Consider the following 144,179-nt stretch of genomic DNA (forward strand, 5'->3'; position numbering starts at 1 on the left):
ATGTGTCTTAACTTGAATATTTTAATTTTATTTACCGTCAGTACCGGTAAGTGCTTCGTCCTAAAGTCAAATGGCATTGGTAGAAGTACTGCCTTTTTGAGCAGGATGGTCAACAACATAAAAACCATTCTTGTATATTTCTTTGTAGATAGTGATATATTTGGAAGCTTTTCTTGTTCGCGGAATTACAAATTTCTCTGCAAATTCATTTTTATTCACTTGTTGTTGCTTTTGGGCACTCAGCACACAGTTAATAAATGTTAGTGCGTAAGTATAACAATTATGGGAACATTCTTCATACCTGTTAAATAAAGAGAAATGAGTCAAAGTAACAAAGCTCCTGCATAATTACTATATATTTTATTAACTTCTGGTATATTTATCATTGTCTCAATGGGAATAGAATTCTAAACAACTGTTAACTTATTTAACATACTTATCCTGCTCTTTAACCAAAACAGACATCCAAAGATCCTGTTATTCAGTCTAAATAAGGGAGAAAAAAAAGCAAGCCAGGCACTGGATTTTAGTTGCAAATTTGTATCATGCCCAGCTACAATAGAAATAAATAGTGGCAGCCTGATAAATAGAATAGGTTTACAAATAAGAAAAAGTGTGGCAAAGGATACCGCCATACAAGAATATTGCAGTAAATTATTTACTAGTCCTGTACATCCTCTGAGCATTATTGGAAAATGTGAGTTTAGTAGCTTCTGGCATGGAAGGCTGAAAAAATTTAGATTGCTTAGCTGATCGTAGGAAGGTGCTGCACTTATGATGAAAACTCAATGCCCATATTGTGACAAAAAAGCAAATCTGTTTATAATTTTCTGCAGATCAAAAAATATTTTTGAATACACATGCTAGCCACCAAGGTTATTCTCATTAGGAAGTCATGTAATTCCTCTCCTTCAGTGATAGCAAGATATTCGATTTATTTTTCCACACAGGCTACTTTTATGGAATGAAACTTTCATACAAAATTCTGCAATTGACAAAGAGCTCAAAATTATTCAGATTCCAATAAATTAAATGCAGGTAGTCCTCGACTTAAGAAGGCCACAACTGAGCCCACAATTACTACTGCTAAGCGAGACAATTGTTAAATGAGTTTTTATGACCATTTTATGACCTTTCTTGCCACATTTGTTAAGTGAATCACTGCAGTTAAGTTAGTAATGTGGTTGAATCTGGCTTCCTCGACTTTGCTTGTCAGAAGGTCACAAAAAGTGATCACATGGCCCCGGGGCACTGCAGCCATCATTGATACATGCCAGCTGCCAAGCTTCCAGATTTTGATCATGTGACCATGGGGATGCTGCAACGATTGTAAAACAGTCGTAAGTCAACTTTTTTCAGTGCCATTATAATTTCAAATGGTCACTAAATGAATGGTTGTAGGTCGAGGACTACCTGTATCCCAATTTTTCAAAAATATATTTTAAAAAGATTTCCAGTTTGCTTCTGAAACTAGTTTTCTTTTCCTGAACCAAACCTTCTGGAAGAGTGAAGAAATCTCAGAAAACAAACATCTAGCACTTACCACCTGAGGGGGTTACCTTATTTGACCTGGTGATAATTGAAGCCTATGCATCTAACTTATAGAAATATAGAACACTGGGACTGCTTTCTGTTGTAGAATAATCAATAATTTCTCCAAAGTTTGTCAGCTGGTTCAATTGCAATCTGTTCATTTAGAGCTCTTGTTTAAACACATAGTCCTTATTTAACACTACATTTGGACTGGGAACTCCATCACACAATGATGCAGTCACTGAATGAAAAATCATGGGACTGTTCCTGGAGAACAGCATCAGTTCTCCTGCAGTCATTTAAGTCAACCCTCCACATCATTAAGCACAATGTTAATGTAAGTTGCAACTTACAATTTACTGCTGGCTTCCCCTCTGACTTTGCTTGTCAGAAGCCAGCTGAGAAGATTGCAATGGCAATCCTGTGATCATGGGATAAGCACCTTTTCAGTTCCGTCATAAGTTCAAACAGTTGGTAAACAATGCAGTCATTAACCCAGGACTACCTCTATTTCTTGAAACAGGTTAATGAAAACAACGGTTCTGAAGGGGTTTATTCTCTCCAAATGATTGCATAAGACTCGTCTGTAACTCACAGCCTAAGCAAAGTCCAAAAATTTAACTATTAGATGGAGTCACAAATAACATTTTGAATGCCATACCTGTGTGGAAGCCAAATATCTGTTGCTGAAAATTGTTCTAGATAAGTATCCCATTGACTAAGGAGGCCATACACATCAGGCTGCACAAGTGGAATGCTTACACATTGTTCCCATCCATATTCAGCAACAGTAATACCAGTTTCATTGTAATTATATACCAAACCTACAAATACAACAAAATATGTGATCAGAAGGGCAAAATTGCTGTATATACAATGATAATTTAATGGCTTTCTCTTGTAATATTTTCATTTCCTTTACAGACATACAGAAGTTATAAGAATAATGTGGAATAGTGGAACAAAGAATATTTACCAAATGTAGTTTTCTGACCATCCAATTGTCTAAGCTTTTGGTGTCTCAAAAACATTAAAATATATCATTTTGAGCAATAGGATTATTCTAAGAAATAGAATAATTGAATGCTATATTTACTTTGTAAACATGAAATAATCTTTCAGAGTTTGCCATCTTTTATCTATCTTCCCATTTTGAATGATATAATTAAATCTTTCAGGCTTGTTCTAGAAGCCTGCCATTCTACAAGCTGCATCCTTATGTGCACAACATGCACTCTTAACCTACATGTTGATGCCCAACACGCAGGACAATTCTGAAAGATTGTCTCATTATTCAACATAAATATCAGAAAATGAAGAGACTGGTGAAATTTTAATGAATAGGCTATATAACTACCCTATGTTCAGTGAGAAACTTCCTTTAATTAAAATTGTTTAGATTTGAGGTAAAGAAAAAAGATAATGAAAACAAAACAATTTGAAAAAGTGATAAACAGAAGGGCCCAGCAATGTTTGCTACAGAACAGATACCGAAGCCGTCAATAAATATCGCAACTTTTTTTGCATTGCCAGAGCTGGGGTGGGCACAGCCTCTGCATGATACTTTTGCATCCTTTGTATAAAAAGAAGGCAGTGGCCTGAAGAATGGAGCAGAGAACCATCTTAATTCACATGTCAGTAAAAGTGTGCAAGCATCCAACTCTTCCTTGAACAAAGAGCATCCTAGCCCTGGCAAGCAAGTCAGAACTGTGAGATTTAGCAAACATTTAAAATTAATAATTTTAAAACCATAATGCTTCCAAAAGTGCCCCCCTTTGTCTTTCTCAAAGGCTCATTAATTTACTAGGCCCAAGGCACAGAAGAGTGATCGAGTAAATCCAGCCCCAAGGTATGTTGCCTCCCGGCTTTTCTGTCAGTGGGATAGATTACTAGATAGTTTGAAAAGAGGATTGGGCATATGCAGCTGCTTCTCATCACTACTAGCAACCCAGTTTGCATATCCCCAACCTAGAATCAAACGGCCTTTAAAAATTTACTATTTAAATTTCTTGCTCAAAAGCAGTGAGCTATATGGGCCAAACTAATTGGAAAAGGCTTGAGGGATAAACCAGCAAAACTGTACTTGCCTGGAGACTTGTGTTTGAACTCAAGGGAAGGAGTTTTGTGTCTTAAAGCTGCTTCCAATGGAATAGAATGGAATGATATCAGAGTTAGTAGAAACTGTAGATGTTCATGGTTTATTAGTGAGGAAGCAGTTTTTCTCTTACTATGTTATAATTCTGAAAAAACACTCTTCCTAGCTGTAGCTAGGACTTGTATTTATTAAACAAATGTATACGCCTATCCATCTAAATCAATGGAATTTTGGTCAGCAAGCAGAGGGAAAAAACTCAAATATGTGTCATGAAGTTGGTGGCAACTCAGCAAACTAGATTTTCTCCACAATACACCATCATAAACTATTATATGTACCTACACAAGTTACAGATATATGCTAAACTTCACAGAACATCCTGGTTACAGTGCCTGAGGGGAGGGGGAACACAGGTCTTTATGACTTTCCAGAAGGTAAGCAGGATTGGGGCCCTCAAATCTCTGGGTGCTCCAAGAGGCAGGAGCTATGACAACGAAGGTACATTTCCTAGGTCCCACACTAGGTGACACTGCTTCATAGAGGCCATTTCATATTGTGTCAGCACGGCATGTAATCAAACTACTATGCAGGATAGAAAATACAAAATGTCCTGTTCAGTATACTTATAATGCATGGATACTTGATATTAGAAAGTTAATTAGAAGTTTTTCTTACCATTGGTACTGGTTATTCCAACATGAAGATCGGAATCTCCATCATAATCTCTGAAAAGACATTTAATGTTTCATTTTGGAAAAACATTATAGATTTTTTTTATTAGAATTTTTGAAAAAATAGGCTGGATATAATGCCATTCAAATACAATCAGAGATAGAAATGTTATTTTATTAGCACGAGTAATTACTTCTAAAAAGCTCTAATTGAGTAAAAAGCTCTCCAGTAATTAGATGTAAAGAATCCACCCTTTCTAAATCGGTACTTGCCTTTATATTCTAGCAATGATAGAAGGCAGCTTCTACGTGGCTTGTTTCCAAACATAGAATAACAAGGAAGATCCATACCTTAGAAATGTTCCTAAAGTGGGCTTCAGTAAAAAAGAACATTTTTCTCCGTGTCCGTTAACAAATGGGCTTGGAATACTGACAGGGGCTTCTTCCAGACTTCTGTAAATCAGCCTTTGCCCACATAATGGGCAGTTCTCTGGAACAAAGGAGCCAAAAATGTCTTTGTTACAGTGGGTGACCTTAATTAAGGCTCTCTCTGAATCCAAAGGTTGCATGATTAGTCCTTCCTCGGATAAATGAACCTGCTTTCCAACTTGTATTTAATAAAGAGAAGTCAGTAGAATTGGACGTCGAAGGAAGGAAGGAAGGAAGAGATTAGTTGAGATTGACAGCTCCCAGTACCAATTATTCCTCTACTGTGGACTGAATTAGCAAATGAGGTGCAAGATATGGGAGGGACAGCTTTTCCCTGGACATGCTTTTAAAGAGATAGCATTCATTTTTTGTGTTAATTGTATCTGGTACTTGTGTGCTGACTTGATAAATAGAAACCTCCACATTTGTGTTTTTAGTCTGTAGAATAAACTCCTGTTAATTAATGGTAAGCAGATACATCTTTGCGAATCTCTCTCCTTGATTCTAATGAAGAATAAACAAATTTAGATTTGCTACCATCTCTTGACACAAATCTTCTGACTTTTGTACCACTGGCAAAAATGTAAAACTTTCTAGTCGTAAACTGAAACTTTCTAAATACAACCCTACTATTCTTGTTGGCTACACTGGCTGAGATTTTCAGGAACAGCAGTACCAAATTATCAGGAAGAAACCAGATTGGGAAAGATTGGTTTTGTCCTTGGCAGGAAAGATCAGCACCTTAAATTTAATGCTGGCTTATCATACAGTTATCAAAACCAGGTGACTCTATCTCTTTTTATTAGTATTCTATTAATTTGAATAATACAGATTTAGTCTGATATATGAATGAATGCAAAAAAAGTATTGAAGACAACTGACAATGAAGACTTTGTGAAGACCAGATAAAAATTAAGATTTCCAGATCTGAAACAGCTGCATATGGTACTTCTCATAAGCTGCCAGATATCGGAGAGTACAAGGAACCAATACCACAAAATTTCCAAAAAGTTCTGTCCTTGGTTCTAGTTATGACATCACTAATAAACTACTATCTGCATAGGTTATGTCTCCACATAATAATACACAAATATATCTATTATAAATGACATAAGATCAAAAATATTTGTATCCCATCTGGAAATGCTGATTTTCCAATTATTGCTTGATATACCTAGTTGCTGTCCTTACATGATCAGGTTCATTTAACTGCTTATCTTCCAAAGCAACATATCCTGTCCTTACCTTTAGTCATGACACTGCTGTAACACTTTCCTAATCTCTATGCTCTGCCTTTTAATCTATACATTTTACAAGATAACTTCAAAAGGAGAATCCAACATGAAGAGTTTGGATTATATGGACTAGAGATTTAAAATGTGGTAATAATTATATCAGTGCCAGAATCATTCTCAAGTATTCCACATACACTGAAGTTTTAGGATATTCATATTTTCTCTGTGTGTGTACATATACAAGATAGACTTGCTCATTTAAAATGCATTTTATAAGTTGAGTTCTGATGCATCTATATAGCTCGATCCTTCAAGGTATGTCAAGATAAATTCATTGATGTTCCAGTTTTACACCATCAATTTTTTTTTTGCTGCAACTTAAACATTTTATTGTAACTAAATATATCTACATTGGCCTAGCAGACTGCACGTCCTTTGCGCCTCAAAAATGAAAGAACAAAAACCAGACATCTATGGAGATTCTCAAGTCATCCAGGTCATGGTTATCCCAAAGATGTTCTTCACGAGGCAACTGGACTTTGTTTTTGTTTTTAAGACGTTTCGCTTTTCATCCAAGAAGCTTCTTCAGCTGAAGAGGTTTCTTGAATGAGAAGCGAAAGGTCTTCAAACAAAAACAAAGTCCAGTTGCCTCGGGAAAAAGCATCCTTGGAACAAAAACCAGGCCCTCTCCTGTTGCTGGTTGTGCATTCCCGCCCCTCCCCACCATTCCCTGCCAGATAGGCAAAAGGAACCATACAGATATCCCAGAAGTAGCAAGTCCCGAAACCTAACTTTAAACTGGGGGAGGGGCACTCTGTCCGGCAATCTCGCTTCCGCCAGGCGGCCGCTCTCCCCGCCTTCCGGATCTCTATGCCCTGCTCTTGAATGTACTGTATACTCGGGGAGCCGCGTTAGTCTATGGCAGCCAAAAAAAAAAAGCAGGAGGCCGGACGTCCTTTTCCCGACTGACAGTTTTTATTAAAACGCAGCTTTCCAATAATTTGTCAGTCTGGTCGATTTCCTTCCAATATTTAATGTATCATAAGCGGCCCTCCTGCTAAAAAGTTCTTATACCGCCCACCCTCTCCGTTGTGAAGGAAAGCCTCTCTCTCCTGCTCTATGGTGGAGTGCTTCATTCATAATTTCCGGCCGGAAACCAGTTCCTGTAGCAAAGGACCGGCTCTCTTTGTTGGGTTCCCAAATAGCTTTCCCTTCCTCTCCCCTCCCCGGCGCTACAGCGGAACCAAAATGCGAGGAGCCGCGCAGGGAGGAGACACCGAAGCAGGAGTGGTGCCAAAGGAGACATGAGCAGCACGAAGGACATAACCTGCAGGTCAGTTAACCGCTTGAGAGGAGCGCTCTCTGCCTTCCTCCCCACCCCGAAAAACGGACGGGCGCTTGGAGACGCTCCGCCCACGGGGAAGCGGGAGGGGGAGTGACGGGACCGAGATGTCTCTTGCCTCCTTTCCCGCTCTCTTCGCCGACTAAGGCGCGAGAGGAAGGGAAGAGCTGGAGAGAGGATGGTTTCCTGTCCTTGTTCCGCTAACTCGCCATCCCAACCCTTTCACGCCCCCCCCCGTGGCCCTCTTTCACGTGTGTGTTTGTAGTCCTTGGAAATGCCTGTTACACATAGGAGAGCTTTTTCCAGAACAGGGAGGATTATTGAGGGTTACTGATTCCCCCTTAAAAAATCTAAACCTGATTTTCCCTAAATAATTCCTAAAGGACAGTGTGTCTTAAGGCCAGGGCCTTTGTGCAGTTGGCCCAGAAACATCACTACAAGTCAATGTCAGGTGGTTCTCTTGGTTCCGTATCATAAGAGATTGAAGTTTGACACAGGGATAGAAGTATGACATTAATCCTATGGACTGCTGATGTGTCCCAAAGTCTCTCCTTATTGATAATCAGGAAAAGCTTTTTAGGATATAAACTACATGCATTCAGAATCTTAAAATAGATTTCATATGTTCTTTTATTGCAATGTACGGCAGTGAAAGTTGGACCATAAGAAAGGCTGAGCGCCATGAATTGAGGCCTTTGAACTGTGGTGCTGGAGAAGACTCCTGCGAGTCCCTTGGACTGCAAGGCGATCAAACTGGTCAGTCCTAGAGGAGATCAACCCTGACTGCTCTTTAGAAGGCCAGATCCTGAAGTTGAAACTCAAATACTTTGGCCACCTAATGAGAAGGAAGGACTCATTGGAGAAGAGCCTAATGCTGGGAAAGATTAAGGGCAATAGAAGAATGGGACGACAGAAAATGAGGTGGCTGGATGGAGTCATTGAAGCAGTAGGCGTGAGCTTAAATGGACTCCAGAAGATGGTAGAGGACAGGAAGGCCTGGAGGAATGTTGTCCATGGGGTTGCGATGGGTCAGACACGACTTCGCCGCTAACAAAACAAACAAAAAAGCACATTCTTTTAAAAGCTGCCAATAAAACAACATTCCTAGAGAAATCAGTGTAACTTTATTTGAGCCATGAGTTTAAGAACCTACCTCTCATTTTAGGATATTTGTGTATTTCAATACACATTCACATTCTGCTTTTATGAAATTTCTCGAGTAAATCTTGGCAGATTTATTCATGGACTTGACAAATAGTGAAAGAATTATGTATTTGACATCTGTTGCTGTATATGACTTTACATATATATTATTGCAGGTATTTTATACAAGGAGTATGTCGTGAAGGAAATAGGTGTCTGTTTTCCCATGACTTGTCTACAAGCAAACGATCTACTATCTGCAAATTCTATCAAAAAGGACAGTGTGCTTATGGAACTCGCTGCAAGTATGAGTTAGTGGTTTCCAAGAGAAAACCTGCAGTTAATTTACCATGTTAAAGACATTTAAGAAGCTACTTATTGTTTGTGTACTTCTTGTACTTAATGCCAGTGCAATTCTCATAATTTCTTACTAGCACTGTTTGCTGAGATGATTGGGAGCTGAAGGAATCTGGGAAAGCCTCTTTTAGAAGAGGAACTTTAGAATTTTGATAACTGCTTTAAAAGAAACTGCACAGAGATGTGGTCCATAAATAGGTTTTATTTTTACCAAGATGACTTTCTAAAACCTGATCATATGCAAATCTACTCGAAAATAAGTGAAATTCAGCAGGTCTTGCTTCCAAATAAGTAACAAAACATAGCAATCTCAAAGTACACTAATAATGCAATGTTCAGACTATAAGGCTCAACTATTAAAAGGAGGAAAGACTTTCTTGAATTTGTAGGGTTTTTTTTCTTTTTTTTACTTGAACTTCAAAATCCAGTTCAGATATAAATTATATGTTAAACTACTGAGAAATCAGAAATCCTGATCTATTATAAAATATCCAGAGATCCACCAATAGATTCTTATTTACTTTCTATATATCCACATCTTAAAGTCATAATCCTGCACATGCTTGAATATTTATTTTATTAAATTCATCAGATTGAATTAGCATTGTTAAACTAGATTATATGACAATAATCTGTACTGAATTTAATGAATGTCTATATCGGACTACTAAATATTACCACGAATGAAGGGTGGTTTTTTTTAATCATTTGGACTTCTATATATCATTATATTCTTTACAGTTAAGTTGTATTGAATTTTGAATTTCACAGGATAAGAATTTTACATTACGTATAGTTTTATTATATTATAAAATCAGTAACTGGCTTTTAAATAACTAAACGCCTGTTAATTCTTGCTACTTTTATTTTCGGTATCTTTCTCCTAGGATTAGAATAATTTAGGTTTCTGCATTGAGATGATCAGTTCTGTGAAACAAATCCATATTGCAAGTATTGCTGTCTTTGAAACCATTGAAAATTCCGCAATAGCACAGTCTTATGTTTGTGTTCAGTAAGCTTGCTGAAATAAATCCCTGTGCTATTTATACATTATTGTTGTTTCTCATTTGTTAAGATATGATCACGTCAAACCTCTGGGGTCCTCTGCATCTGGGGGCACGGTGGGTTCTAGACCACTTTACATTTCTGCACCACCATTCCAAAGACTGAACTCTCCATCAGAGCAAAACCCAACTGTTACCAAAAGTAAAGTACATGAATCTGGAAAACGTGAAAAGAAAACCTTAGTGCTCAGGGACAGAGGTAAGCAAGAATGGGTCTTTTTTAAAAAAAATGGATTTGCTTTAGTTCTTTAAAGTGTAAAGTTTTTCAGTCTAGTTCTACTGGTTACATTACAGACATGTCCGTATAGTTTTGTTAGTAACAATAGAGAAGTTGCTTATTATTGCCTTCTGAGTGTTTTTTTTTTTAAGTTTAATCTGCAATCCTGGTACAGTATTCATCCTCTCATCAAAGTACTAAACCTGCTTAGCTTTTTTAGGTCAGCCTTGGTCAGCCATCTATCTGGACTTGACTAGTTCTTTGTGTCCTATTTTTTCAGTCATTTTAAAGCAAATAGACCTATTTTTTTCTATTAAAAAAACAATTTTTCTTTGTTGTTTAACAATATCCATTCCCCTTACATTTCATTTGCCAATAATGGCAAGTATGTTATAAAAAAAAGTGCAGTCATTCAAGCCAAGGGTGGTGTTGTTATTCAGTATCAGCCTGTCCCAGCAGCTGAGTCTGAGGAATCTGAGGAGGAGGCGGGGTTTGGAGACCTTTCGGTGTCAGCGAGAGGCTCTGATGCACTGCAGGACTCTCAGCCTGGCCCCTCCAGTCATGTTCCTCATGAGGCTCAGCTTTGTGAGGAGGAGGTGTGGGACTCAGAGGAGTCACAGCTGAATTTGTTCAGAGACTCTAGAAGCAGAAGGCAATCCAGCAGAGTAGAGCAGAGAAAATCAATGAGGCAACTCAGTGAAAGGAGGTGAAGGCATTGAGAAGCCACGCCTTGGGACAGATAATAAAAGGGGAAGGTGTGGTCGGTGCTGGTTGCTGACGGCAACCGTTTGGAGACATTCAAAGAGAATCCTGGTCCTTGCTAATCTGACTCTTATTTGACTCTTGTTGGCTGTTTTGAATCATGTATTTTTGGTTGAAGAAAATATTCTGCTGCTTTTTTTGTTTGAAAGACTTTATTATTTGGAACTGTAAATAAATTTGGGTTGGGTTTTTTTCCAGCCTATTGATTGTTAAAAGGAAAAAGGGGTTGTCCCTGACACACAAACAGGGCTGGTCGTAGGCTGGAACAGAACAGGTGGATACATCCAAAGCATTTGCTTCACCAGACATCTGAAAATACAAGGCACATCTTAATACTTGATTGCCATCTTTTGCTAGCTTCCTGTAGAAACAGGCACATTTGGGTCTTTGGATATGTATGGCAATTCTCAGTATTCCATCCATTGGAGGCATCATTCATCATAGTGGTAAAGAAACCTTTATGTAAGAAAGCTTCAAATAGTAACCTGACATGTCTCACACCATTCACACCTACCTAAATCTTGATGCGAAGTCATTTTATTACTATTTCTAGCAAATGAGATCTGACAAGGAAGAGCTTTTCAGTGTTGGCATCATGGATATAGAGTGGCCTTGTCTTAGAAGCTTGCCTGGCGCCAGTTGAATTTTTTTAAAAAAATAACCTGACTTTTGCTTTTGAATATTTTAAGACTTGCTTTTGGTGGTTTGTATTGTAATCATTTTTAAAATTTATGTTTAATATCCAGAGGGTTTTTATGGGATAAATAAAAAGAAAATCATTGGGTCCTGTATTCTCTCAGTTTCTAGACCGACCAAGAAATAGATCCTGCATTGTGTAGTTAAGGGCAGACTTGATTCATAATGGGTGAAGTCAGAAAATAGATTTAGCCCCAGTTCTCACTCCTTTAGTGGTATTATATTGCATTCCTTGATGTTCTTTTCCCTGATTGGATGGCTGCTACTTATAGAGGGAGAATAGTAAGTGTTGTGCTTGGAGACTCATGTTGCAGCCAAAATATGCTCAAGCCTCACCTCTAAAGTCCTTGAAACAAGTTCTGGTTGTCATTACTGGCATTTTGTTAATCTGCAGTGATTTTCATGTGGTGTTGTAAACTTGAGAGATTATGTTGCTGCTGCATGGTTTTTTTAGGCAACTAATAGCCATAATTTTGTGGTTTTACAGTATGTCGCTGGAGATTATAGTAATTACTATGCTTTGAAGTTGAAAGCAGATTTACCAGGTTTGATGGAAGCGCATCAGCTGTTATTAAAAGTCAAGTTTAGAAATACTTGCTAATTCCCCCTGCTTTGGAATAGGGATTTCATGAGAATCGTGGCCTGTTTTTAATGCAATCAAATATTTCTTCTTCTTCTTCTTCTTCTTCTTCTTCTTCTCCTCCTCCTCCTCCTCCTCCTCCTCCTCCTCCTCCTCCACCTCCTCCTCCTCCTCCTCCTCCTCCTCCTCCTCCTTCTCCTTCTAAGACTTGTGTGGAACCAGTGAAGAAAGGACAAGGCCTGGGGCAGTAAGTGACTTGGCATGTTGCAGTATTCCAGCTGACACACCGGAAACAAAGCCCCATTCGTATTTAGATGCTATCCGCAGTGGGCTCGAAGATGATGCTGAACCTGGCAGCTCATATGCATATGATGAACAGCTATGTCCCTACGCAGCAGCTGGCATGTGCCAGTTTGGGGACCGGTGCCTCTACCTCCATGGGCAAGTATGTGAAATCTGTGGGTTGCAAGTACTCCATCCCTTTGATCCAGAACAGAGGAAGGCACACGAGAAGGTAAACATGACCAGAAATAAAACTAATCTGGCTCTGTTATTTTCAAATAAAATCATTATTTAATTGGCAAAAATATCATGTTAACTAATAATACAGGATGTAAAATATAAGAATGACAAAGATTGAACAATTATATGTGCATGTAAAAATGTGGAACTGGTCCTCATCTGATTTACTAGCTCTTGCTATGTTAGTGGCCAATTCCTGATGGATGTTGCACAAAACATAATGACTTCATATATTATGGGAGGGGTTGGGTATTAGCACAGGTTATAGGCTTGGTCTGAAATCAGTACTGGGGAAACGAGCACTTCAAATATCTTTTTAAAATTATCAGTGAAGAAAAGCATGCTTAGGAAACTCAACTTGCCCACAAGGGCATAACCATATTACATATTACATTAAAGTTAATACCTACAAATTTTAAAAATGATTCATTCCTGTTCAGCTTATGACCTATTGTGGCAAACTTTGTTAATCTGTTGTATTGGCTGCATGTTGTGGAGCTTTCCTATACACATCGACCTGGTTCACATATCATGCTGTGATTTGTGGCTTATTGTGTAAGAAATATGCGCTCATTTATTTAGGTTGATAATTTATAAAAGGTACAATTCTGTTATCGCATAATTCTATTCAGTTCCTTTTAAAATCCAAATTGTCATCCTGTATCCGTATCATTTTTTTTCCTGTCTGGCACTTCAAATGCCAGTGTTATTTATGGTGGTGGATCATGTCCCATTTTTCAGTAAGAACAAAGTGACTGGTAGTTTTTAATAAGGTTATTTGGTATTATGTAATCCAATTTAATTAGTGATGGTTCTTATTAATAAAATTGAGATGCTAGCACTTAAAGCCTTCAGCTGTATGCAAAGACAGCCCTTTCTCAGCTACAGTCCTGCATCTACTGTATTTATGTCAGAGTAAGCCTCGTTGATTTTAATGAACTTGTGTTTTTACTGTGAGCATTCTGTTTGATCAGTCTAGAGCAAACACTCCTCTCCTTTGTCTTTGCCTTCTCTTTCCCAACCTAGATGTGCATGGCTAACTTTGAACACGACATGGAGAAAGCTTTTGCCTTCCAGGCAAGCCAGGACAAAGTGTGCAGTATTTGCATGGAAGTGGTTTACGACAAGCCATCAGCCTCAGAAAGAAGATTCGGCATCCTTTCGAACTGCAACCACACCTACTGTTTGTCCTGTATCCGTCAGTGGAGGGGAGTCAAGCAGTTTGAGAATCCCATCATCAAGTAAGTGCCCACAGCCTGCCTGTCCTTCCAAAACTTAGTTTGTTAACTTGTTTCCTTTCAAACAGTTTAGTCCTTGCAGCTTAAATAAATGATAGAATAGCTGACAGTTGACAAGGGGAAATGGTTTAACTTACAGTTCTATATTCACCAAAAGACACGTAAGTTGAACAAAAAAAAAATAACGGTGGATTTCTTAGTTGCAGATTATCTTGATTAATTTCAAACTGGCTTTAGAGTGGGCTTTGGGACTGTGATTTCCAGTGGATTATCTTCCTTTGGGCATCAGGTTACAAACTAATGTTTGGTGCCGGCTGATTTCTGCATCATTATTAATGCCATTCAGCACAATACATTTCTGCTGTTTTCCACAATTCTATTAATTTTTTCAGACACATTTTGTTGTTAGTTGCGAAGTCGTGTCCGACCCATTGCGACCCTATGGACAATGTTCCTCCAGGCCTTCCTGTCCTCTACCATCTTCTGGAGTCCATCTAAGCTCACGCCTACTGCTTCAATGACTCCATCCAGCCACCTCATTCTCTGTCGTCCCCTTCTTCTATTGCCCTCAATCTTTCCCAGCATTAGGCTCTTCTCCAGTGAGTCCTTCCTTCTCATTAGGTGGCCAAAGTATTTGAGTTTTAGCTTCAGGATCTGGCCTTCTAAAGAGCAGTCAGGGTTGATCTCCTCTAGGACTGACCGGTTTGATCGCCTTGCAGTCCAAGGAACTCGCAGGAGTCTTCTCCAGCACCATAGTTCAAAGGCTTCAATTCTTTGGCGCTCAGCCTTTCTTATGGTCCAGCTTTCACTGCCATGCATTGCAACTGGGAAGACCATAGCCTTGACTATACACACTTTTGTTGACAGGGTGATGTCTCTGCTTTTTAGTGTGCTGTCTAGATTTGTCATGGCTTTCCTCCCGAGGAGCAAGCGTCTTTTAAATTCTTGGCTACAGTCCCCATCTGCAGTGATCTTGGAGCCCAGGAAAATAAAATCTGTCACTACCTCCATTTCTTCCCCATCTATTTGCCAGGAATTGAGAGGGCCAGATGCCATGATCTTGGTTTTCTTAATGTTTAGTTTCAACCCAACTTTTGCACTCTCCTTCTTCACCCGCAACAAGAGGCTCTTTAGTTCTTCTTCACTTTCTGCCATTAGAGTGGTATCATCTGCATATCTTAGGTTGTTGATGTTTCTTCCGGCAATCTTAATTCCAACTTTTGATTCATCTAGCCCTGCCTTTCTCATGATGTGCTCTGCATATAAGTTAAATAGGCAAGGCGACAGTATACAGCCTTGCCGGACTCCTTTCCCAATTTTGAACCAATCAGTGGTTCCGTGTCCAGTTCTCACTGTTGCTTCTTGGCCCGCATATAGATTTCTCAAGAGACAAATAAGATGGTCTGGTATGCCCATCTCTTTAAGGACTTGCCAGAGTTTGTTATGATCCACACAATCAAAGGCTTTAGCATAGTCAATGAAGCAGAAGTAGATGTTTTTCTGGAACTCTCTAGCTTTCTCCATGATCCAGCGTATGTTAGCAATTTGATCTCTAGTTCCTCTGCCTCTTCGAAATCCTGCCTGTACTTCTGGTAGTTCTCGATCCACATACTGCTGGAGTCTAGCTTGTAGAATTTTAAGCATAACTTTACTAGCATGAGAAATGAGTGCAATGGTGCGATAGTTTGAACATTCTTTGGCACTGCCTTTCTTTGGAATTGGAATGTAAACTGATCTTTTCCAATCCTGTGGCCACTGTTGAGTTTTCCAAATTTGCTGGCAAATTGAGTGTAGCACTTTTACTGCATCGTCTTTTAAGATTTTGAATAGCTCAGCTGGAATACTGTCACCTCCACTAGCTTTGTTGTTGCTCAGCTTTTCTAAGGCCCACTTCACTTCACATTCTAGGATGTCTGGCTCGAGGTCAGTGACCACCTCATTGTGATTATCAGGGACGTTAAGCTCATTCTTGTATAGTTCTTCTGTGTAATTTTGCCACCTCTTCTTAATCTCTTCAGCCTCTGTTAGGTCCCTGCCATTTTGGTCCTTTATCATGCCCATTTTTGCATGAAACGTTCCTTTCATCTCTCCAATTTTCTTGAAAAGATCTCTGGTCCTCCCTATTCTATTGTTTTCTTCTATTTCTTTGCATTGTTCATTTAAGAAGGCAATCTTATCTCTTCTAGCTATTCTTTGGAATTCTGCATTTAATTGGGCATATCTTTCTTTTTCTCCCTTGCCTTTCGCTTCCCTCCTTTCCTCAGCTATTTGCAAAGCTTCCTCAGACAGCCATTTTGCTTTCTTGCATTTCTTTTTCTTTGAGATGGTTTTGGTTGCTACCTGTTGTACAATGTTGCGAACCTCTGTCCATAGTTCTTCAGGCACTCTGTCTATCAGATCTAATTCCTTAAATCTATTTGTCACCTCTACTGTATATTCAACAGGGATATGATTTAATTCATACCTGACTGGCCTAGCGCTTTTCCCTACTTTCTTTAATTTAAGCCTAAACTTTGCAACAAGAAGCTCATGGTCTGAGCCACAGTCAGCTCCTGGTCTTGTTTTTACTGACTGTATAGAGCTTCTCCATCTTTGGCTGCAGAGCATATAGTCAATCTGATTTCTGTGTTGACCGTCTGGTGATGTCCATGTGTAAAGCCGTCTCTTGGGTTGTTGGAAAAGAGTGTTTGCTATGACCATCGTATTCTCTTGACAAAATTCTATCAGCCTGTGCCCTGCTTCATTTTGTACTCCAAGGCCAAACTTGCCTGTTATTCCAGTTATCTTTTGGCTTCCTACTTTAGCATTCCAATCCCCCATGATGATAAGGACATCATTTCTGGGTGTTAGTTCTATAAGGTGCTGTAGGGCTTCATAGAACCGGTCAATTTCATCCTCTTCAGCACCGGTGGTTGGGGCATAGACTTGGACTACTGTGATATTGAATGGTTTGCCTTGGATTCGAACTGAGATCATTCTGTCATTTTGAGGATTGTATCCCAGTATTGCTTTTCCTATTTTTTTATTGACTATGAAGGCTACTCCATTTCTTCTGAGGGATTCTTGCCCGCAGTAGTATACCTGATGGTCATCTGAATTAAATTCACCCATTCCTGTCCATTTTAGTTCGCTGATACCTAAGATGTCAATGTTTAGTCTTGTCATCTCTTGTTTGACCACGTCCAGCTTTCCTTGATTCATGGATCTTACATTCCAGGTTCCTATGGAGAAAAAATCTTTACAGCATCGGACTTTCCTTTCACCACCAGACATATCCACAGCTGAGCGTCCTTTCGGCTTTGGCCCAGTCGCTTCATTCTTTCTGGCGCTACTAGTACTAGCCCTCTGCTCTTCCCCAGTAGCATATTGGACGCCTTCCGACCTGAGGGGCTCATCTTCCAGCGTTATATCGTTTTGCCTTTTGGTACTGTCCATAGGGTTTTCATGGCAGAGATACTGGAGTGGGTTGCCATTTCCTTCTCCAGTGGATCACGTTTTGTCAGAACTCTCTGCTATGACCTGTCCGTCTTGGGTGGCCCTGCACGGCATAGCTCATAGCTTCATTGAATTACGCAAGCCCCTTCGCCACGACAAGGCAGTAATCCATGAAGGGGAGACACATTTTAGTTGGGGTAATTATGATGTCCCTCCAAGTTCTAGTCTGTCTTCATTTTATTTCAATATTTATACGGAACTGATGGAGTTCTCCAGCAGATTTTGAGTTGGATGGTGCTAATTATTTCTTAAATTCTAGTTCTGCCACTTTAAAAAAAAATCTAAGGAGACCAACAAAAGGGTAAATATAGAACTTTCCAGGAAATGAAGTAGGTGCTTTTCAAACACTGTAAAGCTTACTTTTATTATAAAAAGTTAAGCCATAGGAATGAAAACCTAGATCGGAAAACACAAATAGGAGGGACTTTTCTTAATAAAGAGAATGCTTAGGTTTAATACAGTTACATTGTAAACGTCTTAAAAATCATGACCAGTGCAAGGGTAATTCATTCAGAGAACCTTTGGGAGGGGTTGCTTTTTGTTCTATTTTTGAGTTAGTTAAAATAGCTTTTTCAACAAGCAATATACCAGCTTTTCTTTTTGCTACTCAAGGTCCTGTCCAGAATGCCGTGTGATATCAGAGTTTGTCATTCCCAGTGTGTACTGGGTAGAAGATCAGACAAAAAAGAACGAACTAATTGAAGCATTTAAGCAGGGGGTTGGGTAAGTATACGTTCAAGCATTTAAGGCCATTTGTAGGACATTTTTGTTCAGTGCTGTGCAGCTTGAAACTCTTGCTTAATGAGCGTACGGTAAACAGGGACTTCCCTGTAAATAGGAGAAAGAATTCTGTACGACCGTTTATTTTCAACTGAAGCGGAGTTGCGTGTTGCAAAGTAGGACCAACGTATTGACCCACCAAGAGTCAAATCATTTCAATAAGCATGTACATCTCTAGTCACTCTGTGGATAATCCATGCTACGCGCTCTTACTTTCTTCTACGAACTCAGCCACTGCACCAGAGTCTAAAAGAGCGGAGGGTTGTATTTCTGACCTTGGTAGTTTTCTTTGAGACGTTTCATTACCCAAACTAGGCAAGATCATCAGTCCTAGTAAGGAGTGGGGTTTGCTCTCGGTTTATATTCTAGCAGCCTGCCCTGTCCGTGTGGGTGGGGGGTGGTCTTGGAAGTTCTTTGGTTGGGCTGTTTGCTGTTGGCTTACTTGGCATTTCCTTGATTGGGATACCCAATCCTCATTTCAACCCTGAGCTACAAATATTATCCCAATCAAAGAGCCCCCGAACAAAGAATCCCCAGTACCACCCCCACCAACACTGACAGGCCACTAGAATATAAATTGAGCAAACTCCATTCCTTACCAGCACTGATGGTGTTGCCTAATTTGGCAATGAAACATCTGCAAGAAAACACCCAAGCTCAGAGAGCACCAAGGGACACCAAGGCCCCATTTCAGCTCTGAAATACAAATATTATTCTTTATTGTATTTCTGTGTTGATGGGATGTGAAGAATTACAGGGATAATAACATGCACTTGCCTATTGTTCCTTATCGGAGCCATTTTTAATTGCCTGGGGCCTGCTTGCTGAACTCTTGGGAGAAGACACTGTGGAATTTCCTAAAGAGGAGGCTATGGAGTGATTTGGGAGGTGCCTCACAGTTCCACTAGTATTGCGCTTTCCAACCAACTCGGAGGAAGAAAGTTTGGCAAGACAACCCATGGCTAGAGCTCCACAGCAAAAACATAAATCAAGATCTGTCCTTCTTTATTTCTTCACTACTGATAAGGATTACTTCACCAGTCCTATTTTCATGGGTTTACTGTGCTGGAGTTCAAGGAGGCAGTAGGAGCAGAAATACAAAATGCCATGAAATCTCTTTTATCCTTTCTGTGCTTCAACTCATCCATCATTTAGCATACAGCACAATGGTTTCAAATTCTCTGGTATGCTCCGTTTTACTAATTTATCCTTCAGTTTATCAGACTCAAAGTCTTTCTGAAACTGTTGAATTAGGACAAGATCATTTAGTGCACATCTCCAGCATGCAACTAAAAATTAGCCACATACTACTACAAACTCGCTAGTTCCTTGTTTTACTTTGCAAATCTGCCAGACAGTGGTCATTAAAAGCATCTCCAAATCTTTTTCTTTCCTAAGCCCAAATCTTTTGCATATATGTAGGACTATGTTTTCAAATCATATTCTTTTGGTAAAACATCTTTCATTGATTTATTGAAGTTATCAAATATGTTCTACAAATAGCAAATTCAGAATGAAAATGTGAATAAGCTTAAGAAACATGATATTTTGATCAGTGTTTTTTATTTTATAAGCTTTTTATGGTGTGTTTTTTCTTTACATACATATGTTAATTTTTCAAACGGCGTGTGATCTGGGTTCATAAAACGCTAATACATAATCAAGTCCTACTCTTTGGTTCTCTCTTCTAGCCATTTGTAGAATAAATTCCAGCTTTGGTAGTATTCTGTTTCTTCTTTATCTTTTAGCCTCATAGTTAATCTGTCCATCTCTGCGCATTCCAGTATCTTTTTTATTGCTTCTTCTTCTGAAGGTATTTGTTCATTTTTCCAGCATTGTGCATAACTTATTCTTGCTGCGGTTATAATATGTAAAACCAAATATAGGTTTTGCTTATTAATCTTTTCTGGTACTATACCTAATTTAAAAAATTCAGGATTAAATACTACATGTTCTCCTAATATTTTTTCTAGCCAAGCATGTATTTTTTTCCAGTAGGCCTTTACTTTGTCACATGTCCACCAGATATGATAATACGTACCTAAATTATGTTTACATTTCCAACATTTACCTGATACATTTTTAAACATTTTTGCTAATCTTGCTGGAGGCAAGTGCCATCTATTTATTTTATTTATTTATTTTATTTAACTTATATACCGCCCTATTCCTGTAGGACTCAGGGTGGTTTACAGGGCAATTAAAATCATGCCATACAAAAGTTAAAAAATTTAAAACAGTTGATTAAAACAGTTAATTAAATTTAGAGCCCAAAATTTAAAAGTTAAAACATTAAAACCCAATTAAAACCCCTTAGTGTAGGCCCGACAGCTCAAAGAGCCAGGTTTTCAGGTCCCGGCGGAATGAACAGAGGTCGGAGGCAGTCCTAAGTTCCATCGGAAGTTGGTTCCAGAGGGCAGGCGCACCCACAGAGAAGGCCCTCTCTCTGAGAGTCACCCGCCGGCGGTACCCTAAGAAGGCCCTCCCTGTGGGAGTACACAGGACAATGGGAAGTTGATGCCAGCAACAGGTGTTCCCTCAGATAATCCAGACCCAAGCCATTTAGGGCTTTATAGGTCATCACCAGCACCTTGAATCTCACTCGGAAGGCAACCGTAAACCAACGCAGCTCACGGAGAAGAGGTGTTACACGGGAGTATCGGGGAACTCCCATCACAACTCGCGCGGCTGCATTCTGCACCATTTGAAGCCTCCGAGTGGTCCTCAAGGGTAGCCCCATGTAGAGAGTGTTGCAGTAGTCTAACCGGGAGGTCACGAGAGCATGGGTGACTGTGCGTAGGGCATCTCGGTCCAGATAGGGCCGCAACTGGCGCACCAGGCGAACCTGGGCAAAAGCCCCCCTGCTCACGGCTCCTATATGATCTTCAAAGCTGAGCCATGAGTCCAGGAGGACGCCCAAGTTGTGAGCCCTATCAACGGGGGCTAACACCTCACCTCCCATCCTTAATGATGGAACAAACTGGTTAACCTGAGATGCCGGTACGTACAGCCACTCAGTCTTGGCAGGGTTGAGACGAAGCCTGTTTCTCCCCATCCAAACCCGGACTGCCTCCAGGCAACGGGACATCACATCGAGGGCATCACTGGGTTGGTTCGGGGTGGAAAGAAAAAGTTGGGTATCATCAGCATACTAATGATACCCACCCCGAAACCACGAATGAGCTCGCCCAGCGGCTTCATATAGATGTTGAAGAGGAGGGGAGAGAGGTGCTTTTTTGCTTATCCGTAAGATTCTTAACGATTATCTTGGTTTTCTCTTTATTTATTTTTAATCCCGCTATTTCACCATATTGTTCTATTTTCCCCCACAATTTTGGGGTCATCTCCAAGGATTCTTCCAAAATAAATACTAAATCATCAGCAAATGCTTGTAGTTTATGTTTCACCCTTTATCCCCAATCCTCTAATTTCTGTATCTTGTCTTATATTTCGATTTAAAACTTCCAAAGTGAAAATGAATAACAGAGGGGATAGAGGGCATCCTTGCCTTCTGCCTTTCCTTATTTCAAAGCTCTCAGTACACTCTCCATTCACAGTCACTTTGGCTGTTTTTTTATTATATATTGTTTTTACCATATTTATAAAATTCTGTCCAAAGTCCATTATTTGTAATTGATGAATCATAAATTGCCATGAAAGATTATCAAATGCCTTTTGAGCGTCTAAAAATATTAATGCCATTTGTTTCCCTGGATGTAGCTCATAGTATTCCAATACATCTATTATCACTCTTAAGTTATTTTTAATTTGTCTCTTTGGTAAAAAAAAAAAACCATTTTGATCCGGTTGTATACATTCAGTCAAGTATTTTTTCAATCTCTCCGCCATTATTGAAGTAAAAATTTTATAATCCACATTGAGCAATGAAATCGGTCTATAGTTCTTAATCTGAGTCAAATCCGAATCTTCTTTTGGTATTAAAGTAATATTTGCTTCAATTCACGTCATTGGCATTTTAGCTTCTAATAAAAGTCCATTACAAACATCTTTCAACGGTTCGCTTAATATCTCTTGTAAGTTCTTATGTAAGTCTGCCGGAAGTCCATCTGGACCAGGAGTTTTCCCATTTTTTTGTCTCTTTATAGCCTCTGTTATTTCCATCATTGTAACACCTTCATCTAACAATATCTGAAATCTTTGGAAGATTACTTTCTTCCAAGTATTTTATAGTTTTCTCTCTTGAAGTCTCCTCTTTATCATACAGTTCCTTATAGAATTCTTTAACTATCTTTTTTATTTCTTCATTTTTATATTGAAAATAACCTTTTCCATCAAGTAAATTATGTATCATCTTTTTTTCTTTCTGTTTTTTAAGTTGTAGGTCAAGGCAATTGTAAGTTGAGGGATGAAAAATTTCACCAAACTGCCTGCTTTTATTTGAAAAAACAGTGATCAGTATGCACCATATAGAAATGATTCATCTAGTATTTAGTTAAAAGTATGTTATGGTTAACAAAATGATGCATTTGTAGTTCTGTGACCTTCACTGCTAGCCTCTAAAACGTTTTATGTGTGACTCTTTAAAAAGTTGAACTTTGATTGTTTAATTTATGTTGCTCTCTATTTATCGAGCATTTTGCTTATCAGTCACATCAGGAGCTATGCTGTTAATAAATCTAGAGCTGAAATCTGTAAACATTGATTAGAATGCACAGATTAGATATATATTACATAATTTAGATTATGGTCTGTGTTTGAAGTGTATAATGTATAGATTCCCATAGAAATTAAAGAGCGACTATTAAAACTGATTGTTCAATTGTTTACCGATAATGTTCTCCAGGTAACCTATGGAATAAATCCCTTTGTGCAGCCAGGTTAAAAGATCCTGTGAATTTATATTTTGCAAAGATGTAACTGGAAAAGATTCAGTGATTTGGTTATAAGTCTAAGTGGGAATATAATGTCTTTCACTTCTGTTATTTTCTTTGCAAAATGATAAATTTAACAAAGTTAAGATAGGCAAGAAAATGGTGAGCACCTGTCCACCCTAGACAAGTTCAAATCACCAGGACCAGATGGATTACACCTCAAGGTTCTGAAGGAACTGGCAGATGTGATCTCATAATCACTGAACTATATCTTTCAAAGATCCTGGAGCACTGGAGAGCTACCAGAGGACTGGAAGAGAGCTGATGTAGTTCCCATCTTCAAAACAGGAAAAAAATGGATCCAGGAAACTACAGACCTATCAGCCTGACCTCTATACCTGGGAAGATTCTGGAAAAGATAAACAATGAATCAGCGGCCACCTAGAAGCAAACAAAGTTATTACCAAAAGCCAACATTGTCAAATACAGAACATGCCAGACAAATCTTATTGCATTCTTTGACCAAGTGACAAAATTAGTGGACCAGAGGAATGCTGTGGATATAATTTACTTGGACTTCAGTAAGGCATTTGATAAAGTAGATCACAACTTTTGACCGGACACAGTTAAGATCCTTTTCTAGATCTTACCTTGTGGCAATGGAGGTGGCGAAGCGTGCTCACTTCGCCACCCTCATTGCATCCGCAGATAACCGCCCGGCCGCCCTGTTTAGGGTGACCCGTTCCCTTTTAAATCAGGTCCCCTCCAAGGTCCCTTCCAGAATTAATTTTTATTTTATTATTATTATTATTATTATTATTATTATTATTATTATTATTGTTGTTGTTGTTGTTGTTGTTGTTGTTGTTGTTGTTGTTGTTATTGCCTAGTGACTTTTCCACATCTTTATTAACTCCGTGGTTGACTAAGAGGAGAGAATGTCTGTCATACTTCGGATTACATAAAATTTGGTAGGATAATACCATTCAGTAACATTCAAAATTATCTTTATAAATTGGAGAAATGGGCTAAAATAGAATAAAATGACTACAGAAAAAACAAGAAGGTACAAAGATCTGGTACGTTTCATTTTGACAGTGGCAGTCAGAGAAATGGTTTTGTAACCCTGTACACTTACAGATTGTTCAGCGAGGGTTATTGCCAATATTAACAGAGAGAAAAGGGAAGCTGTTGGTGTTTATTCCAGCATATCAATACAGCCAAAGGTATTAAATACCGAGTTGCTTTCCTTTATACTTTTGTCATCACAGTTCACATTTCAGAAATTGTCCCCAAAATATGCATCAGACTCTCTTTCAGGATTAATCTTCTATGTGCAAATTGGCTTCATTAAACTCCTTGAGTTTTTAATAATCAATTGAACGGTCAGTGTGCACATGAGTAACCCTGATACACATTCTTCTCCCTCCCTCTTATTCTAGGAGAAAAGCCTGCAAGTATTTTGAGCAGGGAAAGGGGACTTGCCCATTTGGGGGGAAATGTCTGTATCTCCATGCTTATCCAGACGGAAGACGGGCTGAGCCAGAGAAGCCACGAAAGCAACTCAGCTCAGAGGGGACAGTCCGGGTAAGAAGATACACAACTCTGTCTCCTGTCTTAGCTTCCCAAAACTGCCGAGGTCGCTAATAATCTCCTTCCTTCTACATTTAAACATTTTGAGGCAGCACATGCTATTTTCAAAATAACTGAATAGTCGGGATAAGGGGGAACACTATCTGTGATCCCCAAATAATAATCTTAGTTCCTACCTTTGTTGTTTGTTGTTTCCCTTTTAGAACCAGTTAACCTCAATAATTTTAAAACGTGTGCATTTAAGAGTACATGGAGCTATTTGTCTAGCAATTGTAGCTCCAACAGCTTTGGAAATGATATACAGCAGTCCTCACTTACTGACCACTTGTTCAGTAACCGTTCAAAGTTGTGACAGTGCTAAAGTGAATAGTACTTACTGCCAGTCTTCAAAGTCCCAGCTGTCACAGCAGTTCCCAGTCATAAGATTGCAATTTGGCTGCTTAGCAACCAGCTTGCACTTAACAATTGTGACATCCCATGGTGGTGTGATCACTCTTGGCAAGCTTCCCTGCTGGTTTCTCACAAGCAAAGTCAGGGAAGCTGCCAGAGAAGGTTGGAAGTCACTCTGGTGCCAGCCCACCCTCCCCCGGCCTTTCTGCACACTCCACTGCACCCTCCTTCCTCAGCCTCCTTGTGCAGTGAGCTGTTGGAATGCTGCCCTGGCTGTAAAAAAAAAGTTGTAGTTGTAAATCCAAACAATGCCTTAAATATATTAGTAAGAGATATGTGTAACTTTTGCCTTCTGTTTTAGTTCCTCAACTCTGTTCGTCTGTGGGATTTTATCGAAGACCGAGAAAACAGAACGCTGCCAGTTGCCAATGATGATGTATCCGAGATTGGAGAGCTTTTTATGCATCTTTCTGGCACAGATGCTGAATCTGCTGCTCCTCCCTAGAAAAACCACAAGATCTCTCCCGTGTCTCTTTCATATTGATCCTTCTGTTTCTTCGGTAACTTTGTACCACAATGTTAGAATTACTGTGCCATGGAGACTGAGGTCCTGGTGAAATTCTAGTATGAGTGTCACTGTAGAGCAAAAGTGTTGAAACATCATAAAATGAGTGCTTGGAATAAAAGTGATAGATGTAATCATGAAGAGAAGAACTTTTCTATTAGAAGGGAGCAATGTGTTTTTAGTTTAAAAGAACATTTACTCCCATTTTACTGAAAAAACCTTGGTATTCTAAGATTTGAGGTAGATTCAAGTATTTGGAGGCTGTCTTTTAATATAATCATAATATCTTAATAAAAGAACGGAAAAATACATCTAATTATCCATGTCAAATATATCAGTGTGGTTTAAAACTATCAGACTGTTTTCAGGGTTGTTAGCAAAAAAACAAGTTATCTGAAGGGTTTGTAATTGCACATGGTCATTTGTTTTTTAAAAAATAAGTGATCTTTTTTATTTAAAAAATGGGCATGAGTATCGCTAATGTATTTCATAAGCAGCATGGTTATTTAAACATTTGCTGCGCTAGCTGTGCTACAGTTCTCCTGGTTTGAGTTGCACACATTTAATGCAACTATAAGTAGCAACATTTAAGATTATTTGTAGGGATGAAATATGTAAGAATGAAAGTATGGTCAAAATAATCCGTTATATGATTTTCTTGGAAGCAATAACCAAGATTCTACTTACACATATAAGTAGAGAATTCCTTTGTTAGCTCCAAGTAGGGGGTGTGTGGCCTTTCATAAATAATTGTTTTAGTTTCAATATGCCTAAGTTCAAATATTGAACTAAAATCTGTTAAATCTATATACAAGTTTTTTTTCTTTCCATTTAATTGTGTACAATTCTTGGAGACTGGACAAGCCCCTGCAGTTTTCTTGGTAAGGTTTTTCAGTAAAGGTTTGCTATTGCCTCCTTCCTAGGGCTGAGAGAAAATGACTGGCCCAAGATCACTCAGCTGATTTTATGCCTAAAACAGGACTAAAACTGATGAGCTCCTGCTTTCTAGCCTAACCACTACACCAAACTGGCTCTCATGGCCATAATAGGCATTGCTAGAATACTGGTGCTGTCACATGATATAATTTAACTTTTTTAAAAAGTAGCACTGTCTGAACAATGCCTGAAAAGTAGGACCATGCTGCATTTCAGATTTGGAGGCAAAAAGAGGCTTTAGAGCAGCATGTTTGCTCATGGAGCCCCTTTCTGCAGCTCTTTAAAGCAGCTTTGTCTTTTTCTGAATGCTGTGCATTTTTGCCTTCACATCCAAAGTATTGCAAAAATCTTCAGTTGTTTTCAGATGTTCTCTTATGCCATTGCCATTAGTGGAAGCTAGTAGTGTGGTAGTAGTAGTGTAGTAGTGTACAGCCTTCAAAACAGCCCTCACTGATACCATACTATATAGGAGGATAGCAGGTAATGGGAAACCATGACTCGTGTCAGTCCCAACTAGTGGGTGCATGTACTAATTTGCACACAAAGAACTTTCTGGGTTTTGAATCTGTTCTTGCATGGAAATTTCAGTCCCTGTCAGAATGAATGACTCTTTTGGTAACTGTCCTATCCTGCCTGATATTAACTGAACTTTAATATAACATTAAAAAGAATGTCCTATATTCCTGGTAACTACAGGAAACATGTACTTTTCTTGGCAGGCATTACCAAGTCTATTTGTTATTGTTTTCTGAAAAAAAGAAATCCCTCACTTTAATATACAGTCCTAGAATTCCCAAGTAGTCTCCCATCAAAGTATTCATCATGATTGACCCTGCTTAAATTTTGAGACTGGCTGAAGTTGCTGAGGCGACTATTAACCATTTAGGCCCATGGTGGTGAACCTATGGCACGCGTGCCACAGGCGGCATGCAGAGCCCTCTCTGTGGGCACACGCACCGTCGCTCCAGTCCTAGGCCCCTGTCCATGAGCAACCTGAATCAATACCCATGCAGGGTAAGGTTGTCGCACCTGCCCCTGCCTCCCCAAGCGGTTTTTTACTAACCGGCCTTTCAGCTGCATTCTGTTTCTCCGTTCGCTTCTCAGCCTTCGTCGTGTGTTTGTGGGACTATCAGTAAAAAAAAGAAAGTTCTATCAGACTTTCTAACCTCGCGAGATCTCGCGAGAAGTTAGTCTGATGGAACTTTTTTTTTTTTACGGATAGTCCTACAAGCGCGGCAAAGGCTGAGAAGTGAACGGAGAAACGGAACGCAGCTGAAAGGCAGGTTAGTAAAAAAAACGCTTGGGGGAGGCGAGGGCATCTGGGCAGGGGCGGGCGCAGCAACCTTACCCTGCATGGTTGTGGGAGGGTGGGGCGCATCCCTTTCCCATGCAAGAGCAGCCCCTGCAACCCAGGGGCGGCCATGCTGGATGGCGGTGGGCAGGGTGTTGAGGTGGGGGCCAGCAAGCTGACCAAAGCAGTAGGTGGAGTGTGGAGGCCTGGGAAGGGAGGGTGCTGAAGTGGGCGGTCGGGCCATTGGCAAGAGCAACGCGTCTGAGCAGAAAGCGGCCCCAGAACAAGTGGGGCAGGTAAGGAAAGAAATCCTCGCTCCCCCCAGAAATTGCCTTTCTTTCCTTACCTCACTTCTAGCCCCATGCCGTTACTCCTTCGCAATCCATCACTGCTGCTGTGTATAAGGAAACGAAGGGTTTTTTTGGGGGGGAAAGGTCAATCAATTCCAACTTCTCATGAAAGATTGCGAAGTTGGAATTGATTGACCTAGAGCAGACATGTCAAACACAAGGCCCGGGGGCCAGATCCGGCCCGCGAAGTGGTTTCATGCGGCCCGCGAAGCCATCCTGGAAACAGTGAGGGAATGGCCCCCACTGCCTTGGCCCTGGCCCAGAGACCCTCCTTCTGCCAGAGACCCTCAGATCTGTCCCACTCCTGCCCAGGCCCCATAGGCACCCTAAATGCGAATGATGTAGAGCTTGCCACGCCCACCCAGTAAGCCACACCCACCCAGGCCACACCCACCCAGCCTCCTGAGGGCAACCGCAATGCTGATGCAGCCCTCAATGAAATTGAGTTGTAGACAAATATCCAAGCAGACTGAATAATTAACTTGCTTCTTTGTCAGTGGTTAGTAGTGTCACTTTCTGACCCAGACTAAGCTTATTTGAAGACTATATTGGCTATTGCTGTAATTTATTACTAGATAATTTATTAAATATTCCAGGCTTGTGGTCCTTCAAATGCTACTGAACATATGCAGCTTTCTTACCACAGATTTAGAATTTGAAATGTTATTGGAAGAACTGCAAAAAAGGGTGCAAAAATACAGCCCAGGGATGATTTGCCAGCATACCTTTTGCAGAATAAGCAGAACCAATATCTTCAGCCTCATTTTTGTTCTGTATTGGCAAGATTTGTAAAAAGCACACTTTAAACCTCGTGGGGACTCAAGGCATCTGTTTGAATTCCCCCCTCCCTTTAAATTCACCCAAACCTAAAAAAAAAGTAGGTCCTGGTCATGCCTATATGCCATCTAAAACCTGAGCCAAAGGTTATTTATACCTGTATAAATAAATAATGTATCATTCTTCAGAATATCTACAAGATAGAGAACCTTGATTATAGCTAGCCAAAGATACATTCGTTTTCAAGAACTCCCAGCATCCACAGTTGATCAAAAAGAATAATCTATGCTATTTGTATGAAAAATTACATTCTTCTGTGTATATATTGGCTGATAATCACTCCAAAGATTATTTTACTTCGAAATTAACTTTTCCATTTATATTTAAATAGCCAATTTATTAGTGAGTAGTTCTATTTAAATAGATCATAGGTTTGAGTTCAGGTTACTTTTCTAACACAGAAAGTAGTGTTCTTTTGACTGATGTGTGTTTGACTTCTAAAGAGTTTCAGAGGGCAATAATTTTAATTTAAACTTGAGCCAATAAACATTCAAGGAAGATAAAACGAGTTCTCTTGAGTCTCCTTTTGCTAACTTTGCAAGTTCTAGATCTTCAGTTTTCAAACTGCAACTGATAGCATGATTACTACAAAACACAGTTTTGAAATAGAAATGTTTAGTTTTTACTTCTATATGGCTATAACTACATTAATATTTTGTAATCAGATACATAAAACAGAACATACTATACTGCTCAAAAAAATAAAGGGAACACTTAAACAACACAATGTACTTTATTTAATAGTAGGATGTCTTATCTTGTGTTCCCTTTATTTTTTTGAGCAGTATAGTTCTTTCAACAGCTTTTCTCTTATTCTATAGGGTTCTTTTAGATTTAAACATTTTGAATTCATATAAGATTTGTCAGATTTATTTTTAAAAACTGGATAAAATCATGGCAAATTCATATTAATCTCTGGATTTTTTCAAGTTGGTGGTGTTCCAATAATTCAGAGCTCAAAAACTTATAGTAAATTACTAAGAGATTCCAGTAGACAAATAAAATCTGATGGAGTTTCAGCCACAGGAAACTAAAGAGAACACAACTCTAACTGAAAAAATTCTTCAGATTAGAATATCTTACTTAAACAAACAGCCCTTCTCAAGTAGCAATATGCAAAGACTCATTTATTGGTTCTCAAATATTTTGTTCTCAGGTCTCCTTTATATTCTTAAAAACGATTGAGGATTCCAAAGAGTTTTGGTTTACACTGATTATATCTATCATTATGTGCTGTATTATAAATTAAAACTGAGAAATGTTAAAATATTATTTGACCTGAAAGGGGATCAGGGACCATACTTGGAGAACTGCTGACACTATGTCATTCAACAGATAGGGGTCTTCAACCTTGGCAACTTTAAGACTTGTGGACTTCAACTCCCAGAATTCCTCAGCCAGCTTTGAAGTCCACAAGTCTTAAAGTTGCCAAAGCTGAGGACCCCTGCAATAAGATTACAGCAGTACAGCATGCTGGTTGGGGAATTCTGGAACTTGCAATTGACAAACCTTAAAACTGCTCTGATTGAGAACTACTGGATTATAGAATATAAAATGCAGTCAGTTTTTTCAATATTTCTTTCAAACAGTGTATTTCCCCTATAAAATCTTAATATTTTGAAGTTGTGTGTTTTAAATAATGTCTGGCCAATTTTTATGTAAGTATTGATATGTCTCTAGGCACAAATCTAACAAAAGCAACCAAACTATTTTTTGCTAATGTTTTACTTGCATAGAAGTGTGCCACTGGCTACAAAAACGGTTGGTGCTTGTGAATTGAATTAAAGTAATATGGTAACAAGACAAAACATGCATGGAATGCCCGAATGTATTGAAGGCTGGCAAATCAGCTCAAGTTAACAGGTTTTTGCATTTCTAAATGTACACTGAAGCTCATCATTAACATGAGAACATGCACAGAATGTAAAGTGCACATCAGCGTTCAGCTAACCATCACAGGCTAATATAATCCTTCTATTTGCACAATTGCAGCAACATTATGACTTGTGGGCACAGTACTGCATACAAGCACCTATGCATTCTCAAAATAAAACACCATAACATATCACACCCAAACCCTTGGTCTGCCCCACTTTAATTCTAATTTCTTTGCAGCAATTAAAAAAAACAACAGCAATAACATACCAGGCTTCTTTCTGGCCATTATTAAATGACATGCAAGGGCTGTGCAGTGGGTTAGAATGCAGTATTGCAGGCTAATTCTGCTGACTGCTGATTGCCAACAGTTCAATTTCTTACCGGCTCAAGGTTGACAGCCTTTCATCATTCCGAGGTCTGTAAAATGAGGTTTCAGATTGTTTGCCCGGGGGGGGGGGGGAATATGCTATGTAAACTGCTTAGAGAGGGCTGTAAAGCACTATGAACCAGTATATAAGTCTAAGCACTATAGCTATTGCTTTAACTTTCAATACTCAATAGTATGTATCAGTCTGTTCTATTTAAACCTCTCTCCTCCCGTCTCTTCAATTTCATGTGATACTGGCCTATTCAAAAATAATAAGTTGACAAGTGTCTCCTCCAATATCACACTGAATTAATTGGGGAAAAAACAAAAAAATTGGTGGAAAATTTGAGGAAGATACTAATTTTAAGTGAAAAGGCATTCATGAATATCTTCTGCTGCTATCTTTTTCAAGGTGAATCCTTATTGCACACTACAACCAAGACCAAATATCAAAATGGACTATAATTTCTTTTATTAATCTCACTCGACATTGGTGAAATAATGCCATTATATGCAAGTTCATATATACTATAAAGACTTTATACCTGATATGTTGAATGTAAGAGAAAATAGAGTATCACTAAAACATGTTTCAATATCTTTTCTTTTGAAGAAGAAATAGATGTTCAGACAGACTGATAAACGTTCTGTGTCCTTGAAAAATTTAAGGACACTGAGATAAAGAACAACAAAAAGATTCCATAGAATTTGCAGACGACACCAAGTTGGCAGGAATAGCCAACACTCCAGAAGACAAGCTTAAGATACAGAAGGATATGGACAGACTCAAACACTGGGCGCTATCTAACAAAATGAAATTCAATGGTGAAAAAAGTAAGGTTCTACATTTAGGCAAGAAAAAATAAATACACAGGTATAGTAGGTTGTGCCTTGCTCAGTAGTAGCAAATGTGAGAGGGATCTCGGAGTCCTAATGGACAATCACTTAAATATGAGCCAGTGGTGTGCTGCGGCTCCCAAAAAAACCAACACAGTGCTAGCCTGCATTAACAGAGAGATGGAACCAAGTTCACGTAAAATATTAATACCACTTTACAATGCCGGAATTGGGTATGTCTAGTCTAATGAACAGAAGGACTAGGGGTGACATGATAGCAATGCCCCAATATCTCAGGGGTTGCCACAAAGAAGAGGGAGTCAAGCTATTTTCCAAAGCACCTGAAGGCAGGGCAAGAAGCAACGGATGGAAAACTAACCAAAGAGAGAAGCAACCTAGAACTAAGGAGAAAATTTCTGACAGAACGATTACGTAATCAGTGGAACAACCTGCCTCCAGAAGTTCTGAATGCTCCAACACTGGAAGTTTTTAAGAAGAGACTGGACAGCCATTTGAAATGGTATAGTTTCCTGCCTGAGCAGGGGGTTGGACTAGATGACCTCCAAGGTCCTTCCAACTTCTTCTTCTTCTTCTTCTTCTTATTATTATTATTATTATTATTATTATTATTATTATTATTATTATTATTATTATTATTATTATTATTATTATTATTATTTAGTATTAACATATATATTGGATGACTCAACGTTCTGCTTCAGTAGTCCAGTTTAACAAGAGACTGGAAGTACACTGGGAATTTTTATGAGTATGTAATGAGTATCAGAAGAAAGACATTTTCTTCGTATACTATAGAAAATCAGAATCCTGCATGGAGGTCCAGCTGGGGAAAGAAGCGATACTTTTGGCCAAACAATCTTTCTCCCTGCAGCCTCCACTGCCAGTGCCCATGCAGCTTCCTAGAAGGCACAGAAGCCTACAGTAGAATTGAAGAACAAATCACTGCCTCCTCCTTCCCACATTCATGGAATTTGGTCAAGTGCAAGTCTGAACCCAGCAAAGTATGTCAAGTATCTGTGGGACAATGCACAGTGAAAAGCTGTAAATACAGTGGTTTGGTTTTTTTAAGAAATAGCATTTTAAAAAGAATTGCTTCAGTATTTTTTATTCCCTTCCTTTAAAAGTACTCGATAAAAGTAGAATTTATGGATTTAATTGCATAAACACATACATGCACATATTGAGAGACCAAACCCGTTGTGTGTGAAACAGTTAAAAAAACCATTATTAATGACAAATTTAAATTTAATTTATTTATTAAAATAAGATAATGAGAAGAACTGGGCTTACAATAAATGGTTTTCTCTCAGAGCAATAAAAACAAATTAAAACTCATATCAGCAAGGAAAAATCCTGTATATGCCAAATTTCCTTATAGTGCATCTCAGAAAAAAAGGGTTGTGTTTTTCAGTCTATATTACTGAACCCTCCAGGTGCTGTAAGAAACAAGTCTGAAGTACCCAATAAGCTTCTTATGTTACCTTATGAAGATTGTAGCAAGATTGTGCCAGCTTCTGGGGAGTAGTGCTAGTTATAATATACATCTCATCTTAAAATGTTTTTTTTTCTTCTATGTGCAAAATTATTTGTAGTGATGAAACTTTAACCACCAATATTAAGCGATTATGACAAATGCTCAGTCGGGGACACTTCCATGAACTTGCATTTCCCTCTTCCCTTAAGTCATTTTTATAAATTGGCATTTTACTTATGATTTCTCCAAGCCAGAATGTTCTTAAGGTATAAGAAAAACAGCACCATTTGCATTGCCTTTTCTCAAATGCTGTTGCTATACAAAAAATAACAGTTTGTTCAGCAGAATGCAAGAGTTGAAACCAGAAAAGTAATACTTTTTTTCCTTTGCCTTTTTTTTTTTTTGCATATGGGGGGGGGGGGAAAATAAGGCTCAAGTGCATCTATAAAAAATAGCAATAGAACTTCTGTTTATACAGTCTGTGCACTATTTCCATAAGATAAACTGTAGCAAAAGGCAACACGGAGTTTTGTCCCTGTAGGCTTAGAACAGCAGAAATTCATTAGCAGCTCACTCTTAAAATTGGCACCCAGGGGAATCCCACGCTGGCTGTTCCATTCTGTAGACTGAAGCTTTCAAAACACAACTGCTATAAAATAACTGTTATTGGGGAGAACTGTGAAGACTGCGTGTGGATCTCCTAGAACACAGGTAACTTTGTTGAAGTCAATGTGCAGGAATTTATGTCCTGGGTATGAGTTGCACGATGCAGAGAAGGCTCTGAAGCACTTCGGTTAATTTTGGGTAAAGAATGTTGCAGCAGTTCAATGGAAGACAATATCTGGAAGACAATGGGGAAAGAAAGCAAGAAATGTTTTTATTTTTCAGAAATAACACATCCACATAACTATATTTTGAATATTATATTCAGCACATGAACATTAGAGAGACATTAACATTAGAGATACAAAAAAAACCCCTTCGAATCTATATAGGTTTAGTTTCAGTTGACGATCATGGGAATAATTTATTTATTTATTTTTTATTTTAATTCCATTTATATCCCACCCTTCTCTGAAGACTCAGGGCGGCTTACAAGCTTAGCAGTAGCCTTCATTCTATGTATATGCCTGCTTATTAGGGCTTTCGCGCCCCCCCCCCTAAGCGGCATTATTACAAAGTCAGCTTAATTGCCCCCAACAATCTGGGTCCTCATTTTACCTACCTCGGAAGGATGGAAGGCTGAGTCAACCTTGAGCCTGGTGGGACGCGAACCTGCACTAATTGCAGGCAGCTGGCGTTACTTAAGGAGGCTGATTATCATTATCACTGATTATCATTCATTACAATATAACATGATCATTCCAAATCAAAGAGCTCCGTGACAGAGCAGAATTTTTATTTTTCAACTTGCAATTCACAGAATGTATATGCAATTTTTTCCCCTGATCTTGTTTTATTCAAATGTATCGTAAAACGTATACTCACCTGTGGAAAAAGAGGTCTCTCTTCCCTCACTTTTTTCACACAATCTGCTACAAGCCTCTTCATAGCTTTTGGACAGTTTTTGTATAGTTTGCTGAGATCAGGCGATGTATAACCACGACCAACCATGAAAATGATCTACGAATTACAAATAAATACATACATGTATGTCAACTTTATAAATGTGCATCAACTTTTCATAATTCTCATGAAAAAAATGAAGGGGAAAAAAAGAGTCAATAAGCAGCTGCTAAGCTCTGCGCGGCAGCCTTTCATACAAAAAGGATTCCTCCAACTCTTTGCATTTTCCAGCAATAGCCATTACTAGTGCACTAAATTAAGTTCCATCAGATGGGGAGTTAATTTAGGGTTTTAAATATTTGTATATTTTATTGTTTTATTTTGGGCATTAATTTAATTCTATTTTAACTTTTGTATTTTTGTATTTTTATTATATGCCCTGTTCACCGCCCTGAGTCCTTCGGGAGAAGGGCGGTATAAAAATTTAATAAAACTAAACTAAACTAAACTAGAGTCACTGCCAGGCTAAGAAAAGAAAAATGCAATTAGTGAAACAGACTTGTTACGGCATAAAAAAAGTGGATGAAAGGTGCTAGAATTGCAAACTATAGCTGCCATCTCGAGCAAAATGTAAAAAAACATTCTATATTAATTCACATCGAGGAGAAAATAATTAGAAGGATGTGCTGATGCAGAGTTAACCTATATTGCACCTATTCAGTTCTGCTACTGGAGAGTGGAGGTATAACTTTCCTGAAATGTAGACCTTGCTGAAGCATTTGTTTTCACCTTACAACATAGACTGTAGAAGGTAACCAAAGAGTAGGAAATCTTTATCCATAAGAGTCTAACTGCTGTACTCAACAAGTAGGACAATTGGGGGCTTCAAGCCGTGACTAGACTTCCAAGCCTTCTCAAGGCAGATACCTTTGCTCAGCAACGAACATTGTGCTTCTTAAAATTTCCTCACTGGACAGAGGTTTTAGACTAGACTAGACTAGACCAGGTTCACCAAGTGCTCAGAGTCCAACTGACAAAAGAGGCACAAGGCACCCGTAGATATAAATTTATACCCCTAGATATAAATTCCCTATCATCCCTTGAAGAAAAAGGCAGGAATGTATCAACTTTACTGCTGCATAGTGGCACCATTTTCAGTCTGTTTATTAATCAGCAGCCAGGAACGGGCTTTCACATCCTCCATTTGGTGCCCAAGAATTGTCCAATTTAATCACAGCATTTCCTCCGTGGATTTGGAATGCTTCCAGTCAAATCCCTCCTTCTTTAGCTTCCATTTGGGAGGAAGGCTACTCATTTATTATGCTTGCTAGAGGAAAGTGGCAAATGAAAATGTTAAAATCTAGCATGCTCTGATCATTCTCTGATCATTCTCTTTAGTGACTGGATTAGTTAAGTTTTTTTTTACAAAATTAATTCCATCATATCTCACTCTTCTGAAACAATTTCAGACCTTTCTCCCAACTAGCATAATGATTCATGATCTCTGGGTAAAGTAGAATACAAAAGGGGAAGACCAAGGAAAATTAAAGGAAGTTCTTGGAATATGCAATGTGAAAACACCAATGAGCATAGTTCAGTATAGAGGAATTCTAATTTTGTATTTTTAATACATGAATCCTGTAGAGGGTCACAAAGAAGGAGCTTAGGACAAAGATGATGGCATTACACTGGCTTGAGGCACTGTAAAACAGGAACCATTGCAAAATTATTGAGAAAATATGCAATAACATACAAGATAGATATGATCCAAATACAATTCTTAACTGTGCATATTTTAGTCTGTTTTAATGGGAAAATCTATATAATTTAAAAACAAAACTTGATCCAAAAATACAAAGCCCCTTATCAAAAAATAATAATTTCTCACCTGATCTCTATTGTTAATATTTGAATAGGGTAACTCTCCTGTCATCAGTTCGTATAGTACTATTCCATAAGAATACACATCTGATTGAAAGCTGAATGGATTGCTGTCTTGCATTCGAATTACTTCTGGTGCCTTTAAGAAAACATAAAATGATTTTTTTTAAAAAAAAATAATAATGGAACAACCTACCCCAAAACCTATACTTCTCTGTCCACACCCACCCGACAACCATAATTTCACAGACTAGAAGAGTGTTAAACTTTGAAAATAATTTTCTAATGCATTTAAATTGGGTCCAAAACCATACATACATTCCCATTCACTATTACCTTTCATGGAAAAGGAATAAAAAGTAGAGTCAACTAAATTAAAGGTTATAGGTTTAAAAAAATCATGAAGCGTAATTTAAAGTGAATGGTTGGGTATAGACTACTTTATCTTACATTTTTTTCTTTATGATATCTGTCAGTGAACAGATGGCTGACCAGCAAATTAAATTAAGAATATGCACCTAAGACTATGCACCTCTACACAGGATTTTCAAAGGAAATATCCTGTGTTGCCTATAGAATTGGACATATACAGAAGACTGGGATCAGATCTCTCCCCAGCACCAATCTTATGCATGGAAATAATGGAAGGTTGAAAAAAATACTACCGGTTGCAATAGGGCAGGGGTCGGCAACCTAAAAAAGAAAAAGAGCCACTGGGAACCGATTCCATCACAAATTAAAAAAAGAGGGAGCCGCGTGCGTGTGTCCATGCACGCGCATGCGCAAAAAGGTTTTTTGCGCATGCGCGAACGCACGCGGCTGCCATTTTTTTAAAAATGAGATGGAACCGGTTGCCCGACGGCGACGGCCCGTCTGCAAAGCTGCCGCTTTCGGCAGCTTTGCAGACGGGCCGTGGCAGCTTCCTCAAAGAGCGGCGCCCCTGCCCCTTCGCACGGAGGTACGCGCGCACCTCCCCAAAGGTTTGGGGAGGTGCGCGCGCAACTCCGGTCGTTCGGAGAGGTGCGCGCGCACCTCTCGGAATGGGCAGGGGCGCCGCTCTTTGAGGAAGCTGCCGCGGCCCGTCTGCTAAGCTGCCGCTTTCGGCAGCTTCACAGACGGGCCACGGCAGCTTCCTGAAAGAGCGGCACCGCTGCCCATTCGCGCGGAGGTGCGCGCGCACCTCCCCAAACCTTTGGAGAGGTGCGCGCGCACCTCTCGGAATGGGCAGGGGCGCCGCTCTTTGAGGAAGCTGCCGCGGCCCGTCTGCTAAGCTGCCGCTTTCGGCAGCTTCACAGACGGGCCACGGCAGCTTCCTGAAAGAGCGGCACCGCTGCCCATTCGCGCGGAGGTACGCGCGCACCTCTCCAAAGGTTTGGGGAGGTGCGCGCGCACCTCCGCCCATTCGGGGAGGTGCGCGTGCACCTCTCCAAACGGGCGGTGCCACTCTCCATTTGGAGAGGTGCGCGCGCACCACTGCCCGTTGGAAGAGGTGCGCGCGCACCGGGCGGCTGGGAGCCGCAAGAGACGGCTCAAAGAGCCGCATGCGGCTCCGGAGCCGCAGGTTGCCGACCTGTGCAATAGGGAAAGATCCCTCACATTCCAAAGGCAGGGGTGGGAAGTGTCAATTTTTGCATAAGTGCAGGCTATATAGTTTGGACCTGAATCCAAATGAGATCAAAGCAAAATTATTAATTTGTTTGAGAAGCCCTGTATTCTGTAAACACAAATATACTATTAACACTGCAGCACCAGAAACTTGGTTCTTTCGTAACAGCGAAAACAGTTGTAATGGGATAGAAAGCACTACATTTTGGGGATTTTGTTGTATATAAATAAATCCTCATTCACGTTAGAGCAATGATGCATAATTTAATCGTCTTTTTCACTTATATTGGAGACCTTACCATCCAGAGGACAGATCCTGTAGGTTGTTCCACCTGTTGAGAACCACTCCATCTGGATTTCACTGTTGCCAAACCAAAGTCTCCTATCTTCACTGTTCGGTCTTCATGAAGAAATATATCTTCACAATTGTTAAGGAACACATCTGGACCATAATTTGAATTACCAAGCACTGTCCCACTTGCAAGTAGGTCAGCCAATCTGTTTAGGCTGTCCATAGTTAATTATAATATTTAATTAATGTACTTGTAAAATATATGTTAATCGAAGGAGCCACTTATGTATACTTCTTTATCAGCCTTTCAAAAAGATAACTACTATTTATGCTTATGTCTATGGAGATTCTCAGGCATCCAGGTCATGGTTGTCCCAAAGATGCTTTTTCAAGAGGCAACTGGACTTTCTTGCTTTTTCTTTGAAGATGTTTCGCTTCTCATCCAAGAAGCTTCTTCAGCTCTTGGATGAGAAGTGAAACTTCTTCAAAGAAAAACAAGGAAGTCCAGTTGCCTCTTGAAAAAGCACCTTTGAGATATTTATGCTTGTGTTTTGCTAAATAAAAAGATCATTGTTTGCCCCTCTTCCCATCTACAAAATTCAGTCTCTCTAAACAGGCCAACAACCCTTTCCCTCTTATTACTGTCATTTTGTTTTGAGAGAAAGACTAAGGAATACACTGTGTATTTCTTGAATGTTTGGCACTCACAGGACTTATGATATGAACATTTTATTATTTACTCTGTGTATTTATGAATATTTTTGTTCTTTAGTTCTAGAGTAATTAAATTATCATTTTTTGCAGAGAAGTATTGTCTTAAGGCCACAGTATTTCCAAAAAATGCTGCATAAGAATTTGTCCATTAGCATGAAGTCTAACAATTACATATGAGCACTTTTCCACCAGGGACTACACGCAGTGCGACTTTTGATATTTTCAGCCCTAATTCGTATCAAAATAGCAAATGAATGCAAAAAGATTCATTTGTTTTGTCAACAGCAATCATCTTGATCTCATGAAATCACTACTCTTAGTTAGCAGTAGTAAGCTTCTTTATTGCTTTAATCAATTGACTACTAGAAATCTCTCAAGCAGAAAGGATACTATTTGATTTCATGTCTCTGTGTATTATATTCTTTGCATGCAAGTAGCTATAAATAGAATTTGATACATTTTTAGAAATTTTGAAAGCAATAAGCAGCACAATTTCCCCAAACTGTTTTAGACGAACAATTCTACCCATCTAGAATAAGACAGTGCATTTTCTTTCCGTACAAAGAGAAATACAGGAAGCTCTCAGTTTATGATGACTCATTCAGGAGCTGTTTTGTAAGTCACTCTTATTCCAAAAGCTTTATCTCCTCAGGAGCCCAAGTAACAAAGTATAAGATTCCAAGCATCTCATACTCCATAGCATCCACCCCTCCCACTTGTGTGGCGCTGCAGCAGCCGGTTGACTTGTGGCAGAAGCCACCCCCACCCGACTGCCACTTGCATCGTGCCACAGCAGCCACTGATGAGCTTTCCAGATTTATGATTTCCTGCTGGCTTCCTCACTGATTTTGCTTGTTGGAAGCTGGCAGAAAGTTGGAAGTCCTTGCTTAATGGCAACCAGAGATTGCTACCTGATTACCCAAATATCAATACAAGCAATGATGATGTTACCTAGTTTGGATAATGAAATGTCTGCAGGAAAACCACCAAGCTCAGAGAGCACCAAGGACCCCCTCATTTCAAACCTGAGCTACAAATATTCTTATTAGACTACTATCTCTAAGCAATGGGGTCACTTGACATCACAAAAGGTTTTGCCAAAAACCTAAGATAACATTTCCTCTAGAATCATTTTTCTTCTACTGAGCAGTCAACCACACTTCAACAACCTCTTAATGCAACAAGTTCCGTTATCATTAAGCCTACTCACTCCATTCCTTGTGCTGTCTGTCTTGCAATATCAATACGTTGTAACATTGGAAACTTGGTCTCCTGAACATGCAGGTGTTTATATAGGCTACTTCCTTCACACCACTGTGTGACAATGGCCAGGTTATCTTTAGTCATGTAGCCCATAAATAGTAGAATATTAACATGCCGAGTTTTCCTACCAGAGACAAATAAGAAAACATGTTCAGCTGAACTTTTAAACATCTTAACATCAATAAAAATGCTGAAAGTCCATCTCCACATACAATGTAATGTAAAACAAATGTGTGATACAAATGAACTTCTAAAGTCCTCAATATTGACATTTAGTATTGTTTTGCTGTAATTCCAAATAATATTCTTTTAAGTTATTTGGACTGCTTTTATTGGTATATGGTAGAACCACATGGTTCCCCAACGTGCTAGAGTCCCTTAATTTGTAAAGGAGTACTTAGCAGTTTATTTCATTGCTTTCCATTTATATCTCACAGCATTTCATATTGTTTCCCATCTACTTAATATCTTCATAAAATCACAGATTAAGACCACTAACAATATTAACACTCCTGCACCTGTAGGAGAAGGAGTGGAAGAACCAGGGGGCAGAGTCAAAAGAGGAATCAGCCTAGAGAATCTACATAGCCACAAATGAAATAAGTCGAACACCCCTTGAATTTCGTTGACCGTTATCTAATGCCAAGATAGTTGAATAGATTCCTCTACATTGGCATGGTTAATAATAAATCAGTTTATTTGGAATTTCCTGTGTGGTCCTGATTTTCCATGCCTGACAGTACTAAAATTCGGATCATTTGAAAAGCAGAGCTTTGGGCACACAGCCCATTATGTGTCACCACATAAGCAACTGGGACAAATACAGCTTGGAATCAGGCTTTAATACGGTCTGTTGCCAAAAGATAATACAGCCATTACAGTATCTTAACCGAGGAGAGCATTAAAATTAACTGTCTGGTTATTAACTAACAACTGATAAATTTTAAAAAATAGTCTTTCACAGAGACTCTCTCAATATAGTAAATTAACAGGAAAGTTATGAAACATTTTAAGAGACTGAAATATCTCAGAACTGTTTTCTATGCTGAATAGAGTTTAATATTCGAAAGAACTATTTTCCACGCTGGAGAGTTCAGTATTTGAAAGACAAAATGAAAAGAAGTACAGCTGCCATCTCTAGTTTTTCTGTATGAGAGAAGGGTGGATTAAAAACATTTGGGTGGGTGGATTAAAAACATTTGAAGCATAGCTATTTAATTTTTGAATACTTTATATTTCTGGTCCAATAATGAGTCCCAAACTCAGTCCTTTGACTTTGGAATGGCATCAATTAAAATTTAAGTTCATATAGAAAACATTACCATTGGGTTAAATTAATTACTATTCTGACTTTTTAAAGTAAATTTGAGTCTTCTTCGTGGAAATTGCTTAGCAGAACTCTAAGACCATTGATTTTCACTTAATACTTATCTCAATAGGTTTTGAATAGATCAAATTATTCCTCAAGCAATGTGAAAAAGACAATGATTTCTGATAGATTTGTCCTCACTTTATCCCAGTAAAACCAGAAAAAAGCATTGCATCTTTCCATCATTTAATATCACTTCCACAAATCAGAAAGAGTCTTCACATTAGCCCATTACAGCACCTTTACATCTGTTCTTCCAGATGTATTTCTTCAAAATTGTAGGTCAGGTACTACTGTGCTTTGTAAAAATATTCAAGACGTATATATTTCTCCAATCACAAAATTAGGCAGAACTGAGGATGACAACTTATATTAACTGATGAAGAGGAAGAAATCTTTGGTAGTTAGAATCTATATATTGGCTATGATGGAATGTACATATTGCTTAAAGCAGGAAAGTCAAGTATTGCTTTATGTTAATAAATTTTATATGTTTTTATATATTACCTTCGTGTGTGTGTGTGTGTGTGTGTGTGTGTGTGTGTAGGTGTACACACACACATACACACATTTTGATGTACTTATTTTATTACTGATAGTTGCTTTAATCTGTAGGTGCAATACATTGTATTTTAAACTTTACTACAATCTAAGCAACAATACTGACAGGATAATTTTAAGAAACAATGTTTTCTAACAATGAAATTCTGGAATTTTCTCCATTTTATTTTACAACATAAAATTCCAGGAATCTGGAATAAATGCAACATTATAGCTAAACTCAAAGTTGTTACTACCCATGTATATAGAGACTACATTAGAGCAGAGGTCCCCAACCTTTTGGGCACCAGGAGAAAGGTTTTTCCGCGGACCGGAGAGTGCATGGTTTTGTATGCTGCCTGCATCCAACGGATGGGGCTTTGCTTGTTTGTGCGGACCAGTTGCTGGAATGCCACGGCCCAATATTGGTCCACAGACCATGGGTTGGGGACCCCTGCATTACAGTACAAATATGTGAACAAAGCATGCTGATTTCAATGCCTTTATTTTAATTCCTAAAATGAAAAAGAACTATCTTCTATATAGATAGCTCCCCTTGAAATATTTGTCAAAATTATTACATTAACAATGTTCTTTTTTTCATCCTGGAGATCTATCTCACGAAGAATCAACATTGACTTGATAGAACATAATTAATCAATCAATCAACCAACCAACCAACTTTCTTTTTTATTCTCCTCACCAGCCCTTTGCAGTGTATTAAAATTTCAGTAATATTTTACCTTAATACAGCTACTTCATTTCTAAAGGCTTGGAATTGTTCTGGGGTTGGATCTACAACCTTTAGTATCTTTACTGCTACATCGCCTGCAAAAATAATCAATAATAAACATAACACCAAAATCATTCATGGAAGTCTCAAATGCAGAACTTTTATGTATATACACAACAGCTGTTATGATAAGGGATAACTTGAAAACAATATGCCAGTTACAGTAGAAAGTACAAAACTAGAAGTTTAACTACTCTGCATCAGGCTGTTTCATAAAAATGTACACTCCTTGACAGACATCTATAAAATGGACTTTTCAGACTGAAAAGCACAAAAGCATTTTTTCGCCTCAGAGACAATACTAGTTTAGCTAAAAGCAAAGTGGTTTGAATGAAAAATGCTCCGTTTTTATTTTGAAACAACTCAGTTCCAGTGTGGAATAAACTGTTTTGATACAAGCTCTCTGAATTGGCCTCTTTTGACCCAAAGATATAGTGTTGAACTCTAAATATCCCAAAGAACCAAGATGTGGATTTCACATTATAAACAACTATTTTGCCCTCAAAACAAATTCAAATTTTAAGCAGTTCATATATAAAATATTTACATACCATTAAATATATTATTCAGTTAACTAATAATTTTAAAATTGTCGTTAAAGAACTAATTAATTGTAGAAAGGCATTTGTATTGATCACATCAAGCTATGTGTTTAGTAAAATAGGAATCCCAGAACATCTTACTGTCCACATGATAATCATATATATACAGGTCAGGAAGCAAAAGTACAGACAGAATATGGCGATACAGACTGGCTCCAGGTTGGCAAAGCAGTGAGACCCAACTATATACCCTGCCCTTATTTATTCAACCTATATGCTGAATATATATTAAGGACAGCTGGATTGGAAGTTGATCATTTAAAACTGGAGGAAAAGGGGTCAATAAGCCTGAACTATGTTGATGACACTACTCTGATAACCAAAAACACAAAGAATTTGGAAGCTCTAATGATAAAAGTCAAGGAGCAGAGTAAAAAGCTGGGACTAAAATTATTATAAAGAATAATAGACTAATGACAACAGGCAAAATAACCAGCCTTAGAACTGATAATGAAGATACTGAAGTTGTAGTTAATTGATCCTAAAAGACAGAAGCTATCAGCAATCAAAAAATACGCCACAGACTACCACTTGTAGAGCAGGAATGAATGAATGAATGAATGAATGAATGAATGAATGAATGAATGAATGAATGAATGAATGAATGAATGCTATGATGTGTCTATACCAGGGGTAGGCAACCTCGGCTCTTTTATGACTCATGGACTTCAGCATAGCTGACTCAGGAATTCTGGGAGTTGAAGTCCATGAGTCATAAAAGAGCCGAGGTTGCCTACCCCTGGTCTATACCTACAAAAATTACAATAGGGCAAGCAATTATATAACCTATGACATAGAACATTCTCTGTTCTATGGAAATAAAACTGAACTTTGAAGAAGTAGTGTAGGAAGAATGTTGATGCTTTTGAACTTTGGCATCAGAGAAGACTTCTGAGAACATGGTGGTCATAATGGAAAAAAATCTATGTGGCTACTAAGAATCGACACTCACGTGATGGTACATAGCCAATCAAAAGTTAAAGAACATAAGTTACATATAGTAAATGATTGTGTAAAAAACAAATACTGTACATCTCTTTGCAGATGGTATGCTAAGTATTCTTAAGAATCTGCACAGAGACAAATATCGGTTGTGCTTTAAATAAAGTACAGATCAGAGTGCAAAAATCTCCATCGGCTATATAACCTGAAGATTCTTTCAGTTTGTGAAGCAGCAACCTTCTCACCTTCCTTCCCTTACCTTGAATGCTGCCAGCCGACACTGTTAAAATGTAGAAAATTCTCAGAACAAGTTGCACAATGGCCCAGGGGTCTATTCAATTAAAAAGAAGCAGTGGGAGGTCTCACACAGAATACCCAAGCACATGGGGGCTGTTAAGTAGCTCTTTGGATCCTAGCCACTGTTTCAAACGTCGTGTCGTCGTATTGTTGGAAACTCTCCCAGTCTTAAAAGGTTCAAACAATAGCATATATAACTTTCCCCTCATAAGAGTAATGGAAAGGATGTGTTGAAGAACAATTTTTATGATGGAAAATGTCAATAATCGTCCTGGCCACTCTGAGCAGAGAAGCATCCTCTAGCAAATATAATACATAGCTAAGCTTCTTCTTAATATGAAAGCTGGGCCAAACCAGTAATTCCACTTTCTCCTCGTCTTTTCTGCTCCGGATTCGGCAAAGATTGGATGCTCTTATTTAAAGGCAGCAAGCATCAAACCTGGCTAGCATGCATCTAACAGCTCTTTTTGAAAATCTACCCACTTAAGTAGCAGTCAGTGGGGGGAGAACAAAAGAATGGAGCTGCTTGAATGCTTCTAAAAGACAATTTTTCTGGGTGTTTTTTTTAAAGTCTTTATTTTTCTTAATTTTTATATTAAATTATATTATATTAATATAATTTTTATATTAAATTTACATAAAGTTCAACAACATGGATGAAATGGATTATACTGCTATGTATGTACTTAGTCTTAGATGTATCTATTCTATTCCTTCTCCCTTTTTTTCTTTTATTACTTAACTTTTTCAAAATATAAAAAAGAAAAAAAAAGAAAAAGAAAACAACTTAGATCTCTGCAGAATTCATTAAAAATCTGTAGTTGAAAAGGCTATGGCATTTATCTGATAAAGTTAAATGCTTGGAGAGCATTTTGCTATGCTTATAAGTTCTTAATCATCAAATCTAGTCTCTTTTTATTCTGGCAAAATAAGAAATAATCTTTCTTTTGGGAAGGATTTGGGTCTTGTTGCCCTTAGAATAGTATATCTACAATGAGTTTGGAAAAGAAAGTTGAGATAACAAAGAGAATTAGGCAACTGACCTAGATGCTCTGCATCTAAATTAGATGATCTAAAACTAACTAAAATTTGATCCTAGGAAAAACCACGAACCAGCTTTTTTCCCCCCATCCATAATTTTTTAAGGAAAAAGAAACAAACGTAGAACCCTATCAGGTTAGCTTTGTTTTTAACCTCAGTTAAGTGCTCGAGGAACAAATTTAGACCATATATTATCTTCCAAGGGCTCATGACTTGTGAACTCCCTTTACCCTATTTAGTCTGCTGTATTCAATTCAGTTTAGTCCGGCGTACTCATCAAATGCTGTCCTGCTTATGTGCTGCACCCTAGATGAATTCTTAAGTAGAAGTTTTCCAGTTACGAAATGTTGGGTTTTCTCTCCTAATCAGTATAAATGGCTGATTAGGAGACAAAAGTATCATTCAGACTATTAGATATGGACACACAAAGTAGAATTAAAGCAATGAAAACCTGAACTATCTGCATCCTATATAAACATTTGATCTTTGTCAAGCCAGCTTTTCCTTTAGCAAACTAGCATTCTTCTCAATAAGTTGTTGTTAGCTGCGAAGTCGTGTCCGACCCATCACGACCCTATGGACAACGTTCCTCCAGGCCTTCCTGTCCTCTACCATCTTCTGGAGTCCATTTAAGCTCACACCTACTGCTTCAATGACTCCATCCAGCCACCTCATTCTCTGTCGTCCCCTTCTTCTCTTGCCCTCAATCTTTCCCAGCATTAGGCTCTTCTCCAGTGAGTCCTTCCTTCTCATTAGGTGGCTAAAGTATTTGAGTTTTAGCTTCAGGTCTCAATAAGTACCTTTATATATAATCACTCTATCCCATAGGCACAAAGACAGGAAAGAAATATACATATACATTTATTTACTGTCATTCCTTTTCAGAGCATCAGGAGAGTCACATGTCTACCTATGATGGTGTCTGCATCCAGTCTCTTTTCCCTGTCCTTATTCCCTGTCCAACCTAGAACTAAGGAGAAACTTCCTGACAGAACAATTAACCAGTGGAACAACCTGCCTCCAGAAGTGGTGAATGCTCCAACACTGGAGGTTTTTAAGAAGAGACTGGACAGCCATTTGCCTGAAATGGTATAAGGTTTCCTGCCTGAGCAGGGGGTTGGACTAGATGACCTCCAAGGTCCCTTCCAACTTTATTATTATTATTATTATTATTATTATTATTATTATTATTATTATTATTATTATTATTATTATTATTACAACACAACTGAAAGACCTAGGAACTTGAAGATACTATCGCATCTTAAATATCCATGGACCCCATTACATACACTATTCCTGACTTTTAAAAAGATGGTACTGTTAGTCCTATTATAAACTTTTGGAAAAAATAACAAATCTATTATTTGGGATATCACTCCACTCATCAAAAACATTATTATAATCCTTAGTACTTACTTATGAAACAAATACATATTAAAGATAAGGTAAAGGTAAAGGTTCCCCCACACATGCGTGCTAGTCGTTTCCAACTCTAGGGGCCGGTGCTCATCTCAGTTTCAAAGCCAAAGAGCCAGCGCTTGTCCGAGGACGTCTCCGTGGTCATGTGGCTGGCATGACTAGATGCCAAAGGCGCACGGAACGCTGTTACCTTCCCACCGTAGTGGTCCCTATTTTTCTACTTGCATTTTTACGTGCTTTCGAACTGCTAGGTTGGCAGAAGCTGGGACGAGTAACAGGTGCTCACTCTGTTACGCGGCACTCGGGATTCGACCCACCAAACTGCCGACCTTCTGATCGACAAGCTCAGCGTCCTAACCCACTGAGCCACCACGTCCCTTATATTAAAGATAAAGAGAGCCAAAAATGTATTTTTGCTATTGCATATATACTAACAATAGTTCAAAAGTTAACAAAAAATACTCAAATAGCTACCATGCCATTTTCCCTTATAAACTGTTCCAAATGAGCCTGATCCAACTCTGGTTGACAGCATAACTTCACTTGCTTCTATTTCCCAATAATAGCTTGAATCCCTCTGTCCGCGTGGTCTCTGCAAAACAAGCAAGTATTTCAGATAGCTTGATGTGGAATCCATGGTTTAAGATTCTGGGAATTCTGGGAGTTGAAGTCCACAAGTCTTAAAGTGGCCAAGTTCGAGGACCCCTGTTTTAGGAGTTCATTAAAAGCATATATGAAATATGTTTCATGATACTTGAATACACAACCTGTATTGGCCATACAACATGCAAAGTTGAATTGTGAATTTAAATTCTGAACAGAATGTAGTGTAAAAAATGAGGATTAAATTATTAGCTTTCTGTTCAGAAATCTGTGGATCATCTGATAATTTTGTTCCCAAGAAAATGTTTCAAGCTACAGAACTTACCGTGCATTCTTTTAAAAATAAATGCAATTTCATTTCTGTTCCTCTGCTTCTTTGCTAATACTCACTGCATTATTGCCAATTAGCAAGATTTACTCTAGCTCAAGAGCTACTGTTACAATTCTAACATAGAAGGTATAAGAGAATACCTCAAGTAAAAGTAAGAAAAACATTTTATTTTATAAAAGCCCTACGTCTTTTGTTTAATTTGATTAAAGGATGCTAGTGCCTATCCTCTTCTTACCCTCTTCTTTCTTTGAACAGTTATGGAGAGGGAAGATCTATTGGAAGCTTTGGGATTTCATCTGCAAACTTGCAAATAGAATTCCAATCAGGCATGGCCAGCTCTACATCGTTCGCATCAAGGGTGCCTATGGGGGCCTGGGCAGGAGTGGGACAGATCTGAGGGTCTCTGGCAGAAGGAGGGTCTCTGGGCCAGGGCCAAGGCAGTGGGTGCCGTTCCCTCACTGTTTCCAGGATGGCTTTGCGGGCCACATGAAACCACTTTGCGGGCCAGATCCAGCCCCCCTGGGCCTTGTGTTTGACATGTCTGAGATATACTAAAGAGAAAACACCAATTTTGACAAGCTCATAACTTTTTTAAGAAACTCACATAATATTCAGGTTAAGTAAGAAACATTTAACTATACGCATATACAAATCAAACTTGCATGTGCAGATATCTGATGTCTGTATTATATTCATTTCATGCAATTATATTTTTATACTTACTATTTTTTTTTCTTGCGGATTAGCTCCTGTAGCTCGCTCTCTTTGAGCCGGAACTGGTGTTTTAGGCTGTGACCACCCTGTTGGACTTGTATTGTTGGGGCTTCCTGACATAGCTGGCGGTGATGCTTCAAATATTCAAAGAAAAAAGTAATAGATTCTAATAATACAGAACGCCTTCACAAGCAAAGATTGTAGACAATTACTGGCATGAAACCTGCATATATGCCATATTGTATAAAGACTAAACAGCACTTGACAATATTAATGCTAGCTTATACTGGTCAGCGACATTCTAGCACTTCCTATGTAGAATAGAATAGAGCTGGAAGGGACCTTGGAGGTCTTCTAGTCCAGCCCCCAGCTTAAGTAGGAGAACCTATACCATCTCAGACAGGTGATTGTCTAGTCTCTTCTTAAAAATCTCCAGTGATGGAGCGCCCACGATTTCTGGGGGTAAGCTGTTTCACTGATTGATTGCCCTCACTGTCAGGAAGTTTCTCCTTAAATCCAGATTGCTTCTCTCCTTATACAGATAGTCCTCTGTTTAAAAGGTAAAGGTAAAGGTTCCCCCGCACATGCGTGCTAGTCGTTTCCGACTCTAGGGGCCGGTGCTCATCTCCGTTTCATAGCCGAAGAGCCAGCGTTTGTCCGAGGACATCTCCGTGGTCATGTGGCTGGCATGACTAGACGCCAAAGGTGCACGGAACGCTGTTACCTTCCCACCGTAGTGGTCCCTATTTTTCTACTTGCATTTTTACGTGCTTTCGAACTGCTAGGTGGGCAGAAGCTGGGACGAGTAACAGGCGCTCACTCTGTTACGCGGCACTCGGGATTCGACCCGCCAAACTGCCGACCTTCTGATCGACAAGCTCAGCGTCCTAACCCACTGAGCCACCGTGTTTACTCCTCTGCTAAACACCGTGTTTACTCCTCTGCTAAACAGCTGCCCTGTTTAGCAACCATTCAAAGTTGTGATGGTGCTCAAAATTACTAGCAATCCTCGTACTTATGATCACTGTGGCATCCCCCGATCATCACATGATGTCTCGTTTAACTACTGTCACTTAGTGACGGAGCTGCCAGTCCCAACTGGAGTCATAAGGCAAGGACTATCTGTATACACTACTTGCTATATGCAAAATAGAGCAGAACATTCTGTCTGACCTGAGTATTCTGGATAGTTTGAGCATTTCCAAAAGTGCCAGTTTCAAGATCATTTTGACACATTTCCCGTTTCCCAAGAAATACATTTGGAGAGGAATGAATCTGGAACATTTGAAGTAGTCCATTCTGGCAGGAAAACTGAAAGTTGTGGGCTGCTTCATTTCACACTTTTAAGGAGTATCTAGTTACTATATTTTAGTGAACACACTCACCAGATTCACTGTGACTACGTATAGCATCCTGAAACAGAGAGAAAAAAACTCTTTCAATATATACTTCTGTGAGAAACAGAACAGAGTAGCAACTGTCTCTGTAAGAGAACCTGACTCAGCAGCTCTGATTTTAGACGTCAAAACATCAGCCAAGACATATAGAGAGAAGGGATGTTGGCAATTCAAAGCACAAGGAACCCTAATTGCACTTTCAGCAATTATAACATGCTTAGCGTTCAAAACTTTGAACTTGAGGCCCAAATTATTTCTTTACAGTTTGTACAGGAATGTCAAAATAGTTATCCACATTTTTGTGCCCTGCTTAGAAATTATTTTAATAAGTCATTTATAAGCAATCCAAAATAGATAAAGCAAGAGAAGAACAAATGCATAGGACGGTTTTAATATTTCAAATTCATTTTTGCATAAAATGGTTTTTATCCTGGTGTCTCAGGGGTGTCAAACTGCCAGTCCACGGGCCGGTTGCATCATGCGGAGGCCGTACCCACCCCAGCTCTGGCAATGCAAAAAAAGTCACGATACGTCACAACACGTCACACGGCGAGTTTGACACCCATGTAGTGTCTAAAGCAGATACTTTGCTGAAAACATAGCAACAGGCTGATCTGTAAAAAATTCAGATGCCCTCCAGCCTAGCACTGCTGCAGCTGAGCTGGTTTTTCTTTCTCTTCCTTAATGTTACGCATGCTAGTCTATGTAAACATGCACAGCAGTGATCAAACACACATTTGTACTGTTCCTCATCTGTCCAATACCATCCAAATTAATATTTGGATAATTGACAGAAAGACATATATACTCTGGAAAAATACTCTGGAAAACAAACAAACCCAAGGTCAAAACGTGGGCAAAAAAAATGGCTTGAAGGCACTTCTGCTGTTGATGAACTTGTCTGTCCCTGTAAATTGGCTACAAACCACTCAGAACTTTTTGAAAGATAAGTGGGTTTGAGAATACAATCCACAAAACAGAAATAATGAAGGTTCAAACAGTTTTGTAATAAAGCTGTGAAAAAGTTGAATGGAATCCTGTGTGAGAATTACATAATCTATGAAAAGATTCAGTTATAAAAAAGACAACTGGGAACAACCTCAGGTCCTAAGAATGATGTATAAAAACAGCTTATTTATTGTTTTCACTTTACTTTTGCAAGGCATAAAAATTGTGTTTCAGATAATCAGCGGAGCTTCTAAAACAGTTCTTGCACATGTGTAAAGGGAAAAGAGCACGTGCACACAAGGTTCACAAAATGATGCCTGTCGGACTGAAAGCAACTATTGCACATTCTTGTAGATTTATGTAGAACACAGGTTGTTTTTCCAATATTTTTTTAAAAAAACAATTCTATTATCAGTAAGACATATAACCAAGGTCCCAAATTGCTAATGCTAAAAATAAATGGCTGTATTTCAGCCATTTTGAAATTATACCAATTTCAAGTTTTACCAATTTGAGAATCACTTACTTTCACTTCAATTATGTATTATGTATTCTATTTTAAAAGAAAACAGTTATGCTGAAATCTTACTTTATATAAACTGAACTGTGAATGCAGATTCCCATTCAACTACTTAGTGAGAATCTATACTGATTCCTCAGTAAACGGATGGCTATTTCTGGCTCTATTTTTGTATATGTATTTAACAAGCAATTAGAAAATATAAGAGGATGACACTGAAATGAAAAAGTTCAGATCTTAATCTGTAGTGCTGTACTGCAACTGAAATTCTACTAAATATAAACAGCCCTGATTTTTGTATTAGGGTCAAGCAAACATGCCACACTAGTACTTCAATATGAAGTTTCAGTTAATTCACTCTAATTGGGTCAGCTGTTTTGTTAAATGAACCAAGCAAAGGCATCCAGATAATACCTACTCTTCCCCTTAAACAGAATCGTCTGCACCAGGACCTGGGAGAAGCATTCAGGCTGTTATTCTAGTTCAAAGCAATGAGAAATAAGAAAAGAACAGAAGGAGTAGTAAAAAAAACAGTTTCCAGCTGCTCAAGATGAAAGAAGTATAGAACAGATTTGGGGGGTGGGAGAAGAGTTAATGTAGTAGCTAAGCGTAGGTTTACATTATCTAAGAACTGCAAGAATTTTAAAACTGATGCAATCGCCTCACAAAGTTAGCCAAGCAGACCTTCCATGGACCATGAAAGTTCCTGAAAGGGAAGTTCTCAAAATTATCTTCTTCCTCCTCCCCAAAATTGGAGAGTAGTAAGATTCTGCTGTAAGCCAAACTTCCAGGCAAAACAAACCAATGGAAAAGAATTCAAGTATGTTGTGAGTAAACAAAACACCTAACTTTATAAGAAAAACACGTGGAAAAAACCAACAGTGCAAAATCAAGTAGAATTAAACTAATCAATTACATTTCATTTCTCAAAAATGCCCAACTTCATTCAATGAAAAATCAAGGGGGGAAAAACCCACAAAATTATCATGGACTCCATGGAAAAATCGCACACCCCCTTTGTTCACCTCAATACTTTAGGAAACATTTCATTGCTTGTTTAAGCATTTCTAGGTGTGAGAACATAACCTGCCCCCGACCTTCGCTCCAGAAAAGGCAGATCAACACAAGTACATGAATACAAAGTAAAACCCACATTCATGGAATCAGAACAAGGAGCTGAAAATTCTAACATAGCCCTGTCTCTAACAATTGTAAATTCTGTAGCTACTAGCTGAGGACATTTGAAAAACATGTTGCCTGAGAAATGTTTAAGAAAAATATTTTTTCTTAGGGAGGGCACAGTGAATAAATGGCATACAATGTAGCTTAATGGTTTAGAAAATCAGAAAAAATGCATCTGAATGAAACCACTTTATGAGTTATTAAGTAGACATACAGTTAGATATTGTAAAATACCAACTAAATAACAGGGAGTAAGAATACCTCAATTATCTGGTTATCCACAGGCATAGTAGTACTGACCATGTGGACATTTGGGGTAGAAGTGGATCTCTGTCTTTGGGAAAGGGAACATTCAGGAGAAGGATTTGTTCCACTGAAGGTGAAGACATGAGGTGTAGAATATCTATGCTGAGAACTAAGGAGAGAAAACAAAATTATAGATGCATGCTTTTGTATAAAGAGATTAGCATTAACTTGTGAGAATCTGTAAAACCTATTTAAGAATAAGAAGTTTTATAATATACTTCTCTAGAAATAAAAAGTTATTCCGGAAATGAACATAGTTTCACAACTAATCCATCTTGGGGTTTTTTACACCAGAGATTCCCCTCCTCCACATATGGAGGAGCATCCTAGCAATGTCCCACATGCCAGGGGTGAGAACTACGAGTGGTGGACAGGAGGCAGGTGCAGTGAATGGTGTGCATTTGGGAGCTTGGGCAGGTATGCACTGTGCATCCCTATTGGCTGGGGCCTTCTTTCCCAGAAAAAGGCCCTGGCTGTGGTGGCACAAAAGAAGAGCACAGCTGGTAGTAACATGTGGTGTGCTGGTGTGGCAGTGGGTGGGGTGGTGCAGCAGGTAGTCCAGCAGATAGGTGGGTGAGGAGAAGTGAAGTGGAAGCACTTACTCCTTTAGATTGAGAGGCAAAGGAATCACTTCTTAACTTACAGTGACTGCAAAGCTACACTACTTTGCGGACAGCCTGAAGTATTACTGAAGAAGTGAATCAATTTGAGATGAAGTGTTCTTTCCAAAACACCTTACCATTTTACACGAATGAAATTTGCCCAGAAATTCATAATGATTTTTTAAAACATCAGTTTATGTCATTACTGCTATGAATGTTGTCAAAAACAGTAACAACCTAACACAATACAACTTAAAAGGGCCACTTACTTAACAGGCATCCGAGACACAGATTCACGTATTCGCCGAGTCATCAAAGGAGGTGCTGAGATACCACTATCACCAACATTTGAATGTGGAAATAATCTAAAATCAAAGCATTCGAAGGATAAAATTACTGAATTCAAGAGATCTTAACATTTCAACCAGGACAACTGTGTTGTCTTCTTCAAAAAAATCATCCTAGGAAAAATCATAATCAATTAATACAGTACTTAAGTTTAACAATGCATTTGCATGGGACAGTATGCATAACTAGAAGGTATTGTGCAAAACATGATTAAGCAAAGTAGAACTTAGCATGATAAACTTAGAATTCTTTTACCAACACAATCTTCTCTCATTGTTTTTCTTGATAGCACAGTATCTTAGGGAAGGGAATAAGGAGTTATATTCTGGTTCTCATGATTTTGCCCAGGTTCGCCTGGTGCCAGTTGCGGCCCTATCTGGACCGGGATGCCCTACATACAGTCACTCATGCGCTCGTGACCTCCCGGTTAGACTACTGCAATGCTCTCTACATGGGGCTGCCCTTGAGGACCACTCGAAGGCTTCAGCTGGTGCAGAATGCAGCTACTCTCATGTAACACCTCTTCTCCGCGAGCTGCATTGGCTTCCAGTTGCCCTCCGGATGAGATTCAAGGTGCTGGTGATGACCTATAAAGCCCTAAATGGCATGGGTCCGGACTACCTATGGGAGCACCTGCTGCCAGCATCAGCTTCCCATCGTCCTGTGCGCGCCCACGGGGAGGCCCTCCTTAGGGTTCCGCCGGTTAGAGACTGCTGGCAGGTGATTCCCAGGGGGAGGGCGTTCTCTGTGAGTGCGCCCACCCTTTGGAACGAACTGCCGATGGAGCTTCAGACTGCCCCCGACCTTCGCTTGTTTCGCCGGGACTTAAAAACCTGGTTGTTTGAATTGTCTGGCCTGGACTGAGGGATTTTAAATTATATTAATTAAATTAAATTAAATTAAATTAATTTTAAATTTTAATTTTTAATGTTATCTTAATTGTGGGCTTGTATTAATTTTATTTTATTTTATTCTCTCTTTTGTATTGTTTTTAACTTGCCCTGTGAACCGCACTGAGTCCTTCGGGAATAGGGCGGTATATAAATTCAACTAATAAATAAATAAATAAATTTATCTTGAGAATATGAGTTTTTATAAACAATTAAAGCTATATCTTTGAACAGATAATATAGACAAAATGCTTCTGTTTGGAAGTACAGAGTTGTGCATTTTTTATTAACAGAATGCTCTATGTCATCTCACGTGCTCCAATCTTCTTTTATTTATATATTTATCTTGACTGTCTCAATCTTCAACTGCTTCACTCTTCACATCTCTTTCTCTCCCTTTTTCTTCTTAATTTACTGGTCAGCCTTGTTTATAAGGAAATGCCCAGTTAACCCTTTACTTAAATAGAAAGTAACAGCACATGTATGTAATTGGTAGAATGCAGATGTGCATCTTCATTGGATTGTTACTATGTAATAGTGAAGAGGCTTGCATAGCTGAATAATGCAATGAGCCCTATGCTATTGGAATATTCATTCCCAGAAGGGTCTTGTGACAGGAAAGTCATAAAAAAGGGAATCAGACTAAATGCAATCTACTGGAGAAAGAAACGGTAACCTGTTCTAGTGCCCTGACAAGAAAACCACATGGACATTCGCAACCACAAGATATCAATATGATACTGAAAAGACAAGATACCCTGATTAGAAGATCAGCAATAAACTCCTGGAGAAGAGCATATTGCAAGTATAAGTAGCACCAATATTTATTGTGTGGCTAGATTAAAACCAAAAGGATGTGTCAAGAAGCAAAAGAAAAAGTTCAGTGCTGCAACCTCAACAAGATTGAACACTGAATTCTGGGAATCAGCACACTGAAACTTGCTGGAATGATACTTCACAGAATCAAGCCTTCTACTGGATGCTCCAAATCTATGTTCCAACCACATGTGCAGAGGAAGCAAACTTTCTGTGACAACTTGCAGCACTTTGTCAACACAAAACCAAAAAGAGACTTATCATAAATTATAAGTGACTGGAATGCCAAAATTGGAAATAAAACAGTATCTGGAATAATGGGAAAATTTAGCCTCAAACAAAACAAAGCAATAGAGTTACATTTAAATAAACAGTGCTCCCCAAATGGAGGATAAAAATGGGAAAGACAAAAGAGATTTAAGAAACAAATTTTAAAAAACGAAGGAAAACCTTTAAACAAAGATGGGCATAATAAAAAAACAAAAAAGGAAAGATCTACTGAAGAAAGAAAATATAAAGAAAAAATTAGTCCAAATATATTGAAGAATTATAAAAAAAATATCCAAAAATCAAATATACAAAAGTTTGATTACTGAATTGGAACCAGATATTCTGGAAAGTGAATTTAAATGGGTTTTAGAAAATACTGCTAACAATTAAATTAAGCTGCAGAAATTGATAAAATAACAATCAAATTACTTAAAATTTGTAAAAATGATGCAGATAAAGAACTATATGTGACTTTTTACTGGTTATCAAAAGCACAGCAATAACCAAAGATTGAGAAATACCTGTTTATCTTGAAAAAGAACAATCTGTAGAATTTCACACTACAGTACTGAATAATTGCACATATCTCACTCACATGCCAATAGGATAATGCTCAAGATTTTACAATCCAGGTTTCAACAATAGATGGAACATGAACTGCCAAATGAACATGCTGGATTCAGAAAAATCAGAGGCATTCAGGATCATATTGCTAAGATCTGATGGATAATAAAAAAGGCAAGAAAATTCCAAAAAAGATGCTTATATTTTCTCTATTATACAAACAAAGGCTTTTTTGACTGTGAAGATCACAACTAATTATAAATAGCCCTTAAAACATGGGTGTACCTGTCCAACTGATTTAACTTTTGAAGTATTTTTATGATGACCAAGAAACTACAGTACAAGCAAAATACGGAGTAAAAGAGTTGTTTGGTACTTGAAAGATGATGATAGACCTAAATCAAATGTTAAAGTGCAGAGATATCAAATTGGCCATAAAGGTAGAAATCAAGGCCTTGACTTTCCCAGTGGTAAAATGCTACTCTGAAAGCTGGACCATCAAAAAGATTGAACAAAGAAATGCTTCTGAACTATAGTTACTAGAGAAAATTGTTTAGATTACCTTGGGAGAAAGGTATCAGGTGGATACATACTATCACTGATGACAGAAACATGAGCTTGTAAGAATTCAAAGAAACAGTTACTGACAGATAATCATGGTGAAATGATAGCACCAAGTTGGAAGTGACTGAATAACTGAAAAATGACAAGGGGGTATGGAAAATTTTTTGGATTCAAACAACTTTGAATTTGAGGCTCTCCCAACAGTTACTTGGAAACATGCTATTTCAGGTTTCGGGGGGGGGGGTGGATTTCAAGTTCCAAAAATTATCAGAATGATTGAAACAACACATAATGAATGCAGAACAGCCATTCTGAACTCAAAGCAAACCATTTTGATTTTAAATGCTTTTGCAGATTCCTTACAAAAGGAGCAACTTATTACTCTATCACAAGAATCATATTAGCTTTAGCAGAGATCTTTAGTACAACGTCAGAACTAGGACAAAAAAAAACTGGCAAAGAAAACAGTAAAAAATTACCAAAAGACTAGTAGACCTTGCTCACTGGTTCGTTAATTATAGTTTACTGAACAAATTTGGCTTAGCTCAGACATGGAAAGCTATATGTCACAATCTATAAAACGCTATGATTGGATTCACCACACCAAAATCAAATAAAACACATTTTGCTTTTCCATGTTGGCTGAATCAGACTATAAAATAAAGTTGTTAAATTAAAAGTTGTTTTTAGATTCTATATAAGTACTTTGCTTTGTATCTTTGAGCAACACAACATACTATAAATTTAGCTATAAAGCTGCAGCAGTGAGTGAAATGACAAAGATTCTAAACAAACAGGCGGGGCAGCTAATTTTACAAATACTTTTCCCCATTCCTGATAATACCTGTTGAAACAAGCACCAGAATTACAAACAAAAGAAAAACAAACAACTGAGTACTTTAGGGAAACTGCACTGGCAAAGCCTAGCTCCTGCCAGGTGTACTAAGGACAAATAAAAAGTGCAAAAGATGTAGCTAGAGTGCGTGATTAAAAAGACATGCACATAGTTAGCGCATATCAAATCACAGATTGAGGCATTCTATAGGAACTAGGCCAGGGGTAGGCAACCTCGGCTCTTTTATGACTCATGGACTTCAACTCCCAGAATTCCTGAGTCCCAGAATTCCTGAGCCATAGTGAGCATAGCTGACTCAGGAATTCTGGGAGTTGAAGTCCATGAGTCATAAAAGAGCCGAGGTTGCCTACCCCTGAACTAGGCAAATGAAATGCCAATATCAAATAAAGGAGTTTTAAAGTTTCAGAAAAATTCTCTGCAGTTTTTACACAAAAGTTTAGGAAAAAAATCATCAAACAGGCAATTCATCAATAATAGGGTGACCAGCTTTTTTTTTTTGCTTTTTTTTTTCCAAAGCAATTACTTCAACAAGTCCTTACAAGAGTTGCCGGATATTGCTCCAGTCCACACACATAGTTGGAACTTTTGTGCTGCAGTGCTCGTGGAATTTGTAACCGCAGGTTTGGCATCGGAATCCATTTAGTAAAAACTTCTGACAGATGTCACAGTATGCAAGCTTCAGAAACGTTTTCCGTGCCTAAAAAACAATTGCAATTGTTTTGTCACTTATGTTGCCAATTATGAAGAGCAAACAACTTTCAATAAACGTGTTTTCAAAAACTGATTTTAGTTTATATTTTCAAATGGTTTCCGTATAGTTTCATGGGCACTGAACTTTTACAACAATCAGCAAATCATGATCAAATTTGAATAAGCACACAGAAACAAATACATACGCAGTTTTCTATCCGTTTGCATGTATATCATACACAGAAGAAATTCTCAAACTTTTCTTTAATTCCTCCCCCTCCCCCCCCAAAAAATAAGTACATATTGCATTTGCTCACAGTTACCTTTTCTTCTCACTATGTACCACATCAATTGCAAAGATTCTTTGAGGTTCAACATACCCAAGGGGACATAAGTTTCAGGGAGGCTGAGCTGTGCTAAATTTACAGATGGATTAAAAAAATGCTCTGAGTATCTTTATATATCCTAGCCCAGGGGTAGGCAACCTCGGCTCTTTCATGACTCGTGGACTTCAACTCCCAGAATTCCTGAGCCAGCATGGCTGGCTCAGGAATTCTGGGAGTTGAAGTCCACGAGTCATAAAAGAGCCGAGGTTGCCTACCCCTGTCCTAGCCCAATGAAGGCATTACTAAATGAGAAAGGATCATGAAATTGTGTGTTCCAATCTTTATAAACTGATGACAAGGGCTTTTACATCATACAGAGAACTGCACATTTCATACAGAGGATTGCACGGTCAGCAAACTTTAGTGTCTTTCTTTACAGCTTTTTCACCAATTTTCAGAAGTTTCAGAAAAAAGAGCTGAAACCGGCATGTCCCATGCTCCCTTCTTACTTTCATTTTGTAATGCCTGTACTTGATTAGTGAGAGTGTTCAACTACAATCATTAGACCAAGACTGGAAGAAGCACTAAGCATAGCAACTGCAATGATTCAGGTGCCTAGAGGATCATAACACAACACAAATTAGTGTATTTTCTGCCTCTTGCTTCGTGCAAGAAAAGGAAGGTCAGAATATCTTTGACTACTGTGTTGTATGTATATGTATATGTATATATGCACCAGGAAAACCCATTCACAAATTTGCTGCTAAGAACTATAGAGGAGCATAAAGAATGGAAAAAATATTAAGTGGTTAAGAAAATTAGTTTGTGTTATTTCCATTAGTTAAAAAATAACTTTCAAACAATGTAGACACTGACGCACGGATCAAAGGAGGAACTCTGTAGTTCACCTGATTACTTTAGGTATAAAATCTAACTATAACTACACTTGTGACCATCTTAATGGACATTAAAAAAGGAGAGTTTTTAAACTGCACTTGATAATTCTTAATCTTGCAAGGAAAAATGTCCAATGCAAGCAAGAAAAAATTGTAGGAAAGAAAAAGACAATATGCTACAAGACTAGTGAACAAAACAGTTCATTTTATTTCAATATTGGAAAGACCAGAAAACTCTATATTATAGCTTTCTAATTTACATGTTTATTTTGTAAGAAGACAATAGGATAAAGTCTGTATAGAAATCTAGCAGCATTGCTTTCCGTAAAGCATTTCCTGTTTTATACATACAAAAGATCAACCTACGAAGTTATGTGTTGTAAGTGGAACATGATCAAGGAAGTCAACTTGTAATTCTTCTCCAATCAAGGATGCAGCATCTGTACCCCAATCCAATCGTGCTTTTTTACTACAAAAACAAATAAAACCTCTTAAATATCTGCAAGCATTCACTTTCCAAAGATGTTAGAATTATGCAAAAAACAATTTGGAAACTTCATTTATTTCAAATAATAGAAACAGAACTACCTTAAGATACACATGATAATATATTTACTTTCTAGGCTGAAGTATTCAAAAACTGCAAGCAACAAGACTTAATATTATACTTGTCCGTGGATATCTGCTGGGAGGCCAAAGGTGGCACGTGGTAAAACATATGAAACATCATCATACAAATACCATCATTTTGTAATTAGGTCAGCCATCAGTACAGTATACAAACACATAATTTTTGCACTTCCGTATTGATGTCATTGTATCTGTTGTTATTTTGACATCTTCACTAACTTTGTTAAAGATGGTGCTGCAGCAGCTATATAACCACTTGAACCTTAAGTTATCTGGAATATACATTCAGGAGAAGAAAGGAAACTGACATCCATGAATTGGGCTTAACGTGGCCTTCAGTATAAGCCTTAGAGGGGCTGAAGTTATCCTCTCCAGCAGCCTGGTGCAGAATTATTTGATCTCGTCCTATAAAAGGCAGAGGAATACCTAAAGCAAGAATCATAACCGATTTGTTAAAAAAAAAAGGTCCTGTCTTAAGAGAAGAATCTGTAACTGCTATATGAAATGAAATAGACTAAATATTATCTTAAATAAACTCATGGGAAGAAATTATTTATAATCAACTTAATTCAAATTCTTACCCTTTGTGTTGTAACCGAAAAACAGCACAGCATTCTGGCTGTAGACCTCTAACTTTGAGTGCTTTCATAAGACAGTCATGAAGAGTCATTCCATTACGTACATTGACCTGTTAAGCACAAAAATGTAAGTTTTTCTAATTCCAAAAGTATAAACTATTATTTAGCTTCTTAATCTTCATATTTCAATTATACAGCAATTGTTTTTAAACTTTGGAAGACTCAAACCATTAGACAATAGCCAGATGCATTAAATGCTGGTAAACTCTTAAGTTCAATGCAGCATATAGAACTGAAATTTCACCTCCTTACTATTGTCAATTCTTTCTTTCTTTCTTTCTTTCTTTTTTGCATCTATCCCCGTAATTCTGTATGCATTTACCTTGGAAAAACTAAATTCAAGCAACTTGCAAAATCCATTGAATATACTGACTTCTGATCACAATAGGGGATCAGAATTTCTGTCGCTAAGCAAGGCTGTTTTTAAGTGAGTTACACCTGATTTTACAGCCTTGAAACTGTATTTGAAGGTCTTTAGTTTATTTTGATGATATGTTTGGTGACCTTTCTAAGTGAATGCACCTAAATTCTTGGATTACATTCACTTGGAAATGATCTCATTTCTTCACTAAAATCCTTCTAAAAGTTGAGAAAATCTTCAGTTCTAGGAAGCTAATTTTTTTGATAGATTTATATATACTGACGTACTAATTTAACCCCTTGCTCTTTTATTGCTTATTACAGCTGTTGTTGCATTGGAATTCATTCTGCTCTTTTGGGGCCTCAAGTACCCATTTAGGCAGCTTAAAGCACCAAGTGTGACTTTTGCGTTAAGAACTAGGAGAGGAATGGTAGAGAAACAGGAGCACAAGCCCTCTATAAACTAAAACACTCACATTCCCATATAAAAAGCTCCAAAACTAGAGAAAATGGATCAAAATCACTCCACCATAATTTAACAACAAATTGTCCAAATTCTGTCCAAAGTCCAATTTTAGGTAAAAATAATAAAACACAGGTGAGAATACAAGCAAAGGACCTGTGCTGGTGAAACATGTTTATCCTCACATTAAAATCATCTTAAATTTCCCAAACCACTGAAAAACGGGTGAAACATGCTGGCTGTTCTCTTCTAGTGATATCACAATGACTTCCTAAATCCATCCCAATGAGTAAGTGGCTACCCCACATCAAGGACAGAACCAAACTAGAACTAAGGAGAAATTTCCTGACAGAACAATCAGTGGAACAGCTTGCCTTTAGAGGGTGTGGGTGCTCCTCATGGGAGGGTTTTAAAGAAGAGATTAGACTCTTCTTGTCTGAATAAGTATAGACCCGTGGTGGTGAACCTATGGCATGTGTGCCACAGGTGGTACGCAGAGCCCTCTCTGTGGGCACGCGTGCTGTCGCCCCAATCCTAGGCGTTCAGCTGGGTTTTATAAAACCTTTTTGCTTTAGGCCTCTGCTGCCGTGTGCAAAAAAAAGGTTCAATCAATCAATCAATTTCAACTTCTCGTGGGGAAAAAAAAAGATCTCGCAAAGTTTGAATTGATTGAATTTTTTAGTCCCACCCAGTCTGCTGTTACCACCGCAGCCATGCCAACCAATGGGCCACACCCACCCAATGGGCCATGCCCACCTGGCACCTGACTATACATAAGTGGGTTTGGGGTTGCAGTTTGGCACTCGATCTCTAAAAGGTTCACCATCAATGGTATAGGCATTTCCTGCTTCATTAGGGGGTTGTACTACAAGATCTCCAAGGTCCCTTCCAACTATGTTATTCTGTTATTTTAAATCAATACTTTAAATCTATGTATATTGTTGTAAACTGTCCAAAATTGTATATAGAATAGACAAAATACAAACTCTATGAATTAATATTGTTAGCATGGATTCCTAACAAATTCACAATTTTAGATTTTGTTTGAGAGGAAACCTGGTAATTGTTAATCCTAATAGGCAATTATGCAGATTAAGGCAACCAAGGAAAAAATAAAATACCCCTGGAAGAAGGGAAATAGACATGAGAGGTTTCAGTTTCTGCCTTTTTTAAAAAAAAACTCACAGTAGACAGCCCAGTAGCTTTACTCTTATATCGGGTTTCTTTACAGTACACAATCTACTTCAAATTTAAGCACTTTTTAGTAACTATAGGCAAGCTAAGGTTAAACTTTGTACAAACAGGGAAGGGTTAGAGAATGCCATCCCTGTTCCATATCTGGCAAAAAAAAAAACCTGAATAGGATGTCAGAGAAGAAAGCAAGATGAGAAACACGTTTATAGATCATTTCTATGAATAAAATTAAGATGCTATCTAAATTTATCATTACCATGTCCAGAAGCTTGTCAGCCATTTAACAAAAGAATCCATTTCAGATTTTTTCTAATTTGCCTGAGATTATGTGATTTTTGCTGCAATGTTTAATGATCTATATTCATGACGTGGATACAAGTCTAAAATTCTTTGAGGTTCAACTCAGGAGTCTCTTTCAAGCCAAGAGCAAAATACAAGAAACCATCCAGAAAGGATACGTTAGCAGGACCTACTCATAAGAGCAGGTATACATATATTCAGAGAAATTACACTAGTCTCACTATTCTCTCCAAAGTTATGGTGTGTATATATTGAGTAAACACGTTGAACAAAATGTCAGTGTATCCATTCTGGACTCTTCCACATTTGAACATTTTTAGACTACTGGGGCACTGGAATGAACTAGTAGGGAAAAAACAGTGAATCTTTTATTTTGCTCAAAACAAGAAACAGACTCACCACTGTGCGTTGCTTATTAGGCAAAAAAACACGAATAGTATTACTTGTCTTGGAGGAATCTAAAAGTTTCCCATCATCAGATGCTCTGCGCTGATAACCAAATTGTTCAACAATGGTAGGTGAAATACAACTGGATCCATTGAAGACAGAATCCTTTAATCCAATTCCATCAGGAAGAGTCTTCCAAGCTCCAGGAATGTGGTCCATTGAAGCAGCTTTAAGCAACCAAACCTTTAAAAGAAAGACAAGTCTCCTCAAGAGCATGCCGAAACCAGCTTATTATTTTGCTATAAAGTATTTGCAACACCAATGCATAGTGAAGGATTTATAATTCACTTGTTAAATATAAGAAAACTTCATCATCAACTGAGTTTATTTTGCCTTAGTGGATATACACAGATACATGAACGTATTTCTGGAGCAGCACATTATAACCACCAATAGGACCAACTGTTTACAGGTAGTCCTTGACTTATGACCCCAATTGGGACTAGAACGTGTTACTAAGCAAGGCAGTTGTTAAATGATTCACAGCCAATTTTACAATTTTTTTTACCATGATTGCTAAGCTAATCCTTGCAGCTGTTAAGTGAATCATGCCATCTTTAAGTGAATCCGGCTTCTCCTATTGACTTCGCTGGTTGGAAATCAGGTAGGAAGATCAACAAGGGTGATCATGTGAATCCTGAATGCTGCAACTGTCATAAATACATGCCAGTGGCCAGGTCTCCAAAGTTTGATCACATGAACACGGGGATGCTGCAATGGTTGTAAGCGTGAGTACCATTTTCAAGTCATTCTTTTCAGTGTCACTGTAACTTCAAATACTTGCTAAATGAATGGTTGTTAAATCAAGGACTACCTGTATATCACTAAGCTTTCTACATTATCAGTTCCTTGAATCAACGGACCAAAATCATTCACAATGGCAAAAGATATACTAAGTAATTAATAATTTGTTTTCCCTTTTTTTTCTCAAAGGAAATCCATATATCTCGGTTATATGTACTTCTTTGTAAACCATAGGAATTTATTTCAGTCCATGAAGGCCAATCTTTTTTTTTTTTTTTAAAAAAGTAAAATCCCCTGGCTTCAGCAGATATGACAGTAATAAAATAGAGGGGATAGGACTGACATTTTCGGATATTTTTAACTTTTTCCTTTTTTGCAAAAGGAGACCATGGTTTTTAGTTTTAAAAGTAAAGTAAATGTGCTAAGCTAAAACATTCTGAAAAAGTTATATCCCTGAATCCCTGTATATTTAGTTGTCAATTTTCAATGGTATGATTTTGGTAGGAATCTCTAGGGGCATCAATTTAGGAAAGAAATTAATCCCCAGTTACACCATTAAAGGCTTGTATACTATATAAGAAGCTTTCTTTATAATAATCACTGATCAAGACTCTCATTTAAATATTGTGCTAAGCCATGATGTGTCTTAAGATAGTAACTGAGTCTACCCACTGGAGTTTAGTACTGGACAGACCAGGCTATTGTTACTTATTCAAGTATGTTTCTGACCTAGAATGATGAGGCAACTCAGCTACTAGTGCCTCTCTTCTCTTTCCCTTACTACAATTTATCAGGAATTAAATGCAGACAGTTTTAGAGGGAAAATACACATACAGATAGCCGTGCCTAATCAATTACAAAGACTACTTTATTTCAGTTCTAATAAGACATATTTGTTTGCTAACAACTTCTTTAAAAGGTAGTAGCTCTATCTTTATGCTGGAGGGATTTTTTTTTCATCAGCCTACAGGCCCTACACAGAATGTTACATACCAATACAATGTTAACAGACATAGACAAGATCTCATTATTACCATAATAGCCTGGAGAGCAAATATACTTTTTAACTATCAGTACCAATCAAAATTGATCTTGAAATTTAACATTCCCCATTTGATCTAGGAACTAAACCCTGGATTTAAACACTATTCTTTTATATTAGATTAGTACAAGCATGTACAATTTAAAATTATCTATTCAGTTACTGAATATTATTTCAATTTCTAAAACGGTAGTGTCATTTTCATTAAAAAAAAACTGACCAGCTTAATTTAAGAGAATCTTCAACAATTAGAATTCTGCACACAAATTGGAGAGAACAAGTAGTCTGAATGGTGAAAATAGAAAATACAATCTATTCTACCCATTCCAAATTAGGTTTAGTGGGGACCTTGCTTTTACTTATGTGACCTATTTTGTATTATTTTTGCAATGTACACCAAACACTGAGATTTCACCTTGTTAAGGTCAGAAGTGTTTGTCATTTTCAAAGAATACCATCCATAACACACATGCACACTGACACTTCCAGCCAAGACTCACTTAATTTTTTATGAGAACAGATGAATTCACCCAGTCTGACTTCTTATCACATTTTTTGCCACTAGGAGGGAGAAAGGAGCTATGCTTTGACAACCTCCACAAAGAACAGATGAGAAAAATGCACCAGCCTCTGGGGTCCCTCCATGACCTCTGGCTAAGTACTGAATGGCAAAGAAAGGCAAAAACCAACCTAGAATTGGGATAGCAGCACAGGAAAATAGTATAGAATAAGCATTGAGACAGGACATTTTCCAGAGTTATATTTCTCTGTGGGAAAAGTTCCCATATTAAAAGACATGCTATTTTACAGTATTAGTATTCTAATAAACAAACATTTTTGTATGAATCATGCATACAGACATTCCATACTGACAATACATACAGGAATGTGGATTTTGGGTTCTAGTGGCGGAATAACAGCTCTCAGCTTTTGTGTATTTTTCTTGACATTTAAGCAGTGTAAGAATCTCAGCACTGTATACTTACTAGAGCTTACATTATTTTGGAGGAAAAACAAAACATTTTGAATAGCATTTAAAACCATTTAAAATAAGTGTGATTATTAAAGAAAAAATGGAAATAATTATATGGCATGCAAAATACAATCCTACACGTTATAATAAAATAGTTAATCCTTCAGGTGCCACAAGACTCTCTTAATCCTGTTTTTTGTTATTGTTTGGTTTTGTTTTTTTGCTGTAGAAGTCCATCCCTTGTTACACTATGACAATATGTTCAATAAGTATAGCTATTTTGGTTTTAAAAACACAATGTACATCTAGCACAATGAATTAATCCAACCAACTATAATTTATTCAACAATGCTGCATTATTATACAATAATGGAATTTTCCTGGAATATTTTGAATCTATTTTTCAGAAATTATTAAATGCAATTCAGTGAGGTTCAAACATAGCATTCTTCAGTTTGAGACTATGGGTAAATATGTAAAGGTAAAGCTTCCCCCGCACATGCGTGCTAGTCGTTTCCAACTCTAGGGGCCGGTGCTCATCTCCATTTCAAAGCCGAAGAGCCAGCGCTTGTCCGAGGACGTCTCCGTGGTCATGTGGCTGGCATGACTAGACGCCAAAGGCGCACGGAACGCTGTTACCTTCCCACCGTAGTGGTCCCTATTTTTCTACTTGCATTTTACGTGCTTTCGAACTGCTAGGTTGGCAGAAGCTGGGACGAGTAACAGGCGCTCACTCTGCTACGCGGCACTTGGGATTTGACCCACCAAACTGCCGACCTTCTGATCGACAAGCTCAGCGTCCTAACCCACTGAGCCACCGCGTCCCATGGGTAAATATGTGAAATCATATAAAATGTTTCAAATTTACTATTTTAAACGTATTTGAGACATTAGTTATTTATGTAAATGTATGTTTGAATCAAAGCAATAAACTATGATTTAAATGAACCTTTATCAACCATGATCACATTCTTGCTTATAGGGAGCCCTCAGATCATGGAAGGGTTAAGTGTTAAATAGAAATTATTTCACAGAAGCAATTTTAGGTTTATGTTACAGATTGTTGAGTCATGATCACATATAATTTGAATTTCATTTCAGCACGTTCTCATGGGTTTCAGTGTATTAAACATTCTTTTGGTTAAGTTCTATTTTGCATGTTCATTTAATAGACTATAAGATTTAGAGGAAAATAGATCCAAGAAGCCTACAAAATTGATGACAATTATTAGTATATTTTAAAAAATTATCTCTGGTGAAGCGCTTCTAAAATGTATGCAGAAATTATTCACATATTACATTAAATAATGTAATATGATTATTACATTAGTACATTTGCAGTGATTCCAATATCAACATTTTTATAGGTCAATAATGACATCAAGAACAGTTCATTGAACTGCCAGTTCAGCCAGTGTCTCTTATCAAGAGTGGCAAAGGAGGTGAAACATTATCAGCCTTCAAATGTTGATGTCTGTTGTTCACCACAGCATAATCAAACAACTCGCAACTTGCACTTGATATTCCTTGTCTATGCTATTCATTTAAAACATTGATAACTCACCTTTTATCTAGAAAATCAAGAAAGCTGTCCAAATATATTCTTCACAACAAACCTATCTGTTTTTGTCACCCTCTAATACAAAGTTATATAAAAATAACTATGAAAAATTATGGGGAAAAATTCAAAAAGAAATGGAGAGTTGGGAAAAACTGCAATTGTCTTTGTTGGGAAGAATCGCAGCAGTGAAAATGAACGTCCTGCCTAAATTTTTATTCTTATTTCAAATGATACCGGTTCTTAAGAAAGATTCTAATTTGGAAGAATGGCAACGGGGTATCAATAAATTTGTTTGGGCAGGGAAAAAGCCACGAGTTAAACTTAAGATTATGCAGGATATTCGAGAAAGAGGTGGTCTTAAAATGCCCAATCTTAAATTATATTATGAAGCTGCTGCGTTAGCAGGAATAAGTGATTGGATTAATTTGACACAAGAGAGATTATTAAATCTTGAGGGCCATAACTTGTTATTTGGCTGGCATGCATATTTGTTGTATGATAAGAAGGTAGATAATGTGTTTAAAGTGCATTATTTTAAGACAGGCATTGTTGAGAGTTTGGAAGAAGTATAGACATAAGTTAGATTGTAAGATACCATTGTGGGCAATTCCAAAACACGCAATAGAAAACATAAATGTTGGCTTCAAACATGATGTGACTACGTATAAGGAGATTTTAAGCTTGGAAAGAAGTGTATGGTGTTTAAAATCGTATAACCTCTTGCGAGATGAGAAGATTGTTCAAACCTGGTTTCAATATACTCAGTTACGGGCCAGGTAGAAAGAAGATCAGAAAACTGGTTTTGCAATGACTGATGAAAATTTGATAAAGCAAATTAGAAATCAGGGTCCAGCACATATCAAACGGATATATCTTGCATTGATAGAAATTGACTCAGAAACAGAACTTGTTAAAGATTGTATGATAAAATGGGCCCAGAACATCCAAGAAGTTATTACAATGGACACGTGGGAAAAGATCTGGGTGAGGAACGTAAAATTTACACAAGCTCAAAATCTAAGAGAGAACTTTTATAAAATGTTTTATAGATGGCATTTAGATCCTAAAAAGCTTGCAAGTATGTATCCGAATTATCAGCCAAAATGCTGGAGGTGTGGTGGCGAAGATGCAACATATTTTCATATATGGTGGACCTGCAAAAAGGTTAAGGCTTTTTGGATAAAAATTTGGTGGAATATGCAGAAGATCTTCAAGCAAAGGATAAAGTTCTGTCCGCAATTGTTTTTGTTGGGCATAATTACAGATGCTACTGTTGTGGCCACTAAGTTGATATTGAATTTAATTACAGCAGCAAGACTTTTAATAGGTCAATATTGGAAGAAGGAGGAATTGCCGACTATAGAAGAATGGACTTTAAAGGTTTCTGACCTGGCAGAAATGACAAAGATCTCGGCTTATCTGAAAGATCACTCGCAAGAACGTTATATTATGGAGTGGAAAAAATGGATTGAATATATCCAGAACAAATATGGGACTAAAAAGTTTCATTTAGCATTTGAATAAGTCTTCCTTTCTATCTTCTTTTTTTCTATATGAAATATTAGTATTGCTTGTAGTTATCTTATATGAGCTAGAGAGTGATAGATTTAAGAATTTATGGTTGGTAGCATATGGATGCTTATGATTGTTTTTTGTTTGTATACCCTGTACTTAGCTCTGGGAAGTCGGGGGGGGGGGAAGGGGGGGAGGGGTAGGGAGGGATAGGTAGGGGAGGGGGAGGGGGGATTGTTAAAGGTAAAATGTATTTTAAAACTTTTCAATAAAAAAAACCTATGAAGTAGTTTAGATGGAGAGATAGCAAGTGACACCAATGATTTTCATGACTGTAGATATTTGACATGAAGTTTTCTAGTCTTAGCTCAGTTTCTTAACAAAGAAATTTTAACATGCTAGAGGCTCATCTTTGGATTTTTTAGTTATGGTGGTGCACTACCTATTCACTATGAGAATCTGAGGTTCAAAAAATATTATCATTGACCTGACATTTGTGGAAAGGCTATTTATTCAGTTGTGTTTACTGAAAGGGATTATTTTTGCCAACTCATGTACAGTTCCCTGTGCCATTTCTCATACCAAACATAATCTTTGAAAACAGATATTCCAAGTATTTACAGGGTATTAGAAAATATCACTAGCCTTCCTTAATAAATCTATGATTTTTGGGAAGGTACTATGAATCTTCAAAAAGGTATCTCAAAAGTACATGAGTTGGCAAAAATAATTCCTTTCAGTAAACAGTCTGATATAGTGTACATTTTAGGGGGTTTAAATTTCCTTGTACCAAAAACAGACATACCACACAGAAGTCTGAGATAATCAATTCACAGAAACAATATTAAGCAGAAATTAATACATCATCAATATTTTATTTTCAATAAAAGAGTTTAGCTATTTCCAGTCTTTTTTATATATCAGATATAAAATTCACATGAAACTCTCACAAAAAATACTAACATTATTTCAGTTAGAGGAAAATTCATTTCCTCTAACGAAGGCGGGAGAAAAATCTAATAAATAAATTATATCCTAATTTATAATATGGAAACAGTTACCAAGCAACAAATATGAGACAGATTTTTTTTAAGTACATTTAATCCCTAGCTTCTGCTCTGTGTGGCTGTGAAAAATAATTTTATACCAACATCTCACCCTACTAAGATGACAAACTTCTACATCAGTGAGCTTTTAATATACTGCCATCTATGTTACTATCAGGTAGAAATAAATAAATCTGCTTTTGTCATTCTGATCAAAATATGCCATGTCCTCCTTTACTTCCTTTTGGATCATTCATATTACTTATTTTGCATGATGTAACATAAACTATGGCAAATCAAAATAATGCAACCATCAAACTGGTTTAAGAGTACCTGGTGGTATTAGTAACAAGAACTGAGGATGTTATGCTGAACTTGAACTATAAATATTACAAAGCATGTAATCACCACCAAATTATCAGCATACTCTCATATAATGCTGGGCATTTATTTATATAATGGCGGGCCAATGGCTCTTTGAAGGGGGATATAAACAGTCCCCTATTCAAAATTCCACAATGGGAAAGTTCTGGACTTTAATGGGCCTTTAAAAATGAGATGCCATTTCCTGTAAAAGAATTGTATGCATTTTGGGCACCGAACAAATTTTATATTATCTCTGCAGCAACCATAAATTGAATGGTTTTGAGGAAGATCTGTATGAACTGTTTTTTTCTTTTAAAAAGTACACAAACATGTTTTTCCAAAAATAGAGAGAGAGAGATGACTATTAGGAAAAAGTGAATGTTTAACTTTTTCATGGAAAGTTAAATGTCTTACCAATTAAACAACTAAAAAAACTCCATTTTTATGACCCTGTAATCCCTTAATTAAACAACTAAAACTAGTAAACTACATGAAAAAGTATAAATAGTTCTGAAAATGTATTCAGGAATTTGGAGTTTCCTTTTAGAATTCTTCCACATACAGTAAGGCAGAGACATAATCTTTACTGATTGTACCATATTTGTACCAGATTTTTATGTGTTGCTTTTTGCCTTTACTTTGTAAAACCTGCACTTCATACCCTAATCCAGTGATGGCGAACCTTTTAGAGACCGAGTGCCCAAACTGCAAAACAAAACCCAATTATGTATCCTTGGGTGATGGGTGGGCATGGCCCATTGGGTGGGTGTGGCCCATTGGGTGGGCATGGCTGCAGTGGTAACGGTAGACTGGGTGGGACTAAAAAGTTCAATCAATCAATTCCAACTTTGTGAGATCTTTTTTTTAACCACGAGAAGTTAAATTGATTGGACCTTTTTTTTTTTGCACATGGCGGAGACCTAAAGCGAAAATGTTTTATGAAACCCAGCTGAAGGCCTAGGACTGGGGCGACAGCGCGCGTGCCCACAGAGAGGGCTCTGCGTGCCACCTGTGGCACGCGTGCCATAGGTTCGCCACCACGGCCTAATCCTTCAGAATTCGATGATGTTCGTTTCTAAAACTTATACCTATCAACCCGGATGATTCTCATTTTCAAAGTGTCAATTTCTTCTTTTCAAGTGTCTTTATTTTCAAGGGCTGAGATGGCACAACAATTAAAGACTAAGGGCTGGAGTGCACATATTTTGCCACGGGGATGCTGCCATCACCATCCTGGCTAGAACATACAGAAGTACTTACTGTGTGGAGCTCCGTGATCATGCACTGATATCCCATGCTCCCGTTTTCAGCAACATCTCCACCATGGCAAATGTAGCTATGTGCTCCAGCCCTAAGAATATCAAATGCAATATGTCGATCATAACTAGGCCACACCAGGTACATTAAAGTGATATACTATATATAATCTGCTCAAATTAACAACTCCTCAATGTGATAAATTTCCATTTCCCATCTTAGTACACACCAAAGCTTCAACATTTCTCTTTGGTCTCAAGTTCCACTATATCACTGAGCTTGTACCATGACTAATTACAATCTCATGGAAAAAAAAGGTTTGTCTACCAAAAGTTTTACAGAGGATCCTCCCTCCCACACATGCATTTTTAAAAGAATATTTTCAGAATTTTAATTCAGTTTAATTCTGAACCCTTAGTTATCAGTAAGATTTATCAACAAGCTTTTTAGTTTCCAGAGTCACTTATTTTTTACAACCACAGAAGATGCTTGTTTGAACTCTTTAAAAATTGCCTAGATTTGGGGTCAGATATTAGATTCAAGGTCAGTGTAGAGCAGCGGCTCCCAACCTTTTCTATACCCTGCAACCTTAGAACGCTTCTGATACATTCTCGCATCCCTTACAAAAGTTAAAAATAATGGCAACAAATTATGCATATACACTATAATTTTGAAAACCCAAATTTTCGCACCCCCTGGAATATTGTCTTGCACCCCCAGGGGGTACGAGCACCCCCGGTTGCGAACCCCTGGTGTAGAGGATAGATTGATTACTGAAGGACCGTTAACCATGAGAAAAAAGCAAGATAATTTTTTTAAATCTCTCTGCCCATGCTTCTACAGGTAATCCTCAACTTGTAACAGTTCGTTTAGTGACTGTTCAATGTTACAACGGCACTGAAAAATGTGTCTTGTGACCATTTTTCACAGTTACAACCTTTGCAGCATCCCCAGGATTATGGGACCAAAATTCAGATGATTGGCAACTGACTCCTATTTATGACTGTGTCCCAAGGTCATGTGATCATCTTTTGCGATCTTCTCACAAGCAAAGTCAATGGGGAAGCCAGGTTCATTAGCAACCGGGTTACTAACTTATCAACTGCAGTTATTCACTTAACAAATGTCTCGCTTAACAGCAGAAATTCTAGGCTCAGTTGTGGTTGTATGTTAAGGAGTATCCGTACTAGCCCAGCCTAGCCCATTCTTTCCATCACCCAGTGTCATTTCATAAAATATAAAGTTAGCAAGGGATCTAGAAGATCATCTAATACAGAGGTTCTCAATCTTTACTTCACCACAGAGCCCCTTTAAATACTTTTTGTGGCCATGGACCACTAAGACTTAACTCATAACATTTCTTGAAGCCTTCATGGACCCTTGTGACATCGTGGGCCCCCTGGGGTCCGCAGACGACAGGTTGAGAATCAGTGATCTAATAAAAGCCTCTGCCAAGCCCAGGAATCTACTACTGCATTATAACATTTAATAACTTGAGAAGCATTCCTATTCAGAAATGCAATTTTATACAAAGCATAAAGTTTTAATCATCATCATAGTAAAAGAAATGCTAAAAATGTGCACCAAAGGGTACTGCTATCAATCATAGAGATGTAGATTAAATATTGAATTAGCAAAGACCCATCTTCACCCTAGGACTAGGTCCTGCCAAGTTCTCTAGATTGGGGGTCCCCTTAATAAACAGAAGGAACTCCTCTAATTGTAAGATAACTCAGTTCAAGTTTCTCTGAATACCTTGAAGTGGAAAAATGAAAACTAGCGGTTCATGAAATTCTGTATATGTCATAATAACCATAATAGCAGATGCCAATATATTATGTCAGCATTAATTGTAAACCATTGTAGTTTAGCCTTTTAATCACAGAAAAACACTAACTTTACCAAAATTATGGCAATGACATGAATTAGCAACACAAAGGACTTGAAAGATGGGGGGAGAAGGGAATCTTATTTGATTCAAATCAACTATGCAAAATATATGTTGTATTTTAAATGTGTTTTCTATAACTTTTACTCAGACTACTTAAATGTAATTCTGAGATATGTCACATCACAGAGGCTTTTAACCCAGCTATTTATTACACAATATATAAATCCAGGATTTTTATTAACTGACATTAATGATACTTATATTACTTCTGCAATAATTTCTTATTTCTGCAATATCAGAATTGTTTACCAAATTCATTTACTAATCCCTTAATAAGACCACTCTTGTAAAGGTAGGGGCTTTTAAAATGTATTCACAATTCCACTACATTAAGGGGAAGTTGATGAAGAAAGATACACACACACACACACACACACACACACACCTTAATAACCACACTCTTGTAAATTTAGGGGCTTTTACTTTACCATAGCAATTAATATTAAAACTTAAATTACAGGGTGGATACCAGGTGAGGCACCCCGGGGAAATAGGTGCTGGCAATGGGAATTACCAAGCTGCTAACCCCAAGGCACAAGACTGGGTGAGTGTGAAACCCAAGAGACCTCCAATCTTCCACCCCACCAGTTCAGTACTCTGCTACAAAAAGCTCTTCCATCAATACAAGATTAACCCTCAATGCAGTCAACTTGAAAAAGCTGCATCGTTTCAGTCATACCTTATATGTGGGTTAAAGAATGCAATGCTGCATATTTCATGAACTTGGGAATCAGAATAATCTCTCTTTTCTATGGATAATGTGTACAAATACTGGAGTTATATTTCTGTATTTGCATGGTTAATGGTTTCTAATCCTGTAAAGAAAAAATGCATGTTATTTAAACATTGCTATGAAGGGCAACATGCTGAAAACACAAGCTAAACACAGTCTGATAAGAGAAGAAAACGGAGAAGCTTGAACTGCAAATTAATTAACAGAATTCTCTTCGGGACAAACTCTGCATGCCCTGCTCTGGAAAGTGCTCTAATCTTCTGAAGCAGAGTTAGGCAGAAATGGTAATGTACAACATGGAAGAAATGTCTACCACTTTGGCCATTAATACTCTTCTGAAAAACACCATTTGACACATCTCACTATAACTGGAAAAAAAATATTTTTCAAAATAAAAGTTGAACTAAATTCAAATTATGTTTATTAAAGATTTCTATATAAAAGATAGAGGAGAAATAATTTGTAAGGAGGAAAGATACCGTGCTTGTGCTTCTAGTTAATTCAAATGAGCTAATGAGAATAATTGTTACATAACATATTAAAAAACTGGAAGTTGATTTGATGGTACAGAACACAGTGGCTCTGGAATCACAATATATTATAAACAGTCTCAAATTCCTTATGTAGTGCTTGCCAAAATTATTTGAGGATTATTGATTTTGCAATTAATGCAAATATTAATAGGATCAGAAGAAAATTAAGGTAAGTTTTACTTGCATCATAGTTAATATACATGAAAACATTTTAATTTCTTCAATATCACATTACTTCATCAAAGTAGAGATATCTCAGAATTTACTAAAGTGGCAATACGAGCTATATTGACATTACATTTCTTCAAAGTAGGTTTTAGATGAAAATTAAAAAACACAAGGGATGGTGGTTAGAGTATTTTATTTGGAAAAAGAAGAGCAATGTTAATGAAAAGTTAATTTAGAATGAAATTTAGTGGTATGTTTTCACTGACTGTTACAACACTGGAACTGGGAGAGAACCTATTCATAAATTATCTATTCCATGCTGTTTCAGATGTCTGCTAATCCAGAATTCAGATCACGCAGACCCTGCCAGCAATTAAAGACCTAAGTATTATTCCCTTGGAGAGGGAAGAATATTGAGTAAGCTTATCTCTAGATACTATGGTAGCATATTGGTTAACATCTCAATTGCCAATTTGATCTGCTGTTTTGATATATACTGTGTTTCCCTGAAAATTAGCCCCACCCAGAAAAAAAGCCCTAGTGATTTTTTAGGGTGCACCTAATATAAGCTGTTACACCAAAAATAACCTGGGGGGGTGGCCAGCAAGGCGGCGAAAAGCATGCAGGGGCCAATGGTGTCTGGCAGCAGCCGCAGCCCACATAGCACAGGTAAGTCCAAGAACAGAGGCAGAGGTGGGGGGGAAGCGGGGGGAGGCGGGCAATCCCGACACGCTGCCCATTCCATCCCACCATCTCTGTTTGCCCGCGGACACGCTGGGGCAGGCAATCCCAACGCGCCACCCACTCCGTCCCACCACCTCTCAGCTTGCAACATGTTTTAAAGATGGGAGATACTAATATCTAGTAATGATAATTTGCATATCAAGGTTTCAAATCCTTTAATTCAATGGATTGTTTACTTACACAGATATTCTAAAACCAGAAAAATGAGCATATAACGTATTTTTCACTCTACATTCACATACACTTTATTCAAGATTCATCTGTTTATCTTTTTATAATAGTTTGAATTACTTATTTAACCTTCGAGTCAGTCTCGACTCTTGGTGACTGCCTGGACAAGTTCCTGAAGTTTTCTTAGCAAGATTTCAGAAGTGGTTTGCCCTTGTTTTCTTCCTAGGGCTGACAGTATGTTTGACCCAAGGACACCCAGCTGGGTTCATGCCTAAGCCAGGATTAGAACTCATGATCACCCAAAGAGACTCTTTTCAAAACTAGTAGTGACATTTTATTAGAAAATATATTGATATAATTGGCAGCTTTAGCACAAAGAATGTATATAACACTCATGTTTAATTACAGTATAAGCACAAACACGCTTATAATGATACTAGCTTAATTTTCAATATTTCAGAACTTCAATAAAGGAACACAATTGGAAATAAAATGGTCTATAGATTTAATAAAGACCAAACAGATATATGGTTATACAGTTCAAAAAATTTAGAATCACTATACAAATAAACGGACTACATTCATGTAAAAAATCTCTAGAATATGCAAAATGTTTACTTATTAAAGAATTTAGAGTAATAAAAGATAAAAATTTACCATTTGTGCATACTTGCACCAGTGAAATATTATCAAAATGATTTGTTTCAAAATCAACAAATTGGTAAAATAATTTTAGAAGTAAAAAATGGTAGCATATTTAATATACAAGCTTTTAAAATGTAGGATTAGGAATTCCTAAATAAATGTTCGTGAGAATAGTACTGTACAACTGAATAAGAAAATTCCATTTAGTTGAGAACAGCTTCTTATAAAATAAGTACTACTAATTTAAGATGCCAAAAGAGATCTTAAAATTAAATTAATGACTGGTTCAAAAGGATTTTGACCTGTTAAATTCATGAGCAGCAATCTATGAGTTAAGCTTTAAAGCAGTTTAATCAAACTGAATGGGGCAGTAACCCTGACTAATAGATTAAGAGACTGCAGTAGCTTGCCTTGTCTTATTTTCCCAGCATGCAACAGCCTCCAGAACATCAAGGGGTATATTCTCATTCCTAAATAGCACAGGAAAGCCCAATGTATCCTAAAAGACCAATTTTAAAAAACCCATATTTCAAACTTCTCCCTAGGCATACAGACTCCAAGGTAAAATAGGTAACTTTACAAAAAAAAATTAGGGTACGGCTATATGCATATTATAAGAATAGAAGCAAAAGCAGTACTAATTATTTGGAGGAATTCTACCTAAAAACTTATGCTTTGGATGACTTCCACATAGGTAACATCCCTGATGAATAGAAATTAGTTAGAAAGAAAAAATAATAGAGTTAACATGCATTGATGGCATATTATTGTATTCAATCCATTCACTTCCATTGTATTTATAGACAAGTGACCAAATGAAGAAAGAAACAACTATAATGTTTGAACCCAGGATTGTACCTCAGTATGCACAAACAAGTCAGGATAGTAAATCAGTTATAAACCATGATTTGTTAGTATGTTTGGTTACCCTTTGCTTATAATACTGTATTGCAGACATGTCAAACTCGCGACATCACGTGTATCGGAGCTTTTTCCCCACTGCCGGCAATGGGGTGGGCGTGATTTCCTTGTGACGCGTCTGGCCCGCGGGCCGGCAGTTTGACAACCCTGCTGTACAGCTTCAAATTAACTGACCCCCATTTAACAGTCCCCATTTAAGGGACTTTGGATGCAATGGACCCAAACAAAGCCTTAAACCATAAACAAATTGGTTGCGTTCAAAATATTTTACCTTCTGGTTAAGTTTTACCTTAAGTTTATAACCTATGCAGTTATTACTCATTTGCATAATTACAGTAACCTGAAACAAAAGACAACTGGCCTCAATTAAGTCTATTACACTTAATTTCACTGTATTAGCTTCAGATATTGCACACCACTGCCTCTGCCTACCTTGCCGCCCTGCCAGCCTATCTGTCTTGCCACCCTACACTTCACCCTCTCTGGCAGCTCTGCCAGCCCTCTCCACCTGAACTTGCTGGCCATGCCATCCAGCCAGCAGTTGCCTTACACAGGGCCAAGCCAGATGTGCCTCATCAGCAGTGGAGATAGCAAAGATCAGCTGAATGCAGCAGGATAGTGGAACACAGGGCAATGGGGTAGCTGGGGCTTTGCACTATAGTGCTGGAGTGGCTGGCACCAGCATGGGGCTTGAGGTGGCACTTCTAAGTGGTGGTGGCAAGGCTGTGGCTAGGCCCAGGGGCATCGAGCCGAGAGCTTCTACTATCCAAGCACCACCACTGAGCAATGCCACAATGCAGGGCAGTCAGACAGGGAGAAGAGAATAAGCAGCTGGCGGGAACTGAAGAATCCCTGTAGTTCATAAGTGCAGGCAGGATGCCAAATTTTGATCATGTGATTGTTGGGGGGGAACCCCACTCCAATGGACATAACTTCAGTGGCTGAGCATAAGTACCATTTGTTCAATGCCACCATAGCTTTGAACAGTTGCTGAACAAATGGTTGTAACTAGAGGACTACTTGTACAGAAAATATCCACCATCTAATCCACATCATACAGGTTGTCTGAAGATGTTCCGACAGGCCATCACAATCTGAATAATCATGTTTAGGTAGGCATGAAATAGAGAAGTTCCCCGAGGATCGACTCCAAGATGAGTCCAAAAGCTTGGAAGAAAAAGCCTCTGGTCCCGTTGACTGACTCAGATTGGATCCTCCAAGAACATTCAGCCTATGTTTATAGCTTATGAATTTCTGGTTGGTTTAGTCATATGGCAACCTCCTGAGGAGCATGTACAAAATGTTTATTTGTCTTTGAAGTAAAAAAAAAAAAAGAATGTCACTAGGAGTATCTGTATGTTATTAGCTGTTCAATAATAGGATGGAAAACAGGTGTTGATGATTCAAGAAAAGTTTAATACCTGCATGTTTAACATCTGATCTTTTTAAGGAAAAGGAATAATAGAAGATCATGCGCAAACCAAGTAGATATTCTTCTGTGCTTAGTATCAAAACAATTTACTCAATCCTTTGTAGAGAACACCAAAGCACTTGGACTAACTATGCTTAGTTGGAAAACTGATTAATTCTAAATATACCCTGTAGCAATTAGCAGATTTAAGCCTAAAAGCAATATTATGAAGACTGAAAATTCTATTTATTCTATATACTCTATGGATATGTCACCATGCTGCAACTTCTAAATAAAAAGATCATACAACTGTACTGTTTAAACGTCTACAAAAGTGTGCAGAGAAGAGTAGCAAAGATGATAAGGGAGCTGGAGGCTAAACCATAAGATGAATGGTTAAGTGAACTAGGTATGTCTGGCCTAAGAAAAGAATGAGGGGAGACATTGCAGCTCTCTTCCAGTACTTGAGAGGCTGTCACAGAGAAGAGGGGGCTAACTTATTTTCCAAAGCACCGGAGGGAAAGACAAGAAGTATTGGGTGGAACCTCATTAAAGAGAGATCCAATCTTGAAGTAAGGAGAGGTTTCCTGATAGTGAGAACAATTAATCAATGGAACAGTATTCCTTCCAGAATTGTGGGTTCTCCATCACTGAAGGTTTTCAAGAACAGACTGGATAACAATTTGACCAGGATAGTATAAGGCAGGAGTAGGCAACCTTGGCTCTTTTATGATTCGTGGACTTCAACTCCCAGAATTCCTTGGGAGTTGACGTCCACGAGTCGTAAAAGAACCAAGGTTGCCTACCCCTGGTATAAGGTCTCCTGCCTTGACCAGGGGGTTGGGCTAGAAAACCTCCATGATTCCATGAATACAAAACATATCAAATCCCAATGAAATTCTGTTAAACTAGTACATTGTCAAAAGAATCCCAAAGTTCACAGCAATCTTGCAAAATATGCTAAACAGAATTTCTATAATAAACGTAACATTTTTCTGTCAAAATGGTGACAGTTTAGCACACTAGATAAGAACTTCTCAACTGCTCATTCATTTTTATGCCTGTTAGATGAGAATGTGTAAATTTTCTGATATGGATAAGAATAAGAGATGAACTAATAATACTATCATGGGTTAACAGTAGTCTGGCATAATAATGCTAGCATCTAAAAGATGTTCTAGTTATGCAAGACGTTATTTTTTTAACCTGACAAATTCAAACAACACATTTCTTTCCCTTTACAATTTATGATTTTTTTAGTGAGCTTACTATGTTGCTTTCCTGATTGCTACTAGTCATTGTTTTAGGATCTAGTTTGTTTTAAACTTAATAACTAGGAATGAGAATTGTAAGTCTGATACTTGTGCACTGAAGTACCATAGAACCCCAAGTAAATAAATGAATTCCCATGGATAACAATCATGTGTACAGCAAAGTCAGACTGTTGAAATCCCTCTGATTGTTGTAGCACTTTTTCAAACAGCTGCAAGGCGAGGAATTACTGCCAGCCTTAAATGAAACTGTCTGGTTTGTAAATTTTTATCCATATCTACAACTCGAACAACGAAGAATCTCTCATACACCCAGTCATAAGATTTCTAATACACAATGTATAAATTTCTAAGCAAATACAAGGCAGGCTGCTGCTGTCTGCAATCCCAGGGCCCAAAACAGGACACATCTACCTTCTCTTTTCTGTACCAAAATGTTCATCTTGCATCCATAAGGAAACCCCCTGAATGAAGATTTCTTCATAAAGAACAACATGATTACTTCTCATGAAAAGCCTAACTGGTTGGCACAAAAAGGAAGCAGCTATGGTGTTGAAGACCTGATTTAAGACTAGTCAGTCCAGAAATAAATGCACATATAAACACATTCCCAAGTAAAGTCTCTAATTAATTCTATCTTTTCATGCAACAGAATGCCAATGTAAAACTTCCCTGGAGCCTTCTCTACCAATAATTCTACAGGTAGTCCTTGACCTACAACCACAATTGAGCCCAAAATTTTTGTTGCTAAGTGAGAATTTTGCCCCATTTTATGACCTTCCTTGCCACAGTTGTAAGTGACATCATTGCAGTTGTTAAGTTAGTAACAAAGTTGTTAAATGAATCAGAAGGTCACAAAATGTGATCACACGATTCTGGGACACTGCAATTGTGATAAATATGAACCAGTTGCCAAGCATCTGAATTTTGATCAAAACATGATGGCGATGCTGCAATGATGTAACTTTGAACAGTCACTAAATGAACTGTTGTAAATTGAAGACTACCTGTACTGAGTTAATGAAATATATCAGTGAGGAGCATCAATACTGTAAGGAAACCCTGGATTCAATTTTCATTTTAGCCATCACTGAAATCGGCATTCCTTTGTAGCAAACTCAATTGTGTAATAAAGGTCACATAACTTTTTATATGACACAATGGCTACATTTTATATAGTTTTTTTTCCTATCATGTCTACTCTCTGGAATCTGAGTACACACATTTAACAAGATTTTGGGTCTGATTTTTGTGAGAATCACAAAGGTCCTTGAAACACTTTGTTTTCCCAGATCTTATGAAACTGGAAGAATATGGACTACTGCAATGCATTCTACGTAGAGTACCCTTGAAGAATACCCTGGAGTTTCGGCTCGTGCAGAATGTGGCCATGCAAGCAGTTTTGGATCCCTCAAGGGCTGCACATGTGACAACTCTGCTACATGAGCTGCATTGGGTGCCAGTTTGCTCTCAGGTCCAATTCAAGGTATTGGTCCTCACTTTTAAAGCCCTTTAATGGCACAGGACCAGATTACCTGAAGAATCATCTTGTTCCAATTACATAACCCATCCCAACCAGTAATGCAGGAAGCATATGTTATGGACCCTGTCTGTTAAAGAATTTTATCTGATGGAGTCTAGGAAGTCAGCCTTCTCTGCTCTTAGAAATCTCTAACTCCATAGACAACATTGCTGAGAGTTGATGTCCAACATCTTAAAAAATGCATAGGTCAGGGAAAGCTGTAATACATGTCTCTGACACAATTATATATTTTAATAAAAATCTCACTACAGTGCTAAGGTTTCAAGAAAACCTTTTCTACAAAATGAAGAAGCTAATATTCAAAATCAACAAGGAAACTAATAAAGCCGAACCAGAAATACATCCGGAAAAAAAATCAGTTTTCATTGCATTATGTAAGCAAAGCATTAAGGTGGTCAATAATTGCATTTTTTATCCTATTAGATATTTTTTCTGGGTATAAAACAAATAAAACAAATTTCAAGTGCTGTCCTTTGGCTTAAAATTACAAGGGATCCTCTGGAATAATTAAAAATAGCACTATGAAAGATGCCAAAGAAAAGTCTTTCAGCTATATGGATGCTGCTTAGTCTGAAGCATTAGCTGGCTTTCTTTTTATAATTCTTTGGCTACAATACCAAAGTACAGCTAACTCAGCAAATTTTTAAAAGGTTGAGAAAGAAAACTCAATCGCTCTCCTGCATTCAACTCTCCCTTTAGTTTTTCCTTTAGATTACAGCTCATTTCTAAAATTACTTGATTCTGTTATCTGCTGCTTGTCTGATGTAAATGAAACCTACTGGAACATTACTTTCAACAAATCTTTTCAAATACAGGCCAGCACTTTATAAGTTGTAATCTTTAACAGTAAATTTTATTTTATTAAAACACCTTTATATGGCCATCTAACTCACACATAGCGACTCCAATCTTGTAGGGGTGGCAATACAGGCACAAACACAATGGCCACTTGATCCGCTCCATGTCAGCCTGGGGTCTCCAGGTTCACTGACAGAATATATATTTTACTAGTTTGACTTTTGGTTTGCGTTTTATGTGCTATGGATGTCTGAAATAGAGACTGGTTATATGCAATTCACTACATCTTATATGAATCAAGGTAAAAAAACCTGAAGATTCAAAGAGTCTTCCATTCATAAGTAAAATACCGGTACTCTTCTTTCTTATCTACACAACCTTCTCAGCAATGTTTCCTATGAAACTGGCTGTGGAAGATTTTTATTCCCTCCTAAATATAATAAAAATTGTAGCAATATAAAAATCAAACAGGACATGTTTGGAACTTTGGAAAATTTATAACATATTTTATTTAGAGCTGTGTCATTATTCCTTAATTCATTACATTTATATGCTGCCCGTCTCATTGTCAAGCGACTCTTTACAACACGAGTGTCAAACTCGCCACGTGACATGTCACAACATATCGCAGCTTTTTTTTTTTTTGAATTGCCACTGGCCTGTGCTTTACAATGAAAAATTTGAGAGAGGAATTGAGATGGACTTTTAAAATTCAATGTATACTGAACCATTTAACTCTAAGATCCCAAATTTTCAGTCCATAAATATCCATTGCCCTATTAATATTTTATTGCCAAATTCAATGAAGATTTTTTCAAATAAAATAATCAATGCAAAGATGTTATAATAGAATTAGAATAATTTAGGATATTTGAGATTGCTGCTAAGATTGGATAAAACAAATACACATTTTATTGCAAGCAAAAAAAGCCTGGGGAAAGGGCTTTATTTTGTGGTTACTTAAGAAGGAAACCTTATAAAAAAAACTAGGATACCAACTCTAAACTTTATTTAAAAACTGACTGCAAATCTGTGTTTCATAAATACCGAATACACATATAGAGGACTATATACTTTTGATTTAGTAATTAAGGCATCAAGTTAGAAACTAAGAGTGTGAATTCTACTCCTGCTTTAGACAAGAGGCAGTTTCTGCCCTAGGAAAAAGGAAATGACAAGCCACTTCTGAAAAACCTTGCCAAAGAACTGCAGGGACTTACTTATCCAGGCAATCTACAAGAAGTAGAACAATTGAACTGAAGGGAAAAAAACTTTTCAATCCATATCAAATAAATATTAATATAATGATATACTTCTTCCTCTATTAAGTTACTGTGTCCTTAGATTTTTACCTATTCTATAGCTAGCAAAAATGTTTCCTTGATTCATATATAACTATTCTATATAACTAATGATAATATTATTTGGGTCTAAAATCCTGTAACAAATTTAATTACTGTTAACACCACACCCATCCAGCAAGTCGGCAAACCAACCTCAATCAGTTCACAATCTAAAAATATACTAGAGGCCCCAAACATTTTTAAATGTAATTATGTACAGTAAATGGAACACATTGCTAATTGATAGTTTTATGAGTATTTGCCAGTATTCAAGCAATTTTGGTTACACCACAGCTGTACTGGAACACCATGTTGGAACATGAATAGCCACTCACACATCATAAATATCACACTATCTCAGATAGTACTGAAAAGTCTAATACATAGACGTAACAGCCACCATATGCCTAAGTTTGTGTACATATGATACATCTGATTTATTCTGAAAAAAATGCTAATATAGTTTTTTATTAGAATTAAATGGCCACACAAGCACCCATGTTACAAGTAGCCTAAAGAAAGGTAAACCAATAATATGTCTATGTTCTTAAACAACAGCTGTACATAATTAGGTTTTTTCCTCAAATTGGTTAAGTATGCTTCACTAAGATTTAATATTTGTTCCATTTTGAGTTAGCTTTATATATGAATTCAGCCATTAGGCTACAATTAATGATCTTATTTAGTATCCCTGCAAGGTAGCTTAACAAATCAGTTAAGTAAATCATGGTTTAAAACAATGTATCAATCCACCTAGTGAAAAACACACCTTTCATAGGTTAAAATACAATTTCATCAAGTATGTACTGCCATACAGATGGCTCATAGAGGTTCACCTGAAAAGACATAAAGCAGTTTATTCTTTTTCTTTTGACTGGAAGCACTGTTGTTTTAAGTAATCCATTTTGTTTTTCATGTTACAATCATAAACACATTTACTTGAAAGTAAATATCATTCAAATCAGAACTTTTAGTTTAGTTCAATCTTGATAAGTCTGAGCTATTAGTGGAAAGTAATATTCTTACTTACACAAGACTATTCAAGGCAAACCTATATTACCATCGCTGGCTTGGTTTGTATTACTTCACTTTCTTTGATCTTTTATAAATCGGGGGGGGGGCACTTAGCGACCAAGAAAATCTAAATAGGGTAAAACCAAGGCAAATAGGCATGCCGCTTAGGACCCACCGAGAATTATCACAGCCATAAAATTAAGAATAGATTCTCTCCAGAACGTTTCACTTCGACGCAGCCAAAATCGTTTTCACAACTCCCCATCAGCCATAAATTACACCAAGAAGTTATGGGGCAGCTCAAATTCCTCTCTATTCGATCTCCTGGCGGCAAACCGCAATTGCCTCTCTCTTTTTTTTTTCTCCACCTAGCAAGAACCTTTCCCGTCTTCGTGTCTCCTGCAGGTTTAATTCAAAAGCCTCTCCCGGGGGATTCGCTCAGCGGGGTCCCGCTGCGCTCACCAGTCTCGTTCAACGCCCGCCCAGCCGACGCTTCTGATGCTCCGCACAACCCCGCAAAGCCAGAGCGCGCCAACCTGCTGTCCCGATGACAGCTGGCTGGAGGCGGCAGCACCAACAAGCGGCAAGGGCTAGCATCCATTCCTGCCCTTGTTAATAAACGGAGGTCCCGCAGCCTCGGACGCCAGCAGACAAGATGTCCCCAACACGGACTCAAGTCCTCCCCTCCACCCCCGACAGGACAGGCTGATGCTCCGACTCTTTCCCTCCTCCCGAAGAGAAGAAAATGAGGAAGCAGCTCGAGAGAGAGAGAGAGAGCCCAAAATGGCAAAAGCAAACGGGGAGAAAACCAGACTCCTCCACTGGGTCGCCTTCCTTCGCAGACAAGCTGCAAAGCAGGCATCCCGTGCAAGAGGGCGAAGCAAGCCGAGATCGGTGGTGGCGGCGGCGGCAGCGGGGTTGCAGCCCACTCCAATGCAGACGCCTTTTCTCTCGGCGCTCCTTGCAAGCGCCCGAGGCAGAAACTCAGAAGCCAAGCTGCAAACGCGGCTGGGAGGGGGGGGGGGAATGCTCCTCCCGCAGTTTGTCCGAGCCCCGCTACTGTGCACCGTACACACGTACCCCTTTCCTCTCGAGCCGGCAGCCAAGCGTCCCTTACTCCACCCGATCCCGTCCCGGGTTCCGACCGCGAAACACACACACACACACACACACACACCCTTCGCACGAAACTGGCGCCATACCTGCCCGCTTCTCGGGTGCTGTCGCTTCCCCGCCGCGAGGGCTTTTCCCTCACTCGAAGCCTCCCACTCCTCTCGTCATCTAAAATGGCGGCCGGGTAACAGCCAGACATTTATTGCAAACCCATCCAAGTTCTCGGCGCTCGGTTTCTCGAGTCTGGAGCGCCGAGACCTCAGCGTCTCGAGCGGCTTTCCGCCCCGCCCCTAGGGCTCTCCGACTGTCTCGCCGCCATTTGCGACTTCTACCCTCGGGGAGCCAGAGGAGGGGGTGTGGCCAGAATTCCCCCCCCCCAAGAGAGGCGGGAGAATAGTCCCGGTTAGGAGAGAGCGCGGCAGGTGCTCAGTGTTATTGCTGCTTAATCTTGTTTAGGTGGATTAAGTTTCCCAGATGTGCCTCGTTTTCATGTAGGTCTTCTAACCAATGGAACAGGGGTCTTCAAACTTGGCCCTTTTATGACTTGTGGACTTCAACTCCCAGAATTCCTCAGCCAGCTTTGCTGGCTGAGGAATTCTGGGAGTTGAAGTCCACAAGTCATAAAAGGGCCAAGTTTGAAGACCCCTGCAATGGAACATCAAGAGGGGCGTTTTCCTGCCATTTCCCCTCCGTTTTCCTGCCATTTCCAGCTGATACGCAGAGGAGTGCATTATTGCTCGTCCGTACTTCTGAGACCGGAGAGTTACTACGACTAAGACTTGGAAGCAATTGATTAATCGAGGGCTGCGTTAACATAAAACGCCAGCGCCTGGTGTGCTTGAATTAATCCAGGTGCTTGCCCGGGGGGGGGTTTACTTCAAAATTCACTGAACCACAAACTAACGTACAGACTAGGTTTGCTCTAATCGTTAAGCAAGCAGGCTTCAGCTTAGTCCAGGGGTAGGCAACCTTGGCTCTTTTATGACTCGTGGACTTCAACACCCAGAATTCCTGAGCCAGCTGTGCTGGCTCAGGAATTCTGGGAGTTGAAGTCCACGAGTCATAAAAGAACCAAGGTTGCCTACCCCTGGCTTAGTGTGTATTGGGCAAACCCAACCTGTCACATAGGATGAAATAGACAATTTTAAAAAAACAAAAACAAGCTGTGCTCATAAATCGGAAAACAATAAGGTCTTCGGCTTGTTATAAAAAACGAAGCCCTGATTTGATTTAGCGTGCGTAAGCCCACTAAAATGTGGCTCATTCAATTTTAAACCATTGTATAGTGTGATGATTGAATCTTATCATTTTGTAATGATTTCCAGAGCGATGGCCATGCCAGAGTACTTAGTTTAAGCCTAGGGCAAGATTGAGAGGCAGAGAATCTCGCTTTTCACCTCAGAACGTTCCCAAATCAGCCCCACCAACACTGTAAAAAGAATGGAGCAGCGTTCCTGAAAAAAATAATGCAGAGGGCAATTACAACTTAGCCTGCAGCATAGCCAAATTTAAAAAACAAAAGCTGTCTGTCGCTATTTAAAGTGGGAAGGGAAAGGAGGGGGAAATGTGAGGGGAAAGCGTATCCAAAGGGAGTGGAAAGTAGAAGAAATGAGGTGGAAACTGTGATCCAATCAATCTCTACTTATCCTAAATAGCACCATTGGGAGCAAAAAGGAAAAGTATTTCAACACTTAAGAAACTAAGGACCCTTCTACATTACCATCGTTTTTTCTATCTGTTTCCTTCTAAGACACATTTGAAGCACACACATTTGTCTTCACTGCTGCTCTTAAAGCACAGAAAATATGTGGTGACCACCAGAAGTCAAAAATTATGCTCCCTCCACCTGAACAAAAAGTGCAAAAAACAGTGTCCCAGGTGCCCCACATTCCTGTGGATCCTGGAGAGGAGAGGGAAGAATGGAGAAAGAGCGATCCATATATATACTTCTCCTTTCCCCCCTCCAAATGCAATGATTTTGCTGTGATGGAAAAAATCCAAGTTGCCTTGCATTCACTTTGGTGCATACTAAAGTATTTAAAATCTAATGATTTTATACTGGCAATTTTGCAATTAATGACTTCTCAATACTTAGTATGTTATAGTGCTATGATGCTATAATAGCTAGAGTGGGGGAATAAGTCCTAAGCAAGGCACACAGATACCAGAAGTTCTATATTAAAATGCAGCCAAGGATAAGCTACACTGTTTTGGCATGTGCAATTCCTTGTACCCCTTGCAGGGTGAAATTGACACACATTCTTCCCCCTTCTCTTTGGCAGGAGACCAGTCAATATGCAAAATGCTAGACTGCTTGCAATTTTTTTCCAATGCCTGCTTTGAAAAAAATAGATTGCTTGAGCCAAGAGTAGGCTGGTGAGAGAATGGACCTCCCGCAATCTCCAGCGTTGTGTAAAGTAACTTTTCTCAGAGTTTAAAATAAAGTGGCTGAGTGCCAGAAAAAGCTGAATTGCTATCAAAGAGCTAACCTCATCCAATTGGACAAATCTAGTTTTGAACTGAGGCAAAATCCTTATGTAGAATTAAACATTTTAGTACAACGCCTTGAAGATTACTTTGTTTCCTGGTCTGTACTCACTTCATCAATTGCACTATTTTTTTACCCTCATATAAAACCTGTACTATAAATACCATGCATATTTGTATGATAGGACAAACCACTCTGGTTGTTTAATGGGGACACACAGTCTGTTTTCCTAATCCTCTCCTGTATAACTTCATTTCCCCTAACTATTGTCAAAGTCATTCTTTGGCTAAGCATGTTGTCTCAACTTGGTTCATTTTTTATTAAAACTATTCAGAATTTGAAATGCATAAATTATTGTGTTTTCCAATTCCTATTTGTGATAACCTGAGAACCAGTTTGGTGTAATGGTTAAGGCATCAGACTAAAAAGCAAGAGAAAATGAATTCAAGTCCCACCATAGCCATTAAAGCCAGCTGGGTAACTTTGGGCTGGTCACTGAGTATTTTTTTAACTTAAAGCAAAGATTTGGAATTCAATGTACCTGTTTTGTTTCCTCCTCTCAATCTATTCTGTTTTATAAATCCTGAGTTCCTACATTGTACTAAGCCATAATATAATTTCTTAGCTATCCACCTATTGTGAATTAAAACATAGTTTATTATGTAGTAGATTATGCTGCCCCAGCTTCTTATGTTTTGAATCATGGCTTGGCATATGTAAATCAGCTAATCATTGATAAGGCATATGTATATATATTAAAAACCTTTCAATGCAAAATTGTTTCACTGAATTCACTCAAATGCACATTTAAGTACACATTTACTTAGGATCCAGCTGTACTTCAATTAAAACATATACTGGCATATAATTTGTGTAAGGCCTGTACCTTTGATATTGTTCCAGAATTGTATTGCTATACTAGCAGTTTATAAATTATTAAGTAGGACTATAATACCTTTGTTAATATGCTTTCATTCATGTTCACATACCACTAGTGGCTTCATAAGAAATTGTTGTTATGAAGACACTCCATTCTAAATCATTACAAATCTGAAGCAATTGTGGCAAACAATGCTTAACAAAGATCATGCGAATTCTTTTTCTTTTCCAGTTCTTGCTTGATGAAGGCCTCCCAAATTGTGTAACATTTCCCATGGATCTGGGCCAGCTTCCAAGGCAGTTCAAGTCTGCTGCCACATCATTTCATCTCTCCTTCTGGCTTCCAGCCATCCGTGTGTTTCATCTGCAATTCTCTTAGGCCTTCAGTCCACAGTATTGACTTTACTATTTAAATATGAGGTTTGCCTGCTCCAGACAGTCTAGTTCAATCATGGTTTTTCTTTTACTTTATGAATCCCTGTCTAGAATAAGTTGTATGCCCAGCTTTATGCACTACATATATAATATGCTTCCTGAGGGATTCACTGGAATTATAACAGCGATATGTTGGTGAAATGTTTAACCTTTAGAATATTTTGCTTGTTAAAAATATTCATCACTTTGCCTGGCAAGAGTTTGCATAACAGATTCTTCCAGGAAGGCTGGACCATTTTAATTCTATTTAACTGATTGTTTGTGATGTGTTATGCTGTTTTTCCATGTTCTGAAAAATACATGACACACGGTTTACCACCCACTGGGATATATAAAACTTTTTATTTGGTGTCTTGTTCATTGGCATCTTTGAGCATTTATTTTTCTTCATATCAATAGTGTGTATATGCTCAATTTGTATCCATTATTTAAATGTGCTAACCAGTGAAGAAAGTTGTTGTTTTATTTATCCATCTCCACAAAATACGTATTATGTATTTGACATGCAAAATTGTGACAGTAAGAAACAAGCTTCTGTATGAACACCTGTACTGCCTGTGGGAATCCCACAGGGAATCCCAATTTGTTCTCCAACTCTTCCAACTTAAAGAAGTATGTGTTTGTATGCCAGCTGAATCATCCAAATTGCCTAGCTTTGTTTTGTCACAATTCTATTCAGGGAGGGTGATGTAATTTTCTTCCTGAAGGCTCATTAGGAAAGTACCTGAATAATTCTCTGGTTAATGTGTTTAGGTGTCTGTGTGGAGAGAAAAGTGTATAGAACATGCTTGTAGAGCTACAATTTTACCTAAACTGCATGTTGAAATGCTAGTCCACTTAGAGTTGTCGCAATTAAGGGCAATATTCAAAATTAAGCTTTTCCCCACACCTTACTTAGAATGTTCATAGAGGAAAACACACAGGTATGTTCCCAGAAAAGTATGCAGGCAGAAACTATTGTTTGTTCTGAATGAGGTAAGATAAAGCCTAATTTTATTTCTTATGAGGATTGCCCTCATAAAAAAGTCTGTTACGTTATACTGTATATATCCCCATTGCTCAGCAGACCATTGGTTTCCAATGTATTTACAGAAATGCTCCCTGTTGAGAATGACTGAGGCAAGATGCCTTGAGAGAAACTTCCTCCTGCTATTCCATCTCTGGTTCTCCTCCGTGCACTCACACTATCACAAGGATCAAGGTGCTTGCTCCAAGGATCGTTCCCTGCTCCCAAACACACTAGCTCTTCTTCAATGCTGCCTTTTCAGTTACCTTCAACTTTTTGTCATCTGCTACAATCAACCATCTCTGACTGGCCACAGTCCTCATAACACCTATCAGCCAATTATCTCTTCTGTCAATTGCCTTTTCCCTGGTTTCTAAGAACAGCTTTATTTCAATCCTTTAAAAAGCAACAGCCTGTACTCACCACTAGACCAAGTTCTCATAAAGGGATTGGCTCAGCTATCTGCTCTTGAATTGATTTATCTAGAATGGTATGCTGCTGGGCTAAAGGATCCGATGTCTAGAAGATTTCAAGATGCAAAAACAAAAATAAGAATCCCATCATATTTTAATAACTAGTCTCTGAAAGGTATCCTCCATTTGGAAGTTTATCCTATGACACCTTCCAGACAATTGGATTCTTGTGTTGTTATTTTTTTTTAGAAATTGCCTCTTTTTCTTGTTCTCTTATATGGTGATAGAAGTTGTGTAGCTTTATTCAGGATAATTAGGATTTGGCAAAATGATATGGTATTACATTTTGAAAAAGCTTGTAATACTTGTACGTTACTCTATGCCAAAGTATTAAATGTCTCCCAAATTCTATAGCATCAAGATATTTTAAGGACACAATGCTTACCTAGCAATTTCACGTAGCATTTGCTCATTTTGAAATATTTATGGTTATATAGAACGTATCAGTGCATATATTGAGAATAATGGTTTACTTTAAAATATTCCATTTAGCAAACAAACAGGAACTGGTGATAGAGCTCAAGCAATTGTGCATGGGACACCCTATGTCCTACTGGTTTTAGCTTTGGCATGGTGGATTAACCAAATGATAGTTAAACAAACCAAATCAATAGTTAGGTGGAAGCATACTAAAACCTTTGCATGGAAGCATTCCCTAAATCCCTCAAACTGTAATAACCCTGCACTGTATTTCTTTTTACTTACAGACTGCTAGCTACACTATCTTGCTTTTGCCTGATGAGAGAGGAGACAAAAGATGTCTCCTACAATGTCACCTCTGCCCATCATTATGCATTTCTTGTCTGTCTTAGTGCTTCAAAAAATATGCTGAACAAAACCCTGTCCATGGTGGTCTCCTATTCCAATGTATACTTTGAGAATACCAGTCCATCCATTCCCAGCAAAAATTTGTACCTGGTGTTTGTGCCACTGAAATTCGGTGACAGAATGGCTGGTTTTTAGCTGCATCCTTTTGCTCTTCTCCCTTCGAAAGAGTGACAGCAATGGGGATAAGAGACCTCTAGGCAAACTGTAGGGTCCTTGGTCTTCTCTGAGCTTGGTTATTTCTTGCAGACATTTCATTACCAAATTAAGTAGCATCAGTGCACAGTGCAACCCTGAGATACAAATATTCTCTTCTATCAATTCTTCTAGGAAAAGCAGTTCATTTCCTTAAGTCTCCACTCCATCCAAAAACACAGACCAAAATAACACTACTGAAATTTTGGTAGCAGAATTTTAGCCATTTCGTTTGGACTGAGCAAATTAAAGATGAAACAAGAAATGTTCACCACTGAAGTTGTTCTCATTCCCATTGAAACACACCCAAGTTTTTAAAAAGGATGCAAAGTTATCACCATCCTCCCGATGATTTTGCAACAGTAACGGCATCATATGCCTTCCAGGTAATCAGGAAGTGAGAAGAAAGAGTGAGGTGCAAGTGTCTCAACCAACAAAAAATTGGCCAATTCTGCCTTGCGACATATTCAAATGAATTTGGAATATGGGCAGATAGTGCTTGGAATCATGGGTATGTCTAGATTGTTCAGAGTCTAGAACAGGGGTCCCCAACCCCTGGGCCACAGCCCACTACCAGATCATGAACTGTTCAGATACGGCCTGACCAAGTGGGTGAGCATGCACGGACACATCCCCAATGGCATGAGCAGCATGTGTACGTGTGTTCCATTTGCACAGGTGGCATGCCTGCCACTTGTGCAAATGGACCTGTGTGCACACCACTTGCCCTCTGCTCATGCAGAACCATCCCCTCTCCGCCTCTTGCCAGTCTGCAAAGCCAGAAAGGTTAGGGAATTCTGGTCTAGAACATGATTAGCTTGGGAATTCTGGGATTTGTCTATATAACATATGGCTGCCAAGTTTGAGAAATACTGGTTTAGAACTACTTCATAGTATCTGGCAATCAATGTTTCTCTTTTTTGTTACAGCAGTCCAGTATCTGAGTTTTCTTCAAATTAGATAAGATAACCTTTATTGTCATTTTTTTACTGTGGGCACAACGGCACACATCAAAAATGAAATTTAGTTGCCCACTCTCAAAGTGGAACACATACATAACACACACCTAACCTAACCATACTATATACACATATGTATAGACCCACACCCTACATATACATAACAAATAAATATTAAATACTGTCCATCTTGAATATATAACGGAAGGAGGAAGCTTGAGAGTTCACAAGGTTGATGCTGTATGGAATGAAACTATGGCTGAATCTGGATGTTCTGCTACGGATACCACGAAGCCTCCACCCAGAAGGCAACAAGAAAAACAGGTGGTGAAGAGGATGAGTAGTGTCCCAGATAATCTTATGGACCCTGCTCAAGCAACACTTCTGTGCTATGTCCTGGATGGAGGGGAGGGAACTGCCAATGATCTTTTCGGCCATCCTCACCACTCTCTGCACCGCCTTCCTGTCTGAAGCAGAGATGCTTCCAAACCAGACTGTGATGCTGTATGACAGGATGCTCTCGATCATCCTCCTGTAGAAAGTGGTCAGGACAGGGGAAGGAAGATGTGCTTTTCTCATGTGATGCAGAAAATGTAAGCACTGCTGTGCCCACTTTACCAGTTTCTCACTGTTGAGCGACCAAGCCAGCCTACTCGTTAGCAGCACACCCAGGAATTTGATGCTGGTAACCATCTCCACAGGTGAATCATTTATGCACAGAGAAGTGTGGCTGTGCCTGCCTTTTCTGAAATCGACATTACCTCCTGGATCCCCACCCTGTGCATTGAGTTGTGATTAGGTAAAATCTCACCATTTCTCCCTTTAGAATAAGTTGGTGAGAAAAATCTCTTCAGAGAAATAGCGGCCAGAGAACATGCTGTAAACAAAAGCAAATGAAGACCCTAGCATATGAGAGCACCATGATGTACCTTATTCAAAAGCTTTTCTGAGGAGGTGTAACTGTGTCAACACAATGACAAACTAACATTCAAAAAACATTCTAAGTTGAGCAGTAGGAAAGGTTCCCTGAAAGAAGATCAGCTATAACAATGCAGAGAGAAATATCAAGGTGTGGCAGCTCCATGAATAAGAAACAATCTGTATGAGACAGATGTATAAGATTATAAATGCTACAGCTGTCCTGTTTTCAGATGTGCAAGGAGCTGAAATGTAAACTTTGTGAAACAGAATTTTTTCCGCATAAAAATCAGGTAACCTCTAGGAGCTGTAGACACTCTTCAGAGTTCCCCTGTGGTAAAAACTGTACAGTACATTTCAAAAGAAAAATTAACTGGTAAACAACATGGCAAGGGGAGCTGAACAATTATGGTATACAAAGAGGTTGTGCTTTGACCCAATCTGTACAGAAGTGATGTGATTCGCCTGAGGCACTTCATGTTACCTTGAAACTCGCCAACAGTGAGATTAGCCAGGAAAAACTTTTGGCATGCTTCACTTTTAGCAAGAGAGCAAGTGGGAGGAGCAATTTTAAAAACAGTGCTTCACACAACCCTTTATCACAATGAAACAATCTTTGAAGGTTTGCACAGGCTTGTTGAATAAACATTAGATTATAAACATGATAATCTCAGTGTGGCAAATTGGTTGGGCATTCTGTTAGCAAATTAAAAAAGATACTAGGCGAAATAGGCAGGTTGGAAGAAATCGTTCAGATCATTCAATCCAATTCCCCTTGAAGCTTCAAATGTTATTAAAATACAAACTGACGTAAGTGCTCTTGAAAAGACAGTCAGGAAAACCCACTTTTCAGAGAAAGTAGGGAGAAAATCTACCCAGGTACAAGTTCATCTGATTAAACATTTAGTGATAACAGCTAAATTCTCCAAAACATGGTTGGTGTGTTCTTCTGTAGCATCTAAAAGCAAGCAGTACATTCATAGCAACTCATTACTATGTCTGTCCTTTTATAGACCTGTCTAAAGTAGAGTAGCTATGCATTAATTCTGACAGAGAATGTATATTTTTAATTAATTGTGAGAAAGTAATTTTGCAAAGATCATAGATTTTAAATGTTAAAATAATTTACGTAGACTAAATTGCAAAACAAGGTAATCCATGTATCAGAAACCATGATGGCTTGATTCCAAGCATGACAACATTTCAGCCGACATACAATGTAATGCATCTGACCTTGTTGCCGTACTAAGGATAAACAAAGCAGCTGCTATATTAAGCCACTGATTGAAGTACCTGATCTTAACAATCACCCACTGGTTCCCCCCCACCCTTGTAGAAATGCAACTTAGTTTATTTATTGTACTGAGACAGCTACTATGTCTGCATATGCATGAGAAGGAAACCTTAAGTTGTGTCAACATACATGGCATTATTGTTAAACTCATTGCTTGTTGTATGAAGTTTGGGACTCTGTTAGTCAAACTCAAAATACATGCCATTTTGAATCTCTTTCATCCAAAGTTGTAATCAACTACCCCAAAATTAAGGCAGAGCATCTGAGTTGAAGGGAACTTTGAGGTTGCCCATTTCAAATTCAAACACCATGGTGAATCTTGTCTTGTATATGGCATGCAGGGGTTAAAATTTGATTATGCAAATATAGGTCGAATGAACATGGCTTTATTGTGGTTTGTTTGGTTGAGTCTTATGTTTTTGAACCCAGCGTCTGTTGGTTTTTTTCATTTAATGCAAACCCAATTATCACTTGGGTTAACCCCAGTCAATTGTAATTTATTGATAAACTAGAATTTTGTTAAGAAAGCAATTGTTCAATGTGATGGGCAAACCCAAACTGAAACCCAAACTCATGCACTTGTGACCTCCCGTTTGGACTACTGCAATGCTCTCTACATGGGGCTGCCCTTGAGGACTACTCGGAGGCTCCAGCTGGTGCAGAATGCAGCCGCGCGAGTGGTGGTGGGAGTTTCCCGATACTCCCATGTAACACCTCTACTCTGTGAGCTGCATTGGCTTCCAGTTGTCCTCCGGGTAAGATTCAAGGTGCTGGTTATGACCTATAAAGCCCTAAATGGCATGGGTCCGGGTTACTTACGGGAACATCTGCTGCCGGCATCAACTTCCCTTCGTCCAGTGCGCTCCCACAGAGAGGGCCTCCTTAGGGTGCCGTCGGTGAAAGAGTGTCGACTGGCGGCCCCCAGGGGGAGGGCATTCTCTGTGGGCGCGCCAGACCTGTTTAACCGTTTACCGGTGGAGCTCCGGACAGCTCCCGACCTTCGCTCCGTCCGACGTGACCTTAAAACTTATTTATTTGAACAAGCCGGCCTGGTCTGATGGGTTTAGGGGTATTTTAACATTTTGTAATTTATTAAATTGGGCTATTGTATTTAATATTTTTAAATTTGCATATATTGTATTTTATTGTATTGCCCTGTACACCCCCCTGAGTCCTTCGGGAGAAGGGCGGTATAAAAATTAAATTAAATAAATAAATAAAAAATAAATAAATAAATTACTTGTAGTGGACTTTATTTCTAGAAAAGGATAGTGACTTCTGCTTCTAGAGCACAGGTCTGCAACCCGCAGCTCCGGAGCCGCATGCGGCTCTTTCAGCCATCTCCTGCGGCTCCCAGTCCTCTGCCATGTGCAGTCCAAAAAAAAAAGTGGGACTAAAAAGTTCAACCAATCAATTCAAATATGCAGGGTAGGTGCATATCTCGCCTTGGCTCCACTCTTCAGTCAAACCCTGTTGTGCGCATGCATGCATGTACGCACATGCGCACACATGTTTTGCGGCTCCCAGTTTTTCCTTTTGTGAGGGAACCGGTTCCGAGTGGCTCTTTCACTGTTTCAGGTTGCTGACCCCTGTTCTAGAGGAACCATCTTTTCTTCTTTCCTATTCATGCACCACTGCCATATCTCCTCTCTTACCCATTTTGCGTTGATCTTCAGAGTTTTTCTCAATTACTACCACCTGTTTCCTGCTTTGCCCTCAGCTTGAGCCCAGATTTCCACTGTACCCTACTTCCTCTTGTCTGTAGTTCACTGCTGAAACTATGGTCTATGTCTGTTTACCCCAGGACCAGCTGTTCAAGCTTCATACATAGCTTAGCTTTCTTTGTGATCCACTTAGGTACTGTTTGGTTCTCCAATCCTGATTCTGACATGCTGAAACCTGATATCTGGCTTGAAAGTACATTGCAACTTTCATTCCTAATATGCTATAGAATTAACTAAAGTAGTCCACGCTATGTCATCTCCTGCACTAAGAAGGCCGTGATAGCGCATCTTTGGTTGTATTGACTATGTTTATGCAAAATGGTAAACATTTTGCCTTTGCAGTTCCAGGTAACGATCATCTTTGACCTAAAACATAAATCTGCCTGCCCTTTAAACTTTGAAGTTACATTCTGTGAAATCTTGTTCCTGTTTTCACCTCTCTGTCATCTCCCAAATTTTATAGCATGGTTCGGCCTGCTCTCCAGCCTGTGAACACTACAGGTCCTATTCACAAAGAAAACTGCTTGTCACAAATGCAAAGGTTGAATGACAAAGCACTTCTGTTGTAGACTGTGCACATCAGTAACACAATAAGAAGCAGATAAATGCAGTGAATCTGCATTTATAAAAAAGGTTCATATATTATATTGGTTTTGTCTTCTGTGCCTTCAAGTCAGTGTTGACTCCTGGTGATTGCCTGAACAAGTCTCGGCAATATTTCTTGGCAAGATTTCAGAAGGATTTGCCCTTCTCTTCTTCCTAGGCTGGAGAGGCTGTCATTGGCCCAATGTCCCCCAGCTAGCTTTGTGCCAAAGGCAAGACTAAAAATCATGTCCTCCCTGTTTCTAGCATGGTGCCTTAACTGCCACACCATACTGGGTTCTTAGTTTAATCATAATTTACTTTAAAAAAATAAACCACAATGCAAAGCCAACACGGAACAAATCACACTACAACTCATGTAAAACCCAGACATTGCAATGGTTATTAAAACATTAATTCTCTACCTTTTTCTTTGAAGACACTTTGTAGCGTAATCAATAAAACAAGAGACAGCTTGGCTAGGAATCTGTTAAAGCAAAATGATGTCATAAAGAATCAGTCCACACAAAACCATTGAAGAAAGATCAGAAGCCGACTTCAGGCAATCTCACTGATCTTGTGAGGAGACCTTCTATCCTTCCAATTCTCTAATGATGTCACTGGTTGCAGCATGATGGTCTCTCTTTGCTTCCAGCATGACTGGAAATCAGCAATGTCACAGTTTCAGCTTTCCTGGAAGCTTCTTCTATTGCCTATATACATTCTGTATCAAGAAATGAACCCTATTTAATGATACCTCTAATGAGAGAGTGGTGAAGATGGATTGATTATATCCAGAATAAATATGGGACTAAAAAGCTTCATCTAGCATTTGAATAAGTATTGATGTGATATTTAAATTGCTTGTAGTTATTTTATAAGAGTTAAAGTGCGATAGATTTAATATTTTATTGTTGTTTGCATAAGGTAGACTATGATTGCTTGTATTTTTATACCCTGTATTGAGCTCTGGGAAGTCGGGGAGGGGGGAGGGGGAGGGGGGAGGGGGAGGGGAGGGAGGTGTTGGGGAGGGTTGGGGAGAGGGGAGGGGGTTGGGAGGGGTTTTGTCTTTTAAAAAAATTTATTGTAAAACTTTTCAATAAAAAAAAAGAAATGAACCCTATTTAATGATACCTCTAATGAGAGAGGAAAGGAGGTAGTCACTAGTTATAGAAACAAACATACGTATTGTCTGAATATGATGGCCAGAATAATGGCATCAGTACCAGATGACTGTATTACAAAGCCACTCTCCACAGTCTAAATCTTAGCACTGTTACCTAATTTATCTTAGTCTTGAATTCTAGAATATTTTTTTGTCCTGGTACGTCAGCAGATTGGAATGTAGTCTAGCAGTGATGTAACCACCCTAATATAAATAACATGAGATAGTCATACATTATATTCTATTATGGGTGTTTCTGTTTTTTATGATCTAGTACACCAGAGGGAAATCCCTTAATCATAAAGAAATCATGTCTTTTTTTCAGAGTTCTTTTAGACTGATAATGTTCTCAAAAAACACATAAATATAAGTTTAGCCATCTAGAAGTCCAGATGAAAGACCAGAGTGACAATTCTGTATAAAAATACAAAACCATTCCCCCATCTTATCTGGTGTCTTATCTGTGATTAACATTTTCTTCTAAATCAAATTAACATAAAGGATAATTATATGAACAACTGTGCTTAGGGGGAAGGGGGCAGGGCTGACAAGATCAGCCTGAGTAATTTATCAGTCTTGAAATGTGGACAGAAATATATTATAGCACCACCATTTCCCTATATTAAAGGTGTGCATGACAAGTAGGATATAAAGGGTGTTTCTGTTTCTCGTACCTGGTATCAACATTTTCAGCATGATATCTCTCTATCCACATCCAATGAAAGAACTTTTCCATGTATGTATTTATAGTAAAATGGTCATCCGTAAGTGAAGACGTATATATTATTTGCAATGGTGCATCCATCACTGAATCAGAATAACAGAGTTGGAAGGGACCTTTTAGGTCATCTAGTCCAACCCCCCACCCAAACAGGAGAATATACACCATTTCTGACAGATGGCAGTCCAGTCTCTTCTTGAAAGCTTCCAGTGATAAAACTCCCACAACATCTGAAGGCAAACTGTTCCATTGGTTGATTGTTCTCACTGTCAGAAAATTTCTCCTTTTTTCTAGGTTGAATCTCTCCTTGATCAGTTTCCATCCGTTATTTCTTGTTTGGTCTTCATGTACTTTGAAAAATAGGTTGACCACTTCCTCTCTGTGACAGCCCCTCAAATATTGGATCACTGCTATCATGTCTCCTCTGATCCTTCTCACTAGACTAGCCATGCCCAGTTCCTGTAACCGTTCTTCGTATGTTTTAGCCTCCAGTCCCCTAATCATCTTTGTTGCTCTTCTCTGCACTTTTTCTATAGGCTCAACATCTTTTTTATAGTGTGGAGACCTAAACCGGTTACAGTATTCTAGGTGTGGTCTTACTAAGGCATTATAGAGTGGTATTAGTATTTTACATAATCTTGATCCAGTCCCTCTGTTAATACAACTTAGGACTGCATTGGCTTTTTTAGCTGCTGCCACACAGTGTTGGCTCACATTTAATTGATTGTCCACTAAAACTCCATGATCCCTCTCACAGTTACTGCTAAGCCTGATATCACCCAATCTATATGTGTACTTTTGGTTTTTCTTGTCTAAGTGTAAGACTTTACTTTTCTCTACATTGAATTTCATTTTGTTAGATAGGGCCCAGTGTTCAAGTCTGTCAAGATCCATCTGGATCTTGAGCCTATCATCTAGGGCAGGCATGTCAAACTTGCAACATCAAGTGACATCGTGTGACATATCACAACTTTTTCCCCATTGCCGGCAATGGGATGGTCACGGTTTCAGCGTGACGCATCCAGCCCGCAAGCCAGCACTTTGACATGCCTGATCTAGGGTGTTGGCTATTCCTGCCAGCTTAGTATCATCTGCAAATTTGATAAGTTCTCCTTCTATTCCCTCATCTAGGTCGTTTATGAAGATGTTGACGAGTACTTTCACTTTATAAGAGCAACTTCTGTGAGAAGATTGTCACAACTGTACTTTAAATTTACAGTCAATATATCCCTTCACTCACTGTTAACTTGACAGTTGCTTCTAAAGATGGATTTTAAATTAAAGATTAAAGATAATTTTTAGTCACCCATAGCAAGTAATATATTTTTATAATTTTATAGAAAAACTAGTTAAAAGTTAACTAACGTTTTGTATGGTTCAACAGTTTGAAATGCTTAATTGCTTAACTGTCTAGAGGGTCTCAGTTGGATCCCACTAGAAAATAAAGAACAGAACTTAGAAAATAAAGTATGGCAAGCGAAGCCAGCACAACAAATATCAGGTTCAACAAGGAGCTGATCCGGCCAGAAATTGTGAGGATTGAAGATGGACACATCTGACTTTTGCATGTTCTCCAGGATTTTAGTAGCTGGAGGTAAAATCTCTAGAGTGGAGTTCATACAGTTTTTCATATATGAAGTTTATTTGGACTGAGGAAACCAGGAACCAACTGAGAGAGGAAGAGGAAGATTGGAGAGAAGGCTCTAGGTATGGAAAAATATTTGCCTTCATTTCCGTTCTATTTCACAGCATACCTTATATTTATGGCAGGGAGTAAAATATTAGTCGTGTCATTTTTATGAAGATGGACATTCAGAAAAACTTGGAGCTACAATTAACAACTTGTATTATTCTATCACAGAATGCAGCAGATTCTTCTGAAGAAAGCATTTTTAATTTGTTCCAAAATACCTTTCCCTTGCATTTGATTAAGCTGCACAATAAAGACCAATTGACAGCAAAATTGCTATGGCAACATAATCAAAAGTTGAAGATAAGGAGCAAATCATTTATTTGCTTTGTGAAGATAATATTGGAGGTACAGGTTATTTAGATCTTTTTAATCTTGCTTTTTATTTGGAATATTGATTACTTTTTTGTCAAACATGATGTAAAGCATTAAGAAGTTATTTAAAACAAAGTCAGATTATGCTACTACTGTGAAATGACACGGAACAATAAATAAGAAGGACCAACAAGCCACTAATAACTGCAGATTAGTAATCTTGGCATTTGTCAGCTGTCCAAACATTATTGTAATGGGCAGGGTAAACCTTCAGAATTCTGTTAGCTGAACAGGATTTGAGTAAGAACAATGTTAGCTGAACAGGATTTAAGTAAGAGCAATGAGAGGAAATCTGATAGAGAACAAGTAACTGAAAGGTGACATTTGCTGCAAATTCCAAAGTAATCACAAGCAGTTTACATTGTGATCCTCACCCCAACCTAATGCCCTTTGTCTGCAATAAGTCTATTATCCTCGAGGACATGATCATGGACAAGAAGAAGGACCTGGGCATGTTACCACTACCTGGGCTTGACAGAGTGAGGTTCTCTCTCCAGAATGTATCTGGCTGGCTTTTGGGTGGTTCCTCTACCTCAGGGGTGTCAAACTCAATTTCATTGAGGGCCGCATCAGCATTGCGGTTGCCCTCAGGGGGCCGGGTGGGTGTGGCCTGGGTGGGCGTGGCCTACTGGGCGGGTGTGGCTAGAGTGCATATGGCCTACTGGGTGGGCGTGGCCAGCTCTACATCGTTTGCATTTAGGGTGCCTATGGGTGCCTGGGCAGGAGTGGGACAGATCTGAGGGTCTCTGGCAGGAGGAGGGTCTGTGGGCCAGGGCCAAGGCAGTGGGGGCTGTTCCCTCATTGTTTCCAGGATGGCTTCATGGGCCACATGAAACCACTTCGCGGGCCGGATCTGGCCCCCGGGCCTTGTGTTTGACATGTCTGCTCTACCTCAACAGAAAAGGAGAGGTAACAATCATGTATGGAGAGCCTATGTATGGTACAGGAAGCAATGCATCACAGGGTCCAGCTAATGAGGATCTGTTTGTAATGTTTGTGGAACAGCAGCGAATATTGTACTATCCTCCCAGCTACAGGGCTGTTATCTTTCTTGAACTGTTTTACCTTACTGCAGAGTTCATCCAAAGAATTAGTTCTAGGTAATTTCATCCTCATTTTTCTGGTGTTGGAGGTAGCATGGGGTTTCATGGCTACCAAGACAACTGTGAATATCTCAGGTCATTGCTGGCCTGGCTACATTGAAAACCAAGTTGGTAAGGGAGGTAAAACACCATTAGTTCTCTGTATCTGTGGAATACCATGCAATAATACTGTTAAAGAGTGACCTGGATCCTTGCGGAGAAGGATGAACTATTTAAGTGGGCATTTTTGTAGGGGGGGAAAATCACTCAGTTACTCTAAACTGGAAACTGGATAGTTAGAATCTGTGGGTCTCAGTGAAGTGAACACAGTTCTTTGCGATACAACACTATTACCTATTGACCTATTCTCTGCCTCTCCTGGGTGATTAAAAGTATTGGGAGGGGGATAGGGAGTTTGGCCTGATAAATAATCAACATCTAATTGTGAAAGGCAAAAGTGCCAGCTTGAAAAAGTTACTGATTTGCTCCTCCCTCCCGGAGGCCTACACAGGACCCATCGAACTGGAAGAATTATCATGTTATCTCCAATCATCTTTTGGGGGCAAGTTGGTGGAGATGTTGGTGGGGCAGCAGTTACTTCCTGAGAATCCTGGGAGAAGTAGATAATCTGGACCCCAGCAGGCTACACTGAAGTGCAATTTTAGAAAAGAAATGCATTGTTCACCTTTATAGATGTCCTTATGGCATAGCTGGAATACAGCCATTTTTTTCTGGCTAGATCTCTCAGTGGCTTCCAATACTGAGAACTCTGGATCTTTGTGGACCACCTGTGAGTTTAGATTTTGCACTCATGTCAGAAGCATCGAGGCACTTATGGGTTGAAAGAATTAGCTGGTGACATCACAATTGCCCCGGGGATGCCCAGTTGGGGGCTCCTTTCATATTCCTGGCAGGAGCTGGAGTGAAGGATGGGAATTCAGTCCCTCCCTATGGCAGCTCTAGGGCTTCGAATGTGGGCTTGCTAACTTCCTGCCCAGCATTCCAACCACTCACGCCACCTTGCTCCCCTGAGTTTAGGTTTAGTGACATCAAGGTTTAGTAATTTCTCTTCTTCCTAAGTAGGGCAATTTCAGTTAGTGGCTGGTTAGAGAAAAGATTGAGCCCACAGGAACTCCAATATGGGATGCTCCGGAGCTCAATCCTTTCCTGCATTTTATTAAATAATATGCTGATAATACCTTATGTCTTGACTCTGAATCAAATTGGGTGAGATAGTGGAGGTCCTAGTGACCTTTTTTGGAATGGGGATGTGGAGCACCGTCACTGTTACTCGTGCCCATGTTAGTCAATGGACTACTCCAATTCATACTACATAGGGCTCCCCTTGAAACCCATCCAGAAGCTTGAGTTGGTGTAGAATATATATGTGTCCACCAGCTAAGAGAGCAGTCCCAGTACCGTTATATTAATATTGAGGGAACTGAATTAGCTCCCAGTCAGCAATAATTCAAGGTGCTGATTATCATATATAATGCCTTATACGGCTTACGTCTTTGAGACTGCCTCTTTTGGATATAATCCACCTGCCTATTTCATGAAAGCAGAACCACTTATTCAATATTATTTCCCACTGAGACTTTTGATGGGAGAGAGACACAGAAGCTACAGTTTTCTATAAGCACCAACCTCCTTGGCACAGCTTGCTCCCAGAACCAAGAATGGTCCGATCTCTCATAATTTTCCAGAAGACCATTTAAATCTTCTTGTTCCAGAAAGTGTTCAAAGTCAAGGTACATTGTTGTCTGAGCCAGTTATGCCATCAGCTAGTTTATTTTTGTATTTTTTGTTTTCTATTTTATTGTGTATAATATAATGTCTCTTTACATATCTGTACACAGTTTAGAGCCAACTATAATTGAAACATTAGATAAGATTAATAAATCAGTTTACAGAATGTCGTGTCAGTGTTACATTGGTTGGGAAATTTGGCAGTGCCATCTCAATATGTCTGGAAGGCAGTAGACAGAGAAAGCTCTCAGGACAGAATTAGCTGCCTATACAATGCCTATTTATACCTGTTTCATAGGAATTCATATATGATTCAGAATGAGGAACCAGTCTGAAGTAGTATATAATTCTAGACTGCAGAATTCAATCTGCAGGGACACAGAAACACTTTTAAATTTTCCCTTCTATTAAGTAAGGCCTTACACATATTCAACAGGGGAAGAAAAAATTACATTAAATGTTTTCATTGTCATGTGTTAGTTTACTGCATGCAAAATACATGGTAAAATTTTTTTTAAAAATAGGCCCACATTTATAGTATGAAGCAGTATACTTTTAAAACATCTTTCAGCTCAGACCAGGCAAAAATGGGAGTGAACAGGAAATGAATGTAAGGGGGCCAATGTGACTTGTTGAGTGTTGTTCCCAGGAAACACAAGCCAAGACTTAAATGTTACATTAGCCTTGACTAATGTATTAATTGACTGAAAACAGATCAGTTCATGCAGTTTGGAAAAGCACCTGGTGGTTGAAGGCTGCCATATTTATTTCTTTGTCGCCTCATCCCTAATTTTACTGAATTCCACATGTTCCTTGCCAAGTCTTTAGTAAAAGTAGAACTTTATAGAGCAACTAATTGTAATCATTTCCTCAGATAATGGTTCATATGGCAGCAGAATCAAAGCCACTATCAAGTGCTAAATATTTTGGACCCATACATTTAAATGAGCAAGTTTCCATGTAGGGTGTTAAACATATTTTGAAGTGTTAATATTCAAGATAAAACTGCAAAATCAAGTTAAAATATACAATCAATGTAAAATACCTCTGCCATTATGGTCTCTCCTGCACACAAGCAGCATGAGAAACCTGAAACAAGCAAGGGCAACCCACTTCTATCTTAAGCCATCATTTAATTGTTTGGATTTGCTTTAGCATATGGTGTAAATCAGCCTATGTGATCTACAAAAGAGGGGTATTGTTCTGAGAATAAAATAGAAACTCCGAATGCAACTGTGAGTTCCTAAATAAGAGCCCAGAATTAATCAAAACAATAAATAAACATAATAATTTCCCCATTTGTTTGAGTGGGATGAGAACAAGTGACCATAGAAGCAAACACTATTAAAGCAGCCAATGAAGAAAGTAATCTGATGCAATTCTGTTGGGAAAAAAGGAGGGGGACATTATTCTTCCAGCTCCCAGAACCACTCACAGATGGAAACTTCCAGGTGTAGAAGAAGATTCTACTCCAATTTTATGTATCTACCCTTATCAGAACATTATTGTTTATTTATCTTGAAGAATAAAATTGTTGATGTTTTATCATTTATTAGAGATAATGCACATAAGTGAACTTAAATTGAACAATTGCATTCTGTGAGTTTTACAATATTGTAAGTTTGATTCTCCACCCCCCACCCCCCTATCTCCTTGCTTCCACCTCTGTCATTTAATCAGTCATTTTACTGACTGGTCTCAATTCCCTGAAGTGATTCTCTCTTCCAGTAAAAAAAAAACACTGATTCTGGTTCTACACAATTGTTAACTATGGAATCTTTAAGCTAAAGTAGCAGGAGAAAAGAGAGGTATCTCCACATTCTGATCTTTCTAAAATTTATTCTGAGAACAAGAAAAACAAGTAATAAACCTCACAAGTATAAGGCTGCTTCAGGATTTGTCCAAGGGGCAGAAATCAGGTATCTTAAAGTAGAGGTGAAGAACTGTGACTGAATGTGGTCCCTGAACCTTTGTGGGGAGGATGACCCAAGAAGCCCTATGTATTTAGACACATCTTTCTCCTTCTGTCCTGGCCACTTTTTACAGAGGCACAATTGAGATCATTTTAACAAAGTGTATCACTGTTTGATTTGGTGATAGCAATGCCTCAGATAGAAGGTCCATATAGAGAGTGGTAAGGACAGCTGAGAAGATTATAGGAAGCTCGCTTGCCCTTATTCAGAATACTGCTTAATTAAGCGCTATGTGCTTAGAGCTTGAAGCATGGTTAGCGACCCCACACACGGTCTGTTTATGTTGCTCCCCTCTGGGAGAAGGTTTCAAAGTATTTCTAGCAGAACTACTATATTCTGTAACAGCTTTGTTCCTTGTGCCACCCATCTTGTAAATTCGGAGGATTCTTTTTTCCGCCATATACCTTGTATGTATACATTCGAACTAGACTGTGATGTTTCTCTGTGTCATATATGTGTGTTTATGTGAGTATATGTATAATGGTATTTTTTTTGAGAGCTGAATGCAACAAAAATTCATTTTAATGTATGCTGATTAGAGTACATTTAAAGGTATTCTATTCTATTCTATTCTATTCTACACTTTCTCAAAATTTTAAAATTTTAAAAATAAAATTGAAGAGGTATGTAAGATTGGCTTAGCACACTTAAAACATTAAAGACAAATACTCCAAGAATCAATAAAAATTGTCATTGACAATGACATCATAATACTGACCACTTTGGTTTTAACTTTGTGTATGTGCGGTAAATGGGGGGAAACTCTACCTCAAGAGGTCCAGACCCTTAAAGGGTTAAGGCAGTACTTCTCAACCTCAGCAAGTTTTAAGATATGTGGATCAAGGAATCCACATAACCAAACATCTTAAGGTTGCAAAGATAAGAAACATTGGATTAAAGAAAAGTTGGATGATCTGTCTCTCCAGGGCGGGGCAGAGACCATAGAAGACTAGGAAAAATCAGATGAGGAGCCAATTCACCCAGCTTTTAAAAGAGGGGAGGCAGTCTCCATTTAGCTTGTGTCTTTTTTTGAGGTCTTCAAACAAAATAGGAAAAAGGAAAACATCCCAACAAAATGCTGAATCTACTAATTTGGGTAGGATTAGTAAAGCTATTTATGTATGTTGCTTTATTTTATGAATAGAGATCTAGGCTGTGTATGTATTCAATTGTGAGAAGATCCTGGGGCTGAGGGATCACCAATTCCTAAGGTGATCATGACCAAGACCAGCTTTGTTGAAAAAGAGTTATTTATGTCTGTTTACCTTTTACTTCAACTTTTTTTAGGACTGTAACCTCATGTATAGATAATATATATTTAGAATTCTTAATGAAATGAAAGTGATGCTCATTTGGACAGGGATATCTACTTTTTAAGGAACGTGGTGGCTCAGTGGGTTAGGACGCTGAGCTTGTCGATCAGATGGTCGGCAGTTTGGCGGGTCGAATCCCGAGTGCCGCGTAACAGAGTGAGCACCTGTTACTCGTCCCAGCTTCTGCCAACCTAGCAGTTCGAAAGCATGTAAAAATGCAAGTAGAAAAATAGGGACCACTATGGTGGGAAGGTAACAGTGTTCCATGTGCCTTTGGCATCTAGTCATGCCGGCCACATGACCACGGAGACGTCCTCGGACAAGCGCTGGCTCTTCGGCTTTGAAACGGAGATGAGCACCGGCCCCTAGAGTTGGAAACGACTAGCATGCATGTGCGGGGGAACCTTTAACTTTTATCTACTTTTTAATATAAACCTAGTATTTGTTTGAAAGAGATAAACCCTAGAATCACCATTTCTGCTCCATCTGACACTAGGGAAAATCAAGACACAAGATCAGGCTCTTCTCAAGAGAAGATGATATTTCAAAGTAATTATCAGTTCTGCACAGAATGGTCAATCCTAGTGACAGAAATTCTACCAAGATCTTAAGCATATAAGGCAGAGCAGATCATCATATGCCCTCTGCATGGGTTAAAGGTTCCATTCAATCTTCTGTCCATGATGAGAAAGTTAGCCAGACAGACCAACTTTAATTCCAAATCCAAAATATATCCTGCTCTTGAATAGGGTATTATCCTGAGACAGACTTACAGATGTCAGGTTATCATGAATTACTAAACTCATCCATTGGAAGAGAAATATAAATAAAGGACTGATTCCCTAAAACAAGTTTGAAGGCAATATTACAAGTGATTCCTTGTAATATTCAATTGGCTAAGACAACAGACCAATTAATCACTGGGGTATATGTATTACCTAGAAATATATGCAGTGGATATAGGTGCAAATGGATAAACACTTAAGATGAGCCTCCATTTTGAAGGTAAATTATTCAAGAAAAATAATCCCATTTTTTTATAAGTATGTACCATTGATTGCTGAAATCATTTCAGTATACGATTGATTGCTTTTTCTCAACAAAGACTAATTCTTTTATGTATTGTTGCAGTCTATAACTGGTTGGTTTATACATACTTAGAGCAAACCATATTGTTCTGAAAATGTAGCATTCATTGGTCAGGCATAAAGTGATCATACAGAGAATGTGCAGGCCCAGGATTGCACAGCAGCGTGTGAAGATGTTAACACACAATCGTCACACAATTTGTGACTATTAGCACCTCTGAATTGTTCTAACTTTGAGTCGTTTCAGAGATGGTTTAGTCCCATTGTAACATATAACTTTTCAAAACTAGTGGTCTATCACATGCCATGATAACCAAACAAATGCAGATTTATTTTTATTTATTTTTTAAAAAAAATCACCTAAGTCCCTGTCTGACTGATCCGGGGATTTTCCATTGAGGCAGTTCACTCACTCCCACAAATTAAAAGAGCATATGTGTTAATGTCAGCAGACATTATGATAGTCTCTCCCAGTTTAAACTTATAAAGATTATTTCTAGAGCGTGGAGAAAATGTATCCTCCTAAATCATTAAACAAATGAAAACAGAGTTGTTTAGCATTGGATACTGTGTTGTAATTTCAGTCCTGGAAAGGTTACTTCTACATAACAGGAGTTCCTATAATACAGCAACATGTTTAATTTTATGAAGAAAGAGTTCACACTCTCTCCCACCAGTGAGACAACAGACCAACCACAATTCCGGTATTGCGTAAGGAAAAGAAAAAAAAAAGAAAAAAACCACAGCACTCCTCTGGTTTTCAAACAAGCTAATCCAGAGCCAGAAAAAGACAAGTCAGCTTACAGAACCAACTGATGCCATCTGGATCCAGCAAGTCTAAACCTGATTTGAATGGAAACCTTCCTAAGAGACAGATAGGCACTGAGGAAACATCTCCACATTCAGCAATCCCCTGAATTCCCCTCTTTCTCCAACCCCCTTCCTCCCCAGTATGAGAATTACTGGTCTCTGAAGAAACTTTTTTGTGTGATGACTCAGATGGGTTGTGCTTATGAAGGTATTGTCAGATGGAAATGGCAAAGAGGTTGAGAAGAGACGCATGCATAACATTTGACACTTCCCTGGGATATTCAGTGCCCAGATAGCCACTCCAATTAGTCAAATACTGAAGATAGCCTGTGCTTCACCCAGAGTCCAGAATGCACTTACGATCTTAAAACCCGTCCCCTCATTTATCTAGCTGGGAGGACCTGACAGGCTGAAATATTGTAAGAGGTGGAGAGACTATTGTCAGGACGGGGAAAAATGATGGAAAAATCAGGTGTATCTTCAAGGTAGCCAGGAAGTACAACTGTGCTGTCACAGGAAACGGTGGGATTGACTTTGTATCCAACTTTTTGGTGGCCCTGTGCAACTAAGAAACTTAGCGGAAACCAGACATGATTTCCAACAGTAATTGAGAGGAGGGGTTGCTTTTTGACAGTGCAATCGGCAGACCTCTTGTAGGAGAACTTAGTACTCAAACTGTTCTCTAAGGAATGGCTGGGCTGTCTGAGACTTCTGAAGGAATGGGGAAACTTTGAGGATGAGTGAGGGCTCAGGATAATTCAGAAGAAAACAAGGATGGTAGTCAGAGGTGGCCTTATAGAGCAATGACAGAGTGAAGGCAATAGCTAATTTATTTAACTTATTTATTTGTCACCTATCTCACCTCAACTGGTTGCATAGTCCCAGGAAAACATGTGGTTCTTTAAAGATAGATGCTGGGTTTCTATCCCTGCACATTCCAAAGCACATTTTCAAACTGGGTTCCAAGCACTGCAGATCCCTACTTCTTCTTAGTATCTGCATGTCCTACATACTAACCATAAATTTGACTGGACAGCTTGCAACCACCCAAGGTTGTTTGTTTTTTTAACTGTTGAGCGACATGGGATTTTTTTGGCAATACACTTCTGTTAAAGTAAAGCTAGAGATCCAGACACGTGAAGGTCAACATGATTACTAAGTGCCCTATCATAGCATGAAAAGTTAGGATGCTACACTTGGTGCATGCCATTATTTTTTACTGAAATAATAGACACATGACACGTACAGTTCATTTAAAGCTCTGCAAAAGATGAAAACCACAAATGCTGACAGAGGATCAGCTGCTCCTGAAGATGAAGACATCACTTCCTTTAATGTTGTTTTTGTCACAACAATTTATCATTTCAAAGAATGTTGTCAGCGGATGAGAGACAGAGGCAGGAAACCTTGCGCTACTGATAGACAAGGTTGGCAAGAGGAGGCTCTCTTAATTCTGTTGCGAAATGGTAGATGTGCAAAGATCTACCAATGCGTAAACTTTTCTTTAAAAATATAAAAAGCAAACGACTCTGGCATAGAAAAAAGAATGCATAATCTATACCAATAATGTTATCTTCACAAATAAAAAAAAAGAATTGAGCTTCTTGCAGATTTTGTTTTAATTTTGATTGAATTTTTCTTGCTTCCAGAAAATTTTATTCTATGCATTGCTTAAAGCAGGGAGCCTTCTAACTTAACTACAATGTCCAGCGTGGCCAAGGGTAAATTTTAATAAGTTTTAACTATGCTAAATAATACAAATTCTAGTTATTTGTAACAAAGCTTATAAATTTCATTCAAGGTGCAATTAACACTCTTTATTGAATAAAGGACAACTTAAATCACAACAGGCAAAGACATAAAAGCAAATATTCCCCCTAATGAATCAGGTTTTTCAAAATTAAACCTGCCTTAGAAAGGAATGTTGTAAAATTAAAATGAAAGATGGAGCATCATCAATGCTACCTTAGGCTTGTTTGAGGAACATACCCTATATTCGTGATGTGGATATTCATAATGTGGACCACCTAAGAAACACTAGCATAAAGCATTGATTAAGGCTTGGGATCTGGATTGTAGAATAAGCTGACAAGTAATTTGGCTGGGAATCATGAGACTTGTAATCCAATATATTTGGTGGCTGTCTGAGGAAGGTTGCTTCTAGAGCACATTTTCTTATAACTCAGGGGTCTTCAAACTAGGCCCTTTTATGACGTTGACTTCAACTCCCAGAATTCCTCAGCCAGCATGCCTGGCTGAGGAAATCCGGGAGTTGAAGTCCACAAGTCATAAAAGGGCCTAGTTTGAAGACCCCTGTTCTAACTGCTACCTCCCAGTCACTACAACTTAGAAGTTCCTGCAGAGAATGTATTGTATTCCATTGTCTTCATAAAATATACCAATCGGTTTGAATAAATCAATTTGAACAAATTTATATGTATTGAAAATAACATGATATAAAGAAATATTTTGCCTAATGCTATTTTTAAGACTTTAAGAAACATTTTATCTGCCCAAAAGCTTTGTGAAAAAGGTTCGTTCTTCTGATTATATTTTCTCTTGCCCTCCTGGATCAGTAAAGGGAAGAAGAAATCAAACTTCATTAAATACAACTTTCATTGTACTTTTGGCTTGGCTTGCATTCTGTCATGGTTGTTTTGCTTTTATACAAATGAAAAATTATTTTTATAAAAATAAATTTTTATACTGGACTTGCTGAAAAAGAAGAAAGCAGAGTAAATAGTATGCTATAGACCATGCCCCATAACAAACCAACTGTCAGTGTTAATAGAATTAATACTGAGGTATTGGAGATTGTATTTCACATGCCTCAATAAATTAAGTTTTGGTGCATGATGGACAGGGTGATAGTCAAACACTGGTTCCAGTAAGACAACCATGAGCTTGTGAAAACAGTTAAATCAAATGAATAATGTAACATAGTTGTGTTATGACATCCTTAGAATGCCAGCTCTTATAAGAACGAAGGATAATGTCACCCACAGTTTTGGCTGCTTTTGTATCAGCCTTTTCATTTGACTGACAACTGTTCCATAGCCTGCCAATTGCAACTCATCAGTAATCTGAAGGCAAGCCTTTAGCATGGAGATGTTGTCCATTAGGGTAACCTCTCTTCTGCAGCACACCAAGCCCCAATATCAAAAGCTGGGACATTTCTAACTCACACTGACATTTGATGTTAACTCCTCCTGATACTTTAATCCAGGGTTCTTCAACCCCCAGTCCATGGACCAGCACTGGTCCATGGCATGCCAGAAACTTGGCTGCACAAACAAGAGAAACCCCATCCATGGGATGCAGGTAGCATGTGAAACCATGCCCACTCCGGTCACGGAAAAACCTCTCCATGGAACCAGTCCCTGGTGTCCAAAATGTTGGGGGCCGCTGCTTTAATGGATCCTTTTGTTCTATCACATTATAGTTTTATTTTATAGCAATTTCATAAACTCATTCAGAACATTTTATAATGAGAAGTAGAATAATTATTTTTAATAAATAAATAATATACTAATAGAACAGCACTCTCCTCCACAGCCTTTTTAAAAAATGGTCAGGCAAGCTGTCACAATTGGCTGTTTGGACTGGATAGGTCTTTTAGAACCTAACGGAAAGAGAAATAGAAGCCATCATCTCTAGCTTTTTACCATGAACTGGGGATGCCATGGGCTGTAATCGAGTAGAGCCATTGACCCGTGCTGAAGAGGATCAAAGGCTGTGTGTCTTAAAAGTAACTTATACTTCAGTACTTTTTTTTCTTTCAAAAGGAAGGAAGTTTGGGATTTCCCCTACTATTGAGTTGAAGTGCTATTCACCATCCTTGGGCTGACATAAAATAATGCTGACATCAAAATTAATTGTCCTGATTACCAGTTTCTGTCCAATCCCTTCTGAGTCTATCTGAAATCACTGTGGAATGGACTTATCCTGATTAGTGAAGTTGCCCCTTATTATAAGCAAGGGGAGGGGTTGTTCTGTCCACTATCCTTGCTGCCTTCCCTCTTTCAAATGTTACTAGATATTGGGGAAATTCTGAATCTGAATGCTGAACATTCCATCTGAATGCTCCATCAGGAGGATCACCAACTTCTCTAAGTTGCTTTGCCTGTCCTCTTCCCACACCTCATTTGGGCATTCCCCAAGTTAAAAGAATGGGAAATGTATATGGGAAGACACTTGAGTAGAAGTGTTCCCAGAGAGAAAGGAGCAGATTCTGCTGTAGTTTGCAATTAATTCCTGCAGAGCTGAAGAACTGAAGCCAACTGGCTATGGGCATCCACTGCTCTTATTTCAAGAGGGAAGGGAAGTGATTGAAGGTGACAATTGCAGGAAAACTGTCAAATAACAAATACATTCCTTCTTCCTCCCCAAGTCGTGAAGCAGTATTGCTTTCTGTTGGGAAGCCTGGAGAAAAGATGGCATCAAAATCAGGAAGACAAGGGAGGTGAAGAGTACTCCAGAAACAAAAGGGATAATGGGAGAGGATAAAGAGATGGCCGCATCTCCCAACACATTCTATTCACACCAATAACAGATCACTTAACTTCATACCAAAGGGTGAAGTGTAACCGATTTTATGTATGTTGAAGCCATTCTTGGATAGGGTCAAAATAAGGGAAAATTTGTGTGTGTGTGGGGGAAGACAAGAATGTATTTTGAGTAATGTGTTCAAAATTGTTGAAGTGTTCCATTTATAATATAATTTGCAATATTATAATATTCTTCTCTCAACCTTACTGAGCGTAATTGTATCCCCCCCCCCGGTTCTTCATCTTTCTCCTTGCATGGGTAAATATGGTGAGTTTGCATTTCCTGATTACTGCCTCAAGAGAGCAATTGCTCTTTATTTGGTTCAGGACTGATTGATGACACCTTCCAGTCTGTGGTACTGTAAGTAAGTAAGTAAGTAAGTAAGTAAGTAAGCAAGCAAGCAACTGCAAATCTGTATTTTCAAGAGTGTTCTGTCAAAGTGTTCTGTCACATATCTACCAGAGCACACACAAGTCCATTGAAAGAAAACATAGAACATAGTGTAGCAGATGGACCAGAAAGGGAAAAACACTGCTTTTGATGCAGAACTAGAAAACTTTGGTGGGCCTTGGCTTCCCAGCATGCTGGTGGGATGCTGAGGACAATATCACCCATTCCTTTTCTCCACAAATAGAAGATAGGTAACCCATCCTTGTGTTAAGGCAAACAGGAAATGCAGATTAGTCCTCCCATTTTTTGTAAACAGAGAGATGTGGTTTGTGTTCCTTGCACATAGTTGTGTGTTGTCCTCTAGTTTTGATTTCAGTTGTCATCATTTTGATATTTGATATTTAATTTTATTTATATACCGCCCTTCTCCCGAAGGACTCAGGGCGGTGAACAGGGCAGATATATAAAAAATACAAAAATACAAAAGTTAAAAAAAATTAAACATATGCCCAACTAGAAACAGTAAATACATATATTAAAAATGACAATAAAAACCCAACCCGTCCCCCATCAGGCCAGGCCGGCTTGTTCAAATAAGAGTGTCTTCAGATCGCGACGGAAGGAGCGAAGGTCGGGCGCCATCCGGAGCTCAACCGGCAACCGATTCCATAGCTCCGGGGCGCCCACAGAGAAGGACCTCCCCCTGGGGGCCACCAATCGACATTCTCTGATCAGTGGCACCCTGAGGAGGCCCAATCCTGCCATTCTTTTAATATGCAGATGACCCAAATCTGTGGTTCTGTGACCCACCATTTCACAGGTCAGATTACTGTACAACTTTGTTATACAACAGGAGTTCCCAACCACTGGTCTGGGGACTGGCACCAGGCCACGGCATGCCAGCAACAGGGCCGTGTAAACAAATGAAGCCCCATCCACAGGATGCAGGTAGCATGCGAAACTATGTCCTCTCTGTCCATGAGAAAAACCTCTCTCCATGGAACCAGTCCCTGGTGCCCAAAAGGTTGGGGGCTACTGTTATACAAGTTAAATGCTCTCATGGATTCATAATGTTTTGGCTTTTTTCTTATTTTGCAGAAGCTTTTGTGTTATGCTCATACAAAATAGTGGAACAGGTTTTTGTACATGTGTAAAGTATGCTTTTTAAAAGTCTCATGATTCATTATCTTATACAACCATTCACTGGCTTATAAAATCCCTGCAAATAACAGGAAATACCTGCTCTTGCTGTAAAAGTTATACAGATATGGGAACCATTTGCACGCTGGTCTTTTTCAGTTTCCTATTCTGGACCATTCTTAGCAATTACTATCCTAACAACATGAACTAGATGCTCTACAAGACTATGCACAATCCTAGCAAAAGGGGTAATCTGACTGAGAAAAGCTTTTAAAAGGTCTTTGGAATAGAGCACTGAATCTGTCCATATCTCAGGAAATCCTATTCTCTCTCTCTCTCTCTCTCTCTCTCTCTCTCTCTCTCTCTCTCTCTCTCTCTCTCTCTTTCCCTTCAAGAAAGGGGTATGTGAACAAGATGACAGACCTTCTCCATAGCGCCCTACACTTTGGCAAACTTTAGAACTCCTTACCCCCAGAGATCTACAAAGCTATTTACGTCATGGTTTTTAGCAGTGCTTTTTTTGTAAAAGAAAAAGGTGCCGGAACTCACACATGTCATACAACCCGCCTTGCCTACCCTACAAGGTTCCATCCAAAAAAGGTGCCGGAACTCCATTCTGAGCGTTCTATGAGAAAAAAGCCCTGGTTTTTAGGAGGCAACTTGATTTCACCAGGCTTTCAACTCTAGCTAGGTTTTACTGACATCCAACTTGGGGGGAGGAGTGATTTATTAATGATCTCTTGTTTCTGCTGGTTTCATAATTGTGATTTATTTTATTGTTACATTTAGAATTTTAATTTGTTGTAACCACCACTACTACCCGGAGTCTTTGGATTTATGTGAGTTATAAAAAGTGGAAAATAAAAATACAAGCTTTCTTTTTGGAGAAGGCAGCAGTTTTGAAAATAGCCTGGGTAGAGTGGAGAAGTAGTGACAGGGAGTTGAAACATTGTCCTCCATCAACTCCTTTTTCACTGAAGAAAGTATGTGAAACTCAAAACTCATGGTAGCAAAAGATGATTTTGGTTCTGGAGCTATGGAGGAACAGGATAACTAGCTACTGAGTAGCAGCTTAAAACACCATTGCTGAACAAAACTCCCATATGATCTCTCATTTATATCAAAACCAGCAGGTTTTAGAATTTAGATATAATATGCAGAGATAGTTCATTCTTTCCTAGATCTTCATACATCAGGAGGTGAGATCTTCAGAAAATGGTACCATTACAGTATAAGCATACAGTTGTTATTCAGTTGAGGGGAATCCAATTCACTTTGCAAAGATTTTGAACAATGAAGCCTTAATGTGATGCCTTCTGGCAACATACTACAATGGCCATCCTCTTTAACCTGGAAATTGTGATTAGCTGGATTCATACAGCAAGTGTTTTCATTAACTATTGTTTTTAGAATATCTTATATTTTGCTAAGAAATAATGAACTTTGGCTGTGCTTTAGTGTCTTGTCTGAACACAGAATTTATAGTATTTAAATCAACCTGGAGCTGGGAACATGCAGAAGCTAGAGTTGAATTTGGATTGCCAATTATGAAACTGTCATTGTTCCTTTAATAGCACATGATCCAGAGACATTAGCAGAAGATAATGTTTATCACCCTGCTATAAGATGCTTATCTCGCCTTCTGATTTATGCAGATTAGACTGCTATTGTTAAAGGCAGAACAACTGGCTTGTAGCCTTCTACTGCATTGCTGATTAGTCACCAACCCTACATTGTGGAAATTTGCTTGGTGAGAAAAGGAGAGGAATGGGAATCCTTGCTATTACCATTAACATTTATCAATTATTTTGGGGAAAAGTAATATTGTGGCAGTTAAAACTTCCAGTTTTAAAATTATATACCAATTACATATACAATCAGTGCTTTTTTGTCATAGAACGCACCGGAACAGAGTTCCGGCACCTTTTTTCGATGAATTTTCCAAGTTTTAAAAGTAACTTTTGAAAATTTGATATTTGGTCCACATGGACTTGAATTGCCCTGTCGAGCATAGCAGGTCGGTGGCAAAATCATTAAAACAGTATATGCGGGCTGCTTGTATGACAAGTCTGATTCATGCATACTTCATCTGCACTGGTTGTGATGGCACTGCTCGGGTTGTGGCACTGTTCGGCTTGTGATTGGTTGTGTGGTTGCGCGCTGAGTGCTTTCTCTGGGCAGCGACCGTTATGTTTCATTACAGAACTGACGTGTGTGGGTATGTGTACAGTGACTGACTACTTGCGAAAGGTAAATAATTTCTTTGCTTTAAAAAATCATTGGTGAATTGAAAATCTTTTTTTAATTTTTAGTGTAAAATTTACTACGAACATTTGCCTTAAACACAATAAATTAAATTTATGTCAAGAACTGAATATATATTTTTTAAATAAAAATAAACAAGATGTGAGTTCCGGCACCTTTGTTCTTACAAAAAAGCACTGCATATAATTATATCATCCACAAACAATTGAAAGCAAATATACACGTTCCAGGATAATGTTGCAGGATCCACTCTGAGTCAGTCACCTGGACCAGAGGTTTAGTCTTCCAAGCTTTCGGACCCCTGCTGGATCCCATCCTGAGGGAACTTCCCGCTCACCACATTCTCTCATGCATTCTGGTGAGAGAGGCAGTTTCCTGAGGATGGGCTCCAGCACAAGTCTGAAAACCTGGAAGACTAAACCTCTGATTCCGGTGACCAATGTAGATTGGATCCTGCAACTCATACAGTTCTAAGAAATGATGGACAATTGTTTTGTTTAATTTTTTTGAACCAAGTGGCAAACCTCTTGGCCGTGTTTAACACTTTTTTCTAAAAAACCTATTATTTCCCTCTTCCTTGACTCCTGTACTGAATCATACATTTAGTTCAGCTAGCAAAACACCTTTATGGGGTTTTTTTTCCCCTTTATCTCTGTCAGATTGCATTTTTTGGCACGATTGGACTGTTGTTGTTTTAATGTTGCAAATCACACGTATACATACCACGTTTAAAAATAATTGAGAGGTGTTTATTACCCATGTCTGGAAAACTAGGCTGCTGTGCTAATTAAGTACAAAGTACGGTAGATTGTCTGTGTATAAGAGATAGCGCTCAGTTCCATTCCCAGCCAGACAGCCTGGCATGTACCAAAGTTTGAAGAGAAAACCACAGGTACATTCCACAAAACCTGTACTGTAGTGGCTGCAAAGCATGACCATTACAAGTAATCCCCCACCACCTTTGAAGCAGAGATCATTTCTCAGGTGAACAGCTGTTTCTCAATGCAACCTCACATTTCACGCTGACTCAAGCAGAAAATGTTAGCTTGCCTTTTGCCTGAATGCAGCAGTAACCTAATCCTATGGCTCCCTGTTTGGAACTAAAAATGGTTCCTGTTGTTTCCAAACCAAGGCACTGCAGGCAACTCTTGTACAGTTTTCACCGCCCTTCCCCTTTCTTCTCCTGGAATTTGGAAAGTGTCCCAAGACCCAGAATGCAGTTCAGCGGGTTTCAGGACAACTTATCATAATGACCTGATCCAATTATGTTGCATTTCTTTCCCTTTTGAACTCCTAAACTAACCTGTATTTTTTCCTCTCACATGCCTGGAGCTAAATTAAGTGTCTGATACACCCAAAGAATTCCTAATTTACCACTGCTGTCTAGATTGGGAGTTGACAACACCTAAAATGACTGCCAGAGGGCTATCGCTAGGCCTTATTGCATTCAAATAAAGCCGATCTAAACAGGTGAGAAGAAAGCATGTATGTCTGCTTCTTGTAATGGGGCTATAAATCAGTATTTCTTTAACTGGTGAAGTTTTGGAGCATCAGAAAGAAGGAAAGTTATTCCTTTAAGCATTTAATTTCAGAGCTTTAAAAGATACTTTATGGATTTTAATCCAAGAAAGAAATCATGTACTATGATCGTCCTTTCACTGGGTGAACTTATTGGACTGAATTCCCATCATCCAACCCAGAGTTGGGCAATATAAGCACTGTCCAGATATTGAACTTGCATCTCATCTAGAACTAATGAGGAATGATAGATTATGGTCCAAACCTCTGGAAGACCACATGTTGCACATCTCTCTAAGCAGCTAAATGTCTATATGATTCTCATATAGGTCATGGTTGTCCCCAAGGTTCTTTTTCACGAGGCAACTGGACTTTCTCTTTGAAGATGTTTTGCTTCTCATCCAAGAAGCTTCTTCAGCTCTGACTGGATAGTGGGGAATGGAAGGAGTATAAATCCTTCCATTCCCCACCATCCAGTCAGAGTTGAAGAAGCTCCTTGGATGACAAGCAAAACATCTTCAAAGAGCAAAAAGAAAATCCAGTTGCCTTGTGAAAAAGCACCTTTGGGACTCTCTAAGCTGCCTTCATTTGTGTTTCTCTTGTGACATCACATGACGTGCAACTTATCGGGACGGTTTTGCCATTGCCGGCAATGGGGTCGGTGCGGCTTCCGGATGACGCATCTGGCCTGTGGGCCGGCAGTTTGACACCCCTGCTCTAAAGGCACTGGTCAACAATTCCAAACAGCTTAATCTGTGTGGTATCTTGGTTGAAGAATTGAGGAACACTGGAATTGTAGTATAACACTTCTGGGAGAAGCTGATGTACATTGTTAGCAGTACTCCAGAAGAGATATGCTTACGATTTGCATGATTAACACGACAATTTATCCAAGTTTGCTCTTGGATACTGTTATGTATGTAAATAGTTAGCAATTGGCCTTGGAAGAGATTGCAAACACAGTGCAGCTTTGCAAGGTTTTAAGCGGGAAAATAAGGTGCATTCATTGGACGCCACAACCATGGAGCGGGAAAAGAGACTGTTTGTATTGGTTACAGTTCAAACGCTTTCCCTATAAAAGGGTTGCAACATTTGACAGTTGACAGTTGACTTTGTGTATTCAATAAACTCATTCCTTGTTAAACCACTCTGAGTCCTCGTCTATCAGAACTAAACAACTGGCGACGAAGGTGGGATAGACAGAAGACCAGAGAATCGGCAGAATTGTCGCGCAAAGGCGGCGGAATTCGAATACGTGTCAAGTCAACTCAGCGGCCGCGGCAGAATAAAAAAAATTCTCCGAATGGCGCAGATTGGGTCACTAAAGGAATTTGACCCTAACTTCCCCGAGGATTGGGAAGAATACATCGGGCAGGTCGAGGGATTCCTGTTGGTGAACGGAATCACCGACGACCGGAAAAAAGCGGCGGCACTCTTGACAATCTGCGGCACACCGGTCTACAGAGTTGCTGTCGGGCTGTGCCAGCCTCAACCAGTCTCCAGCGTGCCCTATGCCGACCTCCTCGCAAAATTAAAAGTTCACTTTACTCCCCGAAGGTCCGAACTCTTTTGGCGGCGCATCTTCGAGAAGCGGAATCAGAGACCGGGGGAGTCCATACAGAAATTCGTCGCTGCCGTCCGGGAAGCGGCAGTTCGTTGCAAATACGACAATTTAGAGATTAGAATTAGGGACAGAGTCGTGCTGGGCTTACGCGATGAACAATTACAGAATAGAATAATCGCCAAACCTACCGGCGATTTACAGGAAGTGTTAGACGAACTCCTCACGTATGAGTCAACCGGGTACCGCGACCCCCCCCGCAGTAGCATGGCGACAGCACCCAAAATTAACCAAGAGGGCTATGTGGACTGCGGGGAGGTGGATCAGCAGTGGGAGGAAGAGATCGCAGAAGTCTCCAGGCGATTCGGAAAGATGGCACCAAAACAACTCAGAAGCGAGGGGCCTGACCCTGGCCGCCGGCAACAACCCGCAACACCGCAAAGACCACCGACCGGGGCACAACGACCGTGGCGGGACACAGCAACCAGACCGCGCGACAACGAAACGCAGAACCGATGCGGCAGCTGCGGCGGCAACCATTCCCGCGCTTCCTGCCGATTTCGTACCGCCAAGTGCAGGGCTTGCGGCAAGACTGGCCACATCCAGGCCATCTGCAGAAGTCGCGGTCGGGACACCCGTCTGAACGAAGTTGATGTGTGGCCAGAGGGTAAGGTAACCCCTAATGCTAGTGGCAAGGAGACCCCTAAACCCCGGGTGGAAAGTCCAACTCTAAGGGAGGTGGCCCGCGTCAATCGGAGACGGCGGGGAAGGGGGCACAATTTTCCGGACGGAAAATTAAAAATTACAGTCCTTCTGCAAGGGGTCCCTTGCAGAATGGAAATCGACTCAGGGGCTTCAGTGTCGATAATTTCCACTGAAACCCTTGAGAAAATTGAACAACTAAGTGGAAAAAGAATTCCACTTAAACCAACAACTATTCAATTAATGGACTTCCAAAAAAGTCCAATAATCGTAAAAGGGAAGACCAGCCTTAAAGTAAATTTTAAGGGGTTTAAGGGGGTCTTAGATTTGGTAGTTACGGAGGGGAATAGGACCAGCTTAATAGGGCTTAATTGGTTTCCAGCCCTAGGAATTTGGATAGGGGGAATAAATTCAGTGATTAGAAATAAGACCCTCGAATCCGTCTGCAAAGAATTTGCAGACGTATTCGATGGATCCCTAGGCAAGTACAAAGGGCCCCCCATTAACTTTAACCTAGACCCCTCAGTAAACCCGATCAGGCTAAAGGCCCGGAGAGTGCCTTTTGCCTTAAAAGGAAAAATTGAGGCCGAGCTCGACCGGCTTGTAGGCCTCGGAGTTCTAGAACCTGTTGAGGGCGGTTTGTGGGAGACGCCGATTGTCACACCCCTCAAACCCAATGGGGATGTGAGAATCTGCGCCGACTATAAAGCCACCCTCAACATTGGGATGAAAAAACATGCTTACCCGGTCCCGACGGTGAAGCAGGTCCTCGCCACGATCCAGGACGCCGCCATCTTCGCCAAGCTCGACTTGGCGCATGCGTACTTACAGTTAACTGTTTCCAAGGAGGCTGCAGAGGCACAAACAATTGTTACCCACAAGGGGGCGTTCCGAGTCCACAGGCTGCAATTTGGAATTGCAGCAGCTCCAGGTATCTTCCAAGAAGTGATGGAGAGGACCTTAAAGGGCATACCTGGAGTATGCCCTTACTTTGATGATGTCCTAATAGCTGGAAAAGATGAAGGAATGTTAGTAGAGCGGCTGGAACAGGTACTGGGCAGATTTAGGAAGGCTGGGTTAAAATTAAAAAAGGAAAAATGTAGCATAGGGGTTAAATCCACTGATTTTTTGGGGTTCAGGATTGACAAAAGTGGAGTCCATCCTACCCCTGAAAAAATCAAAGCAATAAAAGGGGCTCCTGAACCAAGGAACAAGGCAGAACTACAGGCCTTCCTAGGCTTGGTAAATTTTTATCACACTTTTGTACCACATAAGGCTGCCATTGCAGAACCTCTGCACAGACTCCTAGATAAGAAGACCCCTTGGCAATGGCAGAACAAGCACAAAGAGAGTTTCCAAACTCTAAAAGACATCCTTTCCAGTAATTCAACTGTGACTCACTTTATTGAAAACAAACCAATCTTCCTGGCATGCGATGCTTCGCCTTATGGCGTAGGGGCGGTGATCAGCCACTTAGACAACCAAGGAATACAAAGACCCATTGCATACTACTCCCGCACACTAACCAAGGCAGAGCGGAACTATGCGCAAATAGACAGGGAGGCATTAGCTATTGTGGCAGGAGTTAAGAAGTTCCACGATTACCTGTATGGTAGGAACTTTACTATACTGACTGACCACAAACCCTTACTGGGACTGTTTACCACAGATAAACAGACTCCTCAGATTATGTCACCCAGGATGCTGAGGTGGTCCATTTTCCTCTCAGCATACTCATTTTCCCTCCAATACAGGCCAGGTAAGGACATGGGTCATGCAGACGCTCTTAGCAGATTGCCTCTAAGCACAACAGAGGAGGACCCTGCCCCAGTGGGACAAATAATGTCCCTACAGGATATTCCTGATTTGCCATTAACGGCAAAAGACATTGCTGAGGCAACCAATAAGGACCTCATCTTAAGGAGAGTAATGGCCTGGGCCATGAGTGGTTGGCCCAACGCCAACCCGGACGTAAAATACAGTCCATTTTTCAGAAGGAAAGATGAACTATCAGTTCATATGGGGTGCTTACTCTGGGGAACTCGTGTAATCATTCCGGAAATCCACAAATCAGCTATCCTAGTCGAATTGCATGAGGGACACCCTGGAATAGTAAGGATGAAGGCCCTGGCTAGGAGTCACTTGTGGTGGCCAGGATTGGACCACGACATTGAGGATTGCGTTGCCAATTGCCATCTGTGCCAACGCTCCAGGCCTGAACAACAACACATCCGCACACATAAATGGGAGCTAGCTAGGAATCCTTGGTCCAGGATTCATATTGATTTCGCGGGACCTTTCCAGGGGTTAACGTTCCTTGTAGTGGTCGACAGTTACTCTAGATGGCTAGAAGTAATACCAGTCAGTTCAGTAACGGCAGGCAGAACAATACAGGCATTAAGGGGCCTCTTTGCCACTCATGGGTTGCCAGATTTAATAGTGTCAGATAATGGGCCACAATTCACATCTATTGAATTTCAGGATTTCCTCAAGGCCAACTCGATTAAGCACAAGACTTCTGCACCCTTCCACCCCTCCACCAACGGATTGGCTGAAAGGAACGTGAGGACCACGAAGGACGCGCTTAAAAGGATCATTCGAGGTGACTGGCATCAGAGACTAGCTGAGTTCTTGTTGGCTCAACACACAACCCCCTGTTCGGCTACGGGGAAAAGCCCAGCTGAAATGAGGTGGGGCAGGAAGATATTGACCAAGTTGGACAGATTACATCCTGACAGACTCCAACCAAACAGTGAATTTGACATTCCTAACAGAACATTTGCAGTGGGGGACTTGATTTGGGCCAGGAACTACGCCCAAGGGGACAAATGGATTCCAGGGGTGGTAACTGAAATCTTGGGTCCCCTATCTTACATCATTGAGGGGGAAGGGAATAGGATTTGTAAAAGACACGTAGACCAACTGAGGAAAAGATCGAGGGGGTGTGTGCCTGCTGAGGGGGACCAAGGATTAGTAAGGGGAAACAGTACAGACAACATTAGGCCTGAAAGCGTTGTGGGGGTTGGGCATGATAACACATTCCCTGATGCCCAACAACAACAATTCAGTCCAATTGATTGGGAAATACCCCTGCGAAGTAGGCCAGTGTCTACTGAATTCCAAACACATCCTATTATTCAAGACAGTACATCTGTAGACAGTAACCCAGAGCCCAGTAGTAACCAGCAGCCTAGCAGTCAACCAGAAAGTAGGGTCCCTAATAGCCAAAGCAACAGATACCCGTCCAGAATACATAGGCCTCCAAAATACCTAAGGGATTTTGTAAGAAAATGACATCAACTGGGGGGTAAGGGGTGTTATGTATGTAAATAGTTAGCAATTGGCCTTGGAAGAGATTGCAAACACAGTGCAGCTTTGCAAGGTTTTAAGCGGGAAAATAAGGTGCATTCATTGGACGCCACAACCATGGAGCGGGAAAAGAGACTGTTTGTATTGGTTACAGTTCAAACGCTTTCCCTATAAAAGGGTTGCAACATTTGACAGTTGACAGTTGACTTTGTGTATTCAATAAACTCATTCCTTGTTAAACCACTCTGAGTCCTCGTCTATCAGAACTAAACAGATACTCTTCCTGGTGCCTCCCTTTGATGATTTGCTTTGTGTGCTATCCAAACTGCAGTTATTGAAACTACCAAATAAAACTTTTTTACTATTCAGCTAGAATGTGGGTTTAGCATCTCAAATGCAATCACAGCTTGTATGCTTTGCTTACAAACAAAGCATATCCTGTTATAACCTTCAGTCTCTTTCTCACACCTTAATTTGGGGTTTGCTTGGAATTTTGGCAGCCAGAATTTGGAATGCAGAATTTGGAAAGCAGTGCATATTCTACAGTGCAATTTCTGCAAACAATTGTAATTCTCACCGTGCAACGCCAGTATGTCTTTGGAAAGTAACCTCAGACCTGGGAGTTTAAATGAGATGACTACAGTAAAACTGATAGTAGTCTGATTTTCCCACCTCCTGACCTTCCCAATCACCAAACGGCTCTACTCAGTAAGATCTAAAACGGTGATGTAATCCAACATTCCAAGGACTTTGGAACGCTGCAGACATGAGTTCGCCAGCTTTGTTTTCTGACAGGGCCGTTCCTTTATAGATGAAGTGTATAGAAGAAAAATTGGCAGGTTCTCCACTAGCACAATATCTGCACCTCAGGAAAATTGCATGTTAAATGTCCTTGTGATAAGGGGCTATTAAAATTGTCAAGACCATAGCAGAAAAAATGTAAACACCTATTGTGAGAAAAATTATCAGCCTTCAGATGTGGATACCTGGCTTCACTGAAGCCAGTGGCGTAGCGTGGGGGGTGCAGGGGGGGCCGGCCGCACCGGGCACAACATCTGGGGGGGCGCGCTCGCACTCGCAGCTCTCTGCCCCTGCCTGGCTCACTCACTCTCTCTCACTGCAGTGCTGGCTGTGCGAATCCGATCCGAGCCGCCGGGTCGCCGCCCACTGTGGAGGGGGGGTGCCAGGCGTGCAGTGCGGTGTGGAGAGAGAGAGAGGGACTATCTGGGGGAGGGACAGTGCAGCGGCCGGGTGCTTGCCCCGGGTGCTGACAACCCACGCTATGCCACTGACTGAAGCCCACCATTATTTGTTTATTGATTAAAAATGAGCAATTTAGGCAGCTCATACAGTGTCTAGAAAATAAGAAAAATGGTTCCTGAGCCCTCTCAGAGTTTACAATGTGAGTTTCTGAGCACACTGCATTTTTTCCCCTGCTCACCTATTTCAGTAGGCACAATGTGCTCCTATCAAGAATATTCTCTCTGTTTTAAAGGGCTTGCATTCATAAACATCATAAAACAACGACTCATTACCTGACTCAAATGTTAGCTTACATATGGTTACTCCAAAGCCTTCAGCAATAACTTACTTGCATCAGTTTGACTCAGTTACCAGGTGGTAGCAAGAATTCCTGAATGACAACATAATTGCAATGAGTTGTGTTGTATAGATCCAGATAATTGTAATTAATTTAATAAACCATCAAGAAGCAATTCAAGGCTTAACGGGCTGTGTGAAAAATGGCCACTATATGTGAAAAGTTTTCAGTGCTTGAAATGTGTGCTGTAAACAATGGAATGCAAGTAACCATAGTGATACCACAGAGCCAAATATTAGCTTGCTTGAAGCATTCATAAGGAGAACATGCAAGAAGCAAGTGAACTCCACTCTTGGCTTATCCATCCTAAAAAAATATGACTCCTGTCTAGGTTGCAACAATCTAAGTGGCTGATAGCAGATGGCAGTAAAGCAATAGGAAAACCTGAATACTGCCATCTAGTGGTCATCCATATTTTTGCAGTCCAAATGTAACCTGCCTGTATTATTGGAAAGATACATAATGAGGCTATAAGGGGAACATTGTCCTGGGATTCAGAATTCTTGTGCTTAATGAGATTGCTGGTGAAATTAGTGTTTCCCAAGGTCATACCAACTGCCATCACATAAAAGAAGTACAGTACATTTTTCTGTAAGAGTTAAAGAGAATTAACCTATTATTCTTCCATTAATTGCTGTGTCTCTGCACAGCTTTCAAGTTGTAGTGATCGGCCTATCACTCAGCACTTGTCCTATCCTTGTGGTATGTAGTTGGATAATGTTGCATTGCAAAGGAAGCTGTTCATATCCAATGCTGCTCCTGGCTATTTCTTAAACATAATTTGAGAAATTTTTAATTTGGATTATACAGGCATGGGAACAACAGTAAGTCTGGACAACAGTGATTGCATTTTCCCCTTCCCCTCCACACAGAGAAAACAAACTTTGCTGATTGGATCCTACGTGGGCTAGTCTACCTTTTAGGAATGGTTCTCTTCTCATTAGTCCCCATGCCTTTCCTTTGCTTTCCCAGATGTTGTTTCCAGACATGGACACCTTCATGTCCTCTTCCCACACTATCTTCTTTGACACTAATACAGACCCTTCCTTTTTCCCCCCTTTCTCTTATTGTGCCATTATAGCTCTGATGCTACAATAATTAAAACCATAGGGGACAGGCCTTACATTCTTCTAGAAGTCTCTGGAAATGTTATAGCAAGAGAAGATAGATTAGCTTCATAAAAGCAAAGTAGCAACATTCGTACATTGCAATGTTAATATATATTTAAAAGGAAATAGAAGGGAAGGGAAGCTTTCTAGTACTGTGAGCAGGGGATGGGAAAGCAAAGGGAGCATGCTTCACCCAACCTGGGCAGCAGCTGAAAGATTACCCAGTAGGAGATGTATGGTTTGAACAGAGAATTAAATTCTAGGGTTGAGGATAATGTTTGGACTTAACAGGCCATCTTCATATCATCTGCAAGTAGGTTTGTTTGTTGTTTTACAAAAACTGAAGCCCTGAACAACAGACAACACATTTCTAGGAGAAATGGCTGCTTGGGGCAGTAACCAACTGCTGGAGGGGAACAGAGCTGCCGGTACTGCAGCCAATGGGAATTGGGGTTGTTACTAGAATGGAGATGGATACCAAATGCTCTGAAGGGCTCAAGGCAGCTTCCCTGGTAAAAGAGCAGTTGTCAATCAAAATTGGGCAAATGTGGACTCGGGGTGCTTTTGCAATGAGCAGACAGCCAGGAAATGGTAAGTGGTCGAGTCTGGCAAAGGGCCAAGCAGAAAGTGTTACTCTCCCTTACATGGTTTTCATCCCTTGTGTTTTAAATAATAACATTCAGCATAAAATAATTAGCCTCTGATACGCTTCACACATCTATAAATATTCAAAAGATTTAAAAACACCGTGAAAAAATGGGCAGAAAACACTCCTTCAGTAATGCCATCGTGCTGTTCTCCTTGTCTATCCTTCTGCTGCTCAAAAGGTTGATATATAAATATATAGAGAGAGACATACATATACCTAATGTATGTGTATATTACACACAAACATACCTATGGATATAGTATGTGTGTGTGTGTGTGTGTGTGTGTGTGTGTGTGTGTATACACTTACACAGTATATGGATGGAAATAATTCTTTTTGTGTTATGTGATCAAAAATGTGATTCAGTTAAAAAAAGTAAATGTCAGAAATATAAAAATATAATATAAAAATATGAAAGTAAATATTAGAGAAATGTTTGTCCTCAAAATATACCCAAAATATTGAATCCAATTCTGGATCTTGCATTTTAGGAAAAATGTTTACAATTTACAAATATTTACAACTGTCTTTAACTTTTGTATTGTATTGACGTTTTTAAATACTTTGTCAACCTCCCTGAGTCCTATGGGAAAAGGGCGGTATATAAATTCAATAAACTAAACCAATAAACTAAATTGTATCATGTCCAGGGATGTCACGTACCAAGGAGACAACCAAGTTGATAAAAAGCCTGTAAACAAAATGTAGAAGAAATGGATAGAGATAAGAAATGGATGTCTCTTTAGTGCCATCAAGTGGTCATTTGGGTTTTTGCAACCTAGATACAGTAGCTAAACTTTAAGGCTGGAGATGGCAAGAGTATTCCAGACAATTCCCTTTGAATATCTATGGGTTGTCAGGTAAGATGGACAGATTTGGTCAGGGTTGTTCCAGAAGAGAGTACAAGGTCTAACAAGGAAGTAGACTTTACTTGGACACTAGAAAAATGCCCTAATGGTAAGAACTGTTCAACAGTAGGATAGATTCCCTTGGCATGGGTTGGAGTCTCCTTGGCTGGAGTTGTTTAAGCAGAAGCTCAATGACCATCTCCTAGTGATGCCATGGTAGTGTATTCCTGTACAAGATCCTGTTGGATTGTGCTGAGACACTATGATTATAACAATAATAATATCAGCACATTAGGTACCACACCAAAAAGTCTGGGATGGCACTTAGAAAATCTATGTATTGGCAAAATTTTCAATTGGACTGGATCTGCACATAACCTATGCTGATCCATTATAATATCTTGTTCTTGGGAAAACTCAGTTCTCCGTGATTTCCCAGTTTTGTGTATATAATGATAATAATTATTGGTAACCATTGATGGCCACTTGTAACACTAGTGGTCTTAATATTTAGCGGCAGCTTAGACCTATTTATATTGGACACCTATCTTTTATTTATTTATTTTTATTTTAATCCCATTTATATCCCGCCCTTCTCCGAAGACTCAGGGCGGCTTACAATTTAAGCACAAACCAATGTACCTATCAATACAACTAAGGTTCTAATTCAGACATGTCAAACACAAGGCCCGGGGGCCAGATCCGGCCCGCGAAGTGGTTTCATGCGGCCCGCGAAGCCATCCTGGAAACAGTGAGGGAACGGCTCCCACTGCCTTGGCCCTGGCCCAGAGACTCTCCTCCTGCCAGAGACCCTTAGATCTGTCCCACTCCTGCCCAGGCCCCCATAGGCACCCTTGATGTGAATGACGTAGAGCTGGCCATGCCCACCCAGTAGGCCATATGCACTTTAGCCATGCCCACCCAGTAGGCCACGCCCACCCAGGCCACACCCACCCGGCCCGAGGGCAACTGCAATGCTGATGCGGCCCTCAATGAAATTGAGTTTGACACCCCTGTTCTAATTAATCTAATTCCACTCCTCTGTTAAAATACTGATTTCAGTCCAAAACAGAATTACTTATCACTCCAATAATAATGATAAAAGAGAAATCAACCACTTCAGAATTATGAATTTAGTCTACAGTGATGGTCACTGTAGACTAAATTCATTGAGCAGATGATTAAAAACAACCATCGTCATTTTGAGGCTTGAACCCTGAGGATTCCATAGTCTATACCTATGTCCTTCTCTTATTTTCTAGCTCAGATCCTTCATACCTGAACATACCTATTGTCCTGCCACAATCACCAACCACCAATTCTCACTTGGCCCTGAGTTAAACCACTGGTTTCTGCCTATTCTGTCAAACTGTGATTTTTCCACTAAAAAGAGCTTCCCTGCCTTGTTCTACCTTGAACATGTTCCTTGTAAGACTTATATTTACAATTTTGCCCAGGAAACATGTATTCTGCCAGCATATTTTGATTGGCTTTTCTTAAAAAGAAACATTTAAGGTGGGTGTTGAGACTGAAGCCATTGCTTCATCTTGGAAGAATCAGAACATGGTTTCTCTGCCACATTTTAATGATCAGAGCATTTATTATAGAAAGAAATGCTCCTGTTCATGAATAAATGGCTGCTATAAATATCCAGAACTATCCAAGTTGCTCAAATTAAACTTAGGAACTATCCAAGTTGCTCAAATTAAACTTAGGATAAAGAGCTGTCGGTAGGCATCCATTTTATTTCAATCACTTTCCTAGTGGAAAAGTATTCAAGAAATCTGAAACTTGTTCGCAAGAAATAGTCAACCCTGTTAAACTCCCTGTTGAAATTATAACATGAGAAGGCACCCTGAAAAATGTTTTTTTCCTAACGTTTTTTATTTAAGGTTCATCCCTGCATGTCCTTATGCTTGGACCATCAGCCATGTATGAAATGCAAGCACCAATCTAATTAGCAGAAAAAATGATGACTCCTCCATAGGAACAACTCTGCATTAATGATGAAACAACTGAGCTTTCAAGGGATGATTTTACTAAATTGCAACTTTGATCAAGGGAACAAATCAAGGGGAAGAGAAATGAGCTGAACTGAACCACACACAGAACTGATCTCAGTTTACACTGTTATTTTCCAGCTTCCGTAATTCATGACTAACCATTCTACCCATCGGTCATTTTCACATCAAGCTATGACCTGTTTCTAGACAAAATTATCCTCCATTTTTAGATCCAATGAAAGATTTTTTAAAAACTGGGAAAATCATGAAAACTTACCAGTAGAAGTCCTGAAAGCTTCTTTACTCCACTTAAAGTTCAATCAGGAAGCTTTCACACAATGGCATCCTATTTGCTTGCAGAACTAGTGAACTAGAACAGGAGCCTTGGCAGATCTGAAAACAAGGTGCAACTGTTCTCAACTAAACTGGAGGATGGGAGGAAGGTCCTAGGACTGACAGCTCAATTTGTCTTTCCCAGATTCCCATGCAGATTAGACAAATGCTTCAACTGAACGCACGGCTGCTGCAGACCGAAAAAAGGCAGCGAACCCACAATTTCCAATTAAATACCACCCAAGGTATTTTCACATTTACTTTGAAGCCTCTCAACGTCTTTTCAATACAGCCTGCAATTTTCCCTCCTGTGTTCTCTTCAACCCCACCCAATTTTAATTGCTTGCTTTTTTTTGCTTTGGCTTGATGCTTTTTTTCTCACTCTCTTATTTTTAGATTGTCAGTATAATACAGTCACTTGTAGAGGCTGCACGACAGCAGCAAATGTAACTGGAGCCGTAGCTCTTGAGTGCCAGGAATTGCAGCCTCAAGCAGGACTTCACTAAGGGTACTGGCGGGAAGGTCTGGGCAAAACAAAAGGAATGGAAACCTCCATTTTACATCAACAACTATGGTAGTTTCATGGAGGGAAACTATGAAAGCTAAAGCAGCTCCAGATTTTGGAGATGATTTGCCAGTATATGCAGGGGGGAGAATTCCAGCAGAGCAATTGATGTTGTCTAAGCAGTGGGTATCTTCCCATCCTAGCACTGCCATAATGGGATGAGAAACTAGAAGATAGGTTCCCAAAGACCTTCTAAGTCTCCCAAAATTACTGTGGGTGGGACCAACATGCAAGTTTCAAATGTTTAGCAGAAGAAAGCAAGGTTCTGAAAGACAGAAGAACCAAGCAGAAAATGTAGGCGCAATGATTGTGCTTTCATTATTATTCATTTAAACTGCTCAATTTATAGGAAATAAGAGAGCAGAACTGAGATCTGGCCAAAGCCAGTTGTGCATCTAAGTTGTCCTGCAATGCAGGCAAGAAATAAAGAAATACAATTTTGTGCTCTCCATCTGTTTGTGCCCATTAGCTTGAGTTAAATGTTCAAGGGCAAGGGATGTAACAATTATAATCCAGGTATCAGTGAGCACCATGTTATCTATCCCTGCCTCAAAGCATCTTTTATAGAGAGAAACTTGGAGTAACAAGACAGTTTCTGCTTTTATATATTCTTCTTTAAACTCCTAGTGTTCCTCTGATTACATCTAACAAAAATCCACAGTGCAAATTACTTTCCTTTTGAGACAGAAAACACATTGCAGCTGCAGTGTAAATGCTAAAATAGTCTTCACTAATAATAAAGGTGGGGACCCACAAAGCTCATCTAAAAGAAAAAAAATCAAGAAAAAAACAAGATCACAGGACTGCACACCCCAGCCACTAGATGCCTCATTCATGCCAAATATTAAGCTGACTCCTAGGTGGTTATAGTTGCCCACCAGTTTGATGAAGGTCATGCCTGGGTATTTCATGTTTGGGTTTATTGGGTATTAGTCTTCAAGTGAGATCAGTTCATTTCTTCATCTTTGGCTTGTCAAATACAGCTGCAGATCTGACCTTCCAAAAGCCACAAACAAAACAACCTTGTTATATGATGCCAAACTGGGGCAAGTTCAAATTCTGTTCTCCCTGCAATATACTCCAGTGATTTAAGGGAAACATTTCTTTTAAACTGGAAATTACCCTTGAAAAGGCTCTAATCATTAGAAGCAAAGATATAAGCAAAATTGACAGATACAAAAATATAGCAAATAAATTACTTATTCTAGAAGTCATCTGAAGATGAATGAGATTTGGTTTGATGGTTGCAAGAACTAGTACTACATTCATATATAGAATAAAATACCATGCTTGTCTATTCAAAAGTACATCTCACTTTTTTCCACTGGGTTTATTCCCAAGAGAGATAAGTAAATAACCCTCATCCTATTCTAGGGTATCTGGTTGGTTTTCATCTATTTTCATCTCCTTTAAAATGATTTATAGCTTTATTTGTAAAAAGCTCTATAGCACAGCAATAGCTGTGCACCAAGAACATATCTATCTGTAAGATCATGAGCTCAAATTTGATGAAGCTTCCAAATAATGTGTTAATGTAATCATTGGCACCATGATTCTTTCATTTTCTTGAAAGTATACAAAATCCAGGTTTTGGAAAAGAATTGAAGAATAACATGACATCAGCAAGCATAGATCTGATTTCTAGAAGCCATTTCTAATAATTTGTTTAAAAAACCAATAAAATATTTTGAGTAGTTGTGTTTATTACCCTGCCTTTTCCTATCATATTTTTATAATATCTTTCCTGTCAGTACTTGCTACTTTTTTATATGTTCTTTTAACTTTGATTAAAACTCTTTTTTACTTTTTTATCCTAGTTTTTAATGGGATTGCCAGTTTAGGTGGTTGCAAATTGTGGTGTAACATATTTGGAGAGAATACTAGAGAATATTGGGATATTTCCAACATCTAAAAAGTTGGAATAGAGCCATCAGCAAACCAAAATTTCATATTCTGCTTGTGGTGAATGATTCTGATGGCCACAAGCAAATGGTATATTTTTGACACAAAATTCAGCCTATCCCTTCTTTTAATGTTCTGGCTGACATTAACTCTGCCAGATTCAATCCCATTTTAGAAAGCTAACTGGGCAGGGTTACATGCTTATTTGGAAGCAAACTGCATGATATTCAGGCTGATACATTGAGGTGGAGATTGCTGCTTAAATTTCCAGCTTTGCTTTTCTATTTCACCTAGTCATACTCATTAGGAACACAAGTGCATGGAAGGCAGGCAGCCTCCCACAAAAGGGACAGAGGCAGCATATAACCCTGCATTCCTTCAAAACCAGAGGGGAAAAACTTCTTCCAGAGCAGCCAGAGATTTTGTCCCCATGGAAGAAGCTATCTCTGGTCTGCAGGCAGCAATCAGTAGGCTGCATAAGGAATGGTGTACTCCTCTACATGGGATTTATTTTCCTTCTGACTTTGTCTGGGCATCTGTGCCCAGCATTCTCTCACCTAGAAGATGTCCTCTGTTGGTTTCAGTAACAAATAATCAAACCACAAGTGTGAAAGCCTTGCAATCAGCAAAAACTGGGTGCACTTCTGGATCAAAATGATAAATGGAAGTCTTTTCAGAAGAACCTTTTATTGCATCTCTGTTCATAAATATCAAGGCATGGTTGATTTATATGAGCAATAGAAGCCCAGAAAGGCCATAAACATTGAATGTGTAAATATTTAGAATCTTGCATTCTAATATAAACAGCAATTCCTCAGCTCTACAACAACATATGAGAGTGGTTAATTATAACCTCCATTACTAGGTGCTGTGTTACCCCCACCAATAAGCAGGGCCTTGAAACAAATCTCTGAGAAATGCTCATCCTTCTACATTTATAAACAGACATGGGGGTTTTGCAGAGAGACCTCCCTTCTGCATGGACAGTGCTAAAAGCAAGAGAGGGGATTGTAGACATTGATAAACACAAGCAAGAGCAATGTAATAACAGCTACAGTGCTTGAGAAACTGGCCTCAGTGGGGAACAGAGAGGCACCAGTGACCCAAATAGTATTTATGACTAGTTCTTACTTTGATTGTGTTAGCAGAAGAGAGAGAACGTGTAGGCAAGCTATTAGACTGGAAAGCTCTCTGGTATTAAAAGTTACCATCCAAATTATATTAACTCTTTTCTGTTTAATGGGTAGAGTCGCAGCTCTGATCCAGATGAAGTTTCACACTAGAGTGAAAGGCACAGCTTTGCAAAATGGCTGAGAATGTATACTTATATTTATTTATAATATTTACATATTTTTCCCAGACCCCAAAGTTTATACTCAGGGCTGTTTAGATAAAAATGTAATAACATATCCACTATACTTAAAGTATAAACAATAAAACATTAACAAAATCCCTCCAAGTTAGCAGTTGAATCACAGTAATTCAGGAAAAGCAATCAAAGGCTTATGGGAAAAGAATCCAAAATCCATACTTTATTGAGTCCACTCAAGATGTCACAAAATAATGTGTGTACTTGCAAGCCCTCCACAATGTTTACTTAAGCAAAATGTTGCAAAAACACAGGATGGAGAACAAATGAGTAAATCCACACATTAGGTCAGATGTTTAAACCAGGAGGGCTGACGTTCAAGCTCAGTCACAAAATGAAGTTGTGAATCAAATGCATGGCTAATGTTAGGGGTTGTTAGGATCAAGCTATATTTAGAGTTTAGAGGCAAAGTCCCACTCCAAGCTCTGGAAAAACAAAGACCATTAATCCTTAATCTATTACTTGGTATGGGTGACTCATAGAGGCAACTTGGCCTAACACAGGAAAAAAAAACCACTACAGAAGCTTCTCCAAAATAAGTATAAGGAAAGGCCAACAGAAGTTTCCACAGATTGGGATCATAGCTCACTAAGCACAAGCGTAGGAAGTCTGAGGTTTAATCCTGTGGGATTTCTGACTAAAATGGGGTGAGGAAGTAAAGTTTGTGGCTGGAGGCGGACTTCTATTTTTTGGCAGCTGAAAGATGTAGAGGTGAGTATGGCCAATATTTAATTTATGGAAATTTAGAAGGTTTTTTTTAAAAAAAAATTTTAAAACCACCCACATACAGGTATTAAGTTTATCAGAAGCCCAACACCTGTTTTTGCCTTCTTGCTGGAAATTGGTGGAAAACTGAGGCATTACTACCATTATAACTGGCTGGCCAGTGAATTTCAAGACCATCTTTGAGGGAATCTGGAAACTACAAGAAACAAAGTGGCTTGAAGGTAACATGGACCACAGATAATTATCTATTCCCAAGTTTAGAAAGATCCAATAACAAGTAATGGGAAAGATTCCTGCTACTAAGGAAAGTAGAGAAAACAGACAATTACTTTGACCTGGGAGGAAGTTTTGTGTTCCTCAGTCTTGGAGACTTACAGCAATGGCCACATCCTTAGGTGTTGATCACTTGACCTTCATGATAACATCAAGAAAAGCAACAAGATAGACAACTTGCAGGACTTACAACAAAGCACAAAAACTCATTATAGCAATTCTATTTTATTTATTGACAATATCTTAAGCCTGCTTTTCATTGAAAATGATTAGATTTAAAGCTAATTCTAAGGCAGGATCCAATAAATCCAACCAATAAAATCAAAGAAGATTCCAAAATTAAAATTGTACAAGGGAGCACTTAAAAGGACTTGTTGCGGATCTGCTTCTTGGTCCAATTCAAGGTGTTGGTTATTACCTTTAAATCCCTTTATGGCATAGGTCCAGGCTATTTGAGGAACTGAGTGATATGCCCCACTATTTGAGTGATATGTCCCACTCACTTCAGCAGAAGAGGCATGCTACAGATCCCGTCAGCAAAGGAATTGCGATTAGCTGGGTCCAGGGGAAGAGCCTTTACTGGCATGCTTTCCACTCTTTGGAACATCATGCCCCTCAAGGTGAGATCTGCACCTATGCTCTTGGCCTTCAGAAATCAACTGACTGCCAACTGGTTTGGGGCCCCAATAGAGACATTCGATTCTAAAGAATAATAGAGTAGAAGGGGCCTTGGAGGTCTTCTAATCCAACCCCCTGCTCAAGCAGGAAACCTTATACCATTTCAGACAAATGGTTGTCCAATCTCTTCTTAAAAAACTTCTGGAGACAAGTCGTGCCACTGATTAATTGTTCTGTCAGGAAATTTCTCCTTTGTTCTAGGTTGGTTCTCTCCATGATTAGTTTCCATCCTTTGCTTCTTATCCTGTCTTCAGCGGCTTTGGAGAATAGGTTGACTCCTCTTCTTTATGGCAGCCCCTTAGCTATTGGAACACTGCTATCATGTCACCCCTAGTCCTTCCTTTCATTAAACTAGACAAACCCAATTCCTGCAAGTTCTTCATATGTTTTAGCCTCCAGTCCCCTAATCATCTTTGTTGCTCTCCACTGGACTCTTTCTAGAGTCTCAACATCTTTTTTATATCATGGTAAACAAAAGTGGATGCAATATTCCAAGTGTGGTCTTACCAAAGCATTAAAAAGTGGTATTAACACTTTATGTCATCTTGATTCTATCCCTCTGTTAATGCAACCTAGGACTGTATTGGCTTTTTTTTTGGTAGCTAAAGCACACTCTTGGCTCTAATTTAAGTGATTGTCCACTAGAACTTCAACGTTCCTTTTGCAGGTACTACTATTGAGCCAGGTACCACCTATTCTATACCAGTACATTTGGTTTTTCTTACCTAAATGTAGAACCTTACATCTCTTAAGACCCTTCTGTATCCTGAGCCTATCTATTCCTGCCAGTTTGGTGTTGTCTGAAAATTTGATGATTTCCCCTTCTATCCCTTTGTCTAAATCATTGATGAAGATATTGAAGATTACTGGACCTAAGACAGAGCCTTGGGGTATCTCACTGCATACTTCCCTCCAGGTAGAGGCAGTTCCACTAAGGACTACACATTGAGTGTGGTTGGTCAACCAGTTACAAATCCATTTGGTGGTGATGCTGTGTAACTCACATTTTTCTATCTTATCAAGTAGTAGGTTGTAGTCTACTTTATCAAATGCCTTAGTGAAGTCCAAGTAAATTATATCCAAAGCATTTCTCTGGTCCAATAATGTTGTCACTTTGTCAAAAAATGCAATAAGATTTGTCTGGTATGATCTGTTTTTGACAAATCCATGTTGGCTTCTGGTTATAACTTTGTTTGCCTCTAGGTATTTGCAGATTTGTTGCTTATCTTTTCCAGAATGTTCCCAGATATTGATGTCAGGCTGATAGGTCTGTAGTTTCCTGGATCCATTTTTTCCTTTTTTTGAAGATGAGAATTACATCAGCTCTTTTCCGGTCATCTGGTAGTTCCCTGGTGCTCCAGGATCTTTGAAAGATATCTTTCAGTAGTTCTGACAGCATGTCTGTCAGTTCCTTCAGAATCTTGGGGTGTAATCCATCTGGTCCTGGTGATTTGAACTCGTTAGGGTAGACAGGTGTTCTCTTACTGTTATCTTGCCTATTTTAACTTGCGTTCTGTTTTTACAGTACTGTTTTGATAGGTTAATGAGTTAAGCAGTTCTGTTTTCTCCCTGTTGCTTGTCACCTTCTTGCCATTTTCTCCCATTAATGGACCAATCATTTCCTTGACATTTTTCTTGTTTTTTAAATGTTGAAAGAAGCTTTTTTTGTTATTTTTTACTTTAGTCACAAACCTTAGTTTATTTTGAGCCTTAGCTTTCCTGACTTCATCTTTGTAGGTTCAGGCTACTTGCTGATATTCTGTCTTAGTTATGTGCCCCTCTTTCCACTTTTTAAACTTATCCTCATTTTGGATGTGGCTGGTAGATAAGGAGAAGATTCCACCTCCACCCTCTTTACATATTGGCCCCTTTTGTCCACACTGTTGTTAATTTTAATGTTTTAAATTTCTGCTGTGGAGTGTAAGTGTTAATCTTCACTTCCACACATCAGGGCTCCCTACATATTTTTAATGTTTTTAACTTTCTAATTGCCTTATGCTGTTGTTTATAGCATTGCAAGTAATACAGAGTTACTGGATAGTGAGATGGGTGACATATGCATTAAATAAATAAATAAACACACATAAATAAATAAATAAATACATACATACATACATACATACATACATACATACATACATACATACATACATAAGGTTAGTATTATTTTGAAAGATAAAATATCTTCAGAAAAGATATTAGCCTTGGTGGAGCAGTGGGCTAATGCCTCCTTAAGTAACACCAGCTGCCTGCAATTAGTGCAGGTTCGCATCCCACCAGGCTCAAGGTTGACTCAGCCTTCCATCCTTCCGAGGTAGGTAAAATGAGGACCCAGATTGTTGGGGGCAATAAGCTGACTTTGTAATAATGCCGCTTGGGGGGGGGCGAAAGCCCTAATAAGCAGGCATATACATAGAATGAAGGCTATTGCTAAGCACATTGATTTGTGCTTCTTAGATTGTAAGTCGCCCTGAGTCTTCGGAGAAGGGCGGGATATAAATGGGATTAAAAATAAAAAAATAAATAAAAAATACTACCAAGCTTCTGCTGTGGAGTGTAAGTATTAATCCTCACTTCTACACATCAGGGCTCCCTATATTTTAATGGTTATTTGTGAACTTTTATTTGTGACACCCCAAACTAATACTTGCAATAGAAACATTTGCAGCAAGAGAGTACAGGAAGATGAAATGAGAATAACATGTAATGATTACATCTCAAATCCATCACCCTCTTTGCCTGCTTAATTGACAGCTTCTTAGTCTCAGCTCCAAAGAGATGTGACTTTTCAAAGACTAATCTGCTCTCACTAATGGAGGCAAGTAGGGGAAAAAAAGAGATAAGTTTCCCCTCCCCACTTTAGACAGTTTTCTAGCAGTGGGAGATACATGAAATAGGAGAACTAGAATTGTGTTGGATAAGCTTGTGCAGCTTTTGACTGATGTGACCATATATTGATCCAGAGGCAGCAGATGTATTGCATTGTCCTGATAGTACATTTCCTCTTAGTAAACTCCCCTGAACTCAGTGGCATTTACTCTCTAGTCAAAGTGCTACTGCAAGCTGTGACATGTTTGAGTTGTAAACCTTTTGAGGAGCAAACATTGTTTTCTGCATTAGTTCAGGTGGCTTTTCCATTACCTAATCTAGCCTCACACTGTATTAATCTGTCTGTATATTTGTCATCTGTTGACTTTTTGTTCAAATGTCATAGATACACTTTGTACTTCACTTGATTGCACAAGGGAAAAAGAATTACTAGCGCTGGTTCAAAAAATTCTAACTGGTTTAATGACCAATAAGGACTCTGAATTTACAAGGGATGTTTGCAGTAAACCATGCCAGCAGCTTTCTCATTAGTCATCTAGGTATCCTAGTGGACTGCCACTTAAGTATGAGTCAGAAGTGTGCTGCAGCTGCCAAAAAAACAATGCAGTCCTTGGTTGCATCAACAGAGGGATAATGTCAAGATCACAAGAAGTGATAATATCACTTTATACTGCACTAGAGAAGCCACATGTGGAATATTGTGTCCATTTATGGTCTCCAAAATACAAAAAAGATGCTGAGACCCTAGAAAGAGTGCAGAGAAGAGCAACAAAAATGATAAGGAGTCTGGAGGCTAAATTGTACAAGGAATGGTTAGGTATGTAGCATAACAAAGAGAAGGATTAGGGATAATACAACAGCTGTCTTCCAGGACTTGAGAGGCTGTCAAACAGATGAGGGGGTTGATGTATTCTCCGAAACACCTGAGGACAGGACAAGCAGCAATGGGTGGAATTGTTAAAGAGAGATCCCATCTGGAATTAAGGAGAAATTTCCTGACAGTGAGAGCAATTAATCAATGGAACAGGCTGCCTCCTGGAGTTGTGGGTGCTCTTTCACTGGAGACTTTCAAGAAAAGATTGGACTTCCATTGCTCCAACATGGTATAAGGATTCCTGAGTAGGGGGTTGGACTAGAATACCTCCATGTTGCCTTTCAGTCTATGATTCTGTTCTTTCAGCATTCCTTTGCTTACTTTCCTTTCAAGAGATCATCTTTTGTTATCATCGTGGTCCTTCTGTAAGACATGTCATCACTCCTGCCCAAAGCTAGTAAGCAGTATTTATCTCTTTAAAGAAGGAATGGGTACTTTCTTACTTTTAATTAAATGTGCAGGACTCAGTGGCAAGACACGTATTTTAAGGTGATTTATAATAACAAAGCACCATGAAGCTGCAGTGAATAAGATGCATCACAGGGCAGAAATATCATTTGCTTCATTTTCACATAATTATGGTCACTCTGAAAGATACCGTGCAATTTTAAAATTTTTCAAATATAATGGCATGAAATTCATATATGAAAAATAATCTGAGAGCCAGAGGTTCTCAGACAAGAATCAACAGATTTGTAAACACACTTGGCCAAGGCCAGCAACTGCTTACAGCTCTGCACTGGCAGTGGACAGTCAGTTGTTTTGTTTGGATTCATACTTGTTTACAGTAAATATTATTTATCCAAGCTGTGCTTGGGAGAGAACAAATCTGAGTTTTAGCCTAGAAGCCTAGCTAGCCTTGTAAATCTGGAGAAATGTGATTCAGTGCTGAATCAAGATTAGGGGACCTGAGAACATATTGCAATAAGACTAAATGCTTTGATGGGGGAGAGAAAATTGTGTCTTAGCAAAATCAAGTCACTATTTCATTTCCATCAAGATGTATGGTTTTGAGCATCAGGGAAAAAGTCAAGTGGGAAAAACTATTATTTTTTGAGTTGCTACACTGGAGATAGCAGAGAACCCCACAAGATGCATTCCCCAGCAATAGGATTCGTGTCTTCACTTAGAGATGGATTTTACCATTATATATATTTCAAGATGGTTTGTTCTTTTCTCCAGGGACACCTTTTAAGTACAGTATTTTGGGACTAACACTTCCAAAATCCCATCCTGGTATGATTAATGGCCATAGTGAATGAAAAGTTTTGGAACTGCAGACCCAACCTATCTAAAAGGCCACACGGTGAGAAAGCCACAGATCTGACTGATTGGGGTCAGTGTTTATACCATATGTGGAGATACCCAGTCAATGAACTGATTGAATTAACTACTGTGACCTTAGTGTTGAACAGGGGGGGGGGGAAAGCCCTGATTAACTTCTTAGCAATATTATCTATAAGGACTAATTAGATTTGTCATCTCTGTCCCAGGATTAGTATTATACCCTGGGGATGAATATGCAAGTGACTGTCAAGGTTGAATTGCTAAAATGCTTGCTAACCTCTTTCGCTACTCAACTTGCCATAGAACCAGGGGGAGGGAGAGTCTGGGAAAGAAATGAGCTAAATAAGCTAAGAATCCCAGCTGCTGGAGTATCTCCTCTTGGGAGCTATGTTTCAATTCTCTTATCAACTAGATAACTCCCCCATCTTTTAAAAAAATATTAAAA

General features: G+C 39.0%; 3 protein-coding genes and 1 long non-coding RNA gene across 11 annotated transcripts in view; 2 read left to right on the plus strand and 2 right to left on the minus strand.

Moving 5' to 3' along the window:
• Positions 1–4,936, minus strand: part of MKRN2OS (MKRN2 opposite strand) — a 7,827-nt gene extending 2,891 nt beyond the window's left edge. The window contains exons 1-4 of the mRNA XM_081320471.1: positions 4,651–4,936; positions 4,304–4,353; positions 2,195–2,357; positions 36–301 (exon numbers count right to left, since the gene is read on the minus strand). Coding sequence (XP_081176597.1) covers positions 67–301; positions 2,195–2,357; positions 4,304–4,353; positions 4,651–4,868 — 666 coding nt within the window. The 5' untranslated portion in view covers positions 4,869–4,936 and the 3' untranslated portion in view covers positions 36–66. The remainder of the gene's footprint in view (positions 1–35; positions 302–2,194; positions 2,358–4,303; positions 4,354–4,650) is intronic.
• A 2,209-nt stretch (positions 4,937–7,145) lies between these two features.
• Positions 7,146–25,688, plus strand: MKRN2 (makorin ring finger protein 2). The gene is made up of 8 exons (XM_081320467.1): positions 7,146–7,296; positions 8,625–8,753; positions 9,881–10,068; positions 12,331–12,638; positions 13,673–13,887; positions 17,992–18,102; positions 24,434–24,578; positions 25,336–25,688. The coding sequence occupies exons 1-8, from the start codon at positions 7,268–7,270 to the stop codon at positions 25,477–25,479; spliced, it is 1,269 nt and encodes a 422-aa protein (XP_081176593.1). The 5' UTR covers positions 7,146–7,267; the 3' UTR covers positions 25,480–25,688.
• A 6,195-nt stretch (positions 25,689–31,883) lies between these two features.
• On the plus strand, positions 31,884–33,948 carry LOC308663784. The gene is made up of 2 exons (XR_014025492.1): positions 31,884–32,032; positions 32,928–33,948. It is a non-coding gene; the product is annotated as an uncharacterized lncRNA (long non-coding RNA).
• RAF1 (Raf-1 proto-oncogene, serine/threonine kinase) lies at positions 33,295–87,755 on the minus strand. 8 transcript variants are annotated; one of them, XM_081320455.1, is made up of 20 exons: positions 87,602–87,662; positions 75,784–75,919; positions 73,157–73,247; positions 64,605–64,835; positions 61,832–61,938; positions 60,987–61,089; positions 59,248–59,405; positions 54,670–54,765; positions 53,754–53,907; positions 52,729–52,788; positions 50,831–50,858; positions 49,455–49,579; positions 48,272–48,389; positions 43,444–43,528; positions 40,739–40,915; positions 39,919–39,965; positions 38,822–38,940; positions 36,925–37,056; positions 35,019–35,153; positions 33,295–34,371 (listed from the first exon to the last, which is right to left on the minus strand). In XM_081320455.1, exons 3-20 carry the CDS (start codon positions 73,190–73,192, stop codon positions 34,231–34,233), a joined length of 2,052 nt encoding a protein of 683 aa, XP_081176581.1. In that variant the 5' UTR covers positions 73,193–73,247; positions 75,784–75,919; positions 87,602–87,662; the 3' UTR covers positions 33,295–34,230. The 8 variants fall into 8 exon arrangements, with proteins under 8 accessions (XP_081176581.1, XP_081176579.1, XP_081176580.1 ...); XM_081320453.1 differs by lacking the exon at positions 75,784–75,919 and having other exon boundaries at positions 87,602–87,755; XM_081320454.1 differs by lacking the exons at positions 52,729–52,788; positions 75,784–75,919 and having other exon boundaries at positions 87,602–87,754.
• Positions 87,756–144,179: the final 56,424 nt, after the last annotated feature.

This window comes from Vipera berus, assembly GCF_964194415.1.
Source record: "Vipera berus genome assembly, chromosome: 2".
NCBI lineage: Eukaryota > Metazoa > Chordata > Lepidosauria > Squamata > Viperidae > Vipera > Vipera berus.

Coding starts and splice junctions, on each gene's coding strand:
- MKRN2 (XM_081320467.1), top strand. CDS start 7,268: ATGAGCAGCACGAAGGACATAACCTGCAG. Junction 12,639..13,672: donor AGAGGAAGGCACACGAGAAG/GTAAACATGACC, acceptor TTCCCAACCTAG/ATGTGCATGGCTAACTTTGA. Junction 13,888..17,991: donor TTTGAGAATCCCATCATCAA/GTAAGTGCCCAC, acceptor TTGCTACTCAAG/GTCCTGTCCAGAATGCCGTG.
- RAF1 (XM_081320453.1), bottom strand. CDS start 87,711: ATGTCTGGCTGTTACCCGGCCGCCATTTTAGATGACGAGAGGAGTGGG. Junction 64,836..73,156: donor TGATCACGGAGCTCCACACA/GTAAGTACTTCT, acceptor TTTCTTTTAAAG/GTTTGGTTGCTTAAAGCTGC. Junction 35,154..36,924: donor ATATTAACAATAGAGATCAG/GTGAGAAATTAT, acceptor TGTAATTCGTAG/ATCATTTTCATGGTTGGTCG.